At 40.3% G+C, this 144,179-nt stretch overlaps 1 protein-coding gene across 1 annotated transcript; it reads left to right on the top strand.

Moving 5' to 3' along the window:
- Positions 1–44,653: 44,653 nt before the first annotated feature.
- ATF7IP2 (activating transcription factor 7 interacting protein 2) lies at positions 44,654–109,003 on the top strand. Its single transcript, XM_075528025.1, has 11 exons — positions 44,654–45,497; positions 46,497–46,621; positions 47,447–47,581; positions 48,098–48,193; positions 59,243–59,403; positions 63,284–63,286; positions 89,812–89,882; positions 91,300–91,355; positions 91,507–91,567; positions 106,362–106,447; positions 108,590–109,003. Exons 1-11 carry the CDS (start codon positions 44,654–44,656, stop codon positions 109,001–109,003), a joined length of 2,052 nt encoding a protein of 683 aa, XP_075384140.1.
- The last annotated feature ends 35,176 nt before the right edge of the window (positions 109,004–144,179 follow it).

The following is a 144,179-nucleotide window of genomic DNA, read 5'->3' as shown; positions in this document are numbered from 1 at the left end:
TTGGTGTCTTGTAATAGTGTTCTGTAGTTTTCCCCATATAGATCTTTTGTGCTTTTATTCAGGTATATCTCTAGATATTTCAATTTGTATTTGGCTATTGTGAAGGGTATCACCTTTTTGATCTCCTCTTCTGTGGTCTACTCCGATGTGTATAACAGTCTGATGGATATCTGTTTGTTGATCTTGTATCCTGCCACTCTTCCAAATTCTTCTATTGCTTCCAGTATGCCCTTGTGGAAATTTTGGGTTTTTCCATATATAAAATCATATCATCTATAAATGAGGAGTGTTTCACCTCTTCCTTCCCCAGAAAAATACCTTTGATGTCTCTTCTTTGCCTTATGCTGTTAGCTAAAACCTCGAGCACGATAGTAAATAAGAGTGGGGAAAAGGGACATCCTTGTCTGGTCCCCTTTTTCAGTGGGATTGTGTTAGTCCTTCCTCCATTGACTACCACGTTTTTCATATATAGCTTGTATTGTCTTGAGGAACTTCCCTTCCATTCCTATATTCTCAAATGTCTTAAACAGGAATTGGTGGTGGATGTTGTTGAATGCTTTTTCGGCATCTATCAATATTATCATGTGGTTCTTATACTTTTTCATGTCGATGTGACGAATAATACTAAAAGCCTTCCGTATGTTGAACCATTCCTACATCCTTGGTATGAATCCCACTTGGTCATGGTGAATTGTTTGTCTTATATACTTTTGTATTCTGTTGGCAGGTATTTTGTTAAGGATTTTTGCATCAATGTTCATTAGGGATATTGGTCTGTAGTTCTCGATTCTTGTGGGATCCTTGCCCGCTTTTGTTATAAGAGTTACACTAGCTTCATAGAAGGAGTTCGGGAGTTTGCCATCTTTTTCTATGATCTGGAAGAGTTTGTGTAGGATTGGTGTTAGTTCTTCCCTAAATGCTTGGTAGAATTCTCCAGTGAAGCCATCTGGTCCAGGGGATTTTTTAAATGGTAATTCCTTGATAACCTTTTCTATTTCTTCTATTGCTATGGGTCTGTTAAGATTCTTGACGTCCACCAAGGATAGTCTAGGGAGGGATTGTTTTTCCAAGAATTTGTCCATGTCTTCCAAATTGTTGAATTCATTGGAGTACAATCCTTCATAGTACTATGTAACTATCCTTTTGATTTCATTAGGGACTGTTGTAATGACCCCTCTTTCATCCCTTATTCTTGCTATTGAAATTTGTTCCCTCCTTTCTTTGGTTAGGTTTGCCAGTGGTCTATCAATTCTGTTTATCCTTTCAAAGAACCAACTTTTAGTAGTATTAATTTTTTTCTATAGTTTTCTTATTTTTCCTCTCCTGAATCTCAGCCCGGATTTTTATAATTTCTTTTGTTTTGCTATTAGTAGGATTGTCCTGCTGATTCTGTTCTAGTTGTTGTAGATTTTGTGCCAGCATGTCAACATGAGTCTCTCTTCCTTTCTCAGGTGTGCATGTGTTGTTATGAAACTTCCTTTGATGGCTGCTTTTTCCGTGTCCCATAAGTTTTGGTACGTTATGTGCTCATTCTCGTTGGTTTCTAGAAATTTCCTAATTTCATCCCTGATCTGCCCCGGTACGCACTTCTTGTGCAGTAGAGAATTATTCATCCTCCATTTGTTTGCTCTTTTTTTCTGTCTTCCTTTTGTTGATTTCCAGCCTTATGGCACAGTAGTCAGAGAGAGAGGTCTGTATGATTTCAATGTGCTTAAATTTATGTAGATTCGTCTTATGCCCCAGCATGTGGTCTATCTTAGAATACGTGCCATGTGGACTTGAAAAGAATGTGAAATCCTTGTATTTGGATAAAAAGCTCTGTATATATCTATCAGGTCAATTTGTCTAGGTGTGGTGTTTAGATCTCTAGCCTCCTTGTTGAATTTCTTTTCCTGTGATTATCTTTCTCAGTGAGTGGTGTGTTGAAGTCACCCACTATAACTGTCGAGTCTGTGATTTCTTTTTTAATCTATTGGAGTGTTTGGTTGATGTATTCAGCGTGTCTCTCATTCAGGGAGTATATGTTTAAAATGCTTAGTGGTTCTTCGCCTACCATTCCTTTGAGCATTATATAGTGTCCCTCCTTATCTCTTTTTATAGTTTGCCCGTTGAGGTCAATTTTATCCAAGATTAGGATTGCAACCCCTGCTTTTTTTGTATCGCTGTTTGCTTGGGAGGACCTTCTCCAGCCTTTGATTCTCAGCCTATTTTCATCTGTTGCCTTGATATGTGTCTCTTGTAGGCAGCAGGTTGATGGGTTGAGTTTTCTAAGCCAGTCTGCTAGTCTCAGTCTTTTAATGCCTGAGTTCAGGCCATCAATATTCAGGGTTATTATCTCCATCTGCGGACTCATACCTTTTGTGTTGGGAGGTTTCCTACTTTCCTTTCTCATTAGTGTGTTGTGCATGTGTGTGTGTGTCATTCTTGAATTCTTTCCCTCCTTAAGTCAATGCTGTCTTGGGGTCTGTTTTCTCTTTGTTGCCCTTTAAGTGAGGTTTTTCTATGTGATGGTCTCTTATTTATGCTTGGTGAGTGTTGTTCTTTTGTCCATACTGGGTTAGCAAGATCTTTTTGTAGGTCTGTGTTTCTCCTAACGTATTCTTTGAGTTTTTCCTTGTCTGGGAAGACTTACTTCTCCATCTATCTTGATCGATAATTTGACTGTGTAGAGTATTCTTGGGTTTGCACTGTTTTCCTTCAATATTTTGAATATGTTACTCCACTTTCTCCTTTTCTTCATAGTTTCTACTGATAGGTCTGAGCATATTCTATGTGGGAACCTTTATATGTGATTGCTTGTTTTTCCCTAGCTGCTCTCATGATTTTCTCCTTTTCCACAAAGTTGGATAGTTTAACTATTATGTGCCTTGGTGACTTCTTCTTGAGATACAGTCTAGCTGGTGTTCTTTCAGCCTCCTGAATGGTTGTCTGTATTTAATTAATTAAGCTGGGGAAGTTTTCCTCCAAGTATTCTCTCACTATTGTTGCAGATGACGTCTTTGTTGGGTCTTCCTCTGGTAAGCCAATAATTCTAATGTTGCTCTACTTCATAGCATCAGACATAACGCTTAGGTTTTCTTCACCTTCTCTGATCTTATTAGAATTTTGTTCACGTTTGTTAAAGTCTGCTTGGCTGTCCTCCAAGTCACTGATGCAGTTCTCTGATTCCTCCAGTCGATTTTCAAGGTCCGTGTTTCTGCTACTGGTTTTTGTTATCTCCTCCCTAAGCTCCTGTATTTCTCCTTGGTGTGTGGCCTTTATCTCTATCATTTCATCCTTTTTCTGTATTGTTTCCTTCACATCCTGTATGACTCCAAGCAGCATTCTGGAAATTTTTCTCTGTGGCAGCTCAATGTCTGCTTCTTCTGTATATTTTGTTATATTCAGGACATCTTCTGCCATTGCCTTTTGTTTCTCTTGTTTTTTGTTGAAGTCGTTGGGGCTAATGGCTGTTTGCGTGGGGTTTTCCAGGGAGTCAAAGAGCACTGGCTCTCTCTGGGAGACGTGTAGGAGTGCTTCTTCGAACTTGCTACAGCTAATTTTACTATGGCATTAACCTAACACTTTATCTTCCTGTGGTTTCCCTATCAGGGGAGTGCCCCTGAAGACTGGTGGATTGCCTGCTTTGGTGTTGTGGAGGTTGAGCAGAGGTTGCTGCAACAGCTTGGAATGTTGATGAGTGTGGACTGAGCTTCCTTATGCCCCCAGTACACAGGCAAGAATTCCCCTGTGAGAAATTGGGCAGAGTATTCCCTGGAGGGAAAGCTGGGCTTTGACTAGCCTTGGGCTAGCTACACAGGGTGGAGCTCACCTAGCTGGGTGTGATAAGGGTGTAAATGCCCTAGGCCAAAGGGAATGTTCCGGAGGTCAGCAGTGGAGTGTGAGAGAACAGGAAAGAGACAAAAAGGAGCAAAAAATTAAAAAGTAAGATTGTTTAGACTTTGTGTGAATATAAGGAAGAGAGGGAAACAATAGCAACTATGCAGCTGAGTCCCATTTCCTGTCTGTGGAGCTGCAAGGGTTTAGTCCCTGCCCCAAGGCTGTGCGGCAAGCAGCAGCTGAGGGGAGAGAAAGCCACTGTGTAAGGGACAGAGAGCAGAGATGTAAACAAAAGCAACAATGTAGCTGAACCCTGATCCCTGCCTGTGGAGCTACGTGGGTTTGGGTTTAGTCCCCGCCCAGACGCAAAAGCCCCTGCACAGCCATGTTCCATTGCTGTGGGGGAATGGAGAGCAGAGATGTGAACAGAATCAACAATGTAGCTGAACCCTGATCCCTGCCTAGGGAGCTGCAAGGGTCCTGTCCCTGCCCTGAGGCAGGCTGGGGTAAACTGTGGCTGTGTTGAGAACAAGCCTCCCTACAGGCTCCAAATGGTCCCGACTCCAGCAGATACAGTGGCGGGGCCAAGGTCAAGCCCCAGTCGGCTTTCACTGAGGTAAGCCAAAAGCCTCCTGCCCCTCCAAACCCCATGGGTCTGTGCCTACTTGTCTTTATGATGTTCCTCCTGAGTTCCAGCAGTGTTGAATTTCCCTCTAAGCAACTCTCCTGGGCTGGATTCTGGGGAGTCTCTCTGGTATATGTTACTCCGTCGCCATCTTCTCGTAAGTCTGAGGCATTCTTTTAGGCAATTCAAGTACAGGGATTTCAACGGCAGTTAGACACTTCCAGTAAGGATGTCATAACGATGGTATTTCTTAGGTGTATATGCTTAAATGAAGAGCAAGTCTCACAAAGTGGTGTTCTTTATGACATTGGTTTTATAGATCCACTTGTTGGTTGGGATTGGTTGTGTCTAGTTGAGAAACAGTTCTCTATATGATGTTTTTCTCAGAAAATGCCTTTCTCGGAATATTTTGAAGTTTTCTGTTGCTCTGAATGTAATACAGATAGCCAATAATATTTACTATATATTTAACAGTGTGTTACAAAAAATAATTTAAGTGAATGCACAAAATGCCTGACAATCAAAAACTCAAAAATCCTTTATTGTTGTGGTTATTATTTCCAAATTAGAGATAAGATCATTGTGATTCTTAATAGTGAGTTAACTTGCTGAAGACCACATAATTGACCAATCATGGGCTTGAACCCACATTGTCCAGCTTGAAATGTGGAAGTAAATGGAAATAATACACGCTATGAACTTGGCTAATGAAATGGCTACTCAATATCAATGATTATGACTGTGATTATGACTATTATTATGAGCATGACACACGGGACATTATTTTCAACAGTTTTATTGGCACCAAAGTCACATATCACACAATTCAACAGTTCAGTCCCATCAAGTAAAGTTGTATAATCATCATCACAGTTTTAGAACATTTTCTTCATTCCTGTACTCATCCTTTTTAACTCTGCACTTCCTCCCAATCTCCCTAAATCTGCCATAACCCTAAAGAACCATTAATCCAGCTACTGTCTCCATATATATATCCTTGATTTCATTTACAGAAAAACGTTTAAAAAACAAACAAAAGTAACAAGAATAACTAAATAGATAAATATTAAAAACTAGAACAAATGTAAATGGATCATAGGGGAAATCAAATGGTAGGGTGCTAAATTTTAACATACAGTATCTGTAACAATCCACTTTCCAGTGCATTCTGCATTTTAGCAAGACTATTTGCATCCTTGGTCCATGGTCAAATGGATTCACCCGACACACAAGACATTGTATTTTCCTAAATAGACATTTCATTTTTAAAGATAACTTACTCATTATTAACTGAATTAAGTTCAAATTCTTTATCTGGTTCCAATTTATCTCACTCCTTATCCTTTTCATACAGCATCTCTCTCTCAGTTCCCCTATATGAGGGTGAATAACAAACTATTGCTACAAAATGACAAAATTATTAAACAGAAATATGAAAATACTAACCTATTGCTCCTAAACATATCCTCCTTTTTGCCTCATACACTTCTGAACGAGGCATTCCATCTCTCTAATCCTTTCACATAAAATCTTGGGCTCTCTTATTTACACTACATCAAAATGGCATTTTTGATATCCTCAGGAAAATTAAGTTGTGCTCTTTTTAAATATCTTTGAAGTTTGAGATACAAAAGGAATCTAAAGGGGCAAGGGTGGATGAAGAAAGACTTCCCAATGACATTCTCACAGGGCAGCTCTGCCTACCCTTAAAAAGTGAGCAAGGATATTGTGTTAGGCAGGGTTCTCTAGAGAAACAAAACCAGGACACTTATAATTACATATATAATGAGGATAGGTTTATACAGTGAGAAGGAGTGTAATAGATAATTAGTCCACAAAGCAGTACAGAGGACTCAGTTCAACTCACTTTCATGGAATAGTTAATATACTGGAAAGCCTTCGACATACATGGGCTGCTGGGTCCAAGGTCAAGGAAGCAGACATTGGAGTCTTCCCTCAGGCAAAGCAGGCATAGTATATCCGCAGGCAGCAGGCAGCAGGGTGGGTCAGCAGCAGTCATTAGCTCCAAAGCTTAGTAAGGCAGGCCCTGATGGGATCTTGAACTCAAGCATGGCGACAGCATCCACCAGCCTCAAGTTCAAGCAGTGTACACACCAACAGCATGACAACGCAGGTCTCAAAGGAACCTCAAGCTCTAGGGACACAACCCACAGGTTGCCTTCAGGTAGTGTATCACACAGGCAGAGAACCAGCTAAAGCAGCAACACGCTAGTCCAATCACCAGGGAACAAGAAGGAGGTGGGATGCAGGCTGTCTTTATTTTTTTCAGCCATTTTCCAATCAAGCTGCGACCTGATTAAACTCTACCGACATGTTCCTATTGGCCTACTTGGCACAATAAACTTAACTATCACAGACATTCTTGTGATAAAAAGAAAATCCTCAGGAAAAGTCCCTGACCTTTTTCTCACCAATTTTACATTGTATAAAGACTTTTTCATAATAAGATCCACTATGATCCTGTGTCCCTTGATGATATGTGTCAAAATTACCCCCTTGAGAACCCCCAAATACAGTTGCGATAACCTTCTGAGATGATCTCTCTGCCTTGAATTTATCTGTGAAGCCTCCCCATTTCCTTAGAACTGTCCACCTGAAAGGTGGGCAAGCATTCCCATGACCTTTTTGCAAAACTTCAACGATTTGGGAAGAGGGCCATATGAATTTTGTTTAAAAATTGATAGTAATCGTCATTACATCCACCTTTTGTTTTGTTATAGCACAAAAGTATTCTTTTTAAAAAAAATGTTTTATTAGGGGCTCATACAACTCTTATCACAGTCCATACACATACATACATCAATTGTATAAAGCACATCTGTACATTCTTTGCCCTAATCATTTTCTTTTCTTTCTTTCTTTTCCCTTTTCTTTTTTTACATTTTATTAGCGACTCATACAACTCTTATCACAATCCATACATATACATACTTCAATTGTATAAAGCACATCCATACATTACCCACCCCGATCATTCTCAAAGCATTTGCTCTCCACTTAAGCCCTTTGCATCAGGTCCTCTTTTTTTTCCCCTCCCTCCCCGCTCCCCCTCCCTCCTGAGCCCTTTGTAATTTATACATCGTTATTTTGTCATATCTTGCTCTATCCAGAGTCTCCCTTCCCCCCCCTTCTCTGCCGTCCCTCTCCCAGGGGGGAGGTCACATGTGGATCCCTGTAATCAGTTCCCCCTTTCCAACCGACTCACCCTACACTCTTCCAGCATCGCCCCTCACACCCTTGGCCCTGAAGGTATCATCCACCCTGGATTCCCTGTGCCTCCAGCCCTCATATGTACCAGTGTACAACCTCTGCCCTATCCAGCCCTGCAAGGTAGAATTCAGATCATGGTAGCTGGGGGGAGGAAGCATCCAGGATCTGGGGGAAAGCTGTGCTCTTCGTCGGTACTACCTTGCAGCCTGACTGACCCATCTCCTCTCCTAAACCCCTCTATGAGGGGATCTCCAGTGGCCGACACTTGGGCCTTGGGTCTCCACTCTGCACTTCCCCTTCATTCAATGTGGTATAGATATATATATATACACACACACACACATATTCTTTTTTTTTTTTTGCATGATGCCTTATACCTGGTCCCTTTGGCACCTCGTGATCGCACTGGCTGGTGTGCTTCTTCCATGTGGGAGTATTCTTTTTTTACATGCACCCCAATGAGCTTAAGATAAATGTTACTGAGAAAAATTGCCTGCAGCCATCTACTGATCATAGTGATACATTTAAGAGTGTTTTGTTTGGAATAAACTCGTGCACATATAAACTGGAATCACAATAGTAATATGTTTAAACCTATACTCACATATGCCTTCAATTATTTTAAAATGGTGTCTCATTGAATGATCTACTGTCCCTGTACACAATCTAATATGCAGGTTCCAGCTTGGTTCTCACCCCTTAAAATTCCCTTTGTTCATCTCAGAATTCTTAGTCTAGCCTGGGTTGGTGGTGATAGTGTTTCCATTTGCTTTGTCTCCAGGCTCCTTTAATAGTACTACCGTTTCCCTGAAAATAAGACAGTGTCTTATATCAATTTTGCTCCCAAAGATATGCTAGGTCTTATTTTCAGGTGATATCTTATTTTTCCATGAAGAAGAATACAGTACACATTTATTGTTTATTGTTTTATTAAAAGAGATCACACTTCCTGTCTCTTCCGGCTGCCCTGCAGTCAACAGTGAGCTGCACGGTGGGCACGGTCCAGAGTCCAGGTAGCTTCAGAGGGGCTTATTTTCGGGGTGGTCTTATATTCAGGGGAATGCCTTGTATTTCAGCGAGAGGCAAAATTGTAAGTGGGTCTTATTTGGGGGGGATGTCTTACTTTTGGGAAACAGGTTAAGAATATCAAAAGCGTTTGTTACATGAATTGAATCTACATATATTTAGCATTCTAAGTTCAGACGGAGTCACTTAAAGTGTTATTAGTTTATTGACAATAAAAAGAATAAATCCATAATTTTTCCATAGTTATTTTGAGAAAATAGCTATATTTTTCAAAAATAAATGAACATAATCCAGTGAAAAGATTCTCTTGTATTTTGTAAATTTCCTTAATGTCTGACTAAATACAAGTCAACTGGACTCTTTTATTTGCTTCTGCATTTCCACAGTGTATATCATTCTTGAGCGTATAATAATAAAAGCACAAATAACACCTTCCTATTATTTTGAAAAGGAGCCCAGGTGGCATGGCTAAACTCTCAGCTTCTAGCCAAATAGTCAGTGGTTTGAATACACCAGCTGCTCTGCAGAAGAAGCACGTGGCAGTTTACTTCCAGAGAGATTACAGCACTGGAACCTTCACACACACACACCCCACCGCTATGGGTAGCTCTGTCCTATTGGGTAACTTTGAATCAGCATATATCCAAGGGCAGTGGGTTTGGTTTGGTTTTGGGTATCAGTGTGAACAGTCACATCTCTTAGTTTGTCACATTGTGGTGACTTGCTTGTGGTTGTGATGCTGGAAGCTGTGCCACTTGTATTTAAAATGCTAGCAGCATCACCCATAGTGCACAGGCTTCAGTGGATCTTTCAGACCAAGACAAATTATTTGTTGGAAGGACCTAATAATCTCCTTCAGGGAAAAAAATTGATCAGCGAAATCTTATGAATAACAACAGAACATTGTTCTGATATAGTGCCACCAGATGAGCCCTCCAGGTTGAAAGGCACTCAGAAAAAAAATCAGGGATGAGCCCCCAATAAAAGCATTTTTTAAAAATGAAGAAAACATTCTAAAACTGATTGTGGTGATGATTGTACAACTTTTCTTGATGTAATCAAACTATTGAACTATGTGATATGTGAATTATATGTATGCAATTAAATACAACTGTTAGAAATTAAACAACAACAACCAGGGATGAGCCTCTTCAAAGTAGAGTCAATCTGAAGGACATGGATGGAGTAAAGATTTTGGGACATTTACTGATGTGCACAACTTAAAACAAGGCAAAACAGTTGTAAACATCCTAGTAATCAGAATATGGTATGTGTAAGTATGACAGGGATATTGGAAGTTGTCAAAAATGACCTGTTATCAAGAAGTACTAGTCTCTAAAGAAGGTCAGGGTTAAAAAAGGAAAACCTTCAACAAGGTGGATTGACACAGTGGCTGCAACAACGTGCTCAAACATGACTGTGAGGGCGGCACAGGACCAGGCAGTGTTTCATTCTATTGTGAATAGGGGTGGCTGTGAGTCAGGACCAACGTAACAATACCTAACAACATTATGAAAATAGTATTGATGGATAAAAACAATTCCAGAAAATACGGGGTTGAAGTGCATGTGGCAGTTACATAATCTGTCAACTTGAGTGCAGGGGTGGACTCTGCCCTATCAATCAGGTCATAGCCAATAATGCTTCTGTGTGGGCATGGCCTTCTCCTTCGGATTGTGGGAACTCCTCCTGTCTTCCTCCCTGAAGGCAGGACACATACTCTCTGCTTCACATTCTGTTGACAAGTCACATGGAGCTATGCTGATGGCAGTCAGGGTCCTGGAGCTGAAGGAACCATGTGGAGGTGCATGCCAGTGGTGAGATGCTTCCACTGCCACTGGAGCCACAAGACTTTCCACCTTCTGGCCTGTGAGCTTCCTGATTTCGGTATCATTATATGTATTGTGTGAGTCTGAAGAGAAATTTATATACTGATATTGGACATATGGGCTAATATCTAAATTATGTACTTGATCAGGACTGGGCTGTGATGTTTTCTTAATATACAATTACTCTCTGATATAAGAGTCTGTCTTACACACATATGAGTGTCTCTGGATTTGTTTCTCCAGTTAACCCAGACTAACAGAGCATGTTTACATCTGTGGGAAACAGAAGGATTTCTCCCAAGTTGTCTACCCCAAATATATGGCAAGCTTAGCTGCTTGTGAATGACTATACACTTGGAGGTCATCAGGAATAGATCAGGGATTATTCTCCCTAAGAGGTGTCAGCCATCTAGACCACGCAGACACCACTGTTTATCCCACAACAAGTAGGGCCCACTGCCTTTTGATAAGGATAGTAGTTGTCTGTTTCCTTGTAGGAGACCCCAGAGAGGTCAAGCCAACCCAAGGATGACCAAGGTCAGGCTGCCATCATGAATCTAGGGTCCACCCATCTTGTCACATATAGAACCCTAGACCTTCCCACTCCTAAGGCCACACCCCTAGCTCATCCTCTTCCTGTCACACTTATGCCTATCATACATCCCCTTCCTATGATATGTATACCTATTGTACTGCCCCTTCCTGTGATGTGTGGTTACCTATAATCATGCCCCCCTGTAAGGTGATATAACCCTTGGTTAGCAATAAAGTGGGGCTCTCCTGCTCTCACAGCTGGGCTCCCCCCAGGAGGAGCACCAAGCGGGGCTGAGGTGAGCATGCTACCATGAATTGTTTCTGACTCCATTAATTCAATTTCTCCTCTATCTCTCATGCTCTCTATGACTTTACTATAATCTTTACTTATAATTGTTGTGCAATTATGCCTACCAGACCTGTGATGATTTGTGGGGGAGCCTCCTCACCCCACAGATGGCACCCATCATGTGTGGCCTTGTAGGAAAAGAACCTTTTTTGAGTTATATCCCGTGTAACAATTGTACGGCCTCATCGGACAGTGAGGGTGAATCGGGAAAGTGGTTGTTTTTGGTTTTTTTTAGTTTTTTTTTTTAAGTGTGAAGTTTTTAGTCCGAGTGAGATATGGGTCAGGCAAACAGCAATGATACAGAGTGTGGTATCACACTTTGCCACCTCTTGAAGAAACAAAATGGAGTGGTAACAAATAAGAGAATAAACAAGTTTCTTCAATTGATAAAGAAATTTAATCCTTCTTTTCCGGAGGCAGGAACTGAGATAGTTTATTGTGCCAGGCTGGCCAATAAACACATGTGGGATTAATTGATGGGCAGAGAGATAAATGGCTCCGCCTCACTTTTTTTAATCTCTTGCTCTTTGATCATTGGACCAGTGTGCAGCTGCATTGCTTGTTCTGTGCCTCAAGTTGTAAGCTACACTACCTGTGGGACACCTAACCTGTGAAACTGTGTCACTGTAATTTGAGGTCCCTTTAAGACTTGCCTTGCCAGAGAATTGGAATGTACATCTCTGGAGCTGGTGACTGACGGTTGGTGACCTGGCTGACCGTTGGTGACCTGCCTTGCTGTTTGCTGCCTGTGCTGGGATAACCTAGCTCTCTGACTACCTGGCAGTCTTCAAGACTCGAAAGACTGCCAGTGTCTCACAACTCTCTCATGGGAATGAGCCGTACTAAGCCATTTGTACTGCTTTATAATTTAACTGTTCATTTCTTGTATTATATATCTATCTATCTGTATATAATTTAACAGTTCATTTCTTGTGTTATATATCTATATATATATCTATATCTATATATAATTATCGGCAATCTGGTTTTATCTCTCTAGAGAACCCTGTCTAACACAGGAGCCTTTGATGTGGAGATTTGGGCTAAGATAGCCACTAAGTTAAGAAAAGCTCCCAGGAAAAGACAGAGCATATCCATGGAGACCTGGGTTCTGTGGGTACAGATGAAAGCAGTGTTGGAGCTGCTGCAGGCTGAGAGAGGAAAGGAACAAACCATCAGAGCAGTCAGAAGCCTCTAAGCTACACAGACTTCAATCAGGTGACAAGCAGGCAGAATGAGTGTCAGACAGATAAGAAGATATTAAACAGAGCCGAGAAATGGAAGTCTGAATCAGAAGGAGATATCAGACTAGATTCAGCATCTGTGCCACCACCAGAGTACAGCGTAGGAAATCACAATACCGTCAAGTAAGTCAGTGCTGGAAGGAGGGATGAGATGAGATCCAAAGAAAAGCAAGTGGAGAGATTTAACATAGAAGGTGAGGTTCGGGAAGCGAAAAGCAAAGAGGCAGGGTGTTAGAAGACACCTTTGCTCTCATAGGTAGAGAAGAGCATAGCCCAGGAAGCAGATTTGGAATTTAGAGTGGTTTATCCCATGAGAGTTATAGACAGGGAGCCTCACGAGCAGCACCCAGAAGGGATTCACAGTGTTCCCTATAGGAAGCAGGGCATGCTGTTAGATTATTTTAGAATATGCAGGAATGTAGGGACAGATGAGTATAAGGCCAACCTTATGGCAGCTGTCCTGGCAAATTCCACCAGGCCTAAAAGAAAATGCTGTAGCCTTAGGAAGATAGGTCATCTTCGAGAGTGCAGGCAGCACAGGCCGATCGGCCTGGCCATGAAAAGCAAACTGCAGTCTGCATCAGGGCATGGACCAAGGCCACCTAATTCCGGTTTAAAAGATCCTGAACTTTGCCCACGCTGTAGGAAGGGAACTCATTTGGCAAGTCAATGTGTCTTAAAATTCAACAGTAAAGGATTCCCTTTAGCAAAGGCTTCCCAGCGGGAAAATAGAGGAAGGAACTTGATCCAAGTCCTGCCCAACAGAGCTCAGGAGGCAAAGCCTCTGCCTAACCCAGCAAAAGCAGCTTTGAATGGCAGCAACCCCAGGTATCGCCAAGCCTCACAGCTGGAGACCAGACCTAATCAAACTTGCAAAAGCCCAGCCTCTGTTCTGAGGGCTGTGAGTTTGACTAACCAAGAAAATGTGCAGAAGCCCTCATGGCAGTTTGCTAATTTTAAAAAGCAGGAGCTTCTTATTGAAAGAGTAATACAGTTTCTGTCAGGAAGATTTAACCTAAGTACTCGAGAAATTCAAATTGATACTGGAGTTGATCAGAGTTGTGAGGAAAAGCCAAAAGCTGTGATTGAATCAGCAATTATTAAGAGTGGTAACTGGGGTCCGCTACCCCAAAAGAACTATAGGATGTTTATTAGGAAAGTTTAATCTACATTCTCAAGGTGTTCAGATGATTGCTGGAATTATGAATCAGGAGTATGAAGAAATTAAGGCAGTGATAAAATCTGATATGCCATGGTTTATAAAGAAGGAAGATCGCTTAAGCCAATTTTTGCTTCCTTGCATTTCTAGAGCAAAAATTCATACTTACCAGGAAAGAGGACTTGACAAGTCTGACCAGCCTTTAAATCATGGGATCTTTTGGAATGCTGTTGTGGGGAGACAACAGCGCCCCTACATGGAATTAGAAATTGGAGGAAAAAGGTTTTTCAACTCTGGATCTGGGGTTCTTGCCTTAAGGCATTCATGAGGGCCTAATACCTGCCCATTAACTTCCCCTACATCCAGCTTGGAAGAAATGAGTGAAGTTAACCAAGAGAGACGATTGCAAAATTGTAAAATCATAGAGTGTAAGAAGCCTGAAGGGCAAAGCGGCTTAATTGAAACTCTAACCTTATTGTCTGTTTGGTAAATTAGTTCAAGAACAGCTGAACAAATTTATTAAATATTTTGTCAGTCTTTCAAACCCAGAGTGCGGGAAGAAGTTCTCACAATTTAGCTCTCTTAATTCTCTGAGAGCTGGGAGCCAACATTTACATAACATTAAAGGCTATCTAACTAGTAGTTTTACTGGTTCAAAACCAAGCAAACTGAGATTGTCAGCAGGGCTTTAACATTTGCATTGGTAAAACAGAAGGGGGAGAAGAGGAATCTTATGTGTGACAAATTTCATTTAGTCATTTTAACTAAAAATTTTTGGTTGTAACAAAATTAGGGAGATAAACACATTTTCACTTCTCTAGAGAAAGACAATCCTAAGAAATCCCAAGATAATGGAAATCACATTTGGGATCCAGGTCCACTTGTCACCTGGAGAAAGGACTATGCATTTAGGTTTCTGCAGAATTAAGCTGATGGACTCCCTTTAGAAGGACACAACCACATTCAGAGAAAGATGGACAAGGAAAAGATTGAGAAGCTACCCAATTTTAATCATTATTCTTTTTTCATGTTACTGATACCCAGAAGAGAGGGGCTATTTGTTTATATTTTCACAGGCAAAAGAGATAGATGGATTTCTCTTTAGCCAGCAAGACCCACAAGAAAGGAGGGAGCTGATGTGTAACCTGACTCTGTCCTATTACTGAAGTTATTCAAACCATCAAGAAGACCTCACAGATTCCTGAGAATGGCGACTGCGGACTGCTGAGATATTTCTTCAGTTGCTGATGCTATCTAAGGGACACTCTGGGACTCATCAAAGCTGAACATTTTATACAATAATGACTGGACTATTACTACAGACTGTTCTTTTGCTGAAAGATCAAGATTTTGGACTTGTCAATTAATGCCATAATGTTATTGGACTGTAACTGCTTTTTGTATAACCCCCTACCCATATAATAAGACATTGCATGATTGGGATTTGATCAGGAAACATTTGCAAGGGTTTAAGGGAAACATTTCATTAGATGTTGATCAGCATAAGAGAGATATTTTCTATACATTCAAAGACAGACATTCAAAGGCATCTCCTGACTCTGATATGATTAAGTAATTGGTGAATGGCATGGAAGGGTTGGACCTGCAAGCTTGGGCTCAAAGCATTTCACATAGCTTAAGTTCCAGTCTGATTGTGTTGTTTATCATCATAATTATGATGCTTGCAGTCTCCTGTCGCTTCTATAGGAAACTAAGAAATGTGAAAAGAGACCATGTTGCCTCCATGACACTATTAAATTTTAAATGTAATGCAGAGAGGGGAAATGTGGGATACTAGCACTAAGGGAAATAATACTGGGACTTATTCCCTGACTGGTACGGAGGGAATCTGGAAGACGAGTATTCCATGGCAGGAAGGCCACCACTCTGGTAGTTGGAGATATAGTCCAGGTACGTGTTCCTGCAGTTGTCTATCTTTTCCACACTATCTCCCACAAAGCTGTGCTGCCTTAGAGTGAGCACATGGTTGATTCATTTTCCCTATAGAAGCAGACATTCCTATTTGCTTGTCTTCTTCCTGTCTCGGCAACCAGCCCCTCTCATACTTTCCTCTAATAGCTGATGGGCATAAGCGGACTTTATCCTCCATGCCTGGATTCAGAATGGTTGCTATAAGCCTGAATTCTTGGCTATATTAATTGGATCATGAGTTTTGCCTTGATAGCTTTCAGTGTATAGAAAATAACCATGTAGCCACTGTGGCTCTTTTGAATTTTATGTATAAAACTAAAGGGGGAATTGTGGGAAACAGAAGAATTTCTCTCAAGTTGTCTACCCCAAATATATGCCAAACTTAGCTGCTTGCAAATGACTATACACTTGGAGGTCATCAGGAGTAGATCAGGGATCATTCTCCCTAAGAGCTGTCAGTCATCTAGACCAAGCAGATGTTTATCCCACAACAAGTAGGGCCCACTCCCTTCTGAAAAGGATAGTAGTTGTCTGTTTCCTTGTAGGAGACCCCAGAGAGGTCAAGCCAACCCAAGGATGATCAAGGTTAGGCTGCCATCATGAATCTAGGGTCCACCCATCTTGTCACATGTACACCCCTAGACCTTTCCATTCCTGAGGCCACACCCCTAGCTCATCCCCTTCCTGTCACGCTTATGCCTATCATATATCCCCTTCCTACGATGTGTATGTCTATTGTACTGCCCCTTTCTGTAACGTGTGGTTACCTGTAATCATGCCTCCCTAAGGAGATATAACCCTTGGTTAGCAATAAAGTAGGGACTTTCTCCTACTCTCGTGGCCAGGCTCCTGCCACAAGGAGCACCAAGTGGGGCTGAGATGAGCATGCTACCATGAATTATGTCTTACTCCATTAATTCAATCTCTCTATCTCTCATGCTATGACTTTACTATAATCTTTACCTATTATCGCTGTGTAATTACGCCTACCGGACCTGTGATGATTTGTTGGGGAACCTCTTCTCCCCAAATACATCTGTTATTTACTTAATTGTAGGTTGTTTGGCCTTGTCTCATTTTCTTGTAGTCTTGTACCAGATAAGAGGAAATCCCTGGTTAATCACCAAGGCAAAGCAATGGGGAGTGCAGCGGAACAGCAAGGGAATGGAGCGGCAAGGTCCCCAGGGAATGCTAAAGGTAGACATTGGGGTCAGGGCATGGTGCTCCAACAGACTGGACTGGAAAAAACTCCTAAAGGCCAACAAATGATCCTTGAACTAACTACAAGCTCTTCTTTCTTGTTGTATTTTATTGTCAATGGTTTATTGTTGTTTTGTTGTATATTGTTGCTTGTTTTTTCTCTGTCTTGTTTTTGTGCATGTTACTCTGCAGGTCTGTCTAAATAAGATAGGCTGGATGAACAAGCTGGAGGAAAAACAATGGGACTGACAGTTCCAGGGGGGAAATGGGATAGGGGGAGGGGGGGCAAAGGAAGTGGTGTTAACAAACCCAGGGACAAGGGAACAAAAAGTGATCCAAATTGGTGGTGAGGTGGATGTGGCAGGCCTGGTAGGGCATGATCAAGGGTAATGTAATGAAGAGGTATTGCTGAAACCCAGGTGGGGATGGAGCATGATAGTGGGACAGGAGGAAAGCCAAAGGAAATAGAGGAAAGAGCTGGAGGCAAAGGGCATTTGTAGAAGTCTATACAAAGACATGTGCATATGCAAATATATATATGAGGATGGGGAAATAGTTCTATGTGCCTATATTTATAGGTTTAGTATTAAGGTGGTGGAAGGACATTGGGCCTCTACTCAAGTACTCCCTCAATACAAGAATACTTTCTTCTATTAAACTGGCACTCTATGATGCTCACCCTCCCAACACAACCGCTGAAGACAAAGCAGGTGAATAAGCAAATGTGATGAAGAAAGCTGATGGTGCCTGGCTATCAAAAAATATAGCGTCTGGGGTTTTAAAGGCTTGAAGGTAAACAAGCAGCCATCTAGCTCAGAAGCAACAAAGTTCACATGGAAGAACACACCAGCCTGTGTGATCACGTGGTTCTGAAAGGATCAGTTATCAGGCATCAAAGAACAACCAAAATATCCTATCATTGGGTGCACACCTCCATGATATGATTGCTGAGGACAAACAGGTGTTTAAGCAAATGTGGCGAAAATAGCTGATGGTGCCAGGCTATCAAAAGAGATAGCATCTGGGGTCTTAAAGGCTTGAAGGTAAACACGCAGCCATCTAGCTCAGAAGCAACAAAGCCCACATGGAAGAAGCACAACAGCCTGTGCAATCACGAGGTGTTGAAGGGATCAGGTATAAGGCATCATCAGAACAAAAAAATCTTACCATAGTGAATGAAGGGGGAAGTGCAGAGTGGAGACCCAAAGCCCATTTGTCGGCCACTGGAGATCCCCTTGCAGAGGAATCTAGGGGAGGAGATGAGTCAGTCAGGGTGTGATGTAGCACTGATGAAGAAAGAATACAGCTTTCCTAGTTCCTAAATGTTTCCTCCAGCACCCACCCCCACTATCATTATCCGAATTCTACCTTGCAAGTCTGGCTAGACCAGAGGTTGTACACTGGTACAGATAGGAGCTGAAGGCACAGGGAATCCAGGGTGGATGATACCTTCAGGACCAGAGGTGTGAGTGGCGATACTGGGAGGGTAGAGGAAGAGTGGGTTAGAAAGCGGGAACCAATTACAAGGATCTACATGTGACCTCCTCCCTGGGGGAAAGACATCAGAAAAGTGGATAAAGGGAGACATCGGACAGGGAAAGGTATGACAAAATAATTTATAAATTATCAAGGCCTCATGAGGGAGGAGGGGTGGGGAGGGAGGGGAAATAATGAAGACCTGATGCCAGGGGCTTAAGTGGAGAGCAAATATTTTGAGAATGATGACGGCAGTGAATGTACAGATATGCTTTACACAACTGATGTATGGATTGTGATAAGAGTTGTATGAGCCCCTAATAAAAATTTTTTTTAAAAAAGACTTCTTTAAAGTCTTGAACAGCAAGGATATTACTTTGAGCACTAAGGTACCCCTGATCCAAGCCATGGCATTTTCAATTGCCTCATGTGCATGTGTAAGTTGGATATTGAATAAGGAAGACCAAAGGAAAGTTGAAGCATTTGAATTATGATGCTGGGAAGAATCTTGAAAGTACTGTGGACTGCTCAAGAGAACAACCAGATCTGTCTTGGAAGAAGTACAACTGGAATGCTCCTTAGAGGTAAGAATGGCGAGACTCACGAAGAGAGATCAGTCCCTGGAGAAGGATATCGTGCTTGGGAGAGTAATGGGGAGCAAAAAAGATAAATACCTTGGATAAGATGGATGGATACAGTGGTTGCAAACATAAAAACAATTATGAGGATGGTGCAGGACTGGGTGGTGTTTGGTTCTGTAGTCTGAAGGGTTGTTATGATTTGGAACCAACTTGAAGGAGCTTAACGGCAAGAAAACTGCTATTCTTCAAGTTTTCAGTGGCTAACCCTTCAGAAGTGGTCTGGTAGCTCCACTGAAACCAGCTCATCATGGGTGTGCCTGATGGTATTTGAAATACTGGTGCTATAGCTTCCAGCATCACAAGTATGCTACCACAGTATGACAGATGATTGACATTCAGCTTCAACAATTGTTAGGGTATCACAGGACCCAGCAATGTTTCCTTCTGTTGTACTGAGTCCGAACCCACTTCACAGCACTTTAACAACGTTACACAACGACGGGCAGATGAGCCTTCATGTTGAAGAGAATGTTATCCGTCTGGTTGAGGGTTTTATTTCCTGCACCTGGCTTACTTACTATCTGCTGCATGAACGGATGATAACCACTAAGAGTGGGATTTTCTAGCAGCACGGTTCAGTCTCCTCAAATCAGCTGCCACCTAGGATAGAAGGTAAGTTAGGCGATCAAAAACAGGTTAACTATTCCTCTAGTGGCAAAATGTTGAGATCATTTCAAAATTAAGTAATGAGAAATAACATAATTATGTTTAAAATGCACACCTGGAAACTACAACCTGTGGGCGGCCCGCTTGTTTCTGTAAGGAAAATCTTATTGATAAATAGCGATCTCCGAAAAGTGTTCTACAGCTTCACAGGCGTCCCCGAAGAGGACGGCAGTCAGGGACTGTCCAGGGAAGGAACGCCGCCCAGAGGCGAACAATCAAGCTCCCCGCAGCTAACTTCCACAACCCGGCAACCCTGCGCCCGCCCACACCCAGCTGATCGCTTCTGATTGGCTGGGCCGCCACCTCTTCGTGCTGCCATTGGCTGGGAGTCCGTGGGGGGCGGGGATGGGCTCGGAGAGTTTTGCCTCAGCGAGCGCGCGCGGGGCGGTCATTGTCAGCAGCGGTTACGGCCGGTGGCAGGGCGGCCGGGGTGCGCTGGGGCGGCGCGCCGTTCCAGGTACGTTGGACTTGGGTGGGCCCCGCGCGCGGGCGCCGGTTGCGGGTGAGCGCGCGCGTCGCCGAGGCCCGGCCGCCCACGCCTGAGGAACGGCGGCGCACCAGGCGCCTGCGGGGTCGGGGCGGGCGGGGGGTGGGCGCGGCGCCTCCGAAGCCGCCCTGGAAGCCACTGGGGCTTAGGCCTGGCCCGAGAGCCGCCCGCACGGGGCGACCGGACGGGTCTCCACCTGCTGCCCGAGTGGGGCGCGGGTGTGGGGGAGGAGGGCCGCCGCTCGGGGGGCGCGTCCGCGGGGGAGCTCGCCTCCGCCGGTAGTCATGAAGAGTAAGTAAAAGCCCCAGTTTGCCCAGGTGACTTGTTCAAGGTGAAGGGCTGGGGTGAAGGCCTCCCCGTCCCACCCCGCCGCCTTCTGCTTTCTCCTTTTTGCCCAATTTCCTGTTTATCCGAAGAAGCCAGGTGCCAGGTAGTACCAGGCTCTCTCGGCAATCTGTGGTGGAGCCTGTGACATCCATTGTTGTAAAATAGGGCCGTAGACGTTTCTGACGAGCACCCCAAAATGTCTTTATTGCTAGTTCTTTTTAAAATCATTTTATTGGAGGCTCGTGCAATTCTTATCGCCATCCATCCATTGTGTCAAGTACGTTTGTTGCCATCATCGTTCTCAAAACATTTGCTTTCTGCTTGAGCTTCTCATTTTTCCCCTCTCTCATGAACCCTTCATAATTTATAAATTATTGTTTTGTCGTGTGGAACACTGTCCGACGTCTCCCTTCACCCACTCCGAAAATGCCGTTGAATGAAGCAACCTGGCGCACAAATATTAAATAGACACTGATTGAGTGCACCTGTAATCCAAAAGGCGCCCAGGTGGCGCGTTGGGTTGCTCACTGCAAGGTTATCAGTTCAAAATCGCCAGCTGCTCCACGTGAGAAAGATGAGGCTTTCTCCTCCTCCTCGGGAAAACACCGAGGCAGTTCTACCTTCACCCTTTCTGGGGCTGCTGAAGGTCAGCTCTGACCAGTTAGCCGTTCAATACTTGGTTCACAGCGCCACTGGAGGCTCTGTCAGAGCGTCTCAATAAAAAGTCGCCATAATTTATTTGCTGATGAATGCCATCTACGGAGAAAGGGGGTTTTTCATAATTCGTTGTTCATAGCTGTATATGGAAACATTAAGAAGACCATTTCCTAGTCAATGTTTTTCCCCCCCGTTAGGGCAGGCCAGTAGAAGAATGCCCCTGTAACAGGATATAGTGACTTGTTTGTTTTGTTTCGGTGCTCCAAAACCCTGCTAAACTTTCTTAGAGAATTGACTTCTAGCTTTCTATGTTACTGTGCTGCTGAAGATAAAGGAGTCCTGGTGGCGCTATGGCTTAGGCATTGCTCTAGCTCCTTCTCAGGAGACAGCTGAAGCTTTATGTTCCAGTAAAGATTTACTGGCCCAGAAAGCCTAAGGGCTCTGCTCTGTAAAGTCTGTGATTTGGAACAAATACGGTGGTAATGGGTTTATGCTGAAGCTAAGAAGCCCTAGTGGCACCGTAATTAGGTGATAACCAAAAAGCCTGCAGTTTGGACATTGTGAATTGGAATTGGCTTGAAGGTAATGGATATAGTGATTTTTCCGACTGCAATTATTAGCTAACATATCGTACTTGCTTTATAACATTCTAGTGTTTTTCTTCTCTAAACTATATATGACTAAAATCTAGAAAAAGACAATTAGACTAACAAAAAATTATGTCCACCTACACAGTTATTCTGGATTGGGACTTAATAGAAGTATCCCATACTTTTTCAAAGTTCACTTTATACCATGTGGTAGTTTTATAATTTCATGTCAACTTTAAAAATTATGGGTGTGGCGTTTAGCTTGTCACTCAGGTCGCACAGGCCCCCTTATGGTCGTGGCGTCTCATGAGGCTTTTGGGGATTTCCTTTCCTTCTCCCTGTAGTGAGCACACACTGTTTCACCTTTCTGTTGTGGAAACACATTCAGAGAGCTGAAGGACATCACACCAGCGCTAAGATGCTTCCAACGCCACTGGATCCACAAACTTTTCACCCATTGGCCTGTGATCTTCCTGCATTCAGCAGCATTCTTTGTTTCTGAGTGGACCTGAGGAGGATTTTATGGACTGGTATCAGACACACGGACTAATACCAGACTCAGACTTGATTTGTGCTGGGCTGAGTTGTTTTCTCAAAATACAATTGCTCTATGATATAAAGCTCTCTCACATACATTAGTGTCCCTGGATGTGTTCCTCAAGTCAGTGTGGACTAATACATACCATTTTAACTACATGAATACACTGAAGATATCTGAAGAGGGTTTTATGTGTTTACCAAAGAAGGCAAAAATAATGGATTACGACACTTCTGCATAAGAAAAGGTTTCACAGGAATGTTCTATATTCAGATAGGGATGCTTGTTTTTATGATGTTTCATAATAACAAAAAATAGTAAATGACCTGTGACCTGTAATATGTTGTATGTAAGACAAATAGGAAAAACTTCCAGATAAATATAATTTATATTATAGTATTATTGAAAATGCAAAAGTGAAGCATCTGAAGGAGGAATTACTCTGAATTCACCTTTTGAGAAATATGCCTTGTTTATCCCTAAATTAATCTGCTTTACTACTTCTAGTCTGATCTGCAGATTTGTTCAGACCCCATCTTACGATTTACTTTTGCTTGATGAGAAATGCATAAGTGGTGTTTTTTTTTGAAATGCTTGTTGAAGGAATTGCTGTATCTAGATACAGCTGGAGTCCTCTGCTTTCTTCACTACTTTGCCTCAGTTTTCAATCCATTGTGTTAACTTGCTATGGAATAGTTTGAATTCTAGTATAAGGCACACTAGTCTATGCATATCACATCGTTCCCTATAGTGGATGTGTACAGATTTGTTTGTGTACTCAAGTTTTATGTGTTGGATATTAAATTAAAAAATTATCTTAAATATGTATTAGTTCATACTTAGTTTGGTTCTACTATGTACACCTACTCCTCACCATTTATGGATTATCTTGTTATCTGACATTTCAGATTTATGACTAGGAAAAAATGTCTTATTGTATTGTTTCACACTTTGGCAACATATATGTAGCTGTAGTGAATGCTGAAGTGTCAGATGAGCGTGATGCTGCCTTCGATGGTTACAGTTAAGTGTCATCTTGTCTGTGGTTTATTCTTAGTGGTTTGTTATGTAATGCAGTTTGGCAGTTGTGTAATAATGTAGTCATCCGTTTTTTATTTAATGTAAGCAGCCAATCAGTGGAAAAGAGAATTTCTGTGGAAGTGTAGATGAATGTTCTATTAAGTTTCACTGAATCATAATTTTCAAATAGTGCCAATTTTCACATAGTGATTTGATCTTCAGAACCTAACCATCTTGATAAAGGAGGAACAGGTACACAAACTGTAAACCATATTTTTCTAATAGTCTTATATCTAAAACTTAACTAAACTTGAATCTGTACATCTAAAATGAATTACTGTAGAATTAGGTAACAATTACAATTTGACTAATGAGTAAATAGTACTAGGGGAGATAAGATAAAATGTGAATTTTTGAACTCTTGTTTATATTTTCAAGAATAAGATACAATATGTAAATCATATTAAACTTAACCTTATATTTAGGGGTGCTATGGGAGTCAACTTTGAATTTGGAAATACAAAGTATGAATCTAGGAATATTGGAAATGGTCAGAAATGAAATGGAATACATAAAAATTGATATTCTAGGTGTTAATGTGCTGAAATGGACTGGTATTGGCCATTATGAATCAGAAAATCATGATTTATTATGCTTGGAAAAACACAAGAGGAATGACATTGCATTAATTGTCAAAAAAGGAGGGATGGATGGACAAAAGGACAAGGATAGATGAATAAGCATGAATCAGTGGGTGGGTGAGCAGATAGATGGTAATGGGTGGATAGAAAAATAGATGGATAGGTGAACAGAGACAGGTGGACCGAAGGTGATGGATCAAAATTGAACTATAATGCTGTGATAGGATTATATCTATCCTCCTTTAAGAAAATTCAATTAATGGCAACTGTTATTTAAATTGTGCACCAAGCACAAAAGCAAATGATGAAGGAATTGAGGAATTCTACCAGTTTCAGTCAACTTGATCAAACATGCAGTAGAGATACATTGACAATTATTGGTGGGATGCAAAATTTAGAAACAAGGAAAAAGGATTGGTATTGGAAAAAAAGGACGTGGTGATAAAAACAGCTGGAGATCTCATAATAGGATTTTGCAAGACCACTACTTCATAGAAAATACCATTTTTCAACAACCTCAAAGGTAACTGTACACATGGACTTCTCCAGATGGAATACATAGAAATCAAATTGACTATATCTGTTGAAAGAAACAATGGAGAAGCTCAATATTAGCAGCTAAAACCAGGCCAGGGGCTGACTATGGAACAGACCATTGATAAATAAGTTCATGTTAAAGCTGAAGAAAATTAAGTCCACAAGAGCCAAAATACAACCTTGAATCTGTCCCACCTGAATTTTGAGAACATTTCAAGAACAAACGACTCATTGAACACTAATGACAGAGAATAGCTGAATAGCTATGGGAGGACATTGAGAATATCATACATGAAGAAGACAAAATGTTACTAAAAAGAAAAGAAAGATCAAAGTAGATGTCAAAAGAGACTCAAATTTGTTCTTAATTGTAGAGTAGTTAAAACAAATGGAAGAAAGATTGCAGTCAAAGAGTTGAATAAAAAAAAATCTCAAAGGGCAGCTCCAGAAGATAAATAAAATATTATAATTAAATGTGCAAAGATCTAGAGTTAGAAAATCAAATAGGAAGGCTACTTTCAACATATATTAAACTGAAAACTCAAGAAAAAAAAATCAAACCCTGAGTTGCAATATTGAAAGGATTGTATGGGCAAATATTGAATGATGCAGGAAACATCAAAAGAAAATGGAAATAATACATATCTTACCAAAAAGAAATAATAGACATTCCACCATTCCTGGAGGTACCATATGAACAAGAACCAATGGTGGCTAAAGGAAGAAGTTCAAGCCCTACTGAAAGCATTAGGTAAGACTCCAGGATTTGATGGATGCAATGTTTCAACAAGCCAATGAAACAATATGCAGATGTCTACAACCTTGCTTACTGAAAGTGAGGAGGACTTGAAGCACTTGCTGATGAAAGCAAGGATTGCAGCCTTCAGTATGGATTAAAACTTAATGTAAAGAAAACCAACTCCTCACCACTGGACTGATACATGGAGAAAAGATTGAAGTTGGCAAGGATTTCATCTTGCTTGGATCCACAATCAGTTCTCATGGAAGCAACACTTGAGAGAAAACAAAGCACAGCATTGAGTAAACCTGCACAAGACCGCTTTAAGGTGTTGAAAAGCAAGGATGTTACTTTGGGGACTAAGGTACTCCTGAACCAAGCCATGATATTTTCAGTCACCTCTTATCCATGTAAAAGCTGGACCAAGGAAGAATTGATGCCTTAAAAGTATAGTGTTGGCAAAAATTAGTGAGTATATCATGGACTTCCAGGAAAAACAACAAAGTTATCATGAAAGATGTACAGCCAGAATGCTTCTTAGAGGCAAGGATGGCAAGACACATACTTTGGATTTGCTATCAGGAGAGAGTAAAAATTTTCTGTATTTTGATTTGTATTGTTTTCTCTGGCTTGTTCATATTACAGTGTATCTCAGAGGTGTTACGTCAATGGAGGTCATCCTCTTGAAGCTGTTTTATATGCTTTTCTGTTTTTCGGTATATGAAACCTAGGAACAATGAACCTAGAAGGGTAGAATAACAGGTTTGGGGGACAGGGCTACAGTGGTGGAGGGTGGGGTAAAAGGGGAACAATGTCAAGGAGTCCATCTAGAAAAAGAATGTGTGGAAACTGATTGTGGTAGCAATTGTACATTCTACTTGATATGATTGAAATTGGAATGATACATGTATTAAATCCCAACTAATTTAAATAAATAAAAACTCTGCCCTCAAAAACTGGTGATTAAAAATATTTATTTGTAATATGACATTCAAACTGGTAAGTTTTCCTGGAAGAAGGTTTTCCGGAAGAAGTGATCTATAAACTTTTCTTTAAAAAAGAAAGGTAGAAGATAGTTCTGAGGGGTTGATTTGAAAAAAACTAAATGTTTGTAATGATAGAACATTGATATATAGTAAAAATTAAAACTAGTAAAAATACACTATTATTTGCTATCAACTGGATTCTAACTGACTGTGCCCCAGGTATGCAGAACAGAACTGGTTTTGAAGGTTGTGATCTTTCTGAAGCAGATAACTTTAGAGGGTCTTTTGAGGATTATGGATGGGTTTAACCAGGAACTTTGTAGATAACTAGTTGAGTACTTTTAACTATTTGCCTTAGCTATTACTGTAAATGTGTTTTTAAATGTGAAGATTTAAAAGAAATTAAGATTAGTTAAAGTGAGGCCACTTCTGTGAGCTCACAACCTTGAAAATACTGTGGAACAGTTCTCTACTCACACCAGGTCACCAAAACAATATAACAGCAGCTACACCCAGCAGCGTTAGAATCTATATTATGTTAAACTACTCATGGCGATTTTACAAAAGGACATATATTGAGTCTAAGGACTGAAATCAGAGGATTTTTTTAAAAATCAGTGAAATTAAGTTCAATAACAAAACTATAACTTGAAATATGCTCTTGCCAGGACATTAATCAGTATATTTCTGGACAGGAGTGGGTTCTGAAATTAAAAGATCTGAGGTTTCATTTCAAGCTGTAACTAGAACCTGAAGAAAAATGTTTCAAAATGTTTCAAAAATATTGACAATAATTCTCTAGCAAGAATGATCAAGAAAAAGGAAAGACATACCGTATATACTCGTGTATAAGCCGAGTTTTTCTGCACAAAAAAATGTGCTGTAAAACTTAGGTTCGGCTTATACACGGGTCAGTGGTAGCCCAGGGAGGTGTAACATCTCACTGGGGGTCCCCGAGGTAACGGGACAAGCGCCCGTTATCTCGCGGATGATTGCCGTTTCTCCGCTGTTCATTCAAAGCCCCACTGACACTGCAGGGCTTTGAATGTTTGTTTATTCACATCTAACCAATTAGAGCCGTCCTATGACGTGGACGGCTCCAATTCACAGAAGCATCATAGTGATTCATTTATGCTGGCAGCTGAACTGGTAAGGATGTGTCTGTGGCTGCGCTCTGTCTCTCCCCTCTGGTCTCTGTGTTAATTCACATCCTGCATACCCCCACCCGCATGGACATCCCCCCCTCCTCTGCTAACACGTTGCAGGAGGGGGGGGGGGCAATACCATGAAAGTTCTTTTTCAAAGTCTTGTTTTTTAATCCTTAGAAATGGATATTCTTGAACCAAAACAAAAACACCGGTCATATGAGGCTGGTTTCAAAATGAAGGTTGTGTCAAGAGCAGAAGAGAGCAATAACAGTATTGCAAGTAGGGAATTCTGTGTTGATGAAAAGCAAGTGAGGGAGTGGCGGGAAACGAAGGCTGACTTGGAACAGATTCCAAAAGCTAAAAAAGCTCTTCGTGGTTTAATTCTTTTTATGAGGCTCTAGAGAGTGAATTGCATAAATGGGTTATAGAGTGTCGTCAAAATGGTTACTGTGTAACATGCATGGGAATCCACATAAGTGCTCTACAAATGGCTAAGGATGACAAATACAAAGCACCAGGCATTGAAAAATTTGCTGCATCAGTAGGATGGTGTACCTGCTTCATGAATAGGTTTGGCCTACTATGTTTGAGACAAAGAAGAAAAATTTCCTAGAAATTGCCACAAGACTTTGAAGAAAAAAATTGTCATTCCAGTCATTTATTATAAAACAAAGAAGGATTTATAATTATGACCTGGCAGATATTGGGAATATGGATGAAACTGCCATGACTTTTGATCTTCCAAGCAACAGAACTGTGGCAAGTTTAGGAGAAGAAAACATTTCTCTCAAAACCACAGGAAATGAAAAAAAAAAAACCCAACACTTTACAGTTCTATCATGTTTGGCTAATGGAACTAAGCTGTGTCCTGTCATTATTTTTAAAAGAAAGACCTTGCCTACAAAGATCAATTTCCCACCAAGAATTACTGTGTGTGCACATGTTAAAGGCTGGATGGATGAAGACGGAACAAAAAAATGGCTGGCAGAAATTTGGAACTGACGACCTGGAGCAGCCTTAAAGAAAAAGCCATCGTTGCTTGTTTGGGATATGTTCAGAGCACACCTATCGGATGACAAAAAATAGGCAAAATCTAGTAAAGTTACTTTAGCCGTTATTCCAGGTGGGCTTACAATGTCTACTGCAGCCTCTGGATATATCTTTGAATAAGCCTTTTAAAGACTGTGTGTGAAGGAGGTGGCATGAATGGATGTCATCTGGTCAAGCCCGACTAACAAAAAGAGGAAATCTCATGAAGCCTGACAGAGTTAATAGCAAAGTGAGTTCAAGATGCATGGGAAAACATTCCAGAAGACATGGTGTGACGTGCCTTCCAGAAATGTAGTATTAGTAATGCTATGGATGGCAGTGAAGACTGTGCTTTGTATGAAAATGACAGCAGTGATGGTGATGACAGCGATCTCAGTGAGGACAGCATCTATGATGACCTCACACCAGCTGAAGCTCTGCATTGGGATACGGATGATGATGAGGAATCCAGTTTTGAAGGATTTTAACTCTTTGCATTTTAGCTTGGTTGCTGATTGAGCTCAGGGAATAGTACTCGTAAGGTATCATTTTTGATACCATATTGTTTTTGTTGAACCTATTTTCCTCTTACTGTGCTGGTTTACTAATGTTAAATGACTTGTCCTTTTATTTATGTTTTTTATTTGAAATAAATATTTAAATACATTACCCCACTGATGTCTCAATTTTTAGTAATTTTATTTTCATTTGTTTGATTATTGAAACTCACTAATAGCTTCTGCATTTTCCACCCTAGGCTTATACTCGAGTCAATCAGTTTTTCTGGTTTCTCAGGTAATAATTAGGTACCTCGGCGTATACTCGGGTCGACTTGTATTCGAGTATAAACAGTATATACAGTATAATGAATAGGAAGATGAATGGCATCACAGATCTTGCAGATGTTACAAATATAATTAGAGAAAGACCAAGTGAGGTTTATCTTCTAGGAATAGAAGAGGCTTAATATTTTTTTTAAAAACCTATAAATATAACACACATTAATAGAAACAAGAGAAAGATTGCAATCAGTGGGTGCCCACTAACTCCGCATCTTATGTAGGTTATAACAACACAGACGACAGAAATGAAATTGATTATATAGAGATTACAAAATAGTCTACAATTGAATGAACTGGTTGAAGATAAGCTGAATATGGAAACATTAATTATTTTACTGTATAATGACAGCAGACAAAAGATGAAAATTTAAACATACATAACATGCATAACAAAGCAATAAGATTTTAATACATAGGCAATACAGAAATAAAGGAACAATAAGAACCTCAATTCACAAAAATGAGAAACTAAAAAGTACATTTTTAATAACCAGTGGATCAAAGAAGTTACAAGGAAATTTAGAAAATACTTTGAGACTAATCAAAATGAAGATATACCAAAACGTGTGTGTGACAGTTACATAATCTGTCAACTTGAGTGAAGGGGTGGAGTCTGCCCTTTCAATCAGGTCATAGCCAGTGATGCCTCTGTGTGGGCATGGCATTCTGAGGATTCTGGGAACCCCTGTCTTTCTCCCTGGAGACAGGATACACTCTGCTTCACCTTCCTGTTGACAGCCATAAGGAGCCAGGCTGATGGCAGCCAGAGCCCTGGTGCTGGAGGAGCTAGCCACATGGAGACCCTCACCACAGCTAAGATGATTCCATTGCCACTGGATCCACAAGACTTTTCAACCACTTGCCTGTGATCTTCCTGCTTTTGGCATCATTGCATGTGCTGTGTGAGTCTGTAGGAGAATTTGTGGACTAGTATTGGACTTATGGACTAATATCAAACTTATGGACTTGATCTGAACTGGGCTGGGATGTTTTTTTAATATGCACTTGTTCTTAGATATAAAACCCTCTTACATATGAGTCTTCCTGGATTTGTTTCCCTAGCCGACCTACATATGCAACTAAAGCAGTACTTAGAAGGAAATGTATAGTAGTAAATGCCTATATTAAAAAAGAATGATCTCTAGTTAGAATCTAATTTTTCATTTAAGAAACCAGAGAGCATATTAGGCGGGGGATTAGAATGGAAATTGATAAAGTAGAAAAGCAATAAGGAAAACCAATGAGATCAAGAGTGATCAACAAAACTGACCAAAAGGCCCGCAGGAAAAAATGCCAAAGACAAAACTAGTAACGAAAGAGGGGCCATTACTTCTGTCCATGAAGAAATTTTAAAAATTTAAGGTGATAGTGTAGAGTAATAATATGCCAATAAGCTTGATAACTTAGATAAAATAAACATAAATAAAAAGAAACTAACAAATCTGGCTCTAGAGAAAATAGGAATTCTGATTAGGTTTTTCATGAGTAAATAGATTGGATTGGTGATTCAGAAAATACAAAGAAAAGCCCAAAATTTAATACTTCATGGTGAATTCTCTAAAATACTTAAAGAATACAAGAAGTGGAAGAGGAGGGAATAAGATGATATTAGTATTTCCCTGATGTTAAAACAACACTAAACAGACCAATATCTGCTATGAATATAGCTATTTAAAAAACACTCTACAATATATTGAGTTTAGTTACATTGCAAAAAGATGATATACCAGTACTAAGTAGAATTTATCCTGGAAATGCAAAATTGATTTCACACCAACAAGTCTATTAGTGTAATATATGATGCCAGTAGAATAAAATACAAAATTAAGTGATAATGGATATCAAGTGGTTTCTGGCAAGATTCAATACCCTTTCATTATTAAAGCACTCAACAATCTAAGAATCGATGGAAACTTCACTAACACAATAAAAGGCATCCTTGGAAAACAGATGACATCAGACTTAAATGATGAATAACTGAATATTTTCTTCCAGAATTAGCAATAAGACGAGGTCTACTCAAATTGTTATATTCAGCATCATTCTGCAAGTTCTAACAAGAACAATTGGGCAAGAACAAACAAAACTATCTTGGGAGAAGTCCAGTCAGAATGCCCTTTAGATGAAGGATAGCAAGACTTTGTTTCATGTACTTTGGACATGTTTTCAAGAGATACCAGTCTCTGGAGAAGGACATTATGCTTGCTTAAGTAATTGGGGGGGGGAATAGTGGAGGGAGGCGTTACACAAGCTAGATTGACACACTGGCCGCAACAATGGGCTCAAACATAAGAACAATTGTGAGGATGGCACAGGACCAGACAGTGTTTTGTTTGGTTGTACATGCAGTCACTATTAGTAGGAACTGACTTGCTGGCACCTAACAAAAGCAATGAAATAAATTACATCTAGATCGGTAAGGGAGGAAAACTATAGATGTCATTATAATGTTATATAATGTAAAGGAGTCCACAAAATACTATTAAAGATTAAATGCTATTGGAGATTAAAAATGAATAAATTTCAAAGTACACTTTATTTTTGTGTACTTATAATGAACAATTCCAGAGTGGAGAAACCAATTTCATTTGCAATGTTATAAAAATATAAACTTTATTATTTGGGAAATATAAAATATTGAAAAATTAAAGAAGCCCTAAGTAAATGGAATGATAAATCGCATTCCAGGATCTGAAGACTTGATAGTATTAAGACAGCAATACCTCTTAAATATACAGATTCAACACAATCCTTATCAAAATATCAGTTGGCTTTTTTGCAGGAATTGGTAATGTTATCTTAAAATTCAAGGAACCCAGAAGAGCAAACATCTTAGAAAAATAACAAAATTTAAAGACTCAAACTTCATGATTTCAAAATTCTGTAGTATGCAAAGCCACAATAGTCAATACAGTGTAGTACTTATACAAGGATAAGCTATTTCAATGGAATAGTATTGAGAATCTAGAAATAAGCCCTCACACTATGAATTTGAAACAAGCCCTCCATTGAATTTTGACAAGAGTGGTGGATTTTGAATGGTGGTGGAACAGCTGACAGTTGTATGTCCGTCCAAAAGAATAAGGTACCCCTATCTAATACTATATACCAAAATTAACTAAAAATATTCAATGCTCTAAATCAGTGTTTGCTGAAACGGTTATTACCACACCCTGATGGGTCCTAGAACAGTTCAGAGGGCACTGCAAAAGCAAGTGCCCACACTTTATTCTGGGTTATGAGCTATAGTACAAAATTTAATTGTCAGGGTCTGCTGTGAAATTTCATACACATGCCACATCCCCCTGGAAATAGAGCTGTAGACCAAATAAGTTCAGGAACCTATGTCCTAAGTAAAGAGAAGAGTTGAAATTATGAAACTCATAGAAGAAAACTCATCTTCACAACATTAGATTAATTTGATTCTTTAGATATGGTGTCAGAGTACAACAAAAGTGGACTTCATAATTAAATATTTGAAATTGAAGAAAGTAAAACATAAATCATATAAAGGATTTAACCAAAGCAAAACCCGCTGTCATTAAGTCAATTCTGACACATAGTGACCCTATAGCTATAGGACCCTATAGGGCAGTGTAGAACTGTCACTTTGAATTTCTGAGTTTGTAAATCTTTTCAAGAAAGTGTCTTTTTTCTTCTGTGTAGCAACTGATAGAGCTGAACTGCATATCTTGTAATGCACCATGGCATTAGGGCTCCAAAGGGACTTCAGTATAGAATGTGTAAGTCTTATACCTCATTAATCCAAAGGCAACTCTTATACCTCAATCAATAGACAAATAACTCAGTATTAAAATGTGCAAAGGATCTGAATTGACATTTGTTCAAAGAAGATATATAAACGTCCAAGTAGCACATAAAAATGTGCTCAAAAGCATTTTCCACTAGGGAAATGCAAATAAAAACCACAACAAAATACTTTGTATTACTGTACTCAGAAAGGCCGACAATATTAAGTGTTGATGGGGATGTGTGGAAATTGGAACTCATACAGCCAAATGCTCATAATTAGGGAAATGCAAATTAAGAGTGGGAGATGTAGTTCTAAATCTAAGTAATTGGAAAAATTACATCTGGCAGTACCAAGGGCTCAAGAGGATATAGAATAGTGATAATTTTTGCTCATTGCCTGTAGGAGTGTAAGTGGTGTAGGAAAACAATTTGGCTATCTTAGGAGGTTGAACATTTATGTATCTTCTCTCTACCCACCAAACTCACTTGAGTTTTTTTATACACTACCATCTGATGTCAAGAGTGTTCACAGAAGTAAAATAGAAGACATAGACATGACCCAAATATCTTTCATAAGTAGCTGGATAAGTTTGACCAATTAGATTGACCAATTGTTATAATGCCCTGAAAGTGAATGGATTACTGTAATGCACAACCATATGAATTAATTTAAAAAAATAAGTTGCTTGATAAAGCGAAACCATTGAAACCATAAGCAATATTTTGCTCCAAAGGTTTAAATATATTTTTTAAAGTCGTGCAGTCATCATCACGATCCATTTTAGAACATTTTCTTAATTTTTTAACCATTATTAACTCTTTGTGGATACACACCCACACACCCCTAACCTCCCCTGCCATAACCCTAAGGAACTATTAATCTAGATACTGTGTCTATGAATTGCCTATCCTATATTTCATATAAAGAAAATCATACAAAAAACTATGACAATGAAATAAACATAAAACCTCAATCCAGAAGAAAATAGAAACTAGAAAAGTTAAAAATAGATCAAAAGTGAGAACAAGTGATAATGTTAAATTTCAACCTATCTGCAATCACTTTCCAATGAACTCTAACGGCAAGACTATCATATTCTCAGTCAATAATAAGAGGCAGTTCAATGGAGCCTTTATCAGAATAGGAACTCTGCAAATAGATATTAGACTTTCATTGTCATCGGTAGCCTTTTGCAGAGTGCTCAGAATTTCAAATCTAGTACAATTCCCTCTTCTTATCTTAGATTTTTATTATTTACAATCCTTGGATCACATGGCTAATGTGCTGCTTCTGTGTGGACTTAGCCAACCTCTCACTTAGATGGCTGCTTATATCATAAGAAACCTTTAAGACTCCTGATACCAGCCAAGCATCATCTCATTTCTGTAAAGATCAACTTTATTCTGAGTGTTAGTGAGGTGTAATGAACTGGTATTCACCAATTTTAATCAGGAAATCATGGTTTACTATGCCAGGAATGACAGATTCAACAGGATGATTATTGCATTGATCATTAAAAAAATCTATCTTGAAATATAATGCTGTCTGTAATAAGATGGTATCTATCTGTGTATAAGGAAATCCAGTCAATATAAATATTATTCAAATTCACAGATCACCACTAATCATAGTGATACAGAAATTGAAGAATTCTACGAATATCTTATTTGAAATTGATTAAATGTTCAGTCAAGATGCATTGGTAATTGTCAGGGTAGACCAGCCCCTGACAATATCACAGGTCCGTAGGCGCAAGCGTATGGTGATAATACATAAAGATTATAGTAAAGTCAGAGAGAATAAGGGATAGGAGAGAGTAAAATAAAGGAGTCAGACACATTTCATGGTTGCATGCTCACCTCAGTCCCTCTTGGCAATCCTCATGGAGGTGGTAGGTGAGAGGAGGAGAGAGAGAGAAAAATCTTTATTCTTTGGGGGCTTTTATAGGTAGCCATTAGTCATGCATATTCAGGAGTTACATATGTCACAAGGTGGGTGGTAATCAAAGTAAAGACCCTGAGCTCACTGGTGAGGAAACCAAATCCCTACATTTGGGGAAGACATGAGGCGGGATGGGTGCCTTGGCAGGAAGAGATAATCAAAGAATGTCTGCTTCTACAGAGAGACAGAATCAACTCTGTACTCACTTTAAGGCAGCATAGCTGTTAGGGGAGAATCTGTGGGAATGACATTGAAAGCAGGATAATGTGCTTGGAGTTTATCTTCAATTTAGCTTTCTAGATTCCCTCTGTTATAAGTTAGGGAATATAGTCCTGGTCATATTTCCCTCAGTATTAGTTTCCCACAGATAATTATTGGTGATTGGAATGAAAAAGTAGGAAACAAACAGGAAGGACCAGTAATTGGAAAATATGTCCTTCGTGATAAAAATGAAGCTGGAGATTGAATGGTGGAATTTTGCAAAACAGATGGCTTCTTCATTGCAAATACCTTTTTTCAACAATGCAAATTACAACTAATGCATGTAAACTCCTCCAGAAGGATTACACAGAAATCAAATTGACTACATCTGTGAGAAAAGATGATAGAGAAGCTCAGCATGAGCAGCTAGAACCAGGCAGGGGCTGACTGTGGAACAGACCATCACCTGCTCATATGTAAGTTCACGTTGAAGCTGAAGAAAATGAAAACCAGTTCACAGGAGCCAAAATCTAATCTTGGGTCTATCCTACCTGAATCTTGAGAACATGTCCAGAACGGATTTGACACTGTATACTAATCACAGAAGACCTGATGAGCTGTGGGGTGATATCCAGAACATCCATCATACATGAAGCATGTCATATAAGGTCATTAAAAGGACAGGACATAAAAGATCAAATTGGCTCTTGTTTGAGAGTAGCTAAGGCAAATTAAAGAAATGATGACCTCAAAGAGCTGAGGGAAAATATCAAAGGATAGCTTGAGAGGAAAAAGTAAAATAATTTAATTAAATGTGCAAAAACTAGAGTTAGAACACCCACATGGAAGAATACTTTCAGCAAAACTTAACTCAAAAAAAAGTTAAGCCTCAAGATATAACATCGAAAGATTCTATGAGCAAAATATTGAATAATTCAAGAAGCATACCAAAAAAAAAAAAAGAATACACAGTCACTGTACCACAAAGAACTAGTTGAGATTCACCCATATCAAGACATAGCATTGAGAAGTCCAAACTGCCCTGAAAGCATTAGCCAAAAACTAGGCTCCAGGAATTGAAAATACCCATCGAGATGTTTCAACAAGCTAACCAAACACTGGAAGTACTTCTTATGCCTGGAAATTTGGAAGACAGCTACTTGACAAACTAACTGGAAGAGATCCTTATGTGCACCACTCCAAAGAAAGCTGGCTCAACAGAATACTAAACTATAGAACAATATAACTGATATCTCATGGAAGTAAAATTTTATTGAAGATCAACAATTGCAGCAGTACACTGACATGGAACTTTCAGAGGTTCAGGTTGGATTCTCAAGAAGACATGGGACAAAATGTATCATTGCTGATATCAAATGGATCTTAGCTGAAAACAGAGAACACCAGAAATATGTTTACTTGTGTTTTCTTGACTGTGTCAAAGATCTTGCCTATGCCAAGGCTCTAGCCATAACAAACTATGGATTGCCTCGAAAGGAGTGGGAATACCAGAACACTTCATTGTGCTCATGCAGAACCAGTACATGGATCAAGAGGCAATTATGCAAACAGAACAAGGGAATACTGCACGGCTTAAAATCAGGAAAGGTGTGTGTCAGGATTGTATCCTCTCAACATACTTGGTCAGTCTGTATACTGAGCACAAATCATCAGAGAAGCTAGGTTATAGGAAGAAGAATGTGGCATCAGGATTTGAGGAAGGGTTCACAGCAACCTGAGAAATGCAGATGACACAGCTGCTTGCTGACAGGGAGGAGGCCTTGAGGCCCTTGCTGATGATTGCAGCCTTCAGTATGGATTATAACTCAAATGTTAGGAAGAGTAAAATCCTCACAACAGGACCATCATGATACACTGAGGAAGGTTTGAAGTTGTCCAGGATTTCATTTTGCTTGGATCCACATCAATGCTCATGGAAGCAGTAGTCAAGAAATCAAATGAAAAAACCAGCAAAAAAAAAAACCCAAAACACAGGACACATTGTTGGGTAAATCTGCCAATAACTTCTCTAAGGTGTTGAAAAGGAAGGCTGTTACTTTGATGAATAAGGTGCGTCTGACCCAAGCCTGGGTATTTTCAGCTGTCTGCATACTTGTGAAAGTTGGACATTGAACAAGGAAGACAGAGAAGAACATATGCATTTGAATGATAGTGTTTTGAAGAATACTCAAAGTATCTTAGACTGCCAAAAGAACAAACAAATCTGTCTTGGAAAAAGTATAGCCAGAATGTTTCTTAGAGGCAAGGATAGCAAAACTTAGTCTCATGTACTTTGGTCATGTTATTAGGAGAGACTAGCCCCAGAGGGCATCAAGCTTGGCAATAGGGATGGGTTCAAGCCTAAGAACAATTGTGAGGATGTCACCGTTCCTTTGAATCAGAATTGGCTCCTTGTCACCTAACAACAACAGCATCTGATTTCCTCATCACACCTTTGCTATAGCTCTCATTAGTGATCACTTCATGAGTGCAAGTATTAAGCAGAACCACTTTGTAAGAAGTAATTGTGCTCTGATTAGGACCTACAGTTAACTGTGAGCTCAGATTCCATTCGTGTATCTAAAGTTTTTATATCCTTGGTCCACTTTAAAGGCAGCATTGTCAGCTCGAGAAGAAATCATTTAATCTCCATGAAACATATAGTAATTCTAATATTTACATAGACTTAATATACATGTATATTTGTAAATATTTTTGAAAACAGGGCAATATACATATACAGGAAAGCTTTTTAGACTAAAATACATGGGATTTTCACTTTATAGATTAAATACTTAAGTAACTGAATACTGTTTAAGGAAGCAATGAAGGTTACACACAAGGCAAAACCTTAATTAGTTATTAAGGCAAAACTGCAGGACTAAGACATGTCACAAAGTATGAAAATTCTAAGTATTTGGTAGTGTTAAGTTGACATTTATTGGGTAAAGTACATATATTATTGCTTTACTCAAGGCATTTTAAATAAAATTGTACAAGATGCAAAGGATACTTGCTATTTACCTCAGAATGGAGAAGGAGGACAGTGTGTATGATTTGGGGAAACTAAAGTAAATACATGCTATTGTTTGATTGAGTAGTTCAGAATTGCTCAGTATATTGCTATTCTTCATTAGCTCATTTTTGTTGTTTTTTAATGCATCAAATGTAGAGGTAGATTTATCCCCAAGCTTAAATTTCAGTACTTTTTACTAGTCCGCCTTTTCCAAAGGCCTTGAGAAGGACCTGAGCTATGTGTTCATGTGCTTGTGTGTTTTTGTAAGATTTGGAGTAGGGGGTATGAGGAGGAAGGGAGAGTTACTTTGACTCGAATCATTTTAGACTACTGTCCTCCTTCACCTTGATTTCTCTTTACCTTTCTGTCGCCTGATAGTAGTAAACTAGCTTCAGGAATCTTGTGATTAGGTATACATTTAGTGTGAACTTAGGAGTTCTGATGGTGGAGTGGTTATAAGTTGAGCTGCGATCTACATGGTGGGCACAAAACCACCAGCAGCTCCAAGGAAGAAAGAGTGGGCTTTCTATTTCCGTAAACAGTTACAATCTCTGAAAGCCACAGGGGGGTTGCTATGACTCAGCATTGACTCAATGGTAGTGAGAGGGTGTAGGTGATTATTGACAATCAGCTTGATTGTGATGGAAATGTGGTCTCTGACATAGGAGCTCTAGTGTTATAGTGGATATGTGTTTGACTGCTGTCCACAGTCAGTAGTTCAAAACTACTAGCCACTTGATGGGACAAAGAGGAGGCTGGCTTCTCTCCTACTTCTCTAAAGAGTTACTGTTTCAGAAATCCACAGGGTCAGTTATACCCTGCCCTATAGGGTCACTATGAGTCAAAATTGACTTGATATCAGTGAGTTTGGTTTGGTTTTTGTTGGTGCCTGATACCTGAAGGCTGTATAAGTAGTGGAGACACAAAGGTTAAAAGTTTATGAATCCAAAGGTAGTCTGAAAAAAATGTACCAATTATGCATGTATGAAAGTGCAAGAAGATTTAGTTCACCCAATTTCAGGTCAAAACAGAATTTTTCTTTTGTCAGGAATAAATTCAGCATACACCACAACATATCATATCCAATTGTATAATCACCATACACCTGTATTCATGTTTCTTTCTTATTTTTTAATAGGAACTCTGCCTTCCAGCTATAATAAGAATTTTTGATTTGTGGGTGCAAAACCGTAGCACTATCAGCAAGTATTTCTCTAGGTGTTTCCTGATTATTAATAAAAATAAATGTTGATCAAATATTTGTCATCCATGCTAGAGGCAAGGCTTTGTATGTTCATTCTTTTTATGAAAAGTACTATAGAATTATATTGATGAAGAGACAATCAAATACTATATAGTCATATAGAAAAATAGAATTATATAGGTGTCGAGCCTTTAATGAATATATTATGTACCTTTCTGCGTTTTGTGATATTTATGAATACCTGTTAGCTTTTTACAACTTGTAATTCATTGTTATTTCTTTTCTCAGTTAATATCTACCTCAATTTTCAGGCCTTATGCACTGTTCCTGATGCTATGATATTGTAATGAGAAAGATTATAGGAAAAGAAAGCTTCAAGTAAGAAAATAGATAATAAAATTAAAACGCTACTCAGGCAGAGGGGTGTGTGTTATATAAGGTTATAGAGCCTGTTTTGATGTTGAAGTTAAATGCTTTGTTAACTTGGATGGCAGGGAAGATAATGCACACCATCAGAATGAGGTTGGCAAAGTTGGCAAAAATGATAGAGAGCAGAAGAAGACAGGGAAAGGAGCGTAAAATTTAAAGACAAAACATGTAAATAATGTTATATCTATTTAAAGTCCTCCAGTAATGGTGATCTATGAGAGGATAAATGGATGGGCACACAGGCTGATTGGGTTGGGCATAGAAGGGTGAGTGTGATTATGTAACAAACATATCGTTTTAGAAGAGGATTTTTGTACATGAATATTTACCTTTGCTGCAAATATGTTCATGAATGTTGAGTATACATGTGCGAAGTTGTGAAAAATTCATAGATATAATCAAATACCTTGAGATAATGAGTCACAGGGCTGGGGGCTCAGGATCATGGTCTTTGGGAATATAAAGATCAATTGGTATAGTCCACAAGCAAAGTGTTAATACTTCCGACTTTGGTGAGCAGGGACTTGGAGCTGATAGCATTGATGATTGTATAAGCCCATTCGATGGGATTGAACAAAAGAAGTATATTTGAATAGATATATTGGATTGTGTAAGATAAGGGAAAAATACTAGGAGGGAGGGGACAAAGGGGAGCTGATATCAAGGAGTTCAAGAAGAGAATGTTTTGAAGCTGATTGTGGTAGCATTTGTACAATACAGCTTGATGTGATTGAACTATGGAATGTTACATCTGTAAGAACTCCCAATAAAATGATTAAGAAAAGAAAAGTGTTACCAAGCAAATAAGTTTGTGAACGGCCATCTTAGGTGCAACTATTGATCTCTCCTTGTTTTGTGGAAAGAGGAATGAAGAAAATCAAAGATACGTGCAAAGAGTCCAGTGTACTAGTGGACCACACTGACTGACATCAGTCTCCACAACCCGGAAACTAGAAGAACCAGTGATATCAACCGCTCTTAAAGGAATCACAGAAAGTCCTGGATAGAGTAGAGAAAAATGTGGAACAAAACTCAAAATTATAAAACACAACACAAGGCTTACTGGTTAGATGGAGATTAGTAGTAACTAGACAATGGCATTCATTCGCCTTTAAGGTCTGGAAATAAATTATTTTAGCCAAACAATAGATTGGTTTATAAGGGGAACAATAATGCTCAAAAGGTGTCAACACCTTAGAATAATCAACCACTTGACATCAAATGAGCAGTATTTACCTAAAGGCAAAATCAAGAAGGGTTAGGGGGAAAGGAGGAAGGGAGACAGGAAACACAGAAAGTGATACCATTACCATCTGTGATGGTACATGGTTTGCATGGCAATCAATGACATGAAGCGAGATATGTATGAATTGTTGATCTGCTCTGTAATCAGCCACCCAATTAACAAAAAAGAAAAGTAATAACACTGCAGCTTTTGTTGTATTTATTTACTTGTTTATTACTTCAAAGCTTCTAGATTCTATTTTGATATTGAAGTTAAGAAATACTCTGTTAACTTGGGTAAAGAGGAAGACAATATCTAATAAGAGGCATATCAGGAAAAAAAAGATGGAGGTAGAGGAAGACACTGAGTGCAAGAGTTAAAGATAACACAAGTAAATACTATTGTATACACAATTGTGCTATGGTGACCTATAGCATGCATGGGTAGACATAGGCTAAATGGATGTGTGCTGTAAAGGATGTGGGACTAGAATAAAACATCTGGGTAAAAAATAAATAAACACTGGTTTGTTAGCTATGAGAAATATATAGTTCATTGCCATATAATTTGTTTCCTTATATTTATTTTAGTGTCCTTGGAGTGTCCTATACTTTTTTAGTGTTCTTTTCTTTTAAATCAGTTTCTACTTATAGTTCAGATCAAATATGATGGAAATAGCAAAAGAAGGAAGGAAAAAGAAAAGCCAACCCAATCACATCAAGTTGATTCCATAGCAACCTTATGGTGATGTGGATAACAAAAATGCCTCCACTGCCAGTGAGTCTAGTTTCATCTCCCTACTGAAGGTCTACTGGTGGGTTTGAACCACTGCTGACTTGTGGTTATCAGCCCAGTGCATAGTCAACAGTACCACCAGGGCTCTTGGTGGTGTGGATGATCCGAAACCTCATTGTCATCGTAGTGAGTCCAAATCATAGTGAGTTCTAAGACTAAATCTTTACAGCTACTCCTGTAGAAGACTAGTGACAGGCCAACAGCAAACCCACTGTGCCACCAGGACGCCTTGTTAGATGCTGTGGAGTTGGTTCTGATTCAACAGTGCTCCCGAGGTACAGCAGAATGAAACACTTAATGGTGTTGCCCCATCTTCACATTCGTTATGTTTGAATCCACTGTTGCAACCATTGTATCACTCCATCTTGTTGAAGGTCTCCATCTTCTTTTGTTGACTTACTTTAGCAAGCATGATGTCCTTTTCCAGGAACTGGTCTCTCGATATCTGAAGTATGTGTGTTAGTCCGGGTTGATTAGAAAAACAAATCTAGAGACACTAGTGTGTAAGAGATAACTTTATATCAAGAAGTATTTATTCATCAATAAAACATCCCAGTCCAGTCCTGATCAATTCCATAAGTTCAATATTTTATTTTTTGACTGCTGCTTCCATGAGCATTGACTGTGGATCTAGGCAAGATGAAACCCTTGACAACTTCAATATTTTCTCCATTTATCATGATGTCTATTGATCCAGTTGTGAAGTTTTTGTTTGTTTTTAAATGATGGGTTTTAACCCATTTTGAATTTCCTTCATTAGTAAGTACTTTTAATCCTAGTGACTTTGAGCAAGCAAGGTTGTGTTATCTCCATAAGTTGTCCTCTGGTTTTCATTCCATGTTCTTTATATAGTCCAGGTTCTTGGATTATTTGTTCATTTATGTGGATCAATATATTTCAACTCAAGCCTGGAATTTTTTCTTGAGTTCTTTCAATTTGTTATATGTTCCGTGTAGTCTTGCTATTTTGCTTTCAAACTCCAGGTCTTTGCACATTTTTAAATAATATTTTACTTTGCCCTTGAATTGCCCTTTCAGGGTTTCCCTTCAGTCTTTACTTCATCCTTTCATCAATCTGTATTATTTTTGTAGATAACATTTTAAAATTGTGAATTAGGTGAGCGTTTATATTTCAGATAATCAACACTGTATTCAGTGGTTTAAATTAGTAATTAGACTCCCAGTAGTTGACTCTTCATCTGCTTCCTGATTTTACTTCTCTCTCATTGACTACTAATTTCCATTTCAGGCAATTTAACAACTGTCAGCAGTCTAGCCCATTGCTTTATCCGCTTCCCCTTACCCTCTCTTTGGCAATCTCTAAGTTCTGCTGCTTTTGGTATGAAAATCTTTCATTTATTTTAGCTTCTTTGAGCAAGGGCTGCTTAGTAATGTGGATTAACTGTAAGCTCACAGCCATCATGTTGATTTCTACTCAAGGACTGTACATAGAATTTCCAAGACTAAATCTTTGAAAGCAAGTAGCCTTTGAACTATCAAGTGTGCAGGTAGCAGGCCCAGTGCCTAATCCAGTGCTGTGGATTAAAAACAAAAAACTTTCCATTGACCCTTGCCTCATAGCGACCTTCTATGACAGGGTAGAACTTGCCCCTTTGGCTTTCTGAAACTGGAAATCTTTACAGCTTTGTGCATCCGTGCAGCTAGCGACTGGAACTGTCGTTAAGTTAGCAGCCAAACATGTAAACCGCTTGTGCTAGTCTGGGTTGCTTAGAGGAACAAAATCTGTGACACTCACATATGTATAAGAAGGAACTTGATATCACAAAGCAAGTTTATATCAAGAAAGCATCCTAGCTTCGTCTAACTTAAGTCCATAGGTTCTGTGCTAGCCAGATCCATCTTCTGGCTCATAAAGCTGCAAGTCAATGACACAGAAAGGTGAAGCGGGTTGCAGAAAGCTCAGAGCCTGATTGGTGCACAAGATCCAACATCAGTCAAAATATGGCAGGGCACTGAGAGCTCTCTGGGTCAGACAATCCACATCAGGCCACCCCTGGAGTCAGGCAAAGGGATATATAGAGAGAGACGCTCCCAATTTTGTTTCTCTCTTATAAAAAGGCTACACCCCAAGGAGGAGGAAACCAGCAGGCTATGATTTGATTGACTGGTTGGATTCCACCCCTACATTTTCATATAAATTCAAGTAGATGTAAAGTTTAACTGCTTAAAGCCCCTAGTGTTCCCAGGTGGTCTCTTACACAAGTATTAATCATGTCAGATCTGCATAGCTTCTGAGAGCAGGGGCACTCATGGTGATAGTCTAAAGGTTATACGCTCAAGTAATTTTTCTCTCTGTTAGTCATTTTTACAATTAATACTATTAAAGATTATTAAGAATGTATAGTACAATCCAAATTAAATTAGCTTTTTATTTAAACAGGTGCCCTGTCTTGTATCCATTAAAAGACACCACTACTTGTTGAAAATGGAATGTTCTATGTGAAATTTTTGGTTTTTAATGTAGAAAAATAGTTTGATCTTTGGATTTTCTAAACTATGATTTGGGCAATTAAAAGTGAGTGTTCCTAATGATGGTGTACTATAACAAAAAGTAGACATAAATCCTTAAGCTCAGTGTTTAGGTAAGGCTTACTAGTATAAATTTTAAATTGGTAAAGTTGTAGATTTATATAAAATGTTATATCTTCACTGACAGATGGAAATTTATGTTGATTTCTTTGCAATAAAAATAATTATCTAAATCTCAAGACATTATTTTAATATGGTAAAGAGTTAAACATTTATTGACTGGAAAATATAATTAAATATTGTATCTTAAATTGTAGGATATGAAAGATGGCAAGTCCAGATGAAAGTAACCGGAAAATATTAAAAGCCAAAAAAACAATGCCGCCAAGTTGCCGGAAGCAAGTAGAACTCATGAATAAGTTAAAGATTGTGGAACCCCTGAAAACAACAACAGTTGGGAAAAATGTGCCAAGTGGTAATCAGAATTTAGGTACTGCTGTCAAACAAAACAAATGTGGACATTCTGAAAATGATCTTTTATCATTGGACTATTGCAAATATTTAGTATGCTCACAGAAAAGTAATGGATTCCCTCTGAACTTACTAGAATCTGTAGAAAAAAATGTCGATTCAGAAACAAGATTGGACTATATTGATGGATTAGTGAGCCCTTACCAGAAGTCAGGTAAAACGGTATATTCTCTCAAGAAGCTAATCATAGAAGAGGCAAAAAATTCACAGAACACTTCTGTAAATCATTTTGGAAGTCAGGCAAATATTATAAGATCCACTATTGAGCGACATGAAGGAGATTGCCATCTAAAATGCTTTTGCTGTTCACCTAATGTGTTGAGAGGTGTAGTTCAAGAACCAAAGTATACACTAGTAAGTACTTTGAATGGTCAGGGACACGACAAGATGGTTTCCTACTTGGAAACAGACTCCCAGTTGGATTTCCTGGATGGAAAACCGAATAACAATCTAGATTCAGACTCCTGGTTTGAACCTGTTGGGCAAACACCCAACTTGATGAATTCAGTAAATGCTATCAACTGTGCTGCTGATGGTCTGAAAACTGAAGAATGCAGTACACCTTGTCATTCCAGCATTTCAGGTTGTGGAAGTACAGACTCACCATGCCATCCATTCCTTGACATTGAGAGCAATAATGGTAAGTGTATACTTATTTGTATGTTTTGGTAAATTAAAATAGACATTTTTTTCTTGGGTATTTTAAATTTGTAGATAGACTATGCATGCATGCATGCATTTTAAAAGACTATTAAGGATATGTGGGATTGTTGTGAGCAGTTTGAATATGTGTACATTTTTACTTAAATGGATATTTGTTTATTGAGGCTGGGGCCAGAGAAAAGACAAGAGCAATAGTACAACCCTGAATGATGGAAAGAAGCTTCACAGATGTAGGTGTAACAGGGTGGAGTGAGCCAGGCAGAGGAAAAACAAAAAATTAAAATGATAAAGAATAAAAACACCCAGCAAAACTTTCTAAATACTGTAAGGATACAAGTATATACTGAGAATAATTGTCACAGGTGATGTGGGACAGTTATTCGACTCCTTACACCTATATCTCTTATTTTGAAATTTTGCTTCCTAGATGAACAAAGAGGTTTCCTTCCTAAGGCTAGTTGAGAGAATCACTTCTCTAAACTTTGAATGACTTCTCCAAACTTTTATTTCAGTACAATTGACTTATAAATGACATGCCAACAATACATTACGAGCTTAGTGCACGTGTGTCTTTGTGTGTATGTAGAGAGAGAGGCACCATATATTTACTAAATGAAGCTTAGGAGTTTTAAGATACAACAAAAATATATTTTATTAGAATTGGGATATTTTTGTTGATTAGTAAAATATTTTTTAAAAACTAATTTCATAGGTTAAATTCTGTATATCAAGACCACAGAATGTTAAAGTGAACTTAAAATTGCATGAAGTATGTAGGATTACCTAAACAATTGTTAGTATAATGTAGGACAACTAAAGTAACTGTAAATAGAAGATTAAAGGCTGTAATTTAAATTTTTGTTAGTATTATTTTTAGTTTTAATTTTTCCATTTGCCTAGAGTCCTGAAATGAGAAATTTTCTTTTTCTTCCTGAGAAGGCTTTAAAAAAATCTCTGATCTTTTCATTTCTTCAAGGCCATAATCTAAAGAAGAGGATGTTTTCAGAAAACAAAGAAAATGTTAAGCGTGTGAAGATGTCGGTGCAAAATAATGGAACTGTTAGTGTAGCTCAGGAAAAGCAAAGAACATTGCTAGAGCAGGTAAAATCTTAGAGCTTAAATATATTTGCTTCAGAAGCTTTTCCTTTGGATTAAAAAAAATTAGATGTAAAACCAAACTCGCTGCCATCAAGGTGGATCCAACTCATCATGAACCTATAGGACAAGATAGAACTGCCCCTGTGGGTTTTCAAGACTGCAACTCTTTGTTAAAGAGTAGAATACTGGGTTAGAAAGAACATGGGCAGATCCATCAGTACAGAGCTGCTGGTGGGTTCGGACTATTGTCCCTTGTGGTTGTCAGCCCCGAAATAGTCTCTCCTAATACCATGGTCAAAGTACATCAAGATGAATGGTCACCAACTTAGCTTTTAAGAAGCATGCTTACTGTACTTCTTCTAAGACAAACTAGTGTATTCTTCTGGCAGCTCACAATACAGTCAATATTCTTTACCAGAACTATAGCTCAAATTCTCCTTTGTGACTTCCCAAGGGCATATAGATTATTAGTGATGGAGTCAAGGCTCAAACTTGTGTAATCTTTCATTTCTCTCCTATAGACCTGTGGAGCTCTTTTAGAGAGAATGCATAGTGCCAGTTACAATATGGAACTATTGGAATCTAAAATTGGCACTGAGAATAAATGTAACCTCCAATATCTAATAATTTAAAATATTACATATGTTTTGCTGAGTTTGATGTGTAAATTTTAAAGAACGACTGATATGGTAATTTAAGTATGAATAACAATATATAAATGACATTCTTTGGGCCACAGTAAATTCAGACAAAATTATGTTTTTGAAGTACAAAATAAAATTACTTTTAAATATGAAACATAAGATTTTCTTTATTTTTAAATTCTAGGTCCAGCATTTGATTCGACAGGAAGTCGATAGTGTAAATTACAAAATATTCGATAACAAACTGAAAGAATTGAATGAACGCATTGGGAAGACACAGTGCAGGAGTAAACATGAAGCAATAGCTAATGAACTCTTTGTAAGTTTTTTATTTGATCAGGTTTGTGTCATTTTGAAAAGCAGGGTTTTATGTATTATCAGCAAAGAAAAACAAGGCAGGCATAAATCTGATTCCTGACCAAATATCAGAAGTAAGGCTGTACCATAGAATTTATTGTATCTCAGCAACATTTCTTCTGTAGGAGCAGTGGAAGTGAAGACACACTTAGGAGCTTGTACAGCCTGTTTCAGGGTTGGGTTTATTGTGTTCCAACTTTCCTGTGATTACTTATGTAACTTTTCAATGGTTGCTGATGGATGTTTCTGCCAACTCACTATGGACCCAGTAGGAGTTTGATATATTTTTACCTTCATTCTTGGGTATTTTACTAGCATCAAACTTGATTTAAATATTTTGATGAACTTAAATAAAATTTATCATTTCTCTGGATAGATGTGTCTCACAAAACTGTTTTGAAAATAGCACTCTCCGTGTACCTCTGCTTGATATACAGAGTACTCTAGTGTAGTATTTACTTGTTTTTCTCTCTTCTAGGCAAAAGTAGCAAAACTTCAAAGACGTATTAAAACATTATTATCTCAAAGGAATTGTTTGGAAGCAAACATATTATCCAGTAATGTAGCCTGTAAGGTTGGTATAAACACATAGGCGTGATTTTATTTTTAGGTATTTAAATAACATACTTGACTCACTTACCTTCTGCCTTAACTTAAAAATATACTAATTTCTTACAGTCCAACTGTTTATGACAGTAAGTTCATATTTAGAATGTTTCCTGTGAATCTATTGCTGGAGAAAATGCCTATAGCTAACCAAAAATAAATGCTACTTCAGTTTTGAAAGTGAATAGATTCTTTTATCATGTTATTATGAAAGGTTTCAAACATATACATCAAGATTGAAGAAAATGCACAGTTAACGTTGTTAACATTGTACACCTGCACCAAGATTCTGCCATCAATATTTTATCCTATAGCTTTCAATTATTCATTGTTTTATTTATTCATTCCATTTATCCATCTTATTATTTTGTTTGAAAGTACCAGTGGATTTTGTATCAAGTTTGTTTTGAAAACTATCAAACGTCACTCAACTCAATGCCTCCTAGTTGATTCCAACTCATAGGACCCTGTAAGACAAAACTGTAAGGTTTCATTGGCTGTAAATCTTTGTGGCGCAGATTGACATACAGCACATCTTTCTCTCTTAAAGTAACTGGTGGATTTGAACCACCAACCTTTTGGTTAGCAGTTAAACCATAGCGCTACGGGTGTTCCTTTTGAAATGTACATGTGTAAACCTGTCAGAATTAATATTAATAAATAGAGTTCAATACCTGTATTTTATGTAAAACTTAAATACAATAAAATATACTTTAAAAATCTTTTGTATGGGCCCTGAATTTGTACTTGTAATGTTTGTGAGACTTTGATATCAGATTTCTGCTAGCCTTGATAAATGAATTGGAAAGCATTCCCTACTGTGTTTCCTGAAAATTTCTGACAATTGTTATGACCTTCTTAAGGGATAGAATACATGTCTGAAAGTGTCTGAGAAAGACATTTCCTCTTAGCATGATTTTTTACTTGTAAATTCAGCTCCTCAATTGGTATAGGGTAATTGCGATTTTTATAGATCTTCTTGTATCAGTTTAATAAGTCATCTTTGCAAGAGGTGTACTCATTTTATCTAAGCTATTAAATTTAATGGCATAAGAATGTGTATACACTTCTTTTACTGCCCTTTTAATGTTTGTAGTGATGTGGTTTTATGCTCTAGTTCATTCTGATATAGATAATTTAAGTTTTCTCTCAATTTTTTCTTGATAGTTTTGGTAGGGTTTTAGAATTATTTTAAGTAAAAAAAATTTTAATGATAAATGCTTTCATTTATCTTTTTATGTTAATGATTTTTGCCTTTTATTCTTTTATTTATTGGCTATAATTTGTTCTTTTTCCACTTTCTTTAGACAGGTAAGGTAGTCTTCTTACCTTTCTAATAGAAAACATTTAAAGCTGTAAGTTTCCCTGTAAGCATAAATTTAGTTGTATCTCATAAACTTTACTATTCTGTACTATTATTTTTAGTATGTTTGAAATAATTTCTAGTTTTAATAGTTTGATGATGTTACTTTGGGGCCCATTGATTATTTAGAAGTATAGTCATGTGTTACTTAATGCCCACAGTAGCGTCTTGGAGATAGGATGTTGTGTGAACACATAATATAGGTAACCCTGCAACAGTCAAGAGATGCACACACTATATGAGATTGGATGCTGCTGCCTATGAGTCAAAACGTAGCCTGCTTTACAGTCAACTTTATCGATAAATTGAGAAAATTCGCATTAAAGTGACAGTAGCAAGTACAGAACAGTAAATATATAAACCAGTAAAATAAGTGTTTTATGACTATCAAGACATGTATTATTTGTTATATGAGGGGGCTTAAAGTTTGTGGAAAGATTCTGTTATTTTTTAATTCCATTTTTCCACAAATTTATTGAAACCCCTTTGCAGATGCGCTATACCAATAGACTCCTGGCAGCACAATTGCTGGCATGCAGGAGTCATGAGATGCACGTATTACGTGCAGGAAGCTGTTATATTCACTAGGTCTGATATGCTGTGTCCTGTTCTCCAATTGGATTTCTGAATTCTTAATTCTTAGGGGGCCGTGAGAGTGTTTGTGGTGTTGCCTAAATGGACATTAGTGTGGCACATGACTATCCAGTTAAGCCCCCAGCTTACTGTAGGAGTTTGTTCTGATGACTTGAGTTGAATATCTTTTTTTATTCCAGTTTTCATTCTTACTGATTTTTATTGTACAGCTTTAATACTGGCACTTCTACTCCAGTTGTGTGCCCCTTTGTATAAGTCAAAAGAAGAAGAAAAGAACGGAGAATTGTAACTGCAGTTCCTTGTAGCTTGCATGTCATTAATGCAAGCTAAGTGAGGGGCAACATATGTGTATTTAAGTTCTAAATAATTGCAGTTTTCCTAAGTGTCTTATTTTTATTCATATCCAATTTCATTTAAGAAGAGAGCATTCTATAAAATTTCAATTTTCAATGTTATTTTATGACCTGGCATGATTTTTTTCAACAGTTTTATTGGCATATAATTTAAAAACTATACAATTCAGTAGTTCAGTCATATTAAGACGAGTTGTAAAATCATCACCACAATCAATTTTAGAAAAATGTCTTCATTCTTGTACTCATCATTATTAACTCTGAATTTTCTCCCAACCTTTCCTTCCATACCCACAAGGAGCCATTAATCCAGTTATTGCCTCTGTAGATTTACCTATCCTGGATTTCATATCCAGCATATATTATTTGCTGAATATTCCAGGTACACTTAAAAAAGAATGTTGGTTGCAATGTTCTATAAATCGCAATTGTTTTAATGTGTCATGTTGGCTACTATTATTGTTTATACTTTCTGTAGCTATACTACATGAAATAAGGGCACACAAAAGATATCCAAATATGAATCCCTGTAACCTGTGAGTACATTACCTTACATGATAAAAGGGGAGTTGTAGATAGGACCAAATGAAGGACCTTCAGGTGGAAAGATGTTCCTGGATTATCCAGGTAAGCTCAGTGTAATAACCACACCAAAAAGCCAAGCTTGTTATTCTGGAGTCAATTCAGCTCCCTGGTAATTCCCATGTGTTGCATAGAGTTTTCTTGGGTGTCATTCTGAAGGAAGCAGATCACTAGGCTTTTCTGGGTGGGGTTGAAATGCTAATCTTTAATTTAGTTGAGTGCAGACTGTTTGCACCATTTAGGGATGTAAATGAAATCATAAGAGTTCCTTTAAAGAAAAAAAAGCAAGAGGTCAAAAACAGAAGAAAGATGGAAATCAGGCAATGGAAGTAGAGGTTGGTGTGATTAACCTAGAGGGCGGGAGAACATGCCTTGAGCAATGGGATGTAGGCAGCCTCTAGAAGCAAGAAAAGTTCCCAGATAATTCCCTTGAACCTTTGGAAGACAGCTGCCCTGCCAGAAGTTTGGCTTCAGCCTCTAGAACTGTGAGGAAATAAATGTATATGGTTGTAAGGTACACAATTTCCAGTGGTTTATTAAGGACTCTTGAGAAACCAAAACAGATTTTGATACCAGGAAGTGGGGTGCTATTGTAATAAGTAGAAGCATGGAAGTAGTTTTGGGATTGTGTACTGAGTCCTGGTGGGACGAATTTTGAATCATATGATTGAAAGAGCCAAAAAAGAAATGACAAGCATAGTAGAGAAAAAAGATATATTAAAAATTACTCAGATCTTCATAAACAGACTATTGTCCAATAAACTCACTTCCATCAAGTCAATACTGACTCATAGTGACCCCCTGTGGGCTTACAAGAGCTGTTTCTGGGAGTAGATAGCCGAGTCCCCTGTGGAGCTGCTGATGGTTTCAAATCGCTGACCAAGTGGGTCCCAGCTCGACCTGTAACCACGGCACCACCAGGGCTCCATACTAGTGGATGCTAAAGAGCAATGCTGGGGAGAGCCCGGAAGAAATGAGCATGCTACTGGAAACAGAAAAGAGGGTCCTTACTGGAAACACAGGGACTCCAGGGCAGATGATTCCTTCAGGACCAGTGGTGTGAGTGGCAATACTGGGAGGGTAGGGGGGAGAGTGGGTTGGAAAAAGGGAACCGATTACAAGGAGCTACATGTGACCTCCTCCCTGGGAGATGGACAACAGAAAAGTGGGTGAAGGGAGATGTCGGACAGGGAAAGATATGACAAAATAATAATATATAAATTATCGAGGGAGGAGGGAGCAGGGAGGGAGGGGAAAAATGAGGACCTGATGCCAGGGGCTTAAGTGGAGAGCAAATGCTTTGAGAATGATGAGGGCAACAAATGTACTTACACAATTGATGTATGTATGGCTTGTGATAAGAGTTGTATGAGCACCTAATAAAACGATTAAAAATTAAAAAGATAAAAAAGAAGTGAGGATGGTGAAACTACCTCTCACATACTTTGGACATAGTATCAGGCAGAATAATCTCTGGAAAGGGAGATCATCTCAGTAGAGTAGAGGCTCCGTAGAAAAGAAGACCATCCCGGAAGTGAATTGACACAATGGTTACAACAATGGGTTGTTTATTTTTTTTAAACAAAAAATTGTGAAGATGGTATGAGAGCAATGCTTCAGCGGAAAGTGAGAGTTTTGAGAAAGAAGGGGGAAATGAATGTAAAAGTGTGCTCCACACAATTGATGTATGTGTGGATTGTGATAAGAGTATGTGCCCCGATAAAATGATTTTTACAAAAAAGAAAAAAAAGAGGGCCCTTGTGATAGACTCCCCAAAAGCTCAGCCAAATTGTGTCCATATAGTTATATAAGAGGGTTCAAAAGTTTGTGGGGAAATTTCATTATTTCTTTTTAAAATTTATTTCTAAACTTTTTATTGTGACTATGGTGAAGGTTTACAGGGCAGATAATCAGCTTTTCATTCAACAATTCATACGTATTTTGTCTCATCTCATTCGCTGCAGTCTCCTCATGCGTCCCCCACTCATCCCACCCCCTCCCTGTGTTTCCCCGCCTCACCTGCACTCTTTCTCCTCTCCTCACCCTTCTGAACTTTGTCCTCAGACAAACACTGCAGCTTGATCTCAAATGGCTGAGCCTTCTAAGGTGTGACTACCTCACTAGTGTTATTGTTCCCTTTAGAGACACCTCCATAAGGCTGTCAATCTTTATAGAAGCTGACTGCTACTGGCTCTAGGGGTGTGACTGGTGGATTCCAACCGTCTACTTTTTAACAACCATGGAAGCTAGGTGCCACCACGCCTCCTTAGTAGTACATGCGCACAGTACAATATTATTGAGTAATAGAAATGGATGGAGTGATTCAAGCTAGAGCATGGGTGAGCTATAAAAACCTCAATGCCCAATCCCATTATTTACTTCCATATTTTCACAGACTTTTTGAATTCCATATGAATGGAAAGTGGAACTTGTGATAGACTCATATATTGATTTAGCTAATGAGATTTTCAAGCAAAATGTTGAAGGTTTAGTCTGATATATAGTAAAATTTGAAAGGACATTAATAGATTATAGACATGAGAACTTGATGGTATAGGAAATCCTTAACCAGATTTTGTTCTGTTATACATTGAGTCATTCACTGTGAGTGGGATCTAACTCAACAGCCAGATCGCAGAAGAATTTAAAATTAGGGGGTTGCTCACTGTTGGAAAGGCATGCTCTGGAGAGAAATTGTGTGTCTGGGCAGCCATTCACTAGTGCATAAAAGACTCATCTGGTCACAATACTCAGTTTCATGGCGGACTCTTGGAAGAGATTGGGCTGGTGGTTGTATTTCAGCAGGCAGTTATCCCATCTTGATTTAGTATGTAGTTCCTGACCTTTTGTGAGACATAGTTCCAATGACATTTGATTTTCAGAGCCCATGTAGTGTTATTCTGCTTGGCTTCCTTTTTCTGTCTCCTCTTCATCTCCCTCGTTTCATGCAAGCAGGTATTTGGGCTTGTGGGTACCATTGGGTGGGAATTCAGGAAGTATCACTTGGTGACCACTGTATAAGGAAAGGGTTAGGGATACTGCTCATTCTTCAGGCCTACTGTTGTCCCATACTTTTCAGGGTTGGCCTGCACTGTTCTGGATTTGAATGGGGGACTGATCCCTTGCTGGGTGCTGCTGCTGCTACAGTAGCAGATTAGGCCATCACTGCCCACATGTCATCTCAGAACCCAGCTGACACTGCTTCTTCCCTGAAGCAGGCCCAGCCATGTTTCAAACGTGGAGTGGGGGCTAGGTCTCCTGTCAGGTCCTACAGGTACTGGTGACACACCAGAAACCCACCCTGCCCCATTGTGGGCTGGGAGATTGTTCCCTGGTTGGGCTCCACTGCTGCTGCCAGGGATTGGACCACTTCTCTAAGGCTGCTGTAGGAAGGTGGGTCTCTGTCCTCTCTGACATCCTTTCTAGGATATTGGGGGAATAAAAAGGAAACTTGGGCTGGGGGTTAAGGATGTCTCACATTGTGGTGTTTTCTTACAGATCTGGAGATCCAGCACATCTTTCTTCCTACCTTTTTCTGTCAGTTCATGATTACCTGTTGAATTGTTTCCAGAGTATTTAGTACTTAGAGGTAAGGAGCAGGGAAAGTGACTCTGATCTTGTCCTGGAACTGACGTAACTGTAAGGATACCAAATACCTTTTGCTTTTCCGTGTTGCCCAAGTCTTTCCAGACATGACTGTTCACTTAACGGAGTAATGTTTGAGAGTTCTGACTGTGTACCTGCAGCTTTGCTCCTGCTGTCCCTTAGGTAAGCTCAGAGAGCGATGAGCAGGGAGTCTTTTTGTGGTGATTAACGTACAGGTATATAGCAAATGCTACAAGTTTTCAGTGATTCAGCTTCAGCTATTAATAGCTCACCAGTTGGAAGAGCAAGTTAGGAGCCTGTTTCTGGTCTTCATGCACTACTCGACATATAGGCAATTCTCAGTACTTGTTGATTTCTTATTTGCTAATTCACCTACTTAGTAAAATGTTTTTGTAAACCCCAAATTGGTATTTGTGGAGGTTTTGTGGACATTCACAGACATGGTCTCTAGGGCAAATACAACCTAGAAGAAAAAGACAAAAAACTAGGAAAAGACTCACGGTCTCCTTTTTGTAGAATGTTTAGGAAACTTGTAAATTATTTCTCTGCCTTTCTGAAACCTTTGTAAATCTTTTTAAACCCTAAATAGATGAGCCTCTTGCCAGTTTTACAACCAAAACTGTTTCCTCAAGGGCCGTTGCGATGGAATCAGTCTAGGAAGATAGTAATACCCCTGACTCCTGTTTCTGGAAGGAGGGGACCCGATTTAATCTGCTACTAGCTCTCAACCTCCCCCTCGTCATAAAAATGAGAGAGATTTATTTGTGCGTTTAAATGAAGGCAGTTAGCAAACACTGGCTGGTGGCTGTCCCCATCACCAGCAGAAGTTCAGAGAAACTCCAGGGTTTCCTCGGAGCCCTGCTGGCGCAGTGGTTACAGCGCTAAGTGCTCGGCTGTCACCCAAGAGGACAATGATGTGACCCCACCATCTGTTCTGTGGGAGAAAGATAAGGGCAGCCTCTAAAAACTAAAGCCTTGGATACCCTATGGGACAAATCTGGGCTGTCCTAAAGGGCTGCTATGAGGTCGAATCGGCTGGATGGCAGTGGTTTGGTTTGGGGTGTAGGTATGGTAAATGGTGCTATCATTTATCTTGAGAACATGTATGAATCGAGTTGCATCCACGTAGCTCTAGAAAGGATCCTCTCTCAATCTCTTTAATGGATGGCCTCTGAGGTGCGTCACATTGTGGCTTAAAGCTTACTCACTAAGAAAAGGGCACATTAAAAACTATCACTATTAAATTACAGAAATTGGTTAAAAATATCAAAATGTAAAGCTATTCTTGACCTATCTCCATCTCTGTCTAGGTCTATGTAAGAATGTGTTGCTATCTCTAACCCTTCTCTAAAGGATTCTTCTAATCTCCAATTTACACTACAGAAAAATAGCAATTTTGTACCCTGCATAGAATCAAATCATGTTTCTTTTCAATGTTCTATGAGTTTGGGAGCATAAAGTCTGAAGGGGGGCAAGCTTAGCTCTGTAAGGTAAGTAGTATAGTAATCTCACAGGACAGCCCTTGTTGGTGGATAAGGTATAATCTCAACAGGACAGCCCTTGCTGTTCTCAAAAGAATAAGCAAGTGCATTGTCAAGATGGGGGGAAAAATAACTTGGTGCAAGTTTCCTGGCCTTTTCCCTCACCATTGCAGTTTTCGGTACTCTTCACATTTCTTAACAAACCTCTGTGATCATCTTATATCCTCCAAGAAGATCAATCAAAATTGCCCATTACTGCCATAACGTTCCAAGCTGACTTTTCTGCTTTGAACTTAACTGGCCTATCAGGCCCCCTTGGAAGTCATGATTAGCTTGTTTCTTTTTTTGGAAGGTAGCCTCACAAGGTTAAGTGTATTACTGTAGCCATCCACTAACCACAGAAACAGAGTTAAATAGTTTTTTTGGAATAAGCCTGTGAATCTTAATTGTAATAATTTTTTGACTTATCCTTGTAGAGCTGATTGCATTCTCTTCTACTTCTGTGGGGAGTTTGTCTGGATTGGCAGGTTTTGCTTAAAAACCATGCTTTCCCAAGAAAACGCAGAGTGGCAGCTAATTCGACCCGCTTGAAGGACCCGCTTCCAGCTGAGGTGAAACAAGGCCACAGGCTGCCTCTTTTCAGATCTCAGACTATAGACAAGTGTCTATCCGTTCCCTGCCCATTTTTGTGCTTTTTGTTGGCAGTATTGCTGTTTAAAATACCTCCCAAGCATTGAGCGACAGTCCTGTCTCATATTCCTAAGTGTAAAAAGGCTGTGCTATTGCCTTACAGAGAAAATATGTGTTTGAAAATCTCCATGCAGGCATGGGTTACAGTGCTGTTGACCATGAGTTCAATGTTAGAGAATGATATGATATGTCTTCAATAAATTGTCTGTAAACAGAAAGGCAAATAAAACAAGGTTGTGTCGATTGGCTGACAAATGTTTTGACCAGAGACTTATAGGAAACCGAACCTGTATTTCCCTGGGAGCAGTCGTTTACTATTCACTAACTTGGTCTTCATGGTGCCACCTTATAGACAAATGTACAAATGAGAACTGAATAATAAAAGTTAAAAACTTTTTTTGCTTAAAACTAGTGTTTATTAGATTCTATAAGTTTAGTGGGATAAAAATGTTGTCAGAGTTATAGGAAACCGAACCTGTATTTCCCTGGGAGCAGTCGTTTACTATTCACTAACTTGGTCTTCATGGTGCCACCTTATAGACAAATGTACAAATGAGAACTGAATAATAAAAGTTAAAAACTTTTTTTGCTTAAAACTAGTGTTTATTAGATTCTATAAGTTTAGTGGGATAAAAATGTTGTCAGAGATCTCACTTCTATTAAGATGTAAGTCATTAAATTCCTCCCCCCTCTGGTTGATTTCATTTATCACTATAAATATACCTGCTAACTGTTGTTAAATACTGTGGAGTTAATTTTGGACCTATAGTAAGCCCCGGGTGACAGAGTAGAACTGTCCCATAGGAGTTTTTAGGTTGCCATCTATGAAAGCAGGTTGTTAGGTTTTCTCCTATGGAGCCATGGGGTGGTTCAAACTGCAACCATTTGGTTAGCAGTCATGTTTTTACCTATGTGCCACAAGCGCTCCTTAGGCCACTTAATAGATGTTTGGTCTTTTTTTCTTTCCATTCAAGCTAGGAAGTTGATTTTTTACCACCATTATTTTATATCTCTTTCAATTAATTTTGGTCAACAAACTATGATCATGGTCATCAACCACTGAAATACATACACAGTCATGTACCACCAACCATCTGTTTATCTAAAATAAATTCCTGGTCCCTGAAGGTTATAACACTCCAGAAATCCCACCTGAAGAATGGAATGTAGCAGATATAGAAGATGTAATGGTTTCCTGCATAGTCCAAGTGTACTCTATGTCTGATATAGCCAAAACAAATTCTTTGTCACAGTGTAATAGAAGAGTACTTATAATACTTTGTATAATACATATGTCTTGATAGTCTTAAATGTCAATGTTACTGGCTTATGTATGCGCTGTATTGTTATGTAAATATGAATTTTCCTTACAAATAAAGCGTTTTCTTTATAAATGTGTTTCAGCTCATAGACCAGTTCTGTATGTCATGTCTCTAGTGCTATAGTGTTACCTCTGTTTAATTTTCTTTGGAAACATTCCCATGAAGTGCTTCATGGCTCCCAAATGCAACAAACCCAGTGCTGGTGACAGCAGGAGCAAGAGGCAAAGGAGAAATACTGATTTGGAAGTGAACCACAAGGTTATTAAGCAGCATGAAGGTGGAAAATTGACATAGGCAATTGCGATTTATGCAGGTCATTTTCAACAATCACCATGATTCTCAACAAAGGAAAAATTCTCCATGCTGTTAATGGATCTGCTCCACTGAAAACTACAATGTGGGGAAAGACCTGTAACTGTTCTGGAGAAGTTGCTAATGACGTGGATTGAGGTCCAAATAGAAAAGCCAATACCTCTCAGCACATTGACAATCACTGCTAAGGCATGAACCTTGTTCAAGGTCCTTCAAGAAAAAAGCAGGTCCAGACAGCGGTATCCGATTTAGTACTAGCTCTGGATGGTTCAGTGCTTCAAAGAATGGTTTTCGCTGAAAGTTAGTGGTGAGTCTGCAAGGGCTGGTGTGCAGTGTGCAGGCAGCAGAAAAAGTTATTTGAGACCTGAGGTCAAATAATTGTACATTAGCTTATTTAACTCCCTTACCTTTGCAGATAACTGAAATAAGATACTGTGTGTAGTGCCTTGGCTATTTAGTTGATAGAGGTATGCTACAATGTCTCATATACCTTTGCTAAATGTGTCATATATTCTCACAAAGTCCAAATCACAAAATGTCATGTTTCACAGAACATATTGTGGATGTTGAGAGATGCATAACCATATTTTACTGTATGCTTTTGTGATACATCTGCTAGAATAATTCAAGTATGAAATTTTGCCTCTTGTTGATTTTGTCTGGAAGAACATAATTGGTAGCCCTTCAACTACCTTTTCCTTGCCTTTTTAACAGGGCGTAAATTCTGGAAACATGATTTTGGATAAGAAGCAAGAGTCACTTAATGGTGTAGATGAAAGATTGATTTTACTGAATTCTGAACATTCCAATCCTTCAGAAAAAGCAACTAAAAAGTTTGATTTGTCAAAGGATCATATTGAGTTGGTTTCTGGAAGGTAAGTGTTTCTGCAAACATGTACCAAAATATGTGTTAACTGTACGAACCAGCAGGACATAGGTCACAAAGACTAGGTTTCTCTCTCTCTCTCTCTCTCTCTCTCTCAGTGTATGTTCATAGCCATTACAATGAAAAGGTCTTACATCCTGCCTTTATGTTTGATTATTTGTATGGATTTTTACCCCATAGTAAGATGTCTTCAAAGAGAAAGGACAGTACTAGTCCCTCTGAAAGTATCAGCAAGAGGCATAGGAATGCCATCAATCTAAACATAAAAATGAACATCATACGAGCATATGAATCCGGGAAGAGAGTGGGCATTATAGCACGTGAACAAGGCATGGCCCATTCTACTGTATGCAGCATTCTCAAGGATAAGCACAGAATTGTCGAGGCGGTGAAGGAATCGTCAGGAATGAATGCTGTGATAACAAGACAACGAAAAGGCTTAATCCATGAAACTGAAAAGCTCCTCATACTTTGGATTGAGGACCAAATACAAAAGAGGATACCAGTTGGCCTTTTTAAAATCCAAGCTAAAGCCCGCAGCCTCTTCAGTACTCTTAAGGAGCGTGCAGGTGAGGAATGCAGTGAAACGTTCACTGCGAGCCATGGCTGGTTTTTCAGATTCCAGAGACGCTTCCATTATCACAGCTCACACATAAAGGGGGAAGCTGCGGGCATCAGGGAGAGAGCTATCCAACTTTTTAAAAGTGAATTCAACAAAATCATCTCAGAAGGGAACTACTTGCCTGGACAAATATTTAATGTGGACGAGACCAAATTATACTGGAATAAAATGCCAGAGCAGACTTACATTTATAAAGAGGCCAAAGCAATGCCTGGATTTAAGGCATTTAAAGACAGAGTAACTTTGTTGTTAGGTGGAAATGTTGCCGGGTTCAAACTGAAGCCATTTATGATTGATGAGACTGATAATCCATGCGCATTCAAGAAAATAGCCAAGCATGCATTGCCTGTGTATTACCGATCCAATAGGAGGGGTTGGATGACACAAGACCTTTTTGAGGACTGGTTTTTCAATTGCTTCATACCCCAAGTAAAAGACTATTGCATGCTAAAAGGAATTCCTTTTAAGATTCTCCTGCTTCTTGTAAACACACCTGGACATCCCCTGCAACTACATGATCTCCACCCAAACGTAAAGGTAGTTTATTTACCAAAAAGCACAACTTCTGTTCTGCAGCCGATGGATCAAGGTGCCATTTCCATGTTCAAAGCTCACTATCTACAGTCACTGTTTTCCAAAGCTGCAGCTGCAACAGAGGATGGGAAAGCAACATTGTGTGACTTTTGGAAAGACTATAGTATTTTCCATTGCATCACAAACATCGCAGCAGCATGGGATGAAGTTAGTGTAGAGTGTATGCAAGGGATTTGGGATAAGTGCTTGAATCGCTTCTCTGCATTTGTTAACATTTTTGAAGGTTTTGACCAAAATGAAAAACTAGCCCAAATAAATGGTAACATTTTATTGCTAACAAAGTCCCTTGGTTTGGAGATAGATGCAGGCGATGTGAATTACTTGATAGGTTACAAAGAGGGAGAACTTTCAAATGAAGAATTGATTGAGCTAAAAGAAGAACTGGAAGTGCAAAGGAATATGGAAGAGGAAGAACAAAAAAGTGTAGAAAGAGCAGAAAATATTTATTGTTAAACAATTTGCTAAAAATTTTGTAGTTATTAAAAAACATTTCATCAAAGTTTGAAAGCATGGACCCAAATGTAGAACATTTTGGGAAGGTAAAACATGAAACAAATGAAATCATAAATGGTCATTGTAAAAATACATGAACAGAAAAAGAAAAGTATTGTTCCAATCAAGTTTAATGATTGATTTTTTTCCTCCCAAATAATCACTCCACAACTTCAGTTTCCGCACAGTTGTAAGATCCTATCCCAAGCTTGGGAATATTTGATGATCTGTATGATCCTGGCTATAATCTAACTGCACAGACAATTCTGAACATGCAGAAAAAGTATCATGCAAAGGTTTTATATCTGATTTTGTTGTCTAATACTGTACTATTGTGAAATATGATTTAATACTGTATATTTTGTGCACAATAAACTAACATTTAATAATTCGAGTTTTCACTGAACTTTGAAATGTGCAATATTACGCTTAAGTCAAGAGTCAGTCGGGAATCCTAAAGTTACTACAATTCAGTTCAGATCATCTCTCAAACACAGCGTTAGTTAGGTGGAAGCTACCATAACTTTTGCCTAACACCATATTTTTGCATAACAACCTGATCTTTAGACCCTAACCATATTGGTAAGTGAGTAATGAGTGACTGCTCAAAAATCCATACCCTTTTCTCAGTTAAGCATAAATCAGCTTAAAGCTTTAGATGCACGTGAATGCCATTCTTGGCCACTGTAAAAGAATGGCATTGCTTTTTTAAACTCGTCATTGCTGTCCTATCTACTTGTACTAAATTTTGAATTAGTAACTTGGCTTGTTATTGCATTGCATCTCATCTGTAGGGATTATAGTGATATGTGTGATCAATAGGATCATTTCAGTAGATTTCCAATTTATTCATGGATTGATCAAGGTTCTTTAAAAACAGTGGTGAATTTTTTTTCTCCCACAATCAAGGAAGTGAATCTAGGGGAAATTTGCATCTAGTTGAGTCAAAAATCAGTGGAGTCATCCATTTTTGGTTCTGATCTAAAATATTTGGGATTGGCAGAGAAGTCCTTTAACAAAGAAACATGAATGGTTTCAGGGCATCAAAATGGTTTAAAAAACAGTTCAGTCCTGGCTGATGGAGCCGGCATAGCAACCCAGTCTCTTGCATATAGTAATTTTACTTAGTTGGGAAAGCAGCCAACTGTGGACACATTGAAAGCAGTATGGGGATGGCATCCATCCTGGAATACACTGCTTGTTGCCTCCTACAATCAGAGTCCCATGCGTAAGAGATTTGGTTGCAATGCAGCACTTAGACCCCATCAACCGTGACTTCCCCAATTTGAATCGGTTCAGAGTCCTGGTTAATCTGTGCTGGATCATTGTCTAAAGGGGCACATTTTAATGACTTCTTTCCCTGGTGATCTTTTTTTTTTTAAATTGAGGTAGTACTTGAGGCCCAATGACCTTCTGCTACCTTAATACTAAACCTATAAATATATGCATGTAGATCTATTTCCCCATCCTCATATAAACATATTTGCATAAGTACATGCCTTTATCTAGATCTCTATAAATGCCCTTTGCCTCCCAGCTCCTTCCTCTATTTTCTTTGACTTTCCTCTTGTCCCACTATCATACTCAGTCCCAACCAGGGTTTCAGCAATTCCTCTTGGTTACATTACCCTTGATCATGCCCTACCAGGCCTCCCACACCCTCCTCACCACCAATTTGGATCACTTGTTGATCCCTTGTCCCTGGGTTTGTTAACACCACTACCTTTCCCTCTACTCCCCCTGTCCCATGTGCCCCCTGGAACTGTGGGTCCAGTTGTTTTCTCCTCTAAATTGTTCATCCAGCCTACCTTATTTAGACAGACCCACAGAGATAACATGTACAAAAACAAGACAGAGCAAAACCAAGCAACAATATACAACAAATCAATGACCAAAAAAAAAAAAAAAACACACATGAAAGAAAATATTGTAGTTCGGTCAAGGATTCTTTGTTGGCCTTTAGTATTGTTTACCAGTCCAGTTTGTTGGGGCACCATGTCCTGGCCCCAAAGTCCACCTTCAGCATTCCCTGGGGACTTTGCCGCTCCATTCCCTTGCTGTTCTGTTGCACCCCCTTAGTGTTTTGCCTCGCTGTTGCGGGGTCAGATTGGGTGCAGTTCCCACACTGTGTCTCTGATGTTGTCCCCTGTAGGGCTACGAGTAAGTGTCTCATAGTGACGTCATGTCTCATAGTGGGGCTGACCATGTGTCTACTCTGTGGACTGGCTGCTCTCATCGGGAACATCGTCCTCAAGGCGTGGTGGGCCAGGACGTGCTCCACTCTCTCCTCCTCCCCCTTCATCTGCTCCCCTGCTCTCCGATCAGATATGTCTCTCTCCCAGAGCTGCAGATTCAATGCCGTCCTTTGAAATAAATTCTTTTGGGGGGAGGGGCACGTGTCCACTTAGTAGTTGGGATTGGGGCCGGCCCCCAGACCTCTACTGGTTCCCTACTCCTTGCCGGCATGTTGCATTCACATCTTGGAGCACTGGGTTAGTCTGGTCCCACTTTCCCTGTGGAGATATAAACGATTCCCTTCCCTTGGGTGGGTTAGTGCCCTGTGTCCAAGCTACCCCCTTCTTTTTTATTATTATGTTTTCCTTTCCCCACCTCCTTTTTAATTATCTACCATGTGTATCCCTTTACTTGGGCTGATCTCTGCCATATTACCTAGTTCTCACCCCAGGAATGTTTGTATACAGTAGTTTTATCCCTGTGTACCTTTTGAATTTTTTTTTAAAGCTTACCTCAGCGGACTCATGTTGTATTTGTCCTTGGCTTACTTCTCTTAACATGATTTCCTCCAGTTCTTCCCATGCAGCGATGCGCTTCATAGGTTCATCACTGCTTTTTAGCGATGCGTAGTACTCCATTGTATGTATACACCACAGCTTTTATATCCAATTGTCTGTTGATAGAAATTTGAGTTGTTTCCAACTCCTTGCAATTGTGAGCTGTGCCGCAATGAACATTGGCGCACAGATGTCTGGCCTTGGTTTGTTTCTTGCCTCTTCTGGGTATATGCCCAGTAGGGGGATTGCTGGGTCGTATGGTAACTTGGTTTCCATCTGTTTTAGATATCACTAGATCGATTTCCATAGTGGCTGTACATACAGGTCCACCAACAGTAGATAAGTGTTCCTGTCTCCCCACAGCCCCTCCAACATTTGTCACTTTCTGATTTTTTGAATTGGGCTACCTTTGAGGGTGTTAGGTGGTATCTCATTGTTGTTTTAATTTGCATTTCTTTTATGGCTAAAGATTGGGAACATTTTCTCATACGTTAGTTGGCTATTCGGATTTCTGCCCCTGTGAAACTTCTGTTCAGGCCTTTGCCCACCTTCTCATTGAGAAATAGTTTTTTTTTTTTAATTATTGTTGGAAGCTAGCAGAGTATCGTAGGTTTTAGTAATAAGGCCTTTGTCTGATGTATCATTGCTAAAGATGTTTTCCCAGTCTGTGGACTCTCTTATTACTCTCTTGGAGAATTCTTTCGATGTACACAGGTATTTTGTCTTCAGTATATCCCATTTGTCAATTTGTGCCTCCTCTGTGTTTGTATCCTTCCCTATTACTGATAGCCTATGTAATCCCTGTGCCAAATGTAATCCCTGTGCCAAAGTTCTCAAATTGGTCCCAGTTCTCTCATTGATGGCCCTAATAGTTTGGGGGTTAACTTCAAGGTCTGTTATCCACCTTGAGTTTATTCTTGTGCATGAAGTGAGATAAGGGTCTTGCTTCATTTTTCTGCAGGTAAATATCCATTTTTCCAGCATCACTTGGTAAGGATGGCATCTGCTTCCCATTTGATATTTTTGGGCCCTTATCAAAGATCAGATGTCTGTATGCTGATGATTTTATTTCTGGGTTTTCAGTTCTTTTACATTGGTCTGAGTATCTGTCATTGTACCAATACCAGGCAGTTTTGACAAATGTGACTGTCTAGTATGTGCTAAAGTCAGGTAAAGCAAGCCCTCCCACTGTGTCCTTCTTGAGAAGTTCTCTGCTAATTCTGGGCTTCTACCCTGTGCATATGAAGTTGGTAATCAGGTTTTCCATTTCTTTGAAGAAAGATGAGGGGTAGTTGTATCGGGATTGCATTAAACTTATATAGTGCCTTTGGCAGAACTGACATCTTGACTATATTGGGTCTTCCAATCCACGAGCATGGGATAGTCTTCCATTTGTTGAGGTCGCTCTGGGTTTCTTGCAATAGTGGTAATCTGTAGTTTTCCCCATATAGATCTTTTGTTCTTTTAGTTGGGTATATCCCTGGATGTTTCAATTTGTATTTGGCTATTGTGAAGGGTGCCACCTCTTTGATCTCCTCTTCTGTGGTCTTATCTGATGCGTATAACAATCCTATGGACTTCTGTTTGTCGATCTTGAATCCTGCCACTCTGCCAAAATCTTCTATTGCTTCCAGTATGTCCGTTGTGGAACTTTTTGGGATTTTCCGTATATAAAATCATGTCATCTGCAAATAAGGATAGTTTCACCTCTTCCTTCCCCAGACGAATATTTTTTATGTCTTTTCTTTGCCTTATGCTGTTTGCTAAAACCTCCAGCACAATAGTAAATAAGAGTGTGGGGAACAAGGGTCGTCCTTGTCTTGTTCCCTTTTTCAGAGGAATTGTGTTGGTCTTTTCTCCATTGACTACCATGTTGGCTGTTGGTTTTTCATATATAGTTTGTATTGTCTTGAGGAAATTTCCTTCCATTCCTATCTTCTCAAGTGTCTTAAACAGGAATTGGTGTTGGATGTTGTCGAATGCTTTTTCTGCATCTGTTGATATTATCGTGTGGTTCTTACAGTTTTTAATGTCAATGTGGCGAATGATATTAATGGTCTGTCATGTGTTGAACCACTCCTGCATCCCTGGTATGAATCTCACCACTCGGTCATGGTGAAATATTTGTTTTGTATTCTGTTGGCTAGTATTTTGTTAAGGATTTTTGCATCGATGTTCATTAGGGATATTGGTCTGAAGTTCTCAATTCTTTTGGGATCCTTGCCTGGTTTGGGTATCAGAGTTATCCTAGCTTCATAGAAGGAGTTGGGGAGTTTGCCTTCTTTTTTTTGTTCTGGAAGAGTTTGTGTAGGATTGGTGTTAGTTCTTCCCGAAATGCTTGGTAGAATTCTCCAGTGAAGCCATCTGGTCCAGGGGATTTTTTTAATGGTAATCCCTTGATAACCTTGTCTATTTTTTCTCTTGCTATGGGTCTGTTAAGATTCTTGACGTCCATTGATGAAAGTTCAGAGAAGGATTGTTTTCCTCAGAATTTGTCCATGTCTTCCAAATTTTTGGATTCATTGGAGTACAATCCTTCGTTGTACTGTGTAATTATACTTTTGATTTCAGTAGAGTCTGTTGTAATGTCCCCTCTTTTTTTGTCCCCTCTTTTATCTCTTGTTCTTGCTATTGAAATTTCTTCCCTCCTTTCTGTGGTTAGGTTTGCCAATGGTCTGTCGATTCTGTTTATCCTTTCAAAGAATCAACTTTTAGCAGCATTAATTTTTCCATAGTTTTCTTGTTTTCCCTCTCCTGAATCTCAGCCCTGATTTTTATTATTTCTTTTCTTTTGCTATTAGTAGGATTGTCCTGCTGATTCTGCTCTAGGGTTGTAAATTTTGTGCCAGCATATCAATCATGATCTCTCTTCCTTTCTCAGGTGTGCATGTATTGCTATGAAACTTCCTCTGATATCTGCCTTTGCTGTGTCCTTTAAGTTTTAGTGCATCGTGTGCTCATTCTCGTTGGTTTTTAGAAATTTCCTAATTTCATCTCTGATCTGTGCTTGTACACACTCCTTTTGCAGTAGAGAGTTATTCATCCTCCAATTGTTTGCTCTTGTTTTCTTCGTTTTCCTATTTTTCATTTCCAACTTATGGCACAGTGGTCAGAAAGAGGGGTCTGTATGATATCAATGTGCTTACAATTATGTAGACTTGCCTTTTGCCCCAGTATGTGGTCTATCTTTGAATATGTGCATTTGGGCTTGAGAAGAATGTGAATTTATTTTGTATTTGGGTGAAAAGCCTGTAAATATCTGGTCAAATTGTCTAATTGGAGTGCTTAGATCTCTAGCCTCCTTGTTCAGTTTCTTTTCCTGAGATCTATCTTTCTCTGAGAGCAGTGTATTGAAGTAACCCACTATAATTGTTTAGCCTGCGATGTCTTTTTTTGTCTTTTGGAGTATTAGGTTGACAAATATAGCGGTTCTCTCATTGGGGAATATATGTTTACAATGCTTGGTGGTTCTTTGTCTACCATTCCCTTGAGCATTATGTAGTATACCACCTTATCTCTTTTTATGGTTTCCCCTTTGAGGTCAATTTTATCCAAGATTAGGATTACAACCCCAGCTTTTTTAAAAATTGTTGTTTGCTTGAAATATCTTTCTCCAGCCTTTGATTCTCAGCCTATTTTTGTCTGTAGACTTGAGATGTGTCTCCTATAGGCAGCAGATTGGTGGGTTGTGTTTTCTAAGCCAGTCTGCTACTCGCAGTCTTTTAATCCCTGAGTTTAGGCCATTGATATTCAGTGTTATTATCTATCTCCATCTGCGAACTTTGTGACGTTATCTTATTACCTTTTGTGTTGGGTGTTTTCTTGCTTTCATTTCTTATTAGTGGTGTGTGTGTGTGTGTGTGTGTGTGTGTGTGTGTGTGTCATTCTTGACTTATCTTGGGGTCTGTTTTCTCTTTGTTGCCCTCTGGGTGGGGCTGTTCTATGTGGCAGTCTCTTATTTATGCTTGGTGAGTGTTTTTCTGCCCATATTGGGTCAACAAAGATCTTTTGTATGTCTGGGTTTCTTCTAACGAAGTCTTTGAGTTTTCCTTGTCTGGGAAGACTCTTAATTCTCCATTTACATAGATAATTTGGCTTTGTATTCTTGGGTTTGCATTGTTTTCCTTCCATTTTTGGAATATTTTAATTCACTCTCCTCTTCTTCATAGTTTCTGCTGATAGATCTGAGCATATTCTTATTTGGGAACCTTTATGTGCAATTGATTGTTTTTCTGTAGCTGCTCTCCTTTTCCTCAAAGTAGGAAAGTTTAACTATTATGTACCTTGGTGACTTGGGATTCAGTCTGCGGGTGTTCTTTCAGCTTCCTGAATGGTTGCCTGGTTTTCATTCAGTAAACTGGGGAAGTTTTCCTCTAAGAGTTCTCTCACTATTGCAGATGATTTCTTGGTTGTGTCTTCCTCCGGTAAGCCAGTAATTCTAATGTTGTTCTGCTTCATAGCATCAGACATAGCTCTTAAGTTTTCTTCAGCTTCTCTGATGATCTTATTAGATTTTTGTTCACGTTCGTTAATGTCTGCTTGGCTGCCCTCCAAGTCACTGAAGCGGTTCTCTGCTTCCTCCAGTCGATTCTCAATGTCCGTGTTTCTGCTACTGGTTTTTGTTATCTCCTCCATATGCTCTTGTGTTTCCCTTTCACGTGTGGCCTTTATCTCGTCTATCATTTCATCCTTTCTCTGTATTTTTCCTTCATATCCTGTATGACTCCAAGCAGCATTCTGAAAATATCTTTCTGTGGCAGCTCAATGCCTGCTTCTATGCATTGTGTTATGGTCAGGACATCCTCTGCCATTGCCTTTTGTTTCTCCCATTTTTTTCATTCAAGTCGTTGAGGTGATGGCTGTTTGCATTGTGTTGTTTTAGAGGAGCCAGGTGCCATTTCCCAGGGAGTTGAAGAGCACTGGCTCTCTCTGGGAGATTAGTAGGAATGCTTCTTCGAACTCCTTACAGCTAATTTCACTATGGACTTAACTTACCAGTTTATCCTCCTATGGCTTCCCTCACAAGGGAGTGCCCCCAGAAGGCTGGTGGGTTGCCTGCTTTGGTGTTGTGGAGGTTGGGCAGTTTCCTGCAGCAGCTTGAAATGTTGACGAATGTTGGTCGAGCTGCCTTTTTACCCCCAGCCTCACTGGCAGGAATTCGCAGATAAGAAATTGGTCAGTTTCCCCTTGTGGAGGTCAGCAGGACATACCCCAGCTTCCCGCTAGCTACACAGGGTGGAGCTCTCCTAGCTGGGTGTGGCGCAGGCATAAATGCCCTAGCCTAAAGGGAGTGGTCTGGTGGTCAGCAGTGGAGTATGAGAGAACAGGAACTAGACAAAAAGGAGGGGAAAAAAAGAAAAGTAAGCCCGCTGCTACTGTGAGGGGATATAGAGAAGAGAGGAAAACAAAAGCAACAATGTAGCTGAGTCCCGATCCTTGTCCCATGGAGCTGCAAGGTTTTAATCCCTTCCCGAGTTGGCAGCGGCAAGCTGTGGCTGTGTTGAAAAAAAGCCCCTGCACAGCCCTTCAAGACTGAGCGGAAAAAGAGAAGAGATGGAAATAAAAGTAACAATGTAGCTGATCCCTGATCCTGGCCCTTGGAGCTGCAAGGGTCCATCCAGTCCCTTCCTGGAGGCAGGCGGCAGCAAACTGTAGCTGTGTTTAGACCAAACCCCCTTTCAGGCTCAAAATGGTTCCCGCTCCGGCAGAGACTGGTGGGGACTAGATCAAGCCCCAGCTGGCTTCCACTGAGGTAAGCCAAAAGCCCCCAGCCCCTCAAAACCTCGTGTGTCTGTGCCTACTATCATTATTGTGCTCCTCCTGCGTTCCAGCAGCCTTGGATTTCCCTCTAAGCAATTCTCTTGTGCTGAATTCTGCACAGTCCCTCTGGTATGCGTTACTCTGTTGCCATCTTCCCTATTGTGCCCTCCCTGGCGATTTTGAACAGTTTTGAAGCTTCATGATTTTGATTATTCTTAGCTTTCAGTCCTCGAATTATTCTGTCATTTTTACTTCTGTATGTTAACTTATACCTCAATATTTTAAAAGACAAATATTCTTAAATGGATGGAAAAATGACTATTTTCTGTGTAACAACACCCTTCCACTAATTATACACACAAGGATGCTATAAAATGAAGGAGAAGCATCAAAAGATTATACAGTTTATATTAGATCCTTTGGGGATTTAATATGATACTTTGACCGGAAAATTTAGTAGTCCGTGATTTGAATTCTTCATTTTATTTAAAGCAAAAAATTCATGTGATGAAGGAATTTCTTTTGTGAAGGCTGGAGTAGTAATATTTCAGTGAATCTGTTGATACCATTTGCTGATCTGCTAAAGATAATGAAAACACACAAAAAACGAAGATAAAATTGCTGGTGATGGAAGTGGAATAAAGGGAAGACAGCTTTAAGATAGACTTCTCTAGACCAATATGACAAATTTAGCAATGACTATCTATCGTAAGGACTTATGCTGCCAATAAGTGTTGGACTGCTAACCTCAAGACTGGCAGTTCAAACTCACCAGCTACTTCACAGAAGAAAGATGAGGCTTTATACTCCTGTAAGTATTTACAGCTTTGGTCACTATGTGTCAGAATTACCTTGATGACAGTGGGATTATGTCAATGATAGGAATTTCTGGGTGGTAAAATTATTTAGGTCACTGTTATTTAAGTGCTCAACTAATTGCTGAAAGATTGATGGTTGAAGTAAGCTAGACACTCCTGGCCATCTGCTTCTTAAAGGCCACAACCTGGAAACCCCATAGAGAAGTTCACTGTAGGTTGCAGTTGACTCTACAGCAAATAACTGCATTTCTGTGGTATGAACAAATCTTTCTAACGGTCTGTCCTGAAGGAAGAGCCTGCAATGTGTAAAACTGCTGCCAGTAGCACTCTCATCCCACAGTGATTATGAGAGCAATGTGTTGCAAAAGTTTACCTTGACCCTGATGGCTCCAATAATGAGTGTTAGAAATATTGTAAAAGAAATCATGCTAATTTAAAGCAGACTGTTCTGGAGAATAGGGGGGGAAAGTTCTATAAAACTAGCATAACTGTGCTATAAAAGTAAATGGAGAGATTTTTACCAGAATGGCAAATTATAGCCCACAAACTAGATGGCAGATAGCCCTAAGCAAGATACTAGTAAATTGAATTTGTCATAGTTGTCATCGTATGAAGTCCGACTCAGATTCAGTATACTATCAACGGTGAATTTGTTCCAGGGTGAAGGGTTGATATAATCGTAAAAAATACAATTTTCTAAGAGAAAAACTCTTACTAGACTTGGACAAACACAAGATTTAATAAACAGATAAAAGGAATCTATTTTATGACTAAAAACAAAATTCTTAGCAAACACAGATTAGGAGTTAACATCCTTAATCTCACAAAGAACATCTCAAAAGCCCTAAAACAAATGTGATGTGGAACACGGGAAGTGCCTCTGCGATGCAAACAGGAGAGGATGCAGGCTGCCACGACCTCCTATAACATTGTTCTAGAAAGAAACCTAAAACACAATAAGGGGACTATAAAAGATTAGAAAACAGGCATAATCTTATCATTTTTCTTAGATGATTGGAGTATTAGAAAATATTTCAACTTCTGTTCAGATTTATATGTTGAGTGTATCTTGACAAGCTGATTTGATTTTTCAGTATTTGTATAAATGCAGTGGGATCTCACTCACTGCCATCAAGTTGATGCCAACTCATAGTGACCCTATAGGACAGGTTAGACCTGTTCTCTGAGTTTCTGAGACTGTACCTCTTTACAGGATTAGAAAGCCCTGTCATTCTCCTGTGGAGTGACTGGTGGTTTTGAACTGCTGACCTTGCAGTTATCAACCCAACGAGTAGCCATTATGCCACCATATATATAAACAGAGAAACAAATGGAAGGTATTTGTTGTAGATGTCAAGGCATTATAAAGCCACAGAAGTAGGAAAACAATATTAGAGGAGTTCAGAAACAAATCCAGATATATAATTATATGTGATAATCTTATGACATCATTTGGGAAGCGATTGACTTTCAATAAATGGTGCTATCAGTGCACTATACATGTTTTGAGAAATGTGACAGACAATAGACCTCTGTGTCAGAATACACAAAAGTGCTCTGGTGGATTAAGGAACTACTTAAGAGGCAATATGAGAATGTCTTCATGAACTTGGAGAAAAAGATTTCTTTAAGACAAAATGCCCATGCCATATAAGAAAAATAGATCATTTTCATCATGTTAAAACATGGAAATTTCTTATCTCAAACGGCACTTCAAAGATAGTAAGAAGATAGGCCATCCAATGGGAGAAGATATAGGAGGACAAAAAGAGACGGGCTGACATGCCAGCAAAGCTATGTCTGTCTGACCTAGTCCAAAGAGCAATACAGGGTTGGTGGTGTTTTAATCCTTTCAATAAACAGACAAATCAAACAATAACTTCTCCAAAGGTCTTTGTTAAAAGACCAGAATTGAGGACAAGAGAGATGGACATAAGTCCCATCAGTTCTGACTCATAGCAACAGAACAAAACAGCGCTCCGCTCCTCACCAACCTCACAACTCTTATGTTTGAGCCAATGTTGCAGTTCTTCTCTATTGATATGTGTTCACCTGGAGAGGGATTCCCTTAACTCTGCCTTCCTTATTCTTTGTGTTCCTGCTCATTTCTCTGTCTTTCCTCTAGGCCAGTGGTTCTCAACCTTCTTCATGCCACAACTCTTTCATACAAGTTCCTCATGTTGTGGTGACCCCCAACCTTAAAATTAGTTTCATTGTTACTTCATAACTGTAAATTTGCTACTGTTATGAATCATAATGTAACTATCTAGTATGCAGGATGTATTAGCCGACCCCTGTGAAAGGGTTCAGCCCCCAAAGGGGTCGCAACCCCCAGGTTGAGAACTGCTGCTCTAGGCAAATTGCTCCTTCCTGCCTTTCTGGATTACCTGAGAGATGGCTTTGCACTCTTGCCCTTCCATGTCTCCTTATGACTTCACCTCGGGAGTTTGGCGGACAGAAAGCAAATGTGGGCCACTGAAGGTAGCATTAGGCAGAGAAGGGAACCAGGCTTGTTTTGAGCAAGCCTATAAAATATGACTTACACAAAATTGTGTCTTGCCATACATAACATCAGATTTCTCTGATAGTATAAGAAGTCAGTAATGCACAGAGCCTTACAGTTCTGTAGATTAGCTAGAAGGAAGGTAGAAACGAGGTGGTCCTGTTGTTAACCATTCAAACCTACAATCCAAAAACCTCACTGCCATTGAGTTGATGAGGACTCAGACCAACCCTATAGGACAAAGTAGAACTGCTCCTAAGAGTTTCCGAGGCTGTGACTGTTTATGGAAGTAGAACACCCCAAGGCACAAAGCAGAAGTAAGGTCTTTGTGGATTGTGATCTGTTCAGCATAACAGGCAAGGTTGTTCCTTGTGTGACTATTGACTCCTGATGTGGTATACTTCTACAACTCTAGTGACAGGGAGTCAGGTCTTCCCTCACGTAGGCACAGGTGCCTTACGGCGAGTCTCTCCTTTCTCCACAGCAGTTTCCCTTCAGCTGAGGATTATCAGGACTGCCGCGCTGAGACTGGCTGTCTCTCTGTAAAAAGTGCTGCCCTATGCATGTCTGTACTAGGTCTTGTCCTTAGCTTGCACATGTTTTGCCTTAACTGTTAAGTTTTTACTTCAAAACATTTTACTTCAAAATATAAACTAGTTTTACTTGAAAGCAAAAAAAAATTCACTTTAAAACATGCTTCATATCTATTTAATAGCTATATCCATACCTGACTTAAAAATAACATTGCTTGCATTTTGTATATTTTATATTCATAATATACATACATTTTAGTCCAATTTAAAAATATTTAATTTTAAAAAGACATTCACTGCTATTGAGTTGATTCCAACTCATAGCAACCTTTTGGAACAGAGGAGAACTGCCTGCTCCCATGAATTTCCGAGACTAACTAACTCTGGGAGTAGAAAGTACATATTCCTCCTGAGAAGTGGCCCATGGTTTAGAACTGTTGGCCTTGTGGTTAGCTACCCTGCATTAACCATTTTGCCACCAGGGCTCCTTACAAGAAAATTACAGAGTAAAATACAAACTTAATGATATATGTGAGTTTATCACTATATTGTACTACTTTTATTGGTCCTATTTATTTTATATCCTTTCCCCCTTCCTACTTTAGCCTTTTTTTTTGTTTATTTTTTTTTTCCTTTATATCATAAGTAACTATGTTGAGGAGCCCTAGTGGTACCATCAGCTAAACATTGGACTGCAAATCACAAAATTAGCAATTCAGCCCATCAGTTGCTCCATAGGAGAAAGAGGATACTATAGCTGCTCGCATAAAGGTTTGCAGCCTTCCTGTACAGGGTGGCTAGGAGTTGGAGTCAACTCGGTGCAGTGGGTTAGTGACTCAATATGTCTTTGATGCCTTTAGAAGTTATCCTATAAGTGGTACATGCAGAATATGTCTCATAATCAGATTTGAGATCGCTAACAAAGGACAAAACACATGCTCTAATGTGGTAGTAAGCATTTCATTATTTATATAAATTAGTGACCCTAGTTTTATTTTATTACAAGATTTTATTGGGGGCTCTTACAACAATTCATACATCAATTGTATCAAGCACATTTGTACATATGTTGCCATCATTTTCTAGACATTTACCTTTAATTTGAGCCCTTGGCATCAGCTTTTCTTTTTACCCTCCCACCCCCCTTCCCACCCTTGCGATCACTTGATAAATTATAAATTATTATTATTTTCATATCTTATACCAACTGCTGTCTCCCTTTCCCTGGGGTTTCTTCCCCACCTCCCCCTACCATCCTGGTATTACTCCCACTTCTGTACCCGAGAGGTTTTTCTGACCTGGATTCTGTGTGTCCTGAGCTCTTATCTGTACTTGTACGTGCTTCGGCCTAGCCCTCAGTGAAAGGCAGGATTGGAGTGACCCTAGTTTTAATTGGGGCCAGTGATCTCCTATGATCAGCTCAGGGCAAATACATATATCACCTGTACTCTGAAAGAAAAGACTGATCTTTTTCTTTTGGGAACAAGTACAAAAGCAGCCAGGTGCCATATGGTCCCCACACATGAGCAAGAAGGGGATGGGTACTGTATACCCAGACAAGAAAAAGAAAGGATTGAGAAAGAGACAACCATATATAGTTTTCTTCATCAGAAAATGTTCTGTACATAGGCCTCTGCTTGTTATGTGCCCTCAAGTCGGCTGTGACTCTGAGCAACCCTATTTCCAACAGAAGGAGACGCCGCCTGGGCCTGGGCCATCCTCTCAGTTGTTTCTGTCTTTGAACCCATTGTTGCAGCATCCACTGTGTTAATTCAGTTCCTCAACTGCCTTTCTTGACTCACTAGAGTCTAATGTAAATTAATACTTAGATAATTTTGTAGATGCTTTACCTTAGCAGATATTAAATTGCCCATCTTTTGTGTTTCCATGCATGTTAACTTTCTATTATTTTTTAATCCCCAAGACAATACTATCCCTCCTTTGTATAGTCCTTGTTCATTTAAAATGATCTATATATTTACCTTCTTGAATTCATCATTTCTTCCTATACTTCCATCTTTTCATCAGTGGTCATTTCCCCCTCTCTGCCGTGCTTTATTATTCCTATTTATGCTCAGGACACATTCTGTCAGCTTTTTATCTGGAACTATTGTATTTTGTCTTGATTTTAGGAGGTCACTTTTACTGGACATGCAATTGTAGTTTCGTTGTTCTTTTAGCACATTCAGTGTATCATGACAGTGTCTTCTGACTTTCTGTCATTTTTGTTGGAAAGTCAGACATCAGCTTTATTGTTGCTTCTTTCTCTAGCTGCATATTAAATATTCTACTTATATTTTCTTTTCTTTTTTTTAACCAAAAAGTCATAAGATGCTAGGTGGCTGGGGGTGTTTTGCTTGTTCAATCATTCTGTTAACCCGCATTGTGCTCATAGTCCTTGCATTTGTGCCTTGATGTCTTTCACGAGATTGAACACTTCCTGGCCATTTACCTCTTCAGATATTGTTTATGCAGGATCCTGTTTCTCCTGCTGGTGTCTAGTTATATACTTTTCTGTACAGCCCACTTTTTATGCTTTTCATACTTAGATTTGAATGTATTCTATTTTCTAGCCCATTAATCCTCTAATCAGTTTGATCCAAGTTGCTGTTAATTTATTGAATTCTTAATTTTAGTTGAAATACTGCCAGTCCATTTCAACTCACTAATGCCTAGGATATCTATCTTACATTTCATTTTCGATGACTTCCAATTTTCCTATGCAGCAGCTTCTTCTTTTCAGTCATGTTCAACCAGCAAATGAAGGTCCTTAAAGCTTTACTCTCCCACAGCTGTAGCCCATCCATATCATTATAGTCAACTTTACTTTGAGAAGGCAACTCTTCCTCAGTCACGTTTGGGTGTCTTCCGATTTGAGGGGCTCATCTTCTGTCACTGTCTCTTACCATGTTCTTTTTAGTCGGTCTTCAGAACTGACAGTGTTTTGATGCTATCCAGAGGGTAACATTAGTGACCAATTTCTCTGGAGTGGACAGTCTACTCCTTCATAGTCTGTTCTTAGCCTGGAAGCTCTGCTGAAACCTGTACATGTTAGGTGACCCTGCTGGTATTTGACATACCAGTGACAGAATATTCAGCATCACAGGAACACACCGGCCACCATAGTACGACAAACTGACAGACAAGTGGTAGCTATTAAATATAGAAAGGTATACTAAAACAAGCACTTGATTAACATGATTGAATCATACATAACTCTCCCAACCTATGTACAATTCTACTTAAAGAAAGACAGATTCGGAACTTGTTCTTAATTCAGTGACTCTATATTGAACAATTGTACAGGCTTTGAAAGATATAGTCCTCTTTCATAGTGGATTCACCCTAATCTCTAGCAGGCACTGGAAAGGCATGGCATTTGTTGTGGTTTTAAACTATGTCCACAAATTCTTTTAAAAGCACGGGGCCTAATTTCCATATTGAGCTATACTGAGTAACTCACTTCTACTAAGTAGGATGTAGCAGAAATGATGGTATGTGATTAGGTCATAAATGATATAGCTTCCTTGCTCTCATCTATATCGCTCACCCTGGGGTGAGTCAGCAGCTGTGTCCCAAGGATACTTCAGCCAATCCAGAATCCTACTTGGTAAGGTGTTCTACATTTAGTTCAGTGAGTGACCCATTTGGAAAGCAGGTCTAATTCCAGTCAAACCTTTAGATGACTGTCTCTCTCACTGCTATTGGGTTGATGTCCATTCCTAGTGACCCTAGGCCCTGCTTATATCCTGGCTGCAATAGAATAAGAGACCCTGAAATAAAATCCTCAAATTACTCCCATGACTTGACTGCCCAGAAGTAGTGAGATAATAATTATTTTTATAAGTCTCTATGTTTTGGGGAAAATTGTTACATAAGCCAAACCCCATAGGGTTTTCGATCTTCTAGAAGCAAACAGCCACATCTTTCTCTTGGTAGCTTTGAAGTACCAATCTTTTAGGTGTCAGCTCGACATTTCGCCACCAGGAACACCAGAACAAAACACTACCATTTCTTGCACCGTCCACACAGTCGTTATGCATGAGCTCATTGTTCTAGCCATTGTGTGAGTCCTTCTCATCAAGGTTCTTCCAGTTTCCCACTGGCCCTCTATTTGACAAAGTATGCTGTCCTTCTTCAGAGGTTACTAATAACATGTCCAACGTACAAGGGGCTCCCCCCCAAAAAAAACCCGGAATTGCAGTGGGCAGAGCACAGCTTTCATAGAATGCATTTTCCTGTGAAGAACTTGCTCAGAGTTAGTGCACCCAGTGGTGTCGCCTGGGAAGGTTATTTCTGCTCACAGTGATGAGCAGGAGAAGTTTTTGTGATGGTTGATTTAAGAAAACAATAAGAGAAATTCCACATTCCACAAACTGTTATGATTACAAGCTTACAAGACAGTGCTATGCAAGTATACAAGTGGTGTTCTTATTTCAAAATAAGGTGAAATGCCAATTGATGACAAACCACATTCTGGACGTCCATCAGCTTCCCAAACGATTAAAAATGCTGACTCCTAGTGCATTTGGAGTTCATTTCACGAGGTCAGACTGCCAATCAAGCTTTCTATGTAGAGGTTCTGAAAAGATTACATAGCAGTATGTGACAACAAAGGCCTGATTTCTGGCAGACAGGGTGGTTTTGCCACTCCACAAATACACCTGCTCATGCAGCCATCTAAGTGCGCCACTGTTTGGCAAAAAACAGCATGCCTGTCTTGCCCCAGGCACCTGACTCACCTGACCTCGCTCCATGCGACTTTCTTTTGTTTCCACGAATGAAGAGGGACATGAAAGGACAGCGATTTGATAAGAAGAGGTGAAGAAAAAATGAGGGAGGTGCTGTCAGCCATCCAAACAAGAGTTTGAAAAATGGTTCCCACAATGGAATCGCAGATTTGACGAATGTTATTAAGTGTCATGGAGAGTACTTTGAAGGTGGTACGAGTGTTTTGTAAAAACATTTAAAGACATAGCTTGGAAAAAAGTTTATTTGGAGTACCCCTAGTACATAAGATGAAGCTTCACCAACCTAACTTCGCAGGAGTGTTCTAGCTGTATGAGTCTCAAGGCTTATTCTATTGCCTGTCCAAGACATATTCAGTATTTTCATCAATAACATAATTCAGAGGCATCAATTCTGCTTTTTAAATTTCTTATGAATTACTTGGGAGTTTGCCATTAATTATGAATTGCTATGTTTACTATGAATTAGATTTGAAATAATTTAATATTCATCAATTGAAACAACTTCTCAAACCTTCCAATAGTTTACCCACTACCCCCCCCCACCTTTTTTTCTTGTCTCTCTTTTATAAAATATGATCTTCCCTTTCCTCTAGAACAACTGTCGACCCTTTAGCCTAGGGGTCAGCAAGTATGGCTCAGGAGCCATATGCAGCTCTTTTGTCCTATACATGTGGCTCTGGAGTAAAGTGGAAAATGAAAATAAAACTATTATTCATTTATTAGTGATTCGATTGTAAAAATGGATAATGGCTCTTGAATGATCTTTAAATTATTGTGAGGGACAGGATTGGCTCTTTGGTCTTAAAAGTTTACCCCTTTTCTAATCTCTTGCTTCCTAGTAGCCATCCAATTGTTTCTTTTTGCATGGAAAACCTTTCTCTTTTTCCTTTGATAACAGTGGTTTCATGCAATATGTATCCTTTGGTGATTGACTACTTGCGCTCACAATGTCCTTCAGTTCCTCGCAGTCCGTGAGATGGCCCATCGTTTCATCATTCTTTTACTACGTGTAGTAAGTTTATCTATCCTAGTGCTGGGCATGTAGATGGTTTGTCTTGCTGCTGTGAAGGGAGCTGTTTTGAACATGGTATGTATAGATCTGTGTGGGCTGCTGCTCTTATTTCCTTAGGATCTTAAGGGGGTTGCTGGGTCACACCACATTTCTATTCCCAGTTGTTTGGGAAACACTATCACTTTCCACAGGGTTTGTACACTTTTACAGTCCCACCAACAGTGTCAGCGGTCCAGTCTCCCTACCCCTTCTCTCTGAGTTTTCCTATCAGTGCCAGTGTGAGGTGGTAGCTCATCACTGTTTTGATTTGCCTCTCTCCAATGACTAGTCCACATGAGCATTTCTTCTTATGTTTGCTGAATGCCAGGATGTCTTCTTTGGTGAAATGTCTGTTCATGTCTCCTGAAAGGCATTGGTTCTTCTCCAATTTCCTTGATTAATTTTCCAACTTGTAAATGTATATGAAGATACATGGACTTGGGTCAAGCTTGTCTTAGTCCTCAACGTGACGTGTTTACTTTTTACCACTGTACAGAAAGAAATCCTGCAGCAGATTTGCCTAGTGTAGCATGCTATTTGATTTCTTGACTTCTGCTTCCATGGGCATTGATTGTGGATTCAAGAAAAATGATATCCTTGACAACATCGATCACTACTCCATTTATCATCCTATTGCTTATTCATCCAATTATGAGGGGTTTTTTTGGTTGTGTTTTGGTTTTTGGTCTTGAGGTGCAATCCACATTACCTTCATCAGTTAGTGCTTCGGGTCCTTTTTGTCGTCATTGTATATAACAGATTGTTAGTGGGTCTTCTAGTCCTGATGCTGTCTTCTTCTTTCTAGCCCTGTTGTTGGCAAGGAAAACATGTTAGGCACACGCAGATTATCATGGAAATTCTCCTGCTAAGTTCCCCCCCCCCCCAGTTATGGTTTGGAGTGAAAGAGCTGTCATTAGTAACAGTCAGTGTAGCAGTTTCATGAAAGTTATGTATCATTGGATGCTAGTGGCACTCCAATTTGACCATCCATTAGTTTACACATTTGTAGATGAATTTCTGAGGATAAGCATAAACATGTACCCAGTCATTCGTATGCTCCAAAATAACCTTAAGGCTAAGTTAATTGACTCTTAAATGCCTATTAAACATTACACAAATTGATTTGAGTTGATTTAGACTCATAACAATCCTATAGGACATTTTGGAATTGACCCTGTGGATTTCTAAGACTGTACCACATTATGAGAGTAGAAAGCCTTATTTTTCTCCTGAGGATTGGCTCTTAGTTTTAAACTGCTGGCCTTGCAGTCACCAGCCCAATATGTAATCCACTAAGCCATCAGAGCTCACAAAAGTGAACACATCACACAATTATATAAGGGATCTAGAAGCAAAACCAATAGCATCCATCATTGCCTCTCATGCCTCCCCCCAGTCATCAATCCCATCCCTGCCACACCTATCAAAGTAATGTCTAACATTATAGATTAATTTGCTTGTTTTTTTGCCTTTATATAGTGGAATCATATTCTTCACAGTGTTTGAAGTTATGATTTTTTTGCCTAATAATGTTGTGAGATTTGTCTGGGCAAGAGTTAGTTCATTCTCACTGCTTGCTTTATAATACTGCATTTTATGAGCATGTCCTACTTTTTCCTTTTACAACTTTGATGGGCATTTGGGTTGTTTTCAGAATGAAGACATGACTAGTGGTATACACTGTTTTATGTGTCACTTGTTGAGTATGCATATTTTGTTGGACAGAATCAAATTGCTAGGTCATAGGTTATGTATATTTTCACTGTTGATAGAGACTACTGATTTACTACAGGAGTTGTAGCAAGTTATACTCCTACTGGACGTCTATGAGATTTTTTATTTTCTCCATATCCCTCCAACTCCTTGGTATTAACGGCCTTTCTTGGTTTAGCTCTCAGGGTATCCCCCTCCCCCCCACACACACAAAATGGATTTTTTTTCTTCAAAGCTTTGTTTTGTTTTGTTTTGCAAAACAAACATCACTTTAAAAATACTCTCCCCAAAATATTCTCCCTTTCACTTAATATACATTTGTCAAATCTGAGATTCCAGTCATGGAAACATTTTTTTCCTTCACCTTTTCACGTTGTCAAGTTGCTGTCATTTCATGTCCCTATTCACTCACGGACACAAAAAGAAGTTGCATGGGATGAGGTCAGGTGAGTCAGGTGTGGGGGCAAGAGAGGCATGCTGGGTTTTTTGCCAAAAACTCATGCACTGACATGGCTGCATGAGCAGGTGCATTTTCGTGGTGGCAATACCAGTCCCCCATCTGCCATAAATCAGGCCTTTTACAAAGACTGTACAGATGTGCTTTATACAATTGATGTATGTATATGTATGAACTGTGATAAGAATTGTATGAGCCCCAATAAATTGTTAAAAAAAAATCAAGCCTTTTATGTCATACACTGTTATGCAATCTTTCCAGAATCTCTAAATAGAAATCTTGATTACAGTCTGACCTGGTGGAATGAACTCCAAATACACTATCTCCTTCACATTAAAAAGAAAAAAAAATGAGCATCAGGTTTGGGGGATACCCCCCTTATAGTTGTATCATTATGGTTATAATTTGTATTTCCTTCTCTTTAAGTTAAGCTCATTTTCATATTTTAAGGCATTTGTATATCTTTTCAGAAGTTTAAGACTTGCTTATTGTTTTAGCCATTTTATTGTCAGATAATCTACATAATCATACAATTCAATAATTCAATCATATCAAGAGTTGTACCACAATAAATTTTAGAACATTTTCTGACTTATTTTCTTTCTGAGCTGTTTTGTTCTCATTATACGTTGTCAAGTCAATTCTGATTTGATATCCTTATAGAATAGAGTAGAACTGCCCCATAGACTTTCCAATGCTATAAATCTTTATGGAGGCAAGACTGCTACATCTGTCTTCTTCCAGGCACCTGGTGGATTCAAACCATGAACCTTTTGACTAGCAGCTAAGCACCTAAACACTATATCACAGGGACTCCTTCATCGATACTTATGGATTCTTTAAATATTTTTGGGGTGCAAATTCCTTGTCAGATAAGATATATTCACTACGATTGCCTATTCCAACCCTATAGATTCCTGTGTTTCTAGTGATGGTTTTTATATTAACTGACTTGATTTCTAATTTTTGATGAATGCTCTATCTGCTTCATTTTGCTTCCATTTTAACAAAACTATTAATCATGTTTATTTTGTTGCCTTTGTTGTTTTAGCTCCAATGCCTGGGTCACTTATTTATTCCTCATGTTGCTGGTTTTCAGTCATTTGACTAAATATGGTGGCAAAATTGATCATTTCTGAAAAGTTTGGATGCTCTGAATACAGATGTCATTTCCTGTAGACAGGGTTCACCCTTTCCTCTGCTGAGTTGATAAAATTAGGTCTGATTGCCTAATCTGTAGACTCCATTTGAAAGCCCGGCTCCTCGGCCTTGCTTAGGTGCCATTAAGTTAATAGAATGCAACACGGCCCGGGCGTGGGCCATTTTCCCCACCATTGCTGTGTTTGAACCCATTTGTAGTCACTATGTGAGTCCATCTCCTTGAAGAACTTCCTCTTTTTCATTGACCATCTGCTTGACCAAGCCTGGTGTTCTTTGCCACACACTTGTCCCTCCAGATAATTGTCCAAGGTAAGTGAGACAAAATCTTGTCTTTCTCACTGTACTTCTTCCAATATAGATGTGTCCATTCTTCTGGAAGTCCAGAATATTCATTATTCTTCACTCGTGCCCCCTTTGCTTTGCTGCATCCCAAATTTAAATCCTTACCTTCCACGTGCAGAAATTCCACTCGCCTTGTCAGAGATTTTATTGTTTTGGTTTTTTTCCCTTTAGTTTCTGACTCCAAAATAACATTATGTTTGAAATACTATAGAAACAAGAAAAGTATAGATAAAGCCAAGCAAAAAACTACTGAGATTTGTTAGGGATGTAACAGTAAGATAATGAATATCCAACAGGAACTGCTTCAATTTTTCTTAAAATTTAGTGACAAACTCTTTGATGAGTCTATCATGTAATTTATGGCACTCGTAAGTACACATGCATATATATCTCCATATATGAACACACAAACTCTATAAATTGTTAAGCTCAATTGGATGGAATAATCAAATATTCTTAATAAAATTTTGATCCAAATATTTGATTTTAATAGGACTGAAACTAATGGCTAATGTTAGAATCTAACATTGCCTAGAATTGACAGAAAAATTACTGAGTTAAATCTGTTAAAATTTTTAAGAAAAGGTTGATTACAAAGAATGAAAATGAATAAGCAATGTGTGCTCTGGTAATGAAGAACTAAATGCTTCAGGTATTGTTCTTTCACTAGAACCAGCTAGACAATTAGACTACAATAGGGAAATAACTGTGCTCAGACATTGTTCAATATCTGATCCCTTCTCTTATGATCAAAGGAGAAGCACCTGGTATCTATCCTGGAATACTACCTGGAGTCAATTCCCATGTTTGCTAACATGGAGGGAGAGCTCAAACAGAGCCTACTGGTCTTTTAAAGTTGAAACCTAACTTTGAGGAATCTGAATTTGTTAAGGGGGGATTGCAGGGTTAACCTGTTATTTTATAGTGGAAATATAGTGTACTTTAGAAGAATCACAGAAGAATTAGTTTATCAAGACCAAACTGGACGTTCTTCATAGCTGTGCCCCTAAGTAAACCCCTCTCTCTAGTCTGTCTCACAGAGCATCCTGTGATTGTGTACAGGTATAAATTCTCAAGGATATTAGCTAGGTCAGAGACCCGAGTCTTATCTAAGTGTTATGAGTCTTCCCCAGGTTTTCTCCCCTGCTTCCCTAGCCATCCCCTCCCCAATTAAGGGCCAATCCGTGCCTACCCAGCCTGTATGCTGAAGATTTAGACTCAGTAGAAATGTGAAGCACTATAATACACAATCCTTGTTGAAACAACACTTTGGTTACACAGGTTGTGCTTGTCATTCCAAGATTTGTGTCTGTCTGGAAAAAAAAACAGAACTGTTTAAGGGTGTTTGTTTCTGCTGTGAGAGCAAAGACAATGGGCTGGGCCGACTCCTTCCAGGAGCGTCCCAGCTGCACGCCTCTCCCATGCATCCGAAAAGGAAATTGAGAACCTTTTGGATCCACCTGGTTCCTGTGATCTGGCAACAGTTACCCAACAATACAGGCCCTTTAGTGCCCGCCCAATGCCAAATTGACTAGAATGTGTAGAACAGAACAGTGGAGAGAAGAAATTGTACACCCACAGCGTTGTAGATCTACAAAGGGGGCCTCTTGATTCAAATACAACTCTGCATTTTGAGTCCAAGTCTACACTTGCATTTTGGATGAAATTACTTGAACCAGGAAAAAGAACGACTAGAAAGAAGCAGTCTGTGAATCCTGGAGGTCATACAGGGATGGGACCATTGGCATATTCACTGACTAGAGATTATGAAGGCACAGGTGGAGTCCTCTGAAGGTTATTATTTTAGTGGGACTAAAATAGTCTTATACTAAAGCCTTCAAAGGACCTATTTCAAAACAACCACCACAAATAAGGAAAGAAATAAAAACAAATCTCACTGAAATAAAACTAACAGTAATTTAATTGCATGCCAGAATCAAGTCCAATACTGAAACGACATTTATTACCCAACGTGTAAAATTTACATCTGCCAGTCAAACTAAACTTAACCAGGCATGTATAGTGTCAACCAATAAGCCCCATAACAAGAAGACAAACGAAGCAATAGAGCTACTGACTTAGAAATAATGTATTTGATGAACTTCACAGACATTATAAAAAAATTCTATCAGTATACTCAGATTCAACAATGTTGACAGGTCATGACCATAAGTTTCAGACAAATGAAAGAGTATTAATTTTAAAAGAAAGAATCTGTGAAATAGCAATCTAAGCTGTTCAAAATGAATATGGGCGTTAAAAATTAACAGGGCACTTGTAGAAACTATCAAGCAGTCTAGTGATACATTTATTGGGCATCTCATGGAACAGAACAGAAAAATATTTGAAGCTAAAATTCTATACCATCTAACCAACCATTACTATGTTTTAGCCCACTATTGCAACCACTTGTTCACTGAATTCATCACGAATGGTGTCATTTGCAAAGACTGGTTCCTGCTGATAATTTGCTCTGACTGACGGAGTCTCACCTTCCCACTTCTAAGGAAGATTCTGGCTGTATTTCTTCTAAGACAGATTGTTCTGATATTTCATAGTATATTCACTATTCTTTACCAACACCATAATTCAAAGACATCAATTCTTTGATCTTCCTTATTTTCCCCCCAGCTTTCACATGCGTAGAAGGCTATTGAAAGTACCATGACTTGGGTCAGGCACTCAGCCCTGGTGGCATAGTGGGTTAGGCATAGGGTTAGCAGTTCAAATCCATCAGCTACTCTGAGGAAGAAAGATGAGACTATTCCTGTAAATAGTTACGGTCTTGGAAACCCATGGGAAATTCCACCCTGTCCTGTCATCTCTCGGGTCACATTAAGTAGGAAGCAACTCAAATGCAGTGAGTTTGGTGTTTTGGTCGGGTCAGGTGCACCTTCATCTTCAAAGTGCTCTCTTTGCTTTTTTCAATACCCTAGAAAAGTCCCACAGCAGATTTTCCCAATATAATATACTAGCTCAAAGTGGGTCATAGACTCAAATGAAAAGGATAAAAATAGAAGAGATCTACCAAGAAACCATTGAATGAAACTTTAAAGATTCATCTCAGTTTTAATGGACTTAATAAAATTTGTCTTAAGATTTTCTTTGCTAAGCTAACATTCTAATTAAAATTCTTGTAAAAATCATAAACATGGGGTGAGGGTCAAATAGCAGCAGAAGAAATGTGACCTAGGATGCTCCATAACTATAATCCGACTCATTTATAATCAGCCTCACTTTAGTTGAGCAACCTTGGTGGTGCTGAGATAAGCATTGAATTGCTAACCACAGGCCTGCAGTTCCAACACACCAGCCACTCCACAGGAGAAAGAAGAGTGTGTCTGGACCCATAAAGATATACAATCTTGGGGACCCTATCTTTGATTGCTAGGAGTCTAAATAAATTGCATAGTAGGAGTGGGTCATTGCCACTCTGGTGATCGAATGTCCAGTGATGGGCACCGTTATTTTTAAATAGCTTTATTTTTTAAGTTAGTCTTGAACCCTATAAGAATCAAAGGTTTTTTTATTTGGATTTAAAATCTTTTGCTGGTAGGTTAATTTTCATTCATAAGAACCCGATAGAACATAGTAGAACCGCTCCATCAAGTTTCCAAGGCTGTTAGCAGTTATGCGGGCAGCTTATCACAGCTTTCTCCCACGAGCAGGGGTGGGTTTGACTGTGGATCTTTAACCTTACTATGGAGCACTTAACCACTGGGCCACCAAAGCTGCTTCAGAATGTCTTTATGGATCATACTGGTTTTGTGTTGTTTTCCAGCTATATGTTGTTTTAAGAAAATATAAGCTCTAAACCCAAATACTACATATTTGGATTTATTGTGAATGGATCTGTAATAATTTTTTTAAGAATATTTTATTGTGTCTTTCATGATTTACACAATTTAGGTTGTCATTCACTTTCTACACATTGTTCAGTGACATTGCTTATATTCAGACTGGATTTTTGAAAACGTTTTACTGTGACTTAGATGGGGGTTTATATATCGTAGGATCATTTATATATCGTAGGATATATATATATCATTTATATATCGTAGGATCATTTGGAGCCTACAACTTTAACAGCTTATCAATCAAGCTTCCTAATAGCTTGCCCTGCACCCCTCTCCCCGTCCCATTTCCCCTTTTGTTGGATGTATCTTCCTTTTCACTAAGTTGATAGCTGTGTACCCTCTACTGTGTACCCTCTACCTTACTGCTTGTCCATCCCTCCGTTCCTTTCTCACCACGGCTAACCATCAGAATCTATTTCATTTGGTGTGCTGTCCTTTACCTTGTTGTTTTTAGAACAATAGTTTTATATGATATTTGCTCTTGGGTGTTTTACTAACTTCTCTCAGCATAATGCCCTCCAAATCCATCCATGTCGTGAGGTGCTTCACAATTTCATCATCAGTTGACTGTGTACACTAAAGTTTATCCGTCTACCACTGATGGGCATGTTGCCTGTTTCCAACTTCTTGCTGTTGTGACTAATGTTACAATGAATATAGATAAATGTGTATCTGCTTACAGACTGGGGGTTTTTTTCATCGTTTTATTGGGGGCTCATATAACTCTTATCACAATCCATACATTCATCAATTGTGTAAAGCACATTTGTACATTCGTTACCCTCATAATTCTCAAAACATTTGCTCTCCATGTAAGCCCCTGGCATCAGCTCCTCATTTTCCCCCCTCCCTCCCCGTCTCCTCCTCCCTCATGAGCCCTTGATACTTTATAACTTATTATTTTGTCATATCTTACACTGTCCGACGTCTCCCTTCACCTACTTTTCTGTTGTCCATCCCCCAGGGAGGAGGTTATATGTAGATCCTTATAATTGGTTTCCCCTCTCTACTCCACCCTCCTGGTATTGCCATTCTCACCGCTGGTCCTGAAGGGGTTATCTGCCCTGAATTCCGTGTTTCAAGTTCCTCTCTGTACCAGTATACATCCTCTGGTCTAGCCAGATTTGTAAGATAGAATTGGGATCATGATACTGGGTGGGGAGGAAGCATTTAGGAACTGGAGGAAAATCGTATGTTTCATTGTTGCTACACTGCACCCTGACTGGCTCGTCTCCTCTCCAAGACCCTTCCGTAGGGGAATGTTCAATTGCCTACAGATGGGCTTTGTGTCCCCACTCCACACTCCCCCTCATTCACAATGATATGATTTTTTTGGTTCTTTGATGCCTGATACTTCATCCCTTTGATACCTCATGATCACACAGGCTGGTGTGCTTCTTCCATGTGGGCTTTGTTGCTTCTGAGCTAGATGGCCGCTTGCTTACCTTCAAGCCTTTAAGATGCCAGATGCTATATCTTTTGATAGCCGGGCACCATCAGCTTTCTTTGCCACATTTGCTTATGCACTCATTTGTCTTCAGCGATCATATCTGGGAGGTGAGCACACAACGATGATTTTTTGTTCTTTGATCCCTGATAACGGATCCCTTCTGCACCTCGTAATCACACAGGCTGGTGTGCTTCTTCCATGTGGGCTTTGTTGCTTCTCAGCTGGATGACCTTAAGACTCCTTTAAAAGGAAGTATAAAATACACCTATTTGCTACTTCTAAAACAAACCAAAAGACAAAGACACACTACAATTAAGAGTAAAATATTTAAAGGAAAATAATTTGCCAGGAATATTCCAACAAAAAAAATAAATGATGATACAGCAATAGCAATATCACACTACAATCTAGGGAAAATAAAAAATCAACCAGAAGCAAGAATGCCCCCAAAACTCTTTTTCACTATTTCACTTTTTTCTCACTATTGATTTCTAATATGTTTTTTGTGTGTTCAATTTCTAATAAGTTTTACCTGTCTGTTATTACTGTATTCACAATTAGGTATATAAAAATTACACCCACTCCCTAATTAACTACATGGATAGGTTCTAGAGACCAAATTGCCGTGTAAAGATTTAGCATTATTCCAAACTTTAGTGTGTAAATGCCACTTGGGCTCCAGTATTTTCAGAATCTGTACTGTGAGATGACTGTTCTTTTCCCTGCAGCCACCATCTCCGGCCCCCTCAGGCCCTGGGTCCCTGTGCTTCTGACAGCTGTCAGCCTGTGCTATTGCAAACCACAAACTGAGCAGATGTGGTCAGGATTTCCAGCCAGGGGAAAAGCCACCCTACCCCTCCCCACCAGAATTTCTTGCTCTCCATCAAAAGCCCCACTCAATTGGAACAGGGTCGCACTGGCCCCCGTGTCCTTGGGGTGCAAAGGGCAGTTCTCCTGGTCTTAGGTGAAGTGAACACTGCACATCCAGTCTGTGCCCCAATGCTGCGTTCCTGCAGATCCTTGGCTTATACTGCAGCTCCACTCAGATGGCCTATTGCTCCAACTGTGATTAGGTGAGGCTTAGGAACATGTGGATTTTACTGGCCCAAGGCCCCAGCTTCTGGCTCTTTGCTCCCTTTTCTTAGCATTATCATTGTATCCAATACTGGAGAGAGTGGAGGAAGGGGAGGATCAGGGCCTTGGGGCTGTGGAGGGAGGTCCTTTGTCACTCCTAACATGAGACCTGACTTGGCTTTGAGGTGATTTAAGTAGATTTTTTTACTATTGTCTGAAATGTGAGATGATCCATTAGTGATGAATAGGTATCAGTTGGTCACAGAGGAGGCTGCTTGGGTATTTTTTTTAACTTTCATCTCCCCCCACAATTATTCTAGTAAGCTATGTCTATTAAGCTAGGTGCACAATATTAGAAGAATTCTAGCCATTGATTGCATGTTGAGACCTGTTAATGCATGTTTTATTTTATTTTCTATCATTTTAGTAACGATGATGTTATATTCATTTCTGTGGAAAGTCCTATTTTGACAGCTTCAATTACAACAAATCAAACAGGTATCTTACATTGATTATAATATGGCCTATCAAATTTAAAAGCCTCTCATCAGTGTTGAAAATAGAAAGTTGAATAATTTTTAAAAAATAAATTTAATTCTTTCTAGAGTCTTCTAATTGGTATTTTATTACTATAGCATGAATAAATAATTCTTTAATATAATTAAAGATTCTTTTTATTCTTTGATCATTTTATGCTTTGTTTCTTTATCTGCTTAATGGCTTTGCAAGTTATAAAATTAGTGACTTCTTATACATATTATTTTAAATGTTTTTCCAGGCCTTCTGTTAATGGCAGTTATGATTTTAGTTTGTCTTTTTGTTTTAGGTATTAAGTTATCTTAGATTTTTAAAAGGAACCCTGGTGGTGGTATCGGGTAAGCATTACACTGCTAAGCTCAAGGTTAACAATTCGAACCCACCAGCTCTTCTGCGAGAAAGTCGAGGCTAGCCGTTGAAATGAAGTTTTCCATCCCTGAAGCCCTACATAAAGGGTTGCTATGAGTCACAATCTGCTGGGCGACAGTGGGTTTGAAGCACAAGAGTTAACATTTTGACTATTCTTCAGAATCTGTGATTACTTTTCACATTTGTTTTATAATACTTTTTGTTGCTTTTGACAATTTCTTTTTACACCTTACATAAACAAATTTAATCTTGTTTTTGTTGGTACAAGCCTTCAAAAATTTGTGGAAAAATTGAATTAACAGGTAATGAAATTTTCCCAGGAACATTTGAAGCCCTCTTATACATATGTTTTCTCTAAAATAACCCTCTGTGGACTCATCAATCATGTCTCATCCAGAATTCCCTATTTCCATTTTTCAGCATATGAGAATATTTGCATCTTAGTTTCAGAAAATATTGCTTCTACTTATGTGGCCACTGCGTTTCCCCCAGGTTTAGACTGAAGCCGGTAAATCAGAGCGTGCCTGGGCATAGTCAGCATGCGCCTGAGGCTTCCTGCTGGTCGCAGGAAAAGTGCTCCTCATCCAATTACAACAACATGGGCTAAAGATTAATTTTTAAATGTATACATCTTCCATTTTTGTCCAATGTTAATTTCTATATACTGTATATACTCATGTGTCAGCCGAGTTTTTTAGCACATTTTTAAAGCAGTTTTGTGGTAAAATTAGGTGCCCCGGCTGGTGTTCGGTCAGCTTATACTCGAGTCAGCGTATATTCGAGTATATACGGTACATAGTCACAAAAGAGTTAATATGACTGTAAGATTACAGAAAGGAAAAACAACTTTGAAAACCCATAAAGCCAAATTAGATTTTCATAGTTAACAGTTGTTTAATATTTCTGTTCTTGCTGTGGTTAGTAGTCATATACTCATGTTTTGAGTATAAATATTTAGTAGTTTCACAAGCTTGTTCAGTGTGTTCATACTCTTAATCATTTTTTTCAGACATTATAATAAAGTCCAAAAATTCCAATGCACCTGATGCTGACGTGGATGATGTGGTGGGTGATCTTGGTTCTGAATGTTGTTTGTTTGAGTTTGTTAGTTCTAAGAACTTTAGTATTGCTACATGCTAAATGAGTTAACATTTTGTTTTTTTAAATATTTTCTGTTGAGATTCAACCTATTTTAATAAATTTTCAGGCTATAGAGAAGAGAAAATTTGATTCTGTCGTTCATTTTACAAAAGAAGGCCGACCCAACTGCAACACAGGTAAAAATAATTTTCTTTTAAGAAGAAAGGGTAATAACCCAGACTACATGAAACCTGTTTAATGAAATTTATTTTTGTGTGTTGGTATATGTAATTTTATCACATAGTAGATCAATATAACTACCACCACCATCACAATCAGCTTATTGAACAGTTCCATCTCAATGAGGTCCCGAATACAACTCTTCTATAGCCATGGCTCCCTCCACTCCCTAGCCCCTACCAATCTGTTCCTCATTACTATACTTATGTTATTTTAAGAATGTTATAAGAATGGGGTTATACTATATACATCCTTCTGAGATCATCTTTTTCTCACTCAGCATGATTCCTTTCAGGATCATCCAATTTGGTTCATGTTTTTGTTTTTTAATTGTTGTATAATATTCTTTGGTATGAATGTGCCATAGATTTTTTTAACCATTGTCCTGTTGGAAGACATTCTTTGAATATTATTAATTTCTAATGTTTGTGTTGTACACCACTTTCTACCCATGCTGTAATGGAGCAGTTGTGAGGGAATGTTTATAGGAATAAGAGCTAGGGAGTTATTTGAAAATGTATAGGGACAATATTAGCAGACCCATCTTACTCTGGTGTAAGCAAAAGAAAATGAAATATAGACATATGGGGCTCAGAGTCAGTGATAAAGTCTCATCTTCTCTGAACCACTTCACTTGTATGTTTATGGTGTGTTTTTGATTATACATTTAAACTTGTTAATTTCAAGAATATATGTAGACAATTAAAGCTTGGGAGTTAGAATATTTGAATATGCCATTTATACTTCAGTTCCTTCTCCTTTTAAACTATGTAGCCAACAAGAAATTAGAGCCATTGGGATCTCCAGATATTTCATGGTGACAAAACAAGCAAATAACCTAAATTCCTAGTTTCATGATTGTCATGGATTAAATTGTGTTCCCCCAAAATATGTGATGTGCTGTAAATCCTAACCTCTATATGTTTATTAGGCAGGATAGGGTAGGGTGTGTCTTGAGTCATAGTTTGACAAGCAGGTGTGACTCAGGTTATATACACCTACTCAATTCACACCTTTGCTTGAGTCGTACTTTTATTGAACAAGAGATAAAAGTATAAAGAAGTGACCAGCGGACAGGGACCTCACTACTACCAAGAAAGAGGAGTAGAGCATGTCACTTGGACCTGGGACCTCTGTACTGAGAACCTCCTATGCTCATAGGAAGACTGAAGCCAGGACCCATGGGGATCTACAACCATGGGGATCTACAAGGAGCACCTTGCCTATGGACTGAAAGACGGCAATTACTTCCCCAAGAACTATCGCCCTGAATCTGGACTTGTAGGCTTCTAAATTGTGAGAAAATAAATGTCTGGGTTTTTAAAAATCATCTACTTGTGGGATTTCTGCTATAGTAGATTGTAGTAACGAGGAATTTGGTGGATAAGAGTGTGGTTCTGCTTTAACGGGTGCCTAAAATATAGAGGCAGCTTTGGAATTGGGTGAGAGATAGTGAGTAGAAGAATTTTAAGGTGCCTAGATTGCTTTGAAGGGATTGTGGGATGAATTGTGGGTGTCAAAGGCAGTTCTGGTGAGTGGAGCTGTAGACGGTCTTTATCTTTTTAAGAAATGCTTATCGATGCCAGCAAACGTGTGGCAGAAGGGAGAACTAGTAAGTGATGAACTATAAGATGTCAAAGCAAGATCTTAAAGGGTCCATGTCAGAGGAAAGAGTTGGACTTAAAAATGAATTATGCAATATAAAACAGAATCAAAGATTTGGAAAACTCTTGAACTAAGTAAGGACCCATCCTAGAATTGCCCTCCAAGTACATAGTTCCTTTTTTAAAAAAGAGAACGTGGATTGTCATCTAGTCGATGCTGACTCATAGTGAATCTATAGCAGGATAGAACTCCCCCTGTGAGTTTCCAAGACTATAACTCATAATGGGAGTAGAAAGTCCCACCTTTCTCCAGAGGAGCATTTGGTGGTTTCAAACTGCTGACCTTGCAGTTATCAGCCCCATGCATAATTACTACACCTCTCCATCTAACCCATGACCACAACAGCTTAGACTGAAGGGGCGGGGGGAGAAGGGACAGGGAAAAATTTAAAACTGTGTGCCTCTTAGAATTCCACATGTAGGAAACAATCCAAAGGATTCACATGTTTTCTACCAAGAATAGTAAACAACCATTCCTGGAGCCACTCAAAGATGAGCAGAACTGTTGTTGGAAGGATTGCAGAAAGCTAAGCAACCATAAAACTTTAAAGGTTGCGGCTGCAGTCACCTAGATTTCAAAGGGTGTTCCACACACCCTCTTAGGTTTCAAATAATTCGACCTTTGCCAACTTGGTTCTGGAGTGTGAGGCTGCCACTGAGGTGTGCTGGGGGCTGGAGCCACCACCCAAAGCGTAGTGGACAGGACTGCCATGCTGAGGGCTAAAGAGTAAAGCCTGCAGTGGCCATGCAGATAGACTAGGAAAGGAGGGCCACTCGAAGCCAAGGAAGCGAAGTTCCCATCCCTGTGGACAAAAAAGACAAAGCTGAAGCCTAGGACTAGGGTGCCTCCAGCCAGAATCCAAAGGATGTAGCCAACACTCAGAGTTTTTGAGGCACGAATAGCCAGTACCCATCAGTTTTTAAGAAGATAGCCTGGTAAGCTTGCTTGAAACGACCACTTGGAGTCACTTGAGTGGAAGTGGGAGAGGGGCAGTAATGAAAAGTGGGTTGTGTTGGCTAAGGTTGTAGGACCGTTGTCCAGACAGTCTCAGAGAAAGGAGGGTTGTTTTCAAGCCTTGAGAGCGGGTGCAAATTATTCTGCTGGCTTTTGGACTTGGTTGGGACCCTTTATCCCTTCTTTTTCTCATTTCTACCTGTGCTGTTTTACCATTGTAATTTGGAGAGAGGTAACTGGTAGTCTAGATTTCACAGGTTCACAGGGAAAGAGGAATTTTGCCACAGGATGGACTAAGTCTAAAATCTCACTCATATTTTACTTAGATTGGGATGATATGGTGGGATAAATGTGTTTTACATACGGCAATGATAGGAACTTGGGGGACTAAGGTGGAATATCATGAATTAAAGTGTAGCCCCCAAAATTTGAGTCATGGTTAAGTTGGTTAAGCCATGATTCCCAGAATTAGGTAGTTGTCCTCCACTTTGTCATCTAATTATCTTATTTTTTTGGATATGTTAACAAACTGTAGCATCACTATATTAGTAGGGCATGATCACAGTGGGTTGTGTCTTGAGTCACAGCCTGGAAAGAGTGACTCAGTCCCACCTTTGACTTAACTCACGTCTTGCTTTAGTCACACCTTTCCTCTTACAAGAGACCAGAGGAAAGAGAAGCACAGAGGAGAGGCTGCTCCCTAATACTAAGAAAGAGAAGCTAGGAGTTCATCCCTTGGACTGAGGGTCCCTCTACCAAAAACCTCCTTGACTTGGGAAGTTTGGAACACTAGGCCTGCAGAGGTTGAAAAGAGACAAAAACTTTCTCCGAGAGTCAGCCCCCTGAATTTGGACTTCCAACCTCTTACACTGTGAGACGCTAAGTCTCGGTTTGCCCAAGACATCCATCTGTATTATAGTAGCAATAGATAACGGTGACATTGATGACAGTTAGAAATGAAAAGTTGAAAATGGATTGGGATCCATGATGAACAAATCCGTTACTTTTGTATATTTACCTCTTAACACTGGCTTCTTCATTTAAAATCTAGCAGTGGGCAAAATAGCTCTTGCTCATTCATAATAGTGTACTTCATAGAATGTTCCTTTTGGAGTAAGGGTGTACTTAGAGTAAACCTATATTAGCAGGTTTACGTATTTCCCGAAAAACATCTATTGAAGTTCTCTTAAGTTCTGGTACTTTTGAATGCGACTTTATTTGGAATTAGAATCTGTGTAAATGTAATTAGCTAGCATGAGGTTAAGCTGGAATTAAACGGGCCCTAATCCAATATGACTTATGGTTTTATCAGAAGACACAGAGAGAGACATCTAAGAAAGAATGGCATATAACTAAATCAGATATTGGAGGGGCATAGTGAAAATCCAAGGAGTGTCAAGAATTGTAGGGAGTCACCAGAAGCTGAAAGAAATGCACCAAACAAATTCCCTCTCGGTGCCTCCCAGAAGAAACCAGTCTTCCTAATATCTCGGTTATAGAAGCCTCAAGAACTATGAGAGAGTGAAGGTCCATTATTTTAAGTCACCCAGTTGGCGATACTTTGTTATGATAGTCCCAGGGTACTAATTCAGATTTTGGTACAGATTTGATACCAATTTGGTACAGATTCTTTTATAGCAGTGCAAATAAATGCCATTGATTTTGGTGCATACATATATTATCAGGAATACAATGTTGCTAGAAATGTGAACATGAAAGGTCTTTCTAGTGAGCATGGGAATTAGGAAAGCAGTTCCTCATGCATTTATTTTGGACAATGGACAAAAGGGAACCTTTCTATAAAATATCAAAGTATTTGCGAAATTACATTTTACTCTGTGGAAAAGAGAACTTGTAAGTGAGGAACTTGGATATTTAACTGGGGAAATTCCATACAAAGTTTCCAAGATGCAGCATGTTATCTCTTTACTGCTTATAATATCTTGAGAGGAAAGGGATAGCTCGAGGACATATTAAGCAAAAAGGAACCAGAACTTTGGAAAATGTTCAGCTTATCGATACTGTAAAAAATAAGAAAGCAGGTTGTAGAGAGAACTCCATTGGTAGGTCTTGGCAGACCTTTTTGTGGAGAAATAGGTATGTAATACAATGATGCAGTCAAACATTTCACCAGCCTGTCTGACCACAAAGTGTAGAAGGGACCAGGTATCAGACATCAAAGAACAAAAAATCATATCAGTAGGTGTCCACCTTCCCCATATGATCACTAAAGACAACTGTGTGCATAGGCAGATGTGGTGAAGAAAGCTGATGGTGCCCAGCTATCAAAAGATGCAGTGTCTGGTGTCTTAAAGGCTTGAAGGTAAACAAGCTGAGACGCAACAAAGCCCACATGGAAGAAGCACACCAGCCTGTGTGACCATGAGGTGTCAAAGGGATCAGGTATCTGGCATCAAAGAACAAAAAATCATATCATTGTAAACGAGGGTGAGTGCAGAGTGGAGACCCATAGCCCATCTGTAGGTAACTGGACACCCCCTTACTGAAGGGTCGTGGGGAGGAGACGAGCCAGTCAGGGTGCAGGGTAGCAACGATGAAACATACAACTTTCCTCTAGTTCTTAATGCTTCCTCCCCCCACTATCATGATCCCAATTCTTACAAATCTGACTATACCTGAGGGGGTGTACACTGGTACAAATAGGAACTAGAAACACAGGGAATCCTGGACAGATGATCCCTTCAGGACCAGTGGTGAGAGTGGCGATAACTGGAGAGTAGAGGGGAGGTGGGGTGGAAAGGGGGAACCAATTATAAGGATCTACATCTAACCTCCTCCCTGGGGGATGGACAACAGAAAAGTGGGTGAAGGGAGATGTCGGACAATGTAAGATATGACAAAATAATATTTTATAAATTATCAAGGGTTTCCAGAGAGAGAGGGAAAATGAGCTGATATCAATGCCTCAAGTAGAAAGTAAATGTTTTGAGAATGATGATGGCAACAAATGTGCTTGACACAATGTATGTATGTATGTATTGTGATAAGAATTGTATGAACCCCCAATGGTTTAAAACAAAACAAAAAAACATTTCATCACAAATACTGCCTGAGCTGAAGGAGACAAACGGAACAAACACAACAACCAACACTGACGGATGTCTGGAACCCTGTAAGCAAGAGAAAGACTGGTAGATCTACAAGGGCATGAATATGTTATCCCTTAAGAAAAGGGGAAATGACATGATGTGGACCCAGTGGGGCAGTGCCATCAAAGTTCAGTTCTAGAGCCGAAGGCCCCCTGAGTCCAATTGGGCTGTCCTCACTTAGGGATCTTGAGAGGTGGAGAGGCAGGTGCAGGAGACAGGGCTCAGTCCGGAGTGAGAAGTATAGGGAGGTTTTATTAGGGCAAGGGAGAACTCCCGGACGAGTCCCGCGACCCAACGAGAAGGTCAGGGAATCCATGCCTGGCGCCGGGCCGCAAGCGATACATAAGGTAGGAGCCCAAGTCACGTGGGCCGATATGGGGAAGGGAGGTTTTTGTGCTGCGTTGGCAGGTTTCAGCTGGGGTTGCAAGTTTAGGGTCTGGAGATGACCCATTGGCAAATCATATTGCTTTTTGCAAACTTACTTCCCGGAATGCTGGGGAGAGGTGGCTATGTGAGCCCTGCCAGGGGAGATAAGCTCTTTGAAATGCTGGAGGCAAAGGTTACCAAGTTCAGCAGGTTATTTGTCTTTCTTGAGAAGCTGGTGCAAGGGGCTGCCTGGTCGGGACCCAGCCCAAACAATCCTGAGAGCAGAGCTGTCTCCAAGGGTGATGCAATGGGGCCACTGCCAGAGGGAAAGGCCAGCATGGCACTTTAGGGTTCAGAGCTCAGTGCCACCGGGATCTCTTGGGCACAAAGGGCATCTTGTGCCAAAGACAATCATTCTCAGTCCTTGAAATCAAAAAGAATTTATCTTGCTGAGTTTCAAGCTTGCTTGGGAACTATAAGCCTTTTTTCCATTTGGTTTCTCTTTTTGGAATAAGAATGTCTGCCCTATGCCTGTCCCACACTTGCATTTTGGGAGCAGATTAGTTATATTCTAGATTTCATGAGCCCACAGAAAGAAATTTTGTCCCGGGATGGACTAAACACAGAGTCTCACCCATGACTGATTTAAAAAATGAAATTTGGAACTTTTGAACTGATTGTTTTTAGATGAAATGTTGCATTTAGACTTAAGGTTGGAATGGGCATGTTAGGGTGGGGTGTATTTATTTTGAATACAAATAGGGTATGAAGTTTGGGTGGGGCTGGTGGGGTTGCTAAAGAGAGATTGTTTAGATTGGATTGGGCTAGTCTCCTCAGAAAAAGATGTGACCTCATTTGAAATTGGGCCTTTGCAGATATGTTATAGGAGGTCAGAGTAGAAGGAGTGGGGTGGGTTCTACGCCAGTGTGACTGGGATTCTCAGAAGAGAAGAGATGAGCAAAGAAAGAGGCATGCAGCCTTGGAATGAGGCATCTACAAGCCAAGGAATGGTAAGTACGGGTTTTAGGAACCCCCAGAAGCTGGTAGGGTGGCAAAGAACCGACTCTTCCTCATAGCTTTGCAGAATGAACTCACCTTGCCAATAACCTTGATTTCAGACGTAAGGTTCCAGAAATATGAGTAAATACCTTTCTATTGGGTTTAGTTTTGTTTTGTTCATGCTGCAATTTTTCTAGTTCTTCTTTTTTTATATATGTATGTACTTTTTTGGATCATGGGATACACAACAAAACGTTCACCAATTTGACAGCTTCTCTGTATGTTACAGTGACATTGGTGGCATTCATTATATTCTTCATGTGCAGCCACTACTCTTACCCCTTTTCCAAATTATTGTACCGCTGCTAACAAAGCCCCTACTTCACGTGCCAGAACTCTACCTTTCCCTCCCCCTTCCACCTGGTATCATTAACAATCCGTAATTTCTGTATCTCTGCTTATTTCACATGAATTTTTGGTCTTTTGTGGCTGAATTATTTTACTCAGCATAATGTTTTCAAGGTCTATGTTGTGGCATACTTCAGAATTTCATTTATTTTGATGTCTTAGTGATATTCCATTGTATGATACACCACATTTTGTGTGGGGAGAGGAAGGTCCCCCAAAAAATCATCACAGGTCCGCTAGGTGCAATTGTACAGCGATAGTAAGTAAAGATTATAGTAAAGTCATAGCATAAGAAATAGAGAGATTGAATTAATGGGGTCAGACACAATTCATGGTGGCATGCTCACCTCCTGGATAGCCAGGATTTTACCGGCGAGGCCTGCACACAGCGTGAGCCAAGTCGAGGTGGGGCGGAGATCCGGCAGGAGGCTCAAGAACCAGGCAAGAGGCTGGAAGACCCCAGTTTTTTGCAAAAAGAGGGTTTTATCTACTTAGGGGGCGATTGCAGGTAACCACACATCACAGAAAGGGGCAGTACAATAGGCATCGTAGGAAGGGGATGAGCTAGGGCTGTACACATGATAGGAAGGGGAGAAACTAGAGGTGTACATGTGACAAAAAGGACAGACCCCAGATTCATGATGGCGGCCTAACCTTGGCCACCCTTGGGTGGGCTTGCCTTCTCTCGGGTCTCCTACAAGAAAACAGTCAACTACTATCCTTTTCAAAAGGGAGTGGGCCCTACTTGCTGTGGGATAAACTATGGTAACAGCTTGCTCTAGATGGCTGGTAACCCTTATTAAAAATAACCCCTGATCTACTCTGATGACCTCCAAGTGGGTAGTCATTCACAAGCAGATAAGTTAGGCATTTATTTGGGAAAGACAACTTGGGAAAACTCCTTCTGTTTCCCACAATTTTGGTTTTCTGATCACTTGTTGATGGGCATGTCTATGTTTTGGCTATTGTGAAAAAGTGTTACACTGAACTTTGGCATATAGGTTTCTGCTTTAATTTCACCTTACTATACATCTATGATTGAGATTGATACTGCTGGATCATATGATAGTTCCATGTTTTACCTTTTGGGCTCTACCAAACTGTTTTCCACTCTGCCTCTGCCATTTTACATTTCCACCAGCAATGGGTGACGGTTCCAGTTCCTCCTTAAACGAACCAACACCTGTTGCCCTTGTTCGTTTAATTATTGCCATTCCCAGGGGGCAAAGTAGCAAGATGTTGCTTCGTTTTTCTTTTTTGTGATAAAATTAAAATGTTCACTGTAAGTCTCTTCGGTGGCATTGATTACTCCATTAATGTTGCACAACCATCACCATTATTTATTTGTAGACACTTTTTATCTCCTTTAAAAGAAACATTGTACCCATTAAGCACAGATTCTTTTAATCCCTCCCTCATTTCATTGAGGATAATCTTTTCAAGGTTCGGCCATATTGTAACATATGTTAAATCTTTATTGTATGGCAGCGTAGTATTTCATTGTGTGAATATGCATTTGTTGATCCATTCATCTGTTGATAGACAGTTGTATTGTTCCCACATTTTTGCTACTGTGACTATGCTACAAGTGCACAAATGTCTGTTTTTGTTTCTGCTTTCAAGTTCTTTTAGGTCATACCCAGGATTGGAATCACTGCATCAAGTGGTAATTGTAGGTTTCACTTTTAGAAAACAAAATAACTCAAACCAAACTCACTGCCATTGAGTCACTTCTGACTCATAGCGACCTTATAGGACAGGGTAGAACTGCCCCTGTGGGTTTCCTAGACTGTAACTATTTATGGGAATAGAAAGCCTTGTCTTTCTCCCACAGAGTTGCTGGTGGTTTTGAGCTGTGGACTTGTGATTGGCAGCCCAACACATAACCATTACGCCAAAAAAGCCTCCTTCCTAATTACCAAACTGTTTTCCACAGCAACTGAAGCATTGTACAATGGACAAAGTTTCCAAATTCTCCACATCCTCCCAACATTTACTACTATTATTGTATTAATAATAGCCTTGCGATTAGGTATGAAGTGGTCTCAAATGGTAGTTATGATTTGTATTTTCCTAATGAAAGTACCTAGTGGCAGTGTTTAAACATTAGAATGTTAAAAGGTTTGAACGGCCTCCCCCTTGGGAGAAGTTGCAGTTGTTTGCTTTTGTAACAATCTACAACCTTAGAAACCCCATGGAGCAATTCTCTGTCTGATAAGGTCACCATGAGTCCAAATTTGACTCAACAACAATGGATTAACTACTAATTATTTTGAGCATTTTTCTTTCATTTTTGACCATTTACTATATTTTATCTGTTCTTTGTTCTGTCTTTCAGACTATTGTGTAAATTAGATTAGGTAAACCTTTTAGGATAAAATTTTCATTCAGTAATTTCTTAAAGATTGGCCCAAGTGCTGTTGCATATATCAGTAATTTATTCCTTTTTTATCAGTTAAGTTTAGATGTACTACAGTTTATTCTTTGCTAAAAGACATCTGGATTACTTCCCATTGGGGCTATTATACATCTCTGTTTTTCACTTCCAATGGGTCATTTGAACTTTCTTAAGATTTTTGTCTTGATTTAATTGTTTCAATGGCAGCTGGTTTGACTTGGGTATCTAGATTTATCTATGGAGTTTTGTATCTGTGTAAAGTCCTTTCTTCAGTGATTACATACAGTATGCGTATGTGACTTGACAAAATCTGCTCGACGGTGGTGGTATAAGTTTTTGTCGCTAATCAAAGATTTATAATCTTTATGAGGAGAATGATAACCTGTTGACTGTACCCATATTTCTGGCATTTCTGTTCATTCTTCCTTTCTCATGCTTCCAAGATTTCTTATCATTTTCTGTCTCTTTTAAAAACTTCCTTTAATCACTCTTTAAAATATAAACGTTCGTAGCAGTGTAGATCTGCTAGTTTCTCTTCACCAGAGAATGGCTTTACATCCAAAGACATTCACCAGAGGATAGATTTAGCAAACATAGAATTAATGGTTGACGGGTTTTTTGTTTTGTTCAGCACATAAAAAACAAACACCGGTGCCACTTCCTTCTGTGCGCCATCGTGTCAGGTGTGGAGTTCCTGAAATTGAAACTGGTATTCTAGTTTCTGGCAAGGTGGCAGGCACACTACAGAGACTCACTACAGCGAAGACATGTGATACCAAATGAAACACTTATAGGTGATGATCCCGGAACCCTGAGCTTCAGAAGAAAGGCTAGGGCGGTGGATGGCACACCAATTCAGAAAAGGAGCTGGACAAAAATGCTTAGAGCGGGGACAGATGGAGCTGGTGAATTGTCAATTTGCCTGATAGAGTGTGGTCATTTTGAGCTTTTGAAAAGTAGTGTTCAGTAAGGACAGAGACCTGATTATTGGTTTCACTCATCTAGGGAAACACAAGTATCCACACTGTTGACTGACAACCATAAAGCCACGATCCCCAAGTGGCCCACGCACACACATAGCTCCTCCATAGCTCACCCACTGGGTGAAGGCCTGCTTCGGTACCACCTGCTCACTAATGCACAATATCCAACACCAGCCAAACCTGTTCTCAACTACTGTGCACACTCCTATTCTTTACCACACCCACGAGGAAACAAACGGTGAATACCATAGAACACTAACATACAATCACCAATTCAATTATAGCAACACCACAATATGTCAGAGAAAATCAATAGGTAATTTCAGTTCAAATGAAAAAACAAGATAGTTGCAAACAAATGACCCAATGAGAGTAAAGCAAACATTCTGAGGACAAAATGGCTTTGGAACAACCTGATAAGACATTTAAAAGAATGAAACTTTCTTTCAGTGACTTTAGAAAAAGATCAAGAAAGCTTCTGACAAAAATCAAAGAAAACATCTAATTTTTAAAAAAAGGCTCAAGGATATTTTAGGAAAATACAACAAGAATAAAGTGGCAAAATATTAGAAATTATATAAAAAACAGCAAACAAATCTAAACAATGCTAAAGTTTTAGAAACAGATGATGCATTGAACAAGCAAAGGAGTAAAACTGAATCAATAGAAGATTAAATTAATGGGATTAAGAAAATCTCAATGCTAGTCTGTTACAGGAACAATCGGGGGGTGGGGAGAATAAATGAAAAGCCTAGGGATCCTGTGGGGCACGATCAAGAGAAATAACTTAGATATTACTGGAGCAATTTCAGAATGGGAGGAGACCAGAAATTGTCAAAGAGTTACAAGTAAATTCATCCATTATGGACACCCGAATTTTGACAAAAGGCTGAAACGCACTAAATGGGAAAGAGATGGTGTCTATAACAACGGTGCTGGCAAAACTGGATATCTATTTGTCGAAAAATGAAATGAAACTCGTACTTCATACCGTATAAAAGTGAACTCAAGATGAATGAAAGATCTAAATGTAAAACTTATAAATATCATCAATGAATATTTATAAATATCAATGAATATTATAAGAGGACACAAGGGGTCCTAAGAGATGCAATAGCAAACATAACTGAAAACAAAGAGCTAAAGACAAACTAAATGGGACGTCTTAAAAATTAGACAAGTTGTCCATCAAAGGGTCTCATTTTAAAGGAAAACTTCAGTCTGGACAAAAAAAGTTCAGTAGTAACATATAAGAAGAGGGACTAGACTTTCTATAAAGCTGATAGAAATCTTGAACACAATTTAGTAAGAGAAGCAATCCAATTACAAAATTAGCAGAGAACATGAATAGACACTTCACCAAAGAAGACATTCAGATGGCCAACAAACATGAAGAAATGCGCATTTTTGTCAGCTCTGATGGAGGTGCAAAGGAAAGCAATGAGATATCATTTGACACTGGCATCAATAGCAAGGTTGAAAAAGAGAAAATGATCCAAGCTAGCAATGGTGTGGAGAGACTGGGCCCCTCATGCAATGCTGGTGGGACTGTCAAATGGTAGGGTGAGTCCTTAAAAATTGGAAGTTTCGTATGTCCCAGAAATGCTTCTACTTAGTGTTTATATTATCTACCATACAGAAAGAATAGCTATGACATGAATAGATTTATGCACTCCCATTTTCATCACAGCACTGTTCACAATTCCAAAAGAAAAATGGAAACGACCTAAATTCCCAGCAGTGGAAGCATGCATAAGCACACTTCAGTACATAACGCACAGTGGAATATTATGCAACCGCAATGATCACATCTGGGAAACACTTCATCCCATCAAACCGGAGGACTTTATGCTGGGGGAAATTAAGAAATCACAAAAAGAATTTGTTGTATTAGACCACTATTGTAAAAAGGCAAGAGAGGGTGTTCATACTAAAGGAAGCATTTCTTGATGGCTCCCTGAGGTGGGAGCAAAAGGGATGGTACCTATACACTCAAGTATAAGCCGACCCAATTATCAGCCGAGGCACCCAATTTTACCACAAAAAAATGCCTAAAACGTGCTGAAAAACTCTGCTTATATATGGCAAATTACTGGTTAGTGAGTGGGTAGACACATACTAAGATGGGTGAGGGGAAGGTGATAGACACTAAAAGAGAAGTTAACAACAAGAAAGGATGGAATCACAGGTAGACCAGCGAAGTGAAAGACGAAGGGGGTGGAGAAGCTTGGCTTTCATAGGCATTTTCTCCACCCCTAACCTTTCTAAGATATGCACGTTAGGTTTAGCATTGTGCAAGTTAAACAGAGACCATAATTTTCAGCTAGCAATGGGGACTAGCTACGGTTGTGAGAGTACATATCGAAATCTTTGAGAAAGTGGAATGAAAATGTTCTGTAAACTTTCTGAAGGCCCCTCTTATGAACGACTAACCAGGCTGAGAGGAAGGGTCTGGTGTTTTTCTCCCGTCATGTAGTTGAGTTTCAGTCTTCACGTGCTTCATTTACCAAGGCCCTGTTGACGTACTACCTTAGAAATTATATTAGTTATCAGAAGTTACATGTGTTAGAATGGGGGGGAAGGAGTTGGTAGAAAACTACACCTGAAAATTTATATGAAGTTTTTTATTTCACCGCTCATCTGGTGATTAGCCTTCAGTTTACGATTTCACTGATTTAGTGCTAATAAATTCAACCAGTATAAAAAGGCTGTGGACCCTCTTAGAATTCAGGCATAAAATCGTCTCTTCAAAAAAAGTCTTGTATGCTCTGCTGTATTTTTTTCTCAATCACAAAAATAAAATAAATTTTTAAAAGGCCTTTTATTATCAGCAAATAAAATGATGACTAGATTAACATTGAAACATTGTAGAAACTAGATTATCTTTGTGAGGCAAAAGAAAAAACTTCATTTGGGGAGATCATGAAGTATATTAAACACCCAGTAGACTTAAAATTCTATTTACTGCCTGTTAGATGTGTTCAAGCTTCTGTCTACGTTGCAGACCCAATGACTTTCTAACAACGACTTTCAGTTCTTCCCATCCCTTGTATATACTCACCACTCTCGACTTCATCTGCATGTCTGTTGCTCCTCCCACCCATCACGTTCTTCTCACCTCACCTTGTCCTTGTCCCTATCTCAACACAATGTCCACTTAACATGGTGCATTTGGTTCTCTAAATTAAATCTGTGGATTTCATTTACAAATTCATTTACAAAGGCTTTTAAAATCCTTTTTATAACATTTTATGCATAAGTACATACCTATGTGTGCATATACGGACAGCAAAAGAGCTGTTGGTTTGAGAACACAACGCACTGAGGTAGCCATTACACAGTTATAAAGGTAAAAACTGGAGAACATTTGCAACACACTGACCTTGGAAAAAAACTTAACCACCAATTTATACCTAATTTCCTCCAGATTAGCACAAATCTCGATATTAGAAATTTCTTCAGCCACAGGCTACATGACTTTTTCTTTGAATTCCCAAGATTTGTGTGTTTCACATTTCCCACACAATTAATGACAGCTCCGTGTGTGGACATCCTCACCAGCCGAACAGAACAGAACTCTGTGGCGAAGGATCACAGGTCCTCCCATGTGGATCAATACCTCATTCCTAATGACGTGAGGACTGAGGTTTTCCCTGGCAGGGAAATCTTTGTCGTGATAAATGTGACAAAAGTCTACCGAACCTGTGGGTCTGGAACATGTCTCACAAGTGTTTCCTCCCATTCCACAGTGTTGCCATTTCAGTTCACCTTTCATGGCCACCGGAGACCTGTGAACCGTCCCTTGCTTCAAGGCTATGAAATGGATTGTTGCAGATAAATTTTACCTCTTAAAACCTTGTGTTTGCAGAAAGTCCAGTCTCCTCCCTGGAGTCACCTTCGAAAGCTGTTTTAAACTCAAAAGAGACAACTGCAGTGGCACAAATTGCAGCCCAGGTACTTACTATGAGATGTTCTGCAAGGGACATTCCTTCCAAATGGAGAAGTATCTGCTTTGCTCTTGAGGAAGCGTTTGGGTCACACTTCAGCATAGAAAACACTTTAATATGCTTGAAAATGTGCTATGTGGATCTGCCCATTTGCACAATGAAAAGAGTTCAGTTGATTTTTCCCAGAAGGTATGGAAAATAACACAATTTTCATTTGAAAATGTAGGCAAGATTTTCAAGGATAATAACCATTGTCACTTTTGAAGTCCATTAGCATTGTGTTTGGGAACACCATTTGGAAGTGAGATGGAATATTTTTTTTTAGAATGTTTGAGCCCTCACTCATTCTGAACGGGTGATTTTTCAGAGTGTAGAAATCTTAACCCCAGTAAAAACTTACTAGATTAAAAAAAGATTAGATCCTGGTCTCACGTATTCATTTTTTTCCTTTTAAGCATTGTTGAGATGAAATTCATATAACGTAAGTGTCACCACTACAGTGGCATTCAGCACTTCACATTGCCATGCGACCACTGCCTCCATCTAGCTTCTATCGCCTCGGAGGAAAGCACTCCCCGCTCCTAGCCTCTGCCCGCCGCCCATGACAGCACACTCTATCTGCAGCCACACCTCATGCATTTACTGTTGCAGACGTTTCAGCCCAATGTAGAGTTACAGTATGAGTGTGTGGCTTCGTCCGCTGAGCAGACTGTTTTGAGGGTTCATCCACATTGCAACATGTCATCGCTTTGTTCAGTGTGTGTGGACATATAGATATAGATGATCTTACAGTGTTTTTCCTTTGATGGGCACTTGGTTTGTTTCCATTTTTGTCCACTGTCGGTAGTGTTGCTACGGACCATACATGTACATGTATTTGAATACCTGTTTTCAGTCCGTTCGAGAGTAGGATTAAAGGAGTCGTATACATGGTTATATATGTTATATTTTTACGGAACCCCTCAAACCCTTTCCCCCAGTAGTTAAGCCGTTTTTATATTCCTAGGAGCCGTGGTGGTAAAGTGGTTACACATTTGGCTGCTCACCAGCAGGTCAGCAATGAGAAACCACTGGCCGCTCCATAGGTTCCAGCCTCAGCTGCTCACAGGGCAGTTTTATGTAGCCCTCTGGGGTCTCTACAGGTGGGCACTGACTTGATGGCAGTGAGTTTGTAGTTTTGGAATAGTCGCATGCAAGGGTTCCAGTTTCTCCATATCCTTATCAACAATTATGTTCCATAGAGATTATCGCAGTCATTGTGTAGGTGTGAAATGCTAACCTCGTTGTCATTTTGATTGCATTCCCAAACCGCTGATGAAGGAGCCCTCGTGGTGCAGCTAATAACCAAACGGTTGGTGGCTTGAACCCGCCAGTCACTCCATGAGAGGAAAGTGTGGCAGTCTGCTTCCAGAAAGATTACAAGCTTAGAAACAAGCGGAAACAAGCAGTTTCAGGAATCCCGGTGCTATAGTGGTACATATTGGACTGCTGACTTCAAGGTCAGCAGTTTGAAACCACCAGCTACTCAGAGGGAGAAAGATGGGGCTCTCTACTCCCTTAAAGAGTTACAGTCTTGGAAACTGCCCTATAAAGTTGCTATGAGTCCACATCGACTCGACGCCAGTGAATGTGGAGTCAGTGGCGCAGTTCTACCCTGTCCAGTAAGTAAGTTCACTAGTAGGCCTTGACTTGAAGGCATATAACAACCACCACTAACAATGTTGAGTAGGCATCCTCAAACTACGGCCCACGGGCCACATGCGGCCCGCCAAGGACATCTATCCGGCCTGCCGGGTGTTTTACCCCCATTTTGTTGTTTTACTTCAAAATAAGATATGTGCAGTGTGCATAGGAATTTGTTCATAGTTTGTTTTTTTTAAAACTATAGTCCGGCCCTCCAACAGGTCTGAGGAACAGTGAACTGGCCCCCTGCTTAAAAGGTTTGAGGACCCCTGATGTTGAGCCTCTTATAATGTATATGCTGGCCATATATCTTCTTTGGTGACTTCACTTGTTGCTGAAACATCCTTATGTTCATATTATTTGATAAATGGTTTGAGAAATGGGAAATATGTATATATTTTTATAACTGCAGTCAACCGCATTAAAGTACCTGCCAAGCTAAACTTTTTTACAAATGTGTTTTTAGGTTCCTGAGTCTTTTGAGCACCTGCCACCTCTCCCAGAACCTCCATCACTACAACCTGAGCTGGTAGACAAACTTCGGGAGACACTTCCTCCCCAGAAGCCAGAGCTCAGAGTGAAAAGGGTGCTGAAACCCAGAGGCTTTGCCCTGACGTGGAATATCACCAAAATCAATCCCAAGTGTGCTCCTGTGGAGAGCTATCACCTCTTCCTCTGCCATGGAAACTCAAAAGATAAGCTGTTTTGGAAGAAAATTGGAGAAATTAAAGCTTTACCACTCCCAATGGCCTGTACTTTATCTGAATTTTTATTCTCCAAAAAATACTATTTTACTGTTCAATCAAAGGACATTTTTGGGCGATACGGACCCTTTTGTGATATAAAAGCTGTCCCCGGATTTTCTGAAAATCTTCCCTAAAATACAAGGCCTCAATAATGATGTAATATATATTGTTTTATATTTTTTTTCATATTTGAGTTATTGGTTTATAATGTTACTCTAACACTATTGGCCAGTTGAGATTGTGAACCCACTGTGTAGGGACAGTCTTCTTCCATGTGTTGTAAGTGGCGTATCTTACAATTTCATGATTTCCTTTATATTCATTAAAAAAAAAACACTGGCTATGTTTGAAAGCCTACACTGTCATGGACCCATGTCACTAAGCGATGTTGGGAACAACAGCTTTAATAACCATGGAGTGGCTGCTTGTCCAAGATAAAAGCAAGCCACTATTTCTTCTGAATAATTGTTTGGTGGCCTGCCTATTGCTATCAGAGCTATAGGGGGGAAAACAGCCCTTTACAGAGGGCAGATTATCCTTGGGATTTTTATCCACCAAGGCTTTGTGAAAATAATTGTCTTCCCATTTTGTGCTCAGATTCTACAAGGGCTATGAATTTGTGCCCTCCCTGTATTTTTGTTTTGGCTATATCAATCATGGGGAAATAGTCTGGAAGTTTTCCCTAAATCTGTTTGTATATTTACATATAATAAAGTGTGTTAAATATTAGGTGCTATGTACACAAAAAATGCAGCATCTTTCGTAAAAAGCATCATCCAACCCACTCAGCTGAGGACAAGGGAGTGGTTCACCTTAGATTCTCTAACGTGTCCCTGTGCCCACTTTGTGGCTGACACCAGTGCTCTGCACTGCTACCAGCACAACACTAGGGGGGCTCTAGTAGCTCTGTCTCTCTTGTGTCCTTCTGTTTGGGGAAACACTGACTCAAGCTGTGACCAAAACAAATAGCCCAAGAAATACTAAAGTCACAGATTTGATCATTTCAATTAGGGACCCAATAGAGAACAATCGGACATCTATACAGGAACATTGAGAAAACACAAATAACACAAACACTGAATAAGACTCAAGGAGGGACATTCTTTAATGTTCCATAGTGGAAGTTAAGGCTTCAAAGGCTCTGGAATTTTACAAATAGGAGGGGGGAAAGGAATCAAATGAATGGTTTTTCTTGGCATTTTGTAAATGCCTCAACATCTTCATTAATAAAACGTGATTTCAACTTTGCCTGCCTTTACTTTTTTACCAAAACAAGATATTCTACAATGGAATTGGTAAGCTCATGAGGTCTCATTAAAAGGACAGATTCCAGGAAGATGACTGCCAGATGACGCCCGGAGCTCCAAGGAGATGGGTGAGTGGGGAGAGTTGGGGGCGGAGTAGGGATATCAAATCTGATTGTTCGATTCTCAAGACCACTCAGAGCATCTCGGACCCAGAGGTGGACCCCAACTGATCGCCAGGGCTCCATGCGGACACCCGTGGTCTCTGGTGCGGCACTCGGGGCGCCTGCTCTGTGGGACCGGCGCCACAGGGCAGCCAGGTGCAAGGCAGAGGCTGTGCCTGCCTAAGCGCTCTGTGCAAAACCGCCAATCAGTAACCGCACCCCTCGCGGTCCAGTGGGCCAGAGCCTACCCCCTTCTGGGAGGTGCTCGCCCAGCGCCACAGCCAGGCCAAAGGAAAGGCTACTGTCCTGCCTTTGTGCTCTGTGCAAACCACCAATCTGACCTGCCACATGGTCAGAGAACCCAGCCCAGAGATGCCACCCTGTCACCGCGCTCCTTGCAGATCTGCCAGCCAGCCCTGTCCCTGCGCCGCCTCCACCCCCGCCCCATACACGCGCACACCCGTGCACGGGACACACGCACGCACGCACGCACACAGGGATTCCCACTTCAGGCCTGCCAGGCAGAGGACCAAAGTCTGGCAGAAGTCTTTGCAGCTGTGGCATAGGAACCCAAGCCATTGGGGCTTGCACACTGCATTCGACCTTCTCGCTGCTTACTCTGTCCCACCCTTTGGACTCCAAGCAGTGCATTGCACATCAGTCGCGGCCCCCTCCCACCTGCCTACCTGAGGGAAGTGCCCCTAGCCAGAAATAGAGCACCCAACCCCCAACCCACCCCCTAAATATGCTCCCCTGCACTGGGACCAATACTTTCTATCAGACCGCAGAATGCACAGCTGCAAACAGCCCCTACGGGAAACTAAAGGTGACTGCAGTACAAACCATAGGTCAAGGAGTGAGGGAATCCCCAGCAGGACAAAGGTGCAGGGAATCCCCAGCAGGACAACCATGCGAGACAGTGGGCTAAAAGCAACCAGCTGAAACACCAACACTAACTTCCCAAAGAGAGAGCCCAGGACACCAATTTCCAACAAATGGAACAAAAAACAACAAGCTGCTCCCATAGTTTCAACAAGAAAAGAGAAACAAAATCCAATGCAGAGGGACACCTGGACCGAACAGCAGTCATAGAAAAGGCAGAGGTTGACCTCCCACAGAAAGAAAGCTTCAGAATGCTGCTTGGAGCCATACAGGATATGGGGCAAGCAATACAGAAAAAGGATGAAATAATAGAGGAAATAAAAGCCTTGTACCAAAGGGAAACACAGGAGTTAAAGGGCGAGATAACAAAAACTAATAGCAAACTCACAGACATCACCCAGAGAATGGAGGAGGCAGAGAACCACACCAGTGACCTAGAGGATTCACAAGCAAAAATTAAACGTGAGAAAAAGTCTAACAAGTCCATCAGAGAAGCTGAAGAAAACCTCAGAGCTATGTCTGACGCTATGAGAAGGAGCTACATCAGAATTATCGGCCTGTTGGAGGAATGCACATTGAGGAAACCAGCATCCAAAACAGTGATGGAATGTTTGGAGGAAAACTTCCCTAACTTAATGAATGAAAACCAGGCAACTCTCCAGGAGGCCGAAAGAATGCCAGCTAGCCTGAATCCCAAGAAGAAGTCACCAAGACATAAAGTTGTTAAACTATCCAACTTTGAGGAAAAGGAGAAAATTATGAGAGCAGTTAGGGGAAAATGAGCAACCACATATAAAGGCAAGCAGATAAGAATATGCTCAGACCTGTCAGCAGACACTATGAAGAAGAGACGACAGTGGAGCAGTATATTCTGAAAATTGCAGGAAAATAATGCAAACCCAAGAATATCTGGCCAAATTATCTACAAAAATTGAAGGGAAAGTGAGAGTTTTACTGGACAAGGAAAGCCTTAAAGAATATGCTAAAAGGAACCCAGCACTACAAAAGATCCTCACTGACCCAGTATAGACAGAAGAACAACACTCACCAAGCACATATTAGAGATCGCCACACAGAACACTCCACCCAGAGACCATCAAACAGAAAACAGCCCCCAAGATAGAACAGGTTCAATAATGGGAAGAAGGCAAGAATGAACCACAAACACACATATGCACAACCCACAGAAAAGAACAGGAGGTAGGAAAACACCCAACACAAGAGAGATAAAAAGACATCACAGGGTCCACAGATAGATATAATAACCCTGAATATTAATGGTTTGAACTGAGCCCTTAAGAGACAGAGGCTAATAGACTGGCTTGGAAAACACAAACCCTCGATCTGCTGCCTACAGGAGACACATTTTAGCATTACAGATAAAAACAGGCTGAGAATCAAGGGATGGAGACAATATCAGGAAAACACTAATTAAAAAAAAACAGGGGTTAGAATCCTAATCTCAGATAAAATTGACCTCAAAGTGCAAACCATAAAAAGAGATAAGGATGGACACTATATAATGCTCAAGGGAGCATTGCATAAAGAGCCCATAAGCATTCTAAACATTTACTTGCCAAATAAGCATCTAGCAGAATATAACAAGCAAACACTGCAAAGGATGAAGACAGAAATCACAGCCTCAACAATTATAGTACGTGACTTCAATACACCACTCTCTGAGAAAGATAGATCACTCGGAAAGAAACTCCGCAAGGAGACTAAAGATCTAAACACTACAATTAGACAACTTGACCTGATAGATATCTACAGAGTTCTCCACCCAAACAAAAAGAATTCTCATTCTGTTCAAGTCCACATGATACATTTACGAAAATAGACCACATGCTGGGACATAAGTCAAATCTACATAAATTCAAGCACATTGATATCACACAGAACTCTCTCTTCCTGACCACTGTGCTATAAGATTGGAAATGAGATAGACTTCTGGGAAGATGGCGACGGAGTGACACACACCAGAGGGACTCCGCAGAATCCAGCCCAGGAGAGTTGCTCAGAGTGAAATTCAACGCCACTGGATCGCAGGAAGTGCATCATAAAGATAAGTAAGCACAGATCCACGGGGTTTTGAGGGGCTGGGGGCTTTTGGCTTACCTCAGTGGAAGTCGGCTGGGGCTCGACCCTAGTCCAGTTGCCAGATCTGCCCAAGCCGGGACCATTTGGAGCCTGTAGCAGGGCTTGGTCTCAGCACAGTCACAGTTTTTCCCTATCTGCCTCAGAGCAGGAACAGGACTCTTGCGGCTCCACCGGCAGGGATCGGGGTTCATCTACATTGCTGCTTCTGTTTGCGTCTCTGCTTTATATTCCCACACAGCCTTGGAGGGCTGCGCAGGGGCTTTTTCAAGGCACAGCCGCAGCCGCAGCTGCGCCGCGTGGTCTGAGCAGGGAATAAACCCAAACCCCCACAGCTCCATAGGCAGGGATCAAGCTTCAGCTACACGGCGGCGTCTGTTAACATCTCTGCTCTCTGTCCCCCCATTTCTCTGGGGGCGGCTCAGCAGTTTTCTTGCGACCCTTCTTGGGGCTCAGCAGCGAACTACCGCTGGGGCTTGGGGCAGGGAATAAGCCCTTGTAGATCCACAGGCAGGGAGTGGGACTCAGCTACATAGTTTCTTTTGCTTCCCTCGCTTCCCTGTACCCCTGCACAGTCTAGTCTCACCACTTTTTGATTTTTCTCACCCCCCTTGTTCGTGCCTTGCTCTCTCACACTCCATTTCGGACTTACGGGGCACTCCCATTGCCCTAGGGCATTTGCGGCTGGGTCACACCCAGCTAGGTGAGCTCCACCCTGCATAGATAGCCCAAGGCTAGGGTAAGGCTTGCTTGCTCTCCAGGGGATACTCCTCAGACTTCTCACCAGGGAGTTCCTGCCTGTGTACCTGGGGACATAAGGCAGCTCAGCCAACACTTATCAATATTCAAATCAATAGCGGGAACTTCAGCCCAGCCTCTGCAACACTGGTGCAGGCAGTCGATCTGCCATCTGGGGCACTCCCCTAATAGGGAAGCCACAGGAAGATAAAGTGGTAGGTTAATCCCATAGCAAAATCAGCTATAGGCAGATCGAAGAAGAATTCCTATAAGTCTTCCAGAGAGAGACTAGAAAATGGCACCTGGTCCCTCAAAAACAACTCAACGCAAACAGCCATCACCCCCAACGACCTCAATGAAAAAACAGGAGAAACAAAAGGCAAAGGAAGAAGATGTCCTGAAAATAACAACATACATAGAAGAAGCAGACATTGAGATGCCATACAAAGAAGCTCTCAGAATGGTGCTTGGAGCGATGCAGAATATGAGGGAAACACTACAGAAAAAGGATGAAATGATAGAGGAGATAAAAGACATATACCAAAGGAAAATACAGGAGCTTGAGGAGCAGGTAACGAAAAACAATAGCAGAATCATGTTCCTTGAGAATCGATTGGAGGAATCAGAGAACCGCATCAGTGGCGTGGAGGACAGCCAAGCAGACTTTAATAAACGTGAACAAAAATCTAATAAGAGCATCAGAGAAGCCGAAGAAAACCTAAGAGCTATGTCTGATGCTATGAAGCAGAACAACATTAGAATTATTGGCCTACCGGAGGAAGACACAACAAAGAAGTCATCTGCAACAATAGCGAGAGAATTCTTGGAGGAAAACTTCCCCAGCCTAATGAATGAAAACCAAGCAACCATCCAGGAGGCTGAAAGAACACCAGCACGACGGGACCCCAAGAAGAAATCACCAAGGCACATAATAGTTAAACTTTCAAACTTTGAGGAAAAGGAGAAAATCATGAGAGCAGCTAGGGAAAAGCAAGCAATCACATATAAAGGTTCCCACATAAGGATATGCTCAGACCTATCAGCAGAAACTATGAAAAAAAGGAGAGAGTGGAGTAACATATTCCAAAAATTGAAAGAAAACAACGCAAATCCAAGAATACTCTACCCAGCCAAATTATCGATCAAGATCGATGGAGAAGTAAAAGTCTTCCCAGACAAGGAAAAACTCAAAAAATACGTTACAACAAACCCAGCATTACAAAAGATCCTCGCCGACTCAGTATGGGCAGAAGAACAACACTCACCAAGCACAAATAAGACACCAGCACATAGAACAACCTCACCCAGAGCACAACAAAGAGAAAACAGACCCCAAGATAGCAATGGCTTAAGGATGGAAAGAAGTCAAGAATGATACACACACAAAACACACACTAATGAGAAAGGAAAGTAGGAAAACTCCCAACACAAAAAGTATAAAATGGCATCACAGAGTCCGCACATGGATAAAATAACCCTGAATATCAATGGCCTGAACTCAGGCATTAAAAGACTGATACTAGCAGAATGGCTTAGAAAACACAACCCATCAATTTGCTGCCTACAGGAGACACACCTCAAGGCTACAGACAAAAATAGGCTGAGAATCAAAGGCTGGAGAAGGACCTACCAAGCAAACAGCAACACAAAAAAAGCAGGGGTTGCAATCCTTATCTCGGATAAAATTGACCTCAAAGTGCAAACCATAAAAAAAGATAAGGAGGGACACTATATAATGCTCAAGGGAATGATAGACAATGAACCACTAAGCATTGTAAACATATATTCCCCGAATGAGAGACCAGCTCAATACGTGAACCAAACACTCCAAAAGATTAAGAAAGAAATCACAGACTCGACAATTATAGTGGGTGACTTCAACACACCACTCACTGAGAAAGATAGATCACAGGGAAAGAAACTCAACAAGGAGACTAGAGAGCTAAACTCCACAATTAGACAATTTGACCTAATAGATATTTACAGAGCTTTTCATCCAAATACAAAAAATTTCACATTCTTTTCAAGTCCTCATGGCACATATTCGAAGATAGACCACATGCTGGGGCATAAGGCAAATCTACATAAATTTAAGCACATTGAAATAATACAGACCTCTCTCTCTGACCACTGTGCCATAAGACTGGAAATCAACAAAAGGAAGACAAAGAAAATAAGAGCAAATAATTGGAGGATGAATAACTCTTTACTGCAAAAGGAGTGCATACTGGTGCAGATCCAAGATGAAATCAGGAAATTTCTCGAAACCAACGAAAATGAGCACACGACGTACCAAAACGTATGGGACACAGCAAAGGCAGTCATCAGAGGAAGGTTCATAGCAATACAAGCACACCTGAAAAAGGAAGAGAGACTCATGACGGATACGCTGACACAAAATTTACAAAAACTAGAGCTGAGTCAGCAGGACAACCCTACTAATAGCAAAAGAAAAGAAATTATAAAAATCAGGGCTGAGATTCAGGAGAGGGAAAATAAAAAAACTATGGAAAAAATTAATATCGCTAAAAGTTGGTTCTTTGAAAAGATAAACAGGATCGATAGACCATTGGCAAACCTAACCAAAGAAAGGAGGGAACAAATCTCAATAGCAAGAATAAGGGATGAAAGAGGGGTCATTACAACAGACCCTAATGAAATCAAAAGGATAGTTACACAATACTATGAAGGATTGTACTCCAATGAATTCGACAATTTGGAAGACATGGACAAATTCCTGGAAAAACAATCCCTCCCTAGACTATCCTCGGTGGACATCAAGAATCTCAACAGACCCATCGCAATAGAAGAAATAGAAAAGGTTATCAAGGGATTACCAACAAAAAAATCCCCTGGACCAGATGGATACACTGGAGAATTCTACCAAGCATTCAGGGAAGAACTAATACCAATCCTACACAAACTTTTCCAGAACATAGAAAAAGATGGCAAACTCCCAAACTCCTTCTATGAAGCTAGTATAACTCTGATACCCAAACCGGGCAAGGATCCCACAAGAATCGAGAACTACAGACCGATATCCCTAATGAACATTGATGCAAAAATCCTTAACAAAATACTAGCCAACAGAATACAAAAGTATATAAAACAAATAATTCACCATGACCAAGTGGGATTCATACCAGGGATGCAGGGATGGTTCAACATACGAAAGACCATTAGTATTATTCGTCACATTGACATGAAAAAGTATAAGAATCACATGATTATATCAATAGACGCAGAAAAAGCATTCGACAACATCCAACACCAATTCCTGTTTAAGACACTAGCGAAGATAGGAATGGAAGGAAAGTTCCTCAAGACAATACAAGCTATATATGAAAAACCAACAGCCAAAGTCATAGTCAATGGAGAAAAGACTAACACAATCCCACTGAAAAAGGGAACCAGACAAGGATGCCCCTTGTCTCCACTCCTATTTAATATAGTGCTGGAGGTTTTAGCTAACAGCATAAGGCAAAGAAGTGACATCAAAGGTATTCGTCTGGGGAAGGAAGAGGTGAAACTATCGTTATTTGCAGATGATATGATTTTATATATGGAAAATCCCAAAAGTTCCACAAGGGGAGTACTGGAAGCAATAGAAGAGTTTGGCAGAGTGGCAGGATACAAGATCAACAAACAGAAGTCCATCGGACTGTTATACACATCAGATAAGACCACAGAAGAAGAGATCAAAAAGGTGGTACCCTTCACAATAGCCAAACACAAACTGAAATATCTAGGGATACACTTGACTGAAAAAACAAAAGATCTATATAGGGAAAACTATAGAACACTATTACAAGAAACCAAGAGCGACCTCAACAAATGGAAGAATATTCCATGCTCTTGGATTGGGAGACTTAATATAGTCAAGATGTCAGTTCTGCCAAAGGCACTATATAAGTTTAATGCTATCCCGATACAATTACCATCATCTTTCTTCAAAGAAATGGAAAAACTGATTACCAACTTCATATGGAGAGGGAAAAAGCCCAGAATTAGCAGAGAACTCCTCAAGAAGAAGGACACCGTGGGAGGGCTTGCTTTACCTGACTTTGGCACACACTATACAGCCACAGTTCTCAAAACTGCATGGTATTGGTACAATGACAGATACTCAGACCAATGGAAAAGAACTGAAAACCCAGAAATAAAAGCATCAGCATACACACAGCTGATCTTTGACAAGGGCCCCAAAAAGATCAAATGGGAAGCAGATGCCCTCTTTAACAAGTGGTGCTGGAAAAAATGGATATCAACATGCAGAAAAATGAAGCAAGACCCTTATCCCACTCCATGCACAAGAATAAACTCAAGGTGGATCACAGACCTTGAAGTTAAACCCCAAACTATTAGGGCCATCAATGAGGGAATTGGGACCAACTTGAGAACTTTGGCGCAGGGAATACACAGGCTATCAGAAATAGGGAAGGACACAAACACAGAGGAGGCACAAATCGACAAATGGGATATACTGAAGATAAAACACTTGTGTACATCTAAAGAATTCACCAAGAGAGTAATAAGAGAGTCCACAGACTGGGAAAACATCTTTAGCAATGACACATCAGACAAAGGCCTTATTACTAAAATCTACAGTACTCTGCTAGCTTCCAAAAAGAAAAAAACCAATAGCCCACTTGAAAGGTGGGCAAAGGACTTGAACAGAAGTTTCACAGGGGCAGAAATCCGAATGGCCAACAAATATATGAGAAAATGTTCCCGATCTTTAGCCATAAGAGAAATGCAAATTAAAACAACAATGAGGTACCACCTGACACCCTCAAAGGTAGCCCAATTCAAAAAATCAGAAAGCAACAAGTGTTGGAGGGGCTGTGGGGAGACAGGAACTCTCATCCACTGCTGGTGGGACTGTAAGTACGTACAGCCACTATGGAAATCAATCTGGCGATACCTAAAACAGATGGAAATAGAGTTACCATATGACCCAGCAATCCCCCTACTGGGCATATACCCAGAAGAGGCAAGAAACAAACCAAGACCAGACATCTGTGCTCCAATGTTCATTGCGGCACAGTTCACAATTGCAAGGAGTTGGAAGCAACCCAAATTTCCATCAACTGACGATTGGATTAAAAAACTGTGGTGTATACATACAATGGAATACTACGCATCACTAAAAAGCAGTGATGAACGTATGAGGCACATAGCGGCATGGGAAGAACTGGAGGAAATCATGCTAAGCGAAGTAAGTCAGGCACAAAAGGACAAGTACAACATGAGTCCGCTGAGGTAAGAATTTAAAAAAAAAATTTTTTAAAGCAAAAGTGGCATAGGGAAAAAAGCTACTGTATACAAACATTTTAGGGGTGAAGATGGTGTAGTATGGAAGAGACCAGACCAAAACCAGGGATGTACATGGTAAACAATGGTGGAGGAGGTGGGGAAAGGAAAACAAAAGGATGAATACAAGGAAGAAAAGGGTAGTGGGGTCATGGGGCATTAATCCACCCAAGGGGAGGGTATTGTTTATATCTCCACAGGGAAAGTGGGACCAGACTTCAACCCAGTGTCACAAGGTGTGAATGCAATATCCCGGCGTGGAGGAGGGAACCGGTGGAGAGGTCTGGGAGGCTGGCTCTAGCACCATAAATTAAGTGGAATCCTGCCCCTCCCCCGAAAAGAATTTGTTCCAAAGGACGACATTGGCTCTGCAGCTCTGGGAGATGGACATATTTGATCAGAGCACACGGGAGCAGATGAAGGGGCAGGAGGAGAGAGTAGAGCACAGCCTGGCCCACCAGGCCGTGATGATGATGTTCCTGAGTAGAGCAGCCAGTCCACAGAGAGAACAATATGGCTGGCCCTACTATGAGACATGATGCCCCTCAGTGACTAAGGGCGATACAGGGGACAGCACCGGAGACACAGTGTGGGAATTGCACCTGACCTGATCCCACCACACCAAGGCAAATCACTGGGGGAGTGCAGCGGAACAGCAAAGGAATGGAGTGGCAAGGTCCCCAGGGAATGCTGAAAGTGGACTTTGGGGCCAGGGCGTGGTGCCCCAACAGACTGGACTGAAAAACGCTCCTAAGGGCCAGCAAACGATCCCTGAACTAACTACAAGCTTTTCTCTTGTGAACAGTTTTGTTCTGTTCTTTGTCAGTGGTTTGTTTTTGTTGTTTTGTTGTCTGGTTGTATACTGTTGCTTTGTTTTCCTCTGTCTAGTTTTCATGCATGTTAGTGACTCCACAGGTCTGTCTGAATAGGACAGGCTTGATGAACTATCTGGAGGAAAAACAACGGGACCGACAGTTCCGGGGGGACTTGGGGTGGGGGGGTAGGGGGGGTAAGGAAGTGGTGTTAACAAACCCAGGGACAAGGGAAAAACATGGGACCCCAAATGGTAGAGAAGGGGGAGTGGCAGGCCTGGTGGAAAATGATCAAGGGTAAGGTTGCTTAGAGAAGAGATATACTCTAGCCCAGGTGGCGATGAAGCATGGTAGTAGGGCAGGAGGAAAGTCAAGGGAGATGGAGGAAAGAACTAGGAGTCAAAGGGCATTCATGGAGGTCTAGACAAAGACATGTACATGCAAATATATATAGGAGGATGGGGAAATAGATCTATGTGTCTATATTTATAGGTCAAGTATTAAGGTGGCAGAAGGACCTTGGGCCTCTACTCAAACACTCCCTCAATGCACGAATACCTTCTTTTATTAAATTGGAACTCTATGATGCTCACTCTCCCGACACAACGGCTGGAGCCAAAGTGGGTGAACAAGTAAATGTGGTGAAGAAAGCTGATGGTGCCCGGCTATCAAAAGAGATAGTGACTGGGGTCTTAAAGGCTTGAAGATAAACAAGCGGCCATCTAGCTCAGAAGCAACAAAGTCCACATGGAAGAACACACCAGCCTGTGTGATCGAGTGGTCCCAAAGGGATCAGTTACCAGGCATCAAAGAACAAAAAATCATATCATTGACTGCACACCTCCATGATAGGATCGCTGAAGACAAATGGGTGCATAAGCAAATGTGGTGAAGAAAGCTGATGGTGCCCGGCTATCAAAAGAGATAGTGACTGGGGTCTTAAAGGCTTGAAGGTGAACAAGCCGCCATCTAGCTCAGAAGCAAATAAGCCCACATGGAAGAAGCACACCGGCCAGTGCGATCACGAGGTGCCCAAGGGACCAGGTATAAGGCATCATGCAAAAAAAAAAAGATATAAGTGTGTGTATGTATGTGTATATATGTGTATATGTATATATGTATATACATATCATATCAAATGAAGGGGGAAGTGCAGAGTGGAGACCCAAGGCCCAAGTGTCGGCCAATGGAGATCCCCTCATAGAGGGGTTTAGGAGAGGAGATGGGTTAATTAGGGTGTGAGGTAGTATCGGTGAAGAACACAGCTTTCCCCCAGATCCTGGATGCTTCCTCCCCCCAACTACCATGATCCAAATTCTACCTTGCAGGGCTGGATAGGACAGAGGCTGTACACTGGTACATATGAGGGTTGGAGGTACAGGGAATCCAGGGTGGATGATACCTTCAGGACCAAGGGTATGAGGGACGATGCTGGGAGAGTGGAGGGTGAGTGGGTTGGAAAGGGGGAACTGATTACAAGGATCCACATGTGACCTCTTCCCTGGGAGAGGGACAGCAGAGAAGGGGGGAAGGGAGACTCCGGATAGGGCAAGATATGACAAAATAACGATGTATAAATTACCAAGGGCATATGAGGGAGGGGGGAATGGGGAGGGAGGGGGAAAAAAAAGAGGACCTGATGCAAGGGGCTTAAGTGGAGAGCAAATGCCTTGAGAATGATTGGGACAGGGAATGTATGGATGTGCTTTATACAATTGATGTATGTATATGTATGGATTGTGGTAAGAGTTGTATGAATCCCTAATAAAATGTAAAAGAAGAAAAGAGAAAAAAAATGATTAGGGCAAAGACTGTACAGATGTGCTTTATACAATTGATGTATGTATATGTATGAACTGTGAAAAGAATTGTATGAGCCCCTAATAAATTGTTAAAATAAATTAATTAATTAATTTAAAAAAAGATTGGAAATGAACAAAAGGAAGGTAAAGAAACCAAGGGCAAACCATTGGAGAATGAATAACTCTCTATTGCAAAAGGAGTGTGTACTGGCTCAGAGCAGAGATGAAATTAGGAAATTTCTAGAAACCAACGAGAATGAAAACATGACATACCAAAACATATGGGACACAGCAAAGGCAGTCATCAGAGGAAGTTTCATAGTATCACATGCACAAATAACGAAGGAGGAGAGGCTTATGATTGATACACTGGCATAAAATTTACAGCAACTAGAGCGGAGTCAGCAAGAAAATCCAACTAACAGAAAAAGAAAAGAAGTAATAAGAATTAGATCTGAGATTCAGGAGAGAGAAAATAAGAAAACTATGGAAAAAATCAATGCTGCTACAAGTTGGTTCTTCAAACGGATAAATCGAATCGACAAACCTCTCGCGAATTTGACCAAAGAAAGGAACGAACACATCTCAATAGCGAGGAAGAAGGATGAAAGAGGGAATATTACAACGGACCCTAGTGAAATCAAAAGGATAATTACACAGTACTATGAAGGACTGTACTCCAATGAATTAAAAAACTTGGAAGACATGGATGAATTCTTGGAATAACAATCCCTCCCTGGATTATCCCCAATGGCCATCAAGAATCTCAACAGACCCATATCAATAGAAGACATAGACAAGGCTATCAAAGAATTACGAACCAAGAAGGCACTGTGACCAGACAGATTCACTGGTGAATTCTATCAAGCATGCAGGGAAGAACTGACATCAATCCTACACAAACTCTTCCAGACGATAGAAAAAGATGGCAAACTTCCAAATTCCTTCTATGAAGCTAGTATAACTCTAATACCTAAACTGGGAAACGATCCCACAAGAATTGAGAGCTACAGACAAATTTCCCTAATGAACATCGATGCAAAAATCCTTAACTAAATACTAGCCAAGAGAATACAAAAATATATAAAACAATTAATTCACCATGACCAGTGGGATTCATACCAGGAATGCAGGGATGGTTCAACATTTCGTCACCTTGAAATGAAGAAATATAAGAACCACATGATAATATCAATAGATGCAGAAAAAGCATTCGACAACATTCAACACCAATTCATGTTTAGGACACTCAAGAAGATAGGAATGGAAGGAAAATTCCTCAATATAATACAAGCTATATATGAAAAAACCAACAGCCAATGTCATAGTCAATGGAGAAAAGATGAGATCAATTCTTCTGAAAAAGGGGTCTAGACAAGGATGTCCCCTGTCCCCACTCCTATTTAACATTGTACTGGAGGTCCTAGGTAACAATATAAGGCAAAGAAAAGATATCAAAGGTATTGGTCTGGGGAAGGAAGAAGTGAAACTTTCGTTATTTGCAGATGATATGATTTCATATATGGGAAATCCTAAAAGTTCCACAAGAAGAGTACTAGAAGCAATAGAGGAATATGGCAGAGTGTCAGGTTACAAGATCAACAAACAGATGTCTATCGCACTACTATACACATCGGACAAGGACACAGAAGAGGAGATCAAAAAGGGGGTACCCTTCACAATAGCCAAACACAAATTGAAATATCTAGGGATAGACCTGTACAAAAGATCTGTATAAGGAAAACTACAAAACCCTATTAAAAGAAACCAAGGATGACCTCAACAAATGGAAGGAGACTCCATGCTCGTGGTTCGGCAGACTCAATATCATAAAGATGTCAAATCTACCCAAGTCACTATATAAGTTCAATGCTATCCCAATCCAAATTTCAGCAACTTTCTTCAAAGAGTTGAAGAAACAGATTGCCAACTCCATATGGAGAGGGAAGAAACCGAGAATTAGCAGAGAACTCCTCAAGAAGAAGGACCAAGTCGGAGGGTTTGCTTTGCCTGACTTTAGCACCTACTACACAGCCACAGTGGTCAAAACAACGTGATATTGGTATAACGATAGATATTCAGACCAATGGAAAAGGATTGAAACCCCAGAAATAAAATCATCAGCATACTCACAACTGATCTTTGATAAGGGGCCCAAAAATATCAAATGGGAAGCAGATGCCCTCTTCAATTCATGGTGCTGGAAAAAATGGATATATAGCTGCAGAAAAAGGAAGCAAGACCCTTACCTCACTCCATGCACAAGAATAGACTCAAGGTGGATCACAGACCTTGAGGTAAAACCCCAAACTATTAAGGCCATCAATGAGGGACTTGGGACAAACCTGAGAACCTTGGCACGGGGATTACATAGGCTATAGGAAATCGGGAAGGACACCAACATGGAGGAGGCACAAGTTGACCAATGGGACATACTAAAAATAAAACACTTATGTGCATCGAAAGAATTCACCAAGAGAATAATAAGAGAGACTACAGAATGGGAAAACATCTTTAGCAATGACACATCAGACAAAGGCCTTATTACTAAAATCTACAATACACTACTAAACTACAACAAGAAAAAAACCAAAAGGACCTGAGCAGGAGTTTCTCAAGGGCAGAAATCCAAATGGCCAATAAATATATGAGAAAATGTTCCAGATCTCTAGCCATAAGAGAAATGCAAATTGAAACAACTGTAAGATACCACCTAACACCCTCAAAGATAGCCCAATTCAAGAAATCAGAAAGTAACAAGTGTTGGCGGGGATGCAGAGAGATAGGAACTCTTGTCCACTGCTGGTGGACCTGGAGGTATGTGCAGCCATTATGGAAATTGATTTGGCGATATCTAAAACAGTTGGAAATTGAGTTATCTTATGATCCAGCAATCCCGCTATTGGACATACACCCAGAAGAGACAAAAAACAAACCACAGCCAGACATCTATGCCCCAGTGTTCACCGCGGCACAGTTCACAATTGCAAGGAGTTGGAAACAGCCCAAATTCCCATCAACAGATGAATGGATTAAAAAACTCTGGTACATACATACAATGGAGTATTACGCATCCCTATAAAGCAATAATGAACGCATGAAGCACAACGCCGCATGGGAAGAACTGGAGGAAAGTATGCTAACTGAAGTAAGCCAAGCACAAAAGGACAAGTACTACATGAGTCCGCAGAGGTAAGCTCAAAAAAAAAATTCTAAAGGGGCTTAGGGAAAAAGATGCTGTTTACATTCGTCCCTGGGGTGAGGCCCAGGTAATATGGCAGGGGGCAGACTAAACTCAGGGATATATATGGGATACATATGGCAGCCCATTAAAAGGGAGGATGGAAAAAGGGATGGGTAGCCGGGGGAGGGTGTTGATTGTGTCTCCACAGGGAAAGAGGGACCAGACTTCAACCCGGAGCTCCAAGGCAAGAATGCAACACACTGACATGAAGCAGGGAACCTATAGAGAGGCCTGAGGTGCCGGACCCATTACCAACTCAGTGGACAGCACCCCCCACCCCCCAAGAAGAATTCATTTCAGAGGACATCACTGACGCTACAGCACAAGAAGAGGGAAGAAGACTCGCCTGGTCAGAGCACACAAGAGCCAAAGATGGGGCAGGGGGGGGGGGGGAGAGGGAGGAAAGAAAAGAGTGATGCACATCCTGGCTCACCAAGCCCTGAGGACAATGTTCCTACTCAGAAAAGCAATGCATAGAGATGACCACAGGGCCGGCCTCACCGTGGGACACAGCGTTTCTCATTGACCCACAGCACCATTGTGGACAACACTAGAGACACACAGTGGGAATTGTGCCTGCCATGAGCTCACAACACCGAAGCCGGCCCCTGGGGACATGTAGCAGAGCAGCAGGGGAAGCAGAGCAATGAAGTCCCCAGGGATAGAGGCGGTGCCAGGGCATGGCACCCCGTCAGGCTTGACTGGAAAGCACCTGTGAAGGAAAACAAACAGACCCTGAACTATTCATATGTTTATGTGTGTGTGCGTGTGTGTGTGTGTGTTGTTGTTGTAGCTATTGTTTTACTTTCTGTTGGTGCTTCATGGTACTCAATCTTGTGATAGAACATAGCATGTCTACCTGGAAGGGATAGGTGGAGTAAGCAGGCCAGAAGAGAGAACAGCGGGATGACAGTTCCTGGGGGACACAGGGGTATGGGTAGCGGGGAAAAGGAAGAGAGTGTTAACAAGCCCAGGGACAAGGGAATAACAAGTGATCCAAAATCAGTCTCAACGAGAGTGTGGGAGGTCTGGCAGGGCTGGATCAAGGACAATGTAACCAAGAGAAATTCCTAAAACCCAAATGAAGCCAGAACATGATAGTGGGACAAGAGGAAAATACAAAGAAACAGAGGAAAGAACTAGGAGGCAAAGAGTAGGCATAGAGATTTAAATACAGACATATAAAGATGTAAATATATTTATATATGACAAGGGGAGAATAGATCTATGTACATATATTTATAGGTTTAGTATTAAGGAAACAGATGAACAGTGGGCCCCTGCTAAAGTACTCCCTCAACACAAGAACACTTTGTTCTAACAATTCGGCAGTCTTAGATGCTCACCTGCCTGGCACGATCGCTGAAGACAATGGGTGCACAAGCAAATGTGGTGAAGAAAGCTGATAGTGCCCAGCTCCCAAAAGATATAGCACCTAAAGTCTTAAAGACCTGAAGATAAACAAACAGCCATCTAGCTGAGAGACAACAAAATCCACATGGAAGAAGCACACCAGCCTGTCCCAACTTGATCACTGAGAACATAATGGGTACATAAGCAAAAGTTGCGAATAAAGCTCATGGTGCCTGGCTATCAAATGATATAGCATCAGGGGTCTTAAAGGCTTGAAGACAATCAGGCAGCCATCTAGCTAAGAAACAACAAAGCCCACAAGGAAGAAGCGCACCAGCCTACCCCGACGCGAACGCTGAAGGCAAAGCGGGTGCATAGGCAAATGAGGTGAAGAAAGCTGATGGTGCCCAGTTGTCAAAATATTTAGAATCTGGGCTCCCATAGGCTGGAAGATAAACAAGGGGCCATCTAACTGGAAAACAACAAAGCCCACATGGAAAATGCACACCCACCTGTGAGATGACAAAGTATCAAAGGGATCAGGTATCAGGCATCAAAGACACACACACACAAAAAGCATAGCATTGTGAATGAGGGGGAGTGCAGAGTGGGGACCCAGGGCCCATCTGGGGGAAAATGGATATCCCCTTGCATAAGGGCTGTGGGGAGGTGACGAACCAGTCAGAGTGTAGTGTAGGAACGATGAAACCTACAATTTTCCTCTAGTTCTTGAATGCTTCCTCCCCCCCACTATCATGATCCCAATTCTACCTTACATAACTGGCTGGACCGAGAGATGTACACTGGCATGGATAGGAACTGGAAATACAGGGAATCCAGGACAGATGAACCCCTCAGGAACAGGGGAGAGAGTGGCGATATTGGGAAGGTGGAGGGAGGGTGAGGGAGAAAGGGGAAACAGATGACAAGGTCTACATGTTACCTCCTCACTGGAGGACAGACAGCGGAGAACTGGGTGAGGAAGACATCAGATGGTGTAAGATATGATAAAATAATAATTATTTATAAATTATCAAGGGTTCAGGGGGAGGGGGGCGGGGAGGGAGAGGAAAATGAGGAGCTGATACCAAGGGCTCAAGTAGAAAGCAGGTGTTTTGAGAATGATGATGTCAACATATGTACGAATGTGCTGGACACAAATGATGTATGTACGGATTGTAAAAATAGTTGTATGAGCCCCTAATAAAATGATTTTTAAAAGCTAAGGACAGTGGGGCCTCCTGCATCTCAGAACAAAGAAGTCACTCGTTGAAAATGTTATCTTGCAATTGAGGTAGACTAGACCTTCACTCACTAAGCCAAGGTCAAAGACTTGAACCCTAAGAAGTGGGTGCCTGTTATCCAAGTGAAAGGCACTCCCAATCTGAAGATCATCTGGATTTTTTACAGTTACACAAGAGCGGGATACTAGGACAAAGGAGACATTTTAAGACATTCGTGGCATGAGTGTTCGGTGCTGTTGAGTCTGTTCTGACCCAGAAACTGTACAACAGAATGGAATGCTGTCCAGCCCCGTGTTATCCTCCCATTTGTTCTTATATGTGAGCCCATTAATGCAGCTACTATGTCAATCCATTTTGTCAAAGGTCTCCCTTTGTTTTTTTGCTGGCCCTCTACCAAGCTTGATGTCCTTCTCCAGGGACTGGTCTCTCGACCAGTATACGCAACCTTCTACTGCACACCATAATCTAAATGCATCACTTCTTCAGCCTTCCTGTCTTCCAGCTTTTTCGTCTGTACAAAGCAGTTGAAAATACCATGGCTTAGGTCAGGTGCACTTAAAAAGATATGTTGGCATTTTTTTAACACTTTAAAGAAGTCTTTTGCAGCAGATTTTCCCAATGTAATACATCATTTACCGACTTCTGCTTCCATGGACATATCCTATGGATCCAAGTATAACTAAATAATTGACAGCATCAATTCTGCCATCTATCATTTTATCAGTCCAGATGTGAAGAATTTTTTTTTCACAGCTTCAAGCTGTATTTTCAGAGAGCAAAGTTATGTTATCTATTTGCAGGTTGTTGCTAAGTCTCCAACCTTGACGCCTGTTTATATAGTCTGGCTTCTCGGATTATTTGTTCAGCATACCAACTGAATCAATAAGGCGAAGGATAGAACCCTGCTACATTCATTCTCACATTTTGAATTACTTTTCCTTTTTGATCATGTTCTACCAACTGCCTCTTGATTCATGTACAGATTCTGTGTTAGCACAATCAGTCTTATGAAATTCCCACTTTTTCAATGATATCCCTAATTTGTTATAATTCTCATAGTTAAATGCGTTCACATACTCGACACAAACATCTCTCTGGAATTCTCTGTTTTCGACCAAGATGCATCATGATGTTGACTATTGGTCCAGTTGTGAGAATTTTGGTTTTCTTTACATTGAGTTGCTAAAGACTCAGCAAAGCCACTGGCATTCCATGGGACTAGATAACTCACAAATCTCTCCAGTTCAGGGGTGATATAAACTGGTAAGAGGGCTCAAGAGAAACACTCATCCGTGATCTTTATCAGTAACTGCCTCAAGTGTCAGCATGGAGGTTGTGCCATCTGCATGTCATAGGTCATTAATGAACCTTCCTCCAATCCTGATGGTCTGTAGTCCAGCTTCTCTGATGATTTGCTCAGCATACAGATTGAATAAGTATGGTGAGAGGACACAAGCCTGATACACACCTTTCCTGATTGTAAACCATGCAGTATGCTCTTGGTCTGTTCACACACCTGCCTCTTGCTCCATGTACCAAGCACAATAAAGTGCTCTGAAATTCTCATTCGTCTCAAGGCTATCCATAGTTTGTTAAGACCAATACAGTCAAATGCCTTTCCATAGTCAGTAAAACAAACATATTTTTGGTATTCTCTTCGCTCTGTCAAGATCCATTTGACATCAACAATGATATCCTTTCTTTCATGCGAGCTTCTGAATCCAGCCTGAACCTCCGCACCCCTTTGTCAATGTACTGCTTGGTTTAAGGAACTCACAAGAGTCTTTAAAGCATTGACGGACCATGTTCCTATCCATCTCGGCAGAATAATGCCCAAGTGTAGGAGTCATTACTTGATCAGTCATTTAAAAAAATTTTTAAGCAGGACAATCTGATTCCCCCATGTAAAAATACATACCTATAAGGAGCACAGATTATGTGGTTTCTGGTGTTTTCTGTGGGAAGAGAATGTTTTTATTCCCACGCCAGCATTCTGTTAAATAATTGTTATAAGTAGATAACCATTCCATATGCAGATAGATTTGTATGTCAACGTGGCTGAGTTAGGATTCTCGGTTTTAAAAGTTAAGTTCTAAGAATCTCCCAGGATGTGACCTAACATGTAATCAACTCCATAATGGGATCTGTTCTGAACAACCAGTAGGTCGTGAAAATATGATGTCATGAAAATATGCATCAGGCAACAGCCCTGATGCAATTGAAAGGAATTTTCCTCAGGTGTGTGGCCCGTTTCCGATAAAACTGGATATTATGGAAAAGTTTGCTTTACTTTTTTACATCTGGTTCACCAGTCTTTGGTATCTGGTACTTGAGCCAACAGCTTGCCATATTGCCTGCTGAACCTGGGAGTTGCCATGCGACCTGCCAACCTTGGACTCACTCACCTCTGCTGCTACCTTGGATTCATTTCACCTCTTCACCCACATTCCTGTGGTCATCCTTCTTTTGAATTTGTCAGCCGTGCAACTTCATGAATTAGGAGAGTCTAACATATGACCCACTGACTTACAGCCTTCGTGGACTTGGATTTGCCTGCTTCTGTATGAGCCATTTCCTAGATATAAATGTCTCCTTATGCAGGAATATCCACCATTAGTCCATTAGTTAGTTATACTGTGTGGGATACAAAAAGGTTTCTCCCTAGGTTGTCATGCTGTTTGTCAGCACATTGTGAATTCTGCTGCTTAGAGGTATTCTCTCTGAAGTCATTTAGCCATATAGTGCAATCAGAGCCTATTGTCTGCCCCACCATAGGTGGAGCTCACTCCCTGCTGTTAAGGATAGTGGATTGCTTTCCTGAAGGGGAGCTCAGAATAAGTCTAGCCAGTTCAAGGACAACTAAGGCTAGGCTGCCATCTTGAATCTAGCATCCACCCCTTTTGTCACATGTGTACCCCCTAATCCCTCCTCTTCCTATTGCGTTTACACCCCTACATCGTCCCCTCCCACTGTGCCTATGGCACAATCCCTTCCTATGACGTATGTGGTTACCTGTAATCAAGGGGGCTTGCATACCTCTAAATATATATAGGCCTGGATCAAAAATAAAGAGGGTCTCTCCTCTTCCCTCTCTCTAAGTGGACCTGGCTGCTGAGATCATGGCCATCCCATAGGTGAGCATGCTAGCATAAAATGTGTGACTCCTTTATTGTATCTTCTCTCCTATATCTCCTATTCTGTATAGCAGCGGTTTTCAACCTGTGGGTCGTAACCCCTTTGGCAGTCAAACAACCCTTTCATAGGGGTTGCCTGATTAATAATGGTACCAAAATTACAGTTATGAAGTAGCAATGAAAATAACTTTATGATTGGAAGGTCACCACAACATGAGGAACTGTATTAAAGGGCCATGGCATTAGGAAGGTCAAGAACCGCTGCTCTATGACTGGACTATAATCTTTATATATTCTTGCCATACAATTGCTCCTATGGACCCTGATATTGTTAAAGGCTGGGTACTCTGACAATATTGTTAGTTTGTTATATTCCTTCATGCTGTGTATATCAATTATACACACAGACAACATCAAGAAATATAACAGCTAATTAATTATAACAACAGTACAGAAGGGGCAGTTCAACTCACTTCTGTGGAACAGTTAATATATCAGAAGTTCTTCAACTCATGAGGGCTTCTGGGTCCAAGGTCAAGAAACCAGACAGCTGAGTCTTCCCTAGAGCAATGCAGGCAGTCTAGCCACAGGCAGCAAACAGCAAGGTGGGTCACCAACAGGCAGCAACTCAGGAGCTTAAAAAATCAGGCTCAGATAGGATATCAAACTCAAGCAATGCAACATGACAGGATCTGACAGCCTCAAGTTCAAATGATATATACACCAGCAGCATGGCAAAGCAGGTCTCAAAGGAACCTCAAGCTCTAGCAACACAATCCACAGGTTGGCTGTCTCACAGGTAGTGTAGTTCACAAGTTGAGGCAGAGAACTGGCTAAATCAGCCACACACTGGTCCAATCACCAAAGAGTAAGATAGAAGGGAGGTGGGGCTTGCCAAGCCATTTGTCTCTTTGTCTTCCAATCAAACTGTGACCTTATTAATCCCACATGTTCCTTTTGGCCAGATTAGTACAATAAACCTACCTATTACAATTGGAATTTGAAAGTTGGAAACAAAGAAGAGGCAACAGTGGTTGGGAAATATGGCTTTTGTGATAGAAATGATGCTGGAGGTCACATAACAGAATTTTATAAGAACAACGATTTTTTTCATAGCAAATACCTTTTTTCAGTAATACAGAAGGAATTCTCCAGACAGAACACACAAAAATAAAATTGATTACATCTATGCGAAGCGATGATGGAGAAGCTCAATATCAGCAGCTAAAACCGTGCCAGGGGCTGACCATGGCACAGACCCTCAGTTGTTCAGGTCGAAGATGAAGAAAATTAAAACAGGTCCACAAGAGCCAAATTTGACCTTGAGTCCATCCCACCTGAATTTCAAGAACATTTCAAGAAGAGACTTGATTCATTGAACACTAATGACAAAAGGCCCGATGAGTTATGGGTGACAACCAGAACATCATACATGAAGACCAATGGAAAAATAGTGATAAACTGAAGGTGCTTGGTCTTGGCAAAAGGGACTCTGTTTTGAATCCGGTGCCTTCAACTTGGCTCGTAGAATTCACCTCTCATCGACCTCCCTCCCACCGACACCCCCCCTCCCCTGCTCAACCCCAAATTCCTGGAACCGGCTAGTCCCAGAGCCAGAATGTTTTCTGAAGATAAACACACTCCACTCTACCCATCCCTGACATATAGATAAGATTAACGACCTCTTCCCTGCTGAAGCCCCTGGGTGTGCAGATCCTCCCCAGCGTTGATCCTTCCCAGCTGTGCCTGCCAGCAGAGGTATAAAAATACTGCCTGAATTCCCCATGGCGCAGTTTCAATAGCTCAATCCCCTGAGTTGCTGAATCTGCACAAGCCTCTCAATGAAGCCTGCTTCTAAACTTTGCCAATTGGATCTTTGATTCTGTTTCGCGCCCCAAAAATCCTTACAGAAGGTCCTTACCACAAGGCACAGATTCGAACATAATGAACAATATTCACACTATGGAAGAGAAAGTACAGGAGTGGTACCTTCTTAAAATAGACATTTACGCACATCAAAACATTCCATTAAAGAATTAAAAAAGAACACAGTGGAAAACATATTTAATAATGATAGAGAAAGGGCTAATTTCTGAAAATTACAGAATCTTGATTAACAAGAAAAATGCAAATAACTCAATAAAAAATGGGTACAAGACATGAATAGACAAACTATTGAAGATGACAGTTAGGTGGCCAACATCATATGAAGAAAGGTTTCAGTTCATTAGCAATAAGAGAAAATACAAATTAAAACAATGAGATGCCACCTCATGTTGACACTTTTAGCAAATTAAAAACAAATAGAAAATGATATATGCTGGAGAGGACGTGGAGAGATTGGAACGCTCATCCACTGGTGATGGGACTGTAAAGTTGTAGGACCACTATGGAAATTAGTGGGCACTTCTTCAACCACTGCAAATACAATTACCTGGTGATCCTGCAATCCTTCCATTGAGTATACACCCTAACGAAATAAAGACCAAAACATGAACAGACATATGCACACTTATGCTTATTGCGGCAATTTCTGTAATATCAAAAAGATACAAACAGGCAAAAACTTTGATTGTAGAGGAACAGATTAAAAAAAAACTCTGGTATATTCACATACAATGGAATATGATACATCAATGAAAAATAGTCCTGACTTTTAAACATTTGAAGACATGGATAAAACGAGAGAACATTATGCTTACCCAAGTTAGTCAACTTCACAACGATAAATATTCAATGACACTCTTGTTATAAGGAAAAACAAAGAAAAGAAGTGGTTTTCACATCAAAAGATGAGACTTTGAAGACCACAAGAAGGCCAGGGGTCGGAGTGAGAGCAGAGAGAGGGGTGGGATAGTACATTATAGAGGGGTGGGGGAGAAATAGAATGACTTTTATGTGGGGTTAGCAGGATATGATTGATTTCTTTGTTGTGCTGGGCTGTGCAACTACATAGCGAACCCTTCTTTGAAACACACAAATGGGAATGCAGACTCACAGCCTTACTCAGCACTCTCCACATCCTCACCCCTGAGATCCGGCTATTGGTCTGAGTGGTCAAAAAGGAGGGAAGTAAAGCTGACATGGATTTGGAGTCTTTGTTGACAATCGTGTGTGTTTCTTACAGGAAGAAAGCACAAGGTCGTTAAAGGGGCATGAAAGAAAGAAAAGATACCAGTGGGTATCAAAAGAGACTGAAATTTGCTCTTACTCGTAGAGTAGCTACAACACATGGCAGAAATAAGTAAAAAACTGAACAGAAAATTGCAAAGGGAAACTTGAGAAGACAAAGTATAATGAAATGTTCAAAGACAGAATTAGAAGACCAAAAGGGAAGATGTAACGTGTTCAGATGTTCTTAAGCTGAAAAAAAACTAAAGAAAAATTTCAAGCCAAAGAAAGGCAACCCAACAGAATGCTAAAATTAGAGAAAAATATGGAGATTATCATATGAAAGTCACAGTTTGTGGAAGATCTTCCGACAATGGGCGCCAGCTGCCAGAGGATCAGGCTAGATTCAGAAAAGGACGTGGAAAAAATATACCATTGCTGGTGTCAGCTAGCTCTTTGCTGAAAGTAGAGGATGCTAGAAAGACGTTTACTTGGGTTTTGCTATGTTAAGGCATACTGTGTGGACTGTGGCAAACCATGGATAGCCTTAAGAAAAATGGGAACATGTGGACTAATATGCTTGATACAATTGATGCATGGAGAAATGGAGAGCAAATGCTTTGAAAATGATGATGACAAAGAATGTACAGATGTGCTTTACACAACTGATGTATGTATGGATTGTGATAAGAGTTGTATGAATCCCTAATGTTTTTTAAAAATCTCCACAGGTCTGTCTATATAAGACAGGCTGGATGAACTATCTGGAGGAAAAACAACGGGACGGACAGTTCCAGGGGACTTGGGTTAGGGGGAGGTGGGGGATAAGGAAGTGGTGTTAACTAACCCAGGGACAAGGGAACAACATGGGATCCAAATTGTTGGTGAAGGGGGAGTGGCAGGCCTGGTGGGGAATGATCAAGGGTAAGGTAACGTAAAGAAGAGGTATAGCTATAACCCAGGTGGGGATGGAGCATGATAGTGGGGCAGGAGGAAAGTCAAGGGAAATAGAGGAAAGAACTAGGAGGCAAAAGGGCATTTATAGAGTTCTAGACAAAGACATGTATGTATGTATATATATATATATATACATCTATATATATATACACATATACATATACATATGGATGGGGAAATAGATCTATGTGTCTATATTTATAGGTTTAGTATTAAGGTGGTGGAAGGACCTTGGGCCTCTACTCAAGCACTCCCTCAATGCAAGAATACTTTCTTCTATTAAATTGGAACTCTATGATGCTCACCCTCCCGACACAACTGCTGAAGCCAAAGCGGGTGAACAAGTAAATGTGGTGAAGAAAGCTGATGATGCCTGGTTATCAAAAGAGATAGTGTCTGGGGATAAACAAGCGGCCATGTAGCTCAGAAGCAACAAAGCCCACATGGAAGAAGCACACCAGCCTGTGTGATCACGAGGTGTCAAAGGGATCAGGTATAAGGCATCATCAGAACAAAAAAACCTTACCATAGTGAATAAAGGGGGAAGTGCAGAGTGGAAACCCAAAGCCCATTTGTCGGCCACTGGAGATCCCCTCACAGAGGATTCTAGGGGAGGAGATGAGTCAGTCAGGGTGCGACGTAGCACCGATGAAGAATACAGCTTTCCTCCAGTTCCTAAATGCTTCCTCCCCCCCCCCCACCATGATCCGAATTCTACCTTGCAAGTCTGGATAGAGCAAAGGTTGTACACTGGTGCATATAGGAGCTGGAGGCACAGGGAATCCAGGGTGGATGAGACCTTCAGGACCAGAGGTGTGAGGGGAGATACTGGGAGAGTAGAGGGTGAATGGGTTGGAAAGGGGGAACCGATTATAAGGATCTCCATGTGAACTCCTCCCTGAGGGACAGACAACAGAAAAGGGGGTGAAGGGAGACGTCAGACAGTGTAAGATATGACAAAATAATAATTTGTAAATTATCAAGGGTTCATGGGGGAGGGAAAAGGGGGAGGGAGGGGAAAAAAGAGAACCTGATGCAAAGGGCTTAAGTGGAGAGCAAATGCTTTGAAAATGATTAGGGCAAAGAGTGTAGGGATGTGCTTTATACAATTGATGTATGTATATGTATGGATTGTGATAAGAGTTGTATGAGCCCCTAATATAAAAAATAAAGAAAAGAAAAAAAAATACAATTGAAGTATGGAATGGTATATGAGCTGTAAGAGCCCCCAATAAAATGATTTTTTTTAAAAGAATGGGAATCCCTGGACACTCTGTGGTGCTCAGGTGGACCCTGCACATGGATCGAGACGCAGTTGTGCACACGGAACATGGTCTAGCATCAGGAAAAGTATGCATCAGAGGGGCGTGTTCTCAACACACTTGAAAGCCATCAGAGAAGCTGGGCCACAGGAAGTAGGGTGTGCCATCGGGACTGGAGAAAGGCTTACCAACAGCCTGTGATGTTCAGGGGACACCACCTTGCTGGCTGAAGAGGAGGAGGACGTACACCTCTTTTTGATGAAGACCAGGATTGCAGCTTTCGGTATGGATTACATCATGATAAACAGAGAAAAGATCGACGTCGTCAAGGGTTTCGTGTTGCTAGGATCCATAACCCATCGTGGAAGTAGCAGCCAGTAGATCAATGACACGTTGCGTTAGGTAAATGTGTAGCATGAGACCTCTCTAAAGTGGTGAAAAGCAGAGATGTTACTTTGAGGACGAAGGTGTGCCTGACTCGAGCCATGGTGTTTCCAATTGCCTCATATGCTTGGGAAAGTTGGACATTGAATGAGGAAGACCGAAGAAGTGATGCATTTGAGTGAAGTGCTGGTGAAGAAGACTGAAAAGACCCAGACTGCTAAAAGAACAGACAAAACTGCCTCAAAGGCAGTCCAGTCAGAATACTCCTTATAGAGGCAATAGCAGTGAGACTTTGTCTCACGTGCTTTGGACATGTTGTCAGAAGAGACCGGTCCCTGGAGAAGGTCTTCATGCTTGGTAAAGATAGAAGGGCAATGAAAAAGAGGAAGGCCTTCGCCAAACAAGATGGATTGACATAGGGCTTCCTCGATGGACTCAAACGTAAGAACGATTTCGAAGATGTCACAGGATCAGGCAGTATTTTGTTCTGTTGTACATACGGTCGCTGTGAGTCAGAATGGGCTCTCTAGCACCTCACAACAACATGCATGAATATACAAGCGCCACTGACTTTGCTGTTCCAGTTAACTCAACCTGAGACAGACAGTTCCCGAGTTTAGTACAAATGGGGTGGTGGGGGTCATTTTCTATGTACTTAGACAATATGTTTGCTTTACTTGGTAAAACTTCATAATATCTAGGTCATTATCTATGTAGGACTGAATAGCTAAATCAGTACGTACAAATACCTCGTCATCTGGTGATACAAGATCATGAGTGTTCTGTGGACTTAGTTGTTGGATGTTATGAGTTGAGTTTAATTAAGGCCTGTGCTGGAGGTTGGCTAACAATCCCCCAGGAGGCCACCGTCTAACACACGTGGCTCCAGGAAAGGTGATGTTGAGGTTAACAATAGCAATGGGTATAAAACTATAATTCACCATAGGGGAAGTGCAATTCAATGTAGGAAGCCCTGGTGGTATCGTGAATTACACTTTGGGGTGCTAACTAGTCAGTAGCTCAACCCCCCATCCATTCCTCAGGAGAAAGAGGAGGTTTTCTTCTCCCGTAGATTTACAGTCTTGGAAATCCACAGAGGCAGCTCTAATGTTTCCTGTAGGGTTTCTATGTGTCAAAATAGACTCTACATCCATGAATTTTTCTTAATGGACCTGAATTTTGGTGTTTAAATTGTTGATAGGGACATTCCAGCGAATACTTGGCAGTAACTAGATTGAGCTTATCTAACAAAGGCATTCTCTTTCCAGACTTTAAGGAAAACTATTGTAAATAGCAAAGTAAAATTTAGAACAGTTTCAAAATGTAAGAAACCATCCAAAAATAATTCAACAAGCTAAATCACATGAAAATAACAGCTATAGTCACTGTTGTGGAATAGTTCATAGGAAATAAACTAGTACAATGGATAGGTCAGAACATGGTTCATTTTGAAGGGGAAAGAAATGCTGAAGAAATGAGAGATAATAGGGAAGGTGGGAAAAAGTAGAGCTAATACCAAGGGCTCAAACAGAAAGAAAATATTTAGAAAATGATGATGGCAGCACATGTTCAAATGTGCTTGATACAATTGATGTATGGATTATTGTAAGAGCTGTAAATGCCCCCAATCAAATGATTTAAAAATAAAAATAATAGCTATAATAAAGTCAGCTTCTTCGGTTATTTGCATGGGTAAAAATAAGATTTTAGGACAGGAAAACACTATAAATAGGTAATAAGTCAATGGACATAAACATAGTTACAATTATGAAGCAAAGTCTGAGAAGATGTGGAAGTTGTGTAAAGCCTTGCTATGTGAGCTTGGGATCAGCCATGTGCCTCTTTTAGCCTCTGTTTCTGCTACAAGGGTGTTGGAATGTTACTTTTCTGTCTCCAGAGGGTTGATGGCCCCAGAGAGTGGAGTTGCGATAAGTGGATCCAAGATTTAACTCCCTCAAGTTTTGGTGAACGAGGCTTAACAAGGAGAATTAAGTATGGTCTGACAAGCCCTCTAGCTGTTGTCTTTTCCAACGTTATGTGTTCTCCAGAAGCTAGGTTAGGTAAGTCTGCAATGTTTATGATTTTTTAAGTTTATTATTATCAATTGTGAATTAATACATTAATCACTCAATAGTTCAATCAAGCCCAGCAGAACTATACATTTGCTACCACAATCAGTTTCCAAACATTCCTTTTCTACGCCTACACTCCCCCTCCTTGCCACCACCACTGTTCCCTGTCCCCCTCCCCCAATCCATTATTCTACTTGCTATCTCTATAGATTTATCAACCCTGGGTTTCATATACCGTGAATGAAAAACCATATAACACAACTTCAAGAGGGTGGCCCCCAATGACCTAACTCCTCTGATATACCCCCTACCACATACCAAAAAAACCCAAACAAAACAATAAAACCAAAAATACAGAAAATTTTGGAAACCAGATCAGGTCCAGCCTGCATCATAGGGGACACAGTTTTATCTGTTCAGTTCAGATCTATGCCTTTGACCTTCAACACTCAACTCAGTAACGCACTCTGCTTGGTGACCACTTTTCTCCTGTCCCTCAATTGTGGAAGGAGGGGTGCATTGTTTATGGTTGGATCATCATTCAAAGGCTTTTTTAACCTAAAAGACAGATTTTTCAGTATTACATTAAAAATGGAAACGATTTTAGTAAATTTTATATAATGTTAGGGTCAGTGTAAGCAACACAGGGAGGACAATTGTCTTTCAGTAATTATTTCCTGAGGAGTAGGTTTATGGGACTAAAGGCTTTAGGCCTCAGATTTATAAAGACTAAAAGGAAGACTTCTGATAAGGTTTTGCAGGGCAGGGTTTGATTATTCCAGATTATTCCATTAGTCTTTTCACGAAGCCAGAAAATGGAGATGGTAGGGATCAGTGAAGCCTATGGTAAATGGGAAAGGCGTGGTATAGTTCTTGAGCAATCCGACCAACACGATGGCTTCCTCCATCTCTACAAAGTGATGTCTGCTCCCCAGGAGGGAATCCTACTCTCAAGGAGTTTCGTGGCAGCAGGGAACGCTTCTAACCGGCATGGCAACCGTAACTAACACATGTTCATAACCCTTAGAGGGAAGTCACTGGATAAAGTCGATCTGTCCTTCAAGAGTAGATCATGGCAGAGGATATCACCAAGGATAGACTTTAAAATGTTTCTCAAGATTACAGCAAGGACAAACGGATTACATATAAAGTAGCTTCAAGAAAATGGTCCTCATCAGTATTTTTTTCATGGCCTCAATCATTTTATCTCATCCAAGGAATGTTAAAGAAAGACTGAAGAAGGAATGATGCCGATCAATTGAATGTTGGAAAATTATATTGAAAGCACCCTGGGCTACGAGGAAAGGTGTGTGTAAGCATTGCATCCTTTAACTTACTGCTTCAACTGCATGCTGAGCAAATCGTCAGAGCAGCTGGGCTATCAGGAAGATCATACAGCATCAGGACTGGAGAAGGTTCACGAAGAACCTGCCCTGTACAGATGACACAACCTGGCTCCCTAAGGGAGAGGACTTGAAGCACTTTTTACTTTTTTAAATATTTGTCTTTAAAAAAACAACAACAACATTTTATTGAGGGCTCTTACAGCTCTTGTAACAATCCATACATCAATTGTATCAAGCACATTTATACATATGTTGCCATCATTATTTTCTAGACATTTCTTTCCTCTTTGGGGGGTATTACATTGAATTTTAGGTTTATTGGAGAATTTTCATCTCTATTTTGTGAGATCTTTATGACCTGAAGGATTTCTGTTTTATTTTCTCATAGCATTTATTCCTGTTAGATCCTTATTCATTTCTTTCTGTTTGTTTGTTTTGTCTTGTTGTTTTTAATCATTTTATTAGGGGCTCATACAAGTCTTATCATAATCCACACATCCATCCATTGTGTCAAGCACATTTGTACATTCATTGCCATCATCATTCTCAAAACATTTGTTTTCTATTTGAGCCCTTGGTATCAGTTTCTCCTTTTTTCCCTCCCTCCCCCTTTTCCCTCCCCCATGAACCCTTGATAATTTACAAATTATTATTTTGTCATATCTTACACTGTCCGACGTCTCCCTTCACCTACTTTTCTGTTGTCTGTCCCCCAGGGAGGCGGTCACATGTAGATCCTTGTAATCGGTTTCCCCTTTCTACCCCACCCTCCCGGTATCACCACTCTCACTACTGGTCCTGAAGGGATCATCTGCCCTGGATTCCCTGTGTTTCCAGTTTCTATCTGTACCAGTGTACACCCTCTGGTCTAGCCAAAATTTTAAGGTAGAATTGGGATTATGATAGTGGACAGGACGGAAGCATTCAGGAACTACAGGAAAGGTGTATGTTGCATTATTGCTACACTGCACCCTGACTGGATCTTCTCTTCCCTGGAACCATTCTGTAAGGGGATGTCCAGTTGCCTACAGATGGGCTTTGGGTCCCCAATCTGCACTCCCCCTGATTCACAGTGATTTGATTTTTTTTGTTCTTTGATGCCTGATACCTGATCCCATCGACACCTCGAGATCACACAGGCTGGTGTGCTACTTCCATGTGGGCTTTGTTGCTTCTGAGCTAGATGGCCACTTGTTTACCTTCAAGCCTTTAAGACCCCAGATGCTATACCTTTTGATAGCTGGGCACCATCAGCTTTCTTCACCACTTTTGCTTATGCACCCACTTTGTCTTCAGCGATCATGTCAGGAAGGTGAGCATCATGGAATGCCAGTTTAATAAAACAAAATATTCTTGCATTGAGTGAGTACTTGAGTGGAGACCCAATGTCCATTTGCTACCTTAATACTAAACCTATAAATATATGCACATAGATCTATTTCCCCATCCTCATATATAAATAGATTTACATATGTACATGCCTTTATTTAAACCTCTATAAATGCCCATTTGCTGCCTACTTCTTTCCTCTATTTCCTTTGACTTTCCTCTTGTCCCACTATCATGCTCAGCCTTCATTTGGGTTTCAGTAACTCCTCTCGATTACATTACCCTTGATCACACACTACCAGGCTTCCTATACTCTCCTTGCCACTGATTTGAATCACTTGTTGTTGCCTGGTCCCTGGGTTTGTTAACACCACTTCCTTTCCCCCCACCTTCCCCTCTCCCGTGTCCCCCATGGAACCATCAGTCCTGTTGTTTTCTCCTCCAGATTGTTCATCCAGCCGATCTTATTTAGACAGACCTGTGGGGATAATAGCATGCACAAAAATAAGACAGAACAAAACAAGGCAACAAAAGAAAACATCATCAACAACAGAAATCCACTGAGAAAACAACAACAAAGAAGAAAAACCTGTAGTTAGTTCGAGGACTTTTTGTTGGCCATTAGGAGTGTTTTCCAGTCGAGTCTGATTGGGCGCCAAGCCATGACCCCAAAGTCTATTTTTGGTATTCCCTGGGGACTCTGTTGCTCTGTTCACCTTGCTGTTCTCTTGCACGCCCTTAGTGTTTTGCCTCAGTGTGGTGGGATCAGATCGGATGCAACGTCCACCCTGTGTCTCCAGTTTTGTCCCCTGTAGGACTATTGGTCAGTGAGGAATGCCATGTCTCATAGTGGGGCTGGCCATATGGTCTTCTGTGGATTGACTGCTCTGAGCAAGCATCTCATAGTCAAAGCTCGGTGGGACAGGAAATGCTCCACTCTCTCTTTCTCCCCCTTCATTTTCTCCTGTGTATTCTGATCAGACATGTCCCTTTCCCTGAGCTGCAGCTTCACTGCTGTCCTCTGGAATAATTTTTTGGGGGGGAGGGACAGCTTAGACATTTATTTTCTATTGAGCCCTTGGTGTCAGCCCCTCTTTTCTCCCCCATTCCTTTTGTGGCCCCTTGATAAATGATAAATTATTATTATTTTCATATCTTATACCGACCACTGTCTCCCTTCCCCCCATGGTTTCTGTTGTTTGTCCCCTGGTGGGGGTGGAGGGTTATGTGTCGATCATCGGGACAGATTCCCCCTTCCTCTTTACCCTTGCCCTCCAGGTATCCCTACTCCCATTCCTGTCCCTAGATTCCATGTGTCATGAGCACTTATGTCTTATCTGTACCTGTACATACACTCCGGTCCAGCCCACAGTTAAAGGCAGTACTGGAGTCATGATAGTGGGGGGTGAGAAAGCCTTGAGGAACCAGAAGAGTATTGTGTGTTCCATTAATGCTTTACTGCACCCTGATTGACTCATCCCTTCCCTGTAACTCCTCTGTGAGGAGATGTCCCATTGCCTACAGATGGGTTTGGGTCTCTGCTCCTACCCCCTTAGTTTTCAACAATATGGATTTTTTGTTTATTTGTCTGATGTTTGATCTTCTTATACCTATTACCCAGTCCCAGTGACACCCCATGATCCCATAGGCTGGTGTGCTTCTTCCATGTCAGCCTGTTGCTTCTTTGCCAGATGGTCGCTTGTTTATCTTCAAGACTTTAAAACCCAGATTCTATATCTTTTGATAGTTGGGTACCATCAGCTTTCTTCACCACATTTGCTCATGTACCCATTTTGTCTTCAGCGATTGTGCCGGGAGAGTGAGCATCACAGAATGTCAGGTTGTTAGAACAAAGTGTTCTTGCCGTGAGGGAAGGCATGAGTAGAGGCCTGAAGTTTGTCCACAACCACAGTGTTTTGCCATATAAATATATGTACATGGGCCAATATCTCTATTTTTATGAATTGATGTATTAACATGTGTACACGCCTATGCTTATACCTCTATCCATAGCTTTGCTTCCTAGATCTTTCCTCTCTTTCCTTTCACCTTCCTCCTGCCCCACCATCACACCTCTCAGTAATTCCTCTCACCTAGATGGCTGTTGCTCCAGTGCCTCCAGGATCTCTAGGTCCTGGTTGTTATTGATTCTCATTCCCTAGTTGTTCCCTGTCTATGGTGTTGTTTGCCGACCACTCCCTTACCCCCAAGTCCCTCCAGGACTCTTGGTCCTGTTGCTTTCTCCTCAAGTTTGATTCCCATGTCTATTTATAAAAAAATAAACGTTTGTTGGGGGGTCTTACATCTCTTATGACAATCCGTACATTCCTCCAATGTGTCAAGCACATTTGCATATATGCTGCCATCAACATTCTCCAAGCAATTTCTTCTCACTTGAGCCCCTGATATCAGCTCCCACCCCATGCCTATCTTATATAAGGCAACCAGAAATAACAGAGACCAAACAAAAGATTGAAAAAGAAAAAGGAAAAAATAAAAATCATACATAATTCCATGTCTGTCCTTTATGACTGTCTCCCCACTGGTCCTGGGGGAATTTCGGGAGCTGACCTTCCTAGCCTGAAGTCTATCTTTTGGGTTCTTTGGGGGCTTTGTGGCTTGGCTTTGTTCCCATTGCTAATCTGTTATGTTCCCCTCTTGGTTTGCCCCACTGTCGGGGGCTTCAGACTGGACTAACTCCCACCAAGTGTCCCCAGTATTGTCCTCTGTCACGGTATGCTCCAGGGAGGGGACAACATGTCTTGAGCTGTTGTTGGCCCTACAGTCCTCCCTGTGTGTTAGCAGCTCCGTGCAGGGAGCTC

The sequence above is a fragment of the Tenrec ecaudatus genome, chromosome 12 (assembly GCF_050624435.1).
Source record: "Tenrec ecaudatus isolate mTenEca1 chromosome 12, mTenEca1.hap1, whole genome shotgun sequence".
Taxonomy (NCBI): Eukaryota; Metazoa; Chordata; class Mammalia; order Afrosoricida; family Tenrecidae; genus Tenrec; species Tenrec ecaudatus.
This window is presented reverse-complemented; position numbering and strand designations above follow the sequence as displayed.

Excerpts from the sequence above, each read along its gene's own strand:
- ATF7IP2 (XM_075528025.1), top strand. The coding sequence starts at position 44,654 with ATGGCAAGTCCAGATGAAAGTAACCGGAAAATATTAAAAGCCAAAAAA. Across the intron at positions 91,568-106,361 it reads CCGACCCAACTGCAACACAG|AAAGTCCAGTCTCCTCCCTG; the intron begins GTAAAAATAATT and ends TTGTGTTTGCAG. Across the intron at positions 106,448-108,589 it reads TGGCACAAATTGCAGCCCAG|GTTCCTGAGTCTTTTGAGCA; the intron begins GTACTTACTATG and ends ATGTGTTTTTAG.